This window comes from Lagenorhynchus albirostris, chromosome 4 (genome assembly GCF_949774975.1).
Source record: "Lagenorhynchus albirostris chromosome 4, mLagAlb1.1, whole genome shotgun sequence".
Lineage (NCBI taxonomy): Eukaryota > Metazoa > Chordata > Mammalia > Artiodactyla > Delphinidae > Lagenorhynchus > Lagenorhynchus albirostris.
The window spans coordinates 41,272,518-41,416,696 of NC_083098.1; the positions used below are offsets into that span (position 1 = coordinate 41,272,518).

The 144,179-nt window shown below is 40.6% G+C and overlaps 3 protein-coding genes and 1 non-coding gene across 13 annotated transcripts; 3 read left to right on the top strand and 1 right to left on the bottom strand.

The window, feature by feature from the left end:
• Window positions 1-1,050: 1,050 nt before the first annotated feature.
• TMEM150C (transmembrane protein 150C) lies at window positions 1,051-82,836 on the top strand. 6 transcript variants are annotated; one of them, XM_060147189.1, is made up of 10 exons: window positions 1,051-1,425; window positions 11,024-11,147; window positions 59,307-59,396; window positions 60,876-60,929; window positions 61,059-61,091; window positions 61,557-61,624; window positions 75,093-75,220; window positions 78,383-78,560; window positions 81,569-81,803; window positions 82,074-82,836. In XM_060147189.1, the coding sequence occupies exons 3-9, from the start codon at window positions 59,317-59,319 to the stop codon at window positions 81,775-81,777; spliced, it is 750 nt and encodes a 249-aa protein (XP_060003172.1). In that variant the 5' UTR covers window positions 1,051-1,425; window positions 11,024-11,147; window positions 59,307-59,316; the 3' UTR covers window positions 81,778-81,803; window positions 82,074-82,836. The 6 variants fall into 6 exon arrangements, with proteins under 6 accessions (XP_060003172.1, XP_060003169.1, XP_060003170.1 ...); XM_060147186.1 differs by having other exon boundaries at window positions 81,569-82,836; XM_060147191.1 differs by lacking the exon at window positions 1,051-1,425 and adding an exon at window positions 1,616-1,681 and having other exon boundaries at window positions 81,569-82,836.
• LOC132520132 (U4 spliceosomal RNA) lies at window positions 55,666-55,809 on the top strand. Its single transcript, XR_009540494.1, has one exon. It is a non-coding gene; the product is annotated as a U4 spliceosomal RNA (small nuclear RNA).
• Window positions 82,837-98,384: 15,548 nt separating the features above from the next.
• Window positions 98,385-134,148, bottom strand: ENOPH1 (enolase-phosphatase 1). Of its 3 annotated transcripts, none has more exons than XM_060147946.1 (6): window positions 133,631-134,148; window positions 110,722-110,823; window positions 109,075-109,277; window positions 106,920-107,052; window positions 104,853-104,976; window positions 98,385-99,488 (listed from the first exon to the last, which is right to left on the bottom strand). In XM_060147946.1, the coding sequence occupies exons 1-6, from the start codon at window positions 133,712-133,714 to the stop codon at window positions 99,349-99,351; spliced, it is 786 nt and encodes a 261-aa protein (XP_060003929.1). In that variant the 5' UTR covers window positions 133,715-134,148; the 3' UTR covers window positions 98,385-99,348. The 3 variants fall into 3 exon arrangements, with proteins under 3 accessions (XP_060003929.1, XP_060003931.1, XP_060003930.1); XM_060147948.1 differs by having other exon boundaries at window positions 133,660-133,966; XM_060147947.1 differs by lacking the exon at window positions 133,631-134,148 and adding an exon at window positions 133,186-133,282.
• HNRNPDL (heterogeneous nuclear ribonucleoprotein D like) lies at window positions 134,112-139,944 on the top strand. 3 transcript variants are annotated; one of them, XR_009540271.1, is made up of 9 exons: window positions 134,112-135,298; window positions 136,092-136,260; window positions 136,360-136,521; window positions 137,009-137,140; window positions 137,287-137,401; window positions 137,927-138,097; window positions 138,437-138,529; window positions 138,902-139,006; window positions 139,684-139,944. XR_009540271.1 is itself a non-coding variant. In XM_060147944.1 (8 exons), the coding sequence occupies exons 1-7, from the start codon at window positions 134,856-134,858 to the stop codon at window positions 138,505-138,507; spliced, it is 1,263 nt and encodes a 420-aa protein (XP_060003927.1). In that variant the 5' UTR covers window positions 134,112-134,855; the 3' UTR covers window positions 138,508-138,529; window positions 138,902-139,944. The 3 variants fall into 3 exon arrangements, 2 of the variants coding, with proteins under 2 accessions (XP_060003927.1, XP_060003928.1); XM_060147944.1 differs by having other exon boundaries at window positions 138,902-139,944; XM_060147945.1 differs by lacking the exon at window positions 138,902-139,006 and having other exon boundaries at window positions 134,114-135,298.
• Window positions 139,945-144,179: the final 4,235 nt, after the last annotated feature.

Below are 144,179 nucleotides of genomic sequence, written 5' to 3' on the forward strand. Positions count from 1 at the left end.
TGCAAGGGTTCTCAGTCCTTCCATAAATATAAGGAAAAGTAAGGACATTTTACAAATAGGGAACCCTTCTCCCAAGAAAGGCAGTGATTTAGTCATGGGCATGTCAGAATCATCTGTGACTCTTTGTAAAAATACCCTTGTTTGGATCGCTCCTCTCTGCTCAACACTCCCTGCTCTCGGGTTCTGACTTAGGGGGTCTGAGGTAGATCCAGGCATTTGTATTTTTTAAAGCTCCCACTGGTGATTCAGGTACGCAGACAGAGTTAAGTTCATAATAGTATGAATCCAGAAGTTTTTAAAGAATGGACTGGAAGCAGGTGTAGCTAGAGGGTGCTTTCAGTCATCACAGAGAGAAATGAATGGTAGAGAAGGGATGGAATTGGGGGGGGCGGTCCTCACCTCAGAGCTGAGGTTCATTCACCGACTGGCCTCAAGCAATTCTTAGCTCTGGGAAGTCACAGATCACTGAGGATCTGATGAAAGCAGTAGTCACTCTCCTCGGAAAGAATGGGCATAGGCTATCCTCCACAAAATTCAGCAGAGGATCTAGATTAAAGTTTTTGTTTTTGCTGTTTTAACCAGATGTTTTAACCTGAAGGGAAGGTATACAGAAGAGGCCAGGTCCCTGGCCTCAAGAAGCTCGCAGTCTAGTAGCCAGGAAAAAGCAGTAAAAACATATCAATACACACATAATAGTGTATCATGGGGGAATAGTACATCGTGGGGGAAGGAAGAGTTCTGGAATGTTGAATTGGAGAATTTGAACCGTGTGCTTTGAGAGGCAGCAGATGAGAAGAGGCAGGTGTGGTGGGGGGGGCCTAAAAGAATGGAGGTCAGCCTAAGGCAGGTGGATAAAGGAGGTCCTCCAGTGGGAGCCCCGGAAGGCTGCGTCTGGAAGAGAAGTTAACGGTGAGCGTGAGATAAAAATAGCCTTGATCCACGCTGCTGCCAGAGGTCACTGACATAGTGCCACTGATTGGCTGCGGTCTGCGGTGGGGAAAGCTATTCAGATGCCGATGAATACAGTTTTATAGCCGACTCAGACGAGACACTGGCAGGAAGAGAGCAACCTGGCGCTGGGAGGGCGGCCTTGGAGTCTCCGCTCATTGCCAGGGTCAGAAGTTGGCCCTGTGTTTGCTCTTCACGATGAAAGAAAACCGCGGGAGAGCGCTGAGCGGCGGAGAACTGCATTCAGCCAGTGGGCACGAAAATGAGTTTTAGCTGCTCTGTGCAAAAACCCTAGGTGTGGGGACAGATGGGAGCCGACCAGCAGGTTACAACAGGTCAGGAATAAATAACCACCAGGCGGAGGATCCCAGATTCAGTCCTTCCTTTTGTTGAGTGAGGAGCGAGCGCCAGGCAATCGCGTTCACAAAGGCTTTGGAAAGAAGCGGTTCCACCGTCCCCGCTCGGCTCCAGCCCCGGGTAACTATGCGGGGTCCCGAGGGGTGGTGGAAGCCGGAGGCCCCGCGGGGGTGTGGAGGGGGGTCACTCTCCCCGGGAGGCCTGGAAGCGGGACCCCAGAATAAGCCGGGGGCGGGCCGCGGCGCGGCGGGCGGGCAGATCCCACCCCTTCCTGAAGGAAGCGCCCTCCTCGCCGCGACTGCCGCCGACGCCGCCGCTGCCGCCGCCTCAGGTCACGGCCCCGCCAGGCGACCGCGGCCCCGCCGCACCGGAGCAGGTAGGCGCGGCGCCCCCTCTTCCGCGCGGGGCCGCCGGGCAGCTAGGGGGCATGGGGTTCGGCTCCGCGCCCAGCCCGGAGGCGGAGAACAGGGGACTGCGGGAGCCGCAGCGGGGCTCGGGCGGCGGGGTCTTCCCGGCGGCGGAGCCCTGCTCGGCGGCGGCCCCCGCCCCGGAGCGCCGCGGGCTCGGCGCCGCCTCCCGAGCCCCCGCAGGTGCACTCCCGGAGCGAGGCGCGGTGGCTGGCGGCGTTTCGGAGTCCCGGCCGGCGCGCCTACTCCCCGCCGCCGCCGCCGCAGTGCCGTCAGCCGAACCCCTGCGCCTCCCGCCCGCTACGGTTCGGATCCCGTCTTTGACAGGTGTGACCTCCGTCCCCCGCCGCCCCATCCGATACCCAGGCCTTTTGTTGTCGGGGGACTCGGAAAAGACCCCAAGTTTGGCCTCCCGGTCTCCCTGCCGTTCGCCGTTCACTTTCCCGTTAGCCAAGACAGGCTGGCGGGGGCAGCAGGGGAGCCGGGAGGGAGGCACTAACTTGCCTTGCCCTGTGCGCAGCTCTCCGCTCTAAATGAACAATCTCGCTTTCCTCTCCTGGGTGCACACTTGGGAAGAAATGGGATTTTCGGTTTCTCCGGCGAGATGCCGGTGAGTGGGCGACCGACCGAGGCTGTTTGACCATCCACTGCAATAAAAGCATGATTAGCTTTGGGTTATGGAGAGAGCCCTTGTCGAGTGATTTTCTCCTCCTTAAACGAATCAAATGAAGAACGAGAGGGTTTTTCCCATTCTAAATTCATATTCCTTTTTTCTCTACTCACGCCTCTCCTCCGTCCACCCCTACCTCCACGGCACTTTATTATATCCCAAACACTTCCCTGATTTTTTTGGTCAGGTTTATTCCGGTCAGACCGTCTTTCACGGCTGAGCCAAGGACTGTGACTACAAATGTGAGAACACAGCCCAGTTGGGATGGAAACCCCTCTCCTGGAGTGAACCCGGTCCCACTTCCTGTGGGAGACCAGGAGAGGTCCTGTTAGGCAACCACATATACTAATAACATGGGTTTTTAAAAAAAGTTCTTGGATCTGTTACAATAACACAGCCTAAACTGTAATATTAGTTTCTGCTTCTTCATTTCTCTGCTTGAATCAAAGGCAGATTTTTAATAATTCAGGGTTGTAACTCCATTCAGGGCTGCAGTTCATCAAAAAGATAGGCAAATGTGGATGTATAAACTCCATGGTAACAGTTAATAAGTTGACCTACTTAAAGTTTTCAAGGAAAAATTGTTAGGTTCATATGTATGGTATTTGCAGATCATAGAATTTTACATTCTCAGCTCTCGTGCATTAAATAATCCCAAACTTTTTCTTCTGTGCGTCCCAGACACACCATGTTTCTATGATTAACTATAGCTACCATCTTCTAATGAGCTAGAAATGTGAGTTTAATCTTCAAGGCATAAGCATAAGAATTTTAATGGTGTCTTTTATTTATACAGTATTTAATAAATATTTTGCAAGCTCTCCAAGTTGGAAGTTCAAAAACTGGACATGATAAATAAGTTTTGCTAACAATAATGACAGTTGGTAGATGTTATGACACTGAACAAACATATTAAAGTGTTTGGGAAACGCATGTTTATTATAATCTGCCATTAGCTGAAGGAAATTTGTTTGTATTATTTAAATTGACCTTAAAGTGTCCTTATAGCAATTACTTAACTCATGTATTTCTCATCAAATGCCTTTTACAGGTTGCTTGCTTTCGGGGAGATAGTTTACTCTGTGGAGTAATTCTTTCTTTTTTTTTTTTTTTTGCATGAATATAGTAATGCCTTACGTTTAGGCTTTGTTCTAGAAATACCACAGTCATGCTTACTATGACCTTGCAGGGTTTTCTTGTACTCACTTTATCTGCTTTGTGTTCATCAAGAGTGACGGCACTTGACTTTACACTCCTGTGTGTCCTCCTGCTTTGTTTCCCCTGTGACCTAGACACACCTCTGCAGTACAGTGGCCAGATTAGCAGGGCAGCCTAGAGTCATGAAGAATGAAAAGCTAGCTGGCCCCTGCAATCCTAGCCATTTGGTTTCAACAGTAATCCGGCCACTTGGGATCAGTTCAGTAAACAATTAAGCAAACAGATACTGATAAGATAATGTATTACCTCTCAATCTTCCCCTTCAGAAGAAGAATCTGCAGCATTCAGAATCCACACTATAACAGTGATTAGGTGCTGTGAGGCTCAAATGATATATATGCGAAATTTCTCAAAATGTGATACAAAGACCAAATGTTACAGAATCTAAGTTCATGAAAAAGCTAGGAAAAGACCCAGGTGTGTAATATATATTTTCTTAATCCTAAGGGCAACAACAGATGTGCATCCCTACTTATTTTAACTATAAACTTTAATTCCCGGAGCTGATGGTGCCATATATCTTTATGTTGTTTTTTTCATAATTTGATCTAAGCACTAGCTCATAAATTAGTGGAACTTGTTTAAGTTATTATTATCACCAAATATCATTTCCTAGCATGTTTGGATTTTGAAAGATAACTTGTGGCTATGGAAAGTCTTAATGCAAAGAGATTTTACACTGGCCAACTGCAATGATATTTTGAAATAATAATGAAATCTTTGGCAGTAGCCTTCAAATTCAACCCCATGGTATTCTAAGTCAAACCAGCTCTGCTAGGTAGCACTTGGAACTCTTAGATGAAGGGAGAAATGAACAATTTTCTTTTTAGCATCTGTGAATGGCCTTTCTCTAGATCAGCGCTGTCCAATGAAACTTCGCACAGTGATGGAAATGTTCTATAATATGCACAACATGGTAGCCATGAGCCACATGTGGCTCTTGAATCCTTGAAATATGTCTAGCGTAATTGAAGAACTGAATTTGAAATTTTATTTAATTTTAATTAATTTAAACAGCCACATGGGGCTAGTGGCTACCATACTGGACTGTGCAGCTTTAAATTCTCTCCACGCATTTCCTGCAGAGATAGCACTTAATGACAATTATCCTTAATCAGAAGAAAGTGGAGATTGGCATTGATAGAACTAGGAATTAAGATTTCACTTTGTAACCCTGTTATTATGAAAAAATAGTTGCAGTTACTCTGAAGAAGGTGTGTTATGCTGAAGTTCAACTCTATTCTAAAAATAGTTTCCCTTTTTAATTTCCTTATGTCTGCTAGCCACAAAAATAAGCATCACCCAGAGTTGTTTAGATGCTTGGCCCCATGTGTCTGTGTTCTTGAACTTGTTTTATTATTTGCTCTTTTGCACATTATAGAATCATTCATTCTTAGAGTCAGTTTCTGCACTTTTCAGTATTTCAAAGGGAGGGAGATTTAGAGGGGCAGGAAGTTGATGATGAGGTACAAGCAGCCCCCCTACCTCTCCTGCACTCACAGAGACCCTATGAAAAGTCTGACAAGTGAGTGCCCCTCAAGGAGTGGCTGAAGCCTCTGTCTTCCTTGGGCCCTTCTTGTCTGGTTTCTTTCCCTTAGGCTTCAACCCAGACCCTCCCACCTAGCCCAGCCCCTAGGGATGAACAAATCCACTTAAAAAATAACCTACCTTTATTTTAGTAAAACCATTAGAATGGGATTTTATTTAACATCTACTATGTTGTTTCAATTTTTTAATTAAGTTGGCTTTCATTAAAGCCATCATTTTCACCATTGAGAGGGACACTTTTTTTTAACATCTTTATTGGCGTATACTTGCTTTATAATGGTGTGTTAGTTTCTGCTTTATAACAAAGTGAATCAGCTATACATATACATATATCCCCATATCTCCTCCCTCTTGGGTCTATCTCCCACCCTCCCTGTCCCACCCCTCTAGGTGGTCAAAAAGCACTGAGCTGATCTCCCTGTGCTATGCGGCTGCTTCCCACTAGCTATCTATTTTACATCTGGTAGTATATATAAGTCCATGCCACGCTCTCACTTCGTCCCAGCTTACCCTTCCCCCCCCCATGTCCTCAAGTCCATTCTCTACGTCTGCGTCTTTATTCCTGTCCTGCCCCTAGGTTCTTCATAACCATTTTTTTTTTAGATTCCATATATGTGTGTTAGCATATGGTATTTGTTTTTCTCTTTCTGACTTACTTCACTCTGTATGACAGACTCTAGGTCCATTCACCTCACTACAAATAACTGAATTTCGTTTCTTTTTATGGCTGAGTAATATTCCATTGTATATATGTGCCACATCTTCTTTATGCATTCATCTGTCAGTGGACACTTAGGTTGCTTCCATGTCCTGGCTATTGTAAATAGAGCTGCAATGAACATTGTGGTATGTGACTCTTTTTGAATTATGGTTTTCTCAGGGTATATATGCCCAGTAGTGGGATTGCTGGGTCATATGGTAGCTCTATAGTTGCTTTTTTTTTAACACCTTTATTGGAATATAATTGCTTTACAATGGTGTGTTAGTTTCTGCTTTATAATAAAGTGAATCAGTTATACATATACATATGTTCCCATATCTCTTCCCTCTTGAGTCTCCCTGCCTCCCACCCTCCCTATCCCACCCCTCTAGGTGGTCACAAACCACCTAGCTGATCTCCCTGTGCTATGCAGCTGCTTCCCACTAGCTATCTATTTTACGTTTGGTAGTGTATATATGTCCATGCCACTCTCTCACTTTGTCACAGCTTACCCTTCCCCCTCCCCATATCCTCAAGTCCGTGCTCTAGTAGGTCTGTGTCTTTATTCCCATCTATAGTTTTTTAAGGAACCTCCATACTGTTCTCCGTAGTGGCTGTATCAATTTGCATTCCCACCAACAGTGCAAGAGGGTTCCCTTTTCTCCATACCCTCTCCAGCATTTATTGTTTGCAGATTTTTTGATGATGGCCATTCTGACTGGTGTGAGGTGATACCTCACTGTAGTTTTGATTTGCATTTCTCTAATGATTAGTGATGTTGAGCATTCTTTCATATGTTTGTTGGCTATCTGTATATCTTCTTTGGAGAAATGTCTATTTAGGTCTTCTGCCCATTTTTGGATTGGGTTGTTTGTTTTTTTGATATTGAGCTGCATGGGCTGCTTGTAAGAGGGACACATTTTTAATTAGACTTTTTCTCAAGACACTGTCTCTCATATTTCTTGGGTGAGTGACCCTCCTTCACCTACGTATCCCAGCCTAGGTACCTGGGATACCTCTCCCCAGGCCAGAGCTCGCGGTCCTGGGCGTTCACCTTCTCCGGGAAGGAGTCTCCCTAAATCAGTTATTTGGAAATTTGTCAAAGGTGTTTGTGCATACTAAAATATAAATTAAATTAACCCCCAAATTGTCTCTGCCCTTAAGGTGTTAACACTATCGGATAACATTTCCCAAATTAGTGTCCATTCCACGAGGGGATGGAGATGCTTGAGTAAATTTAGGAACTATTCCGTTTAACCACCCACCCCCCGCCCCGCCTTCTTTTTGAGATTTACGATGCACTATAGCATAGTAAAGTCTCTAAGATGAGATACGTATACTTATTTCGCTTTTTTATTGTTGTTTTTCAAAAAATTTTTCATACAACACTTATCATAATATTTTTCAAAGCATGTGTCCTGAGTTATGAAATCAATTTAACAGGTTAGCATCAGCATTTTTTTTAATGAGATGGGATATATAATAGAATAGGAGTTATCACTGTGAATCCCTCTTAGTGAGGGTTACTAGTGTTTGATGAAACGGTTTGGTTCCCCCATGCATGCAAGTGCAAGGCCACGAGGCAGTGGCGAGTGGTGGTCAAGAGCACGACAGAAACGGGACCCCTGGGTTCCAATTCTAACTCTCCATGTACAGTAAGCACTATATAAACTTGGTCATTATTCGTTTTTTTATTATATAAATGTGTGTGTATACTGGATCATGATGTAAAATACTACCTCTGCAACTAGGCTTGAGAATCACTTTGGGAAACACCGATCTAAGACAGGACTCCATGCTAAATGCTGAACCTGGGCAGTCTGCTGACCGAGCCCACAAGTTCAACAATTTCAGCTCCCATATTGCAATGCAACAGTGATACATAGATGGACATCGGCAGACCCGTGAGACTCAAACATTGTACAGCATTGCAGAAGTGTGGAAGTGAGCTGATGACAGTTGTTTTCTGTGTAAGATGAGGCCTGATGAGTGAGAGAGGAGTCATTGCACATTTAGGCTGGAAGAGACCTCACTGCTGCCAGCCTGTGGCCTCTGAAGGCTAATGCCCTTGGACAGGCAGCCTGGGGCCCAAAGAAACCCAAATGTCCCAGAGGCTAAGAGCTCAGTCTTCCTTCCCTCCTGACCAATTCCTAACTTTTGCATACTGGTTTGTAGCAAATAGTCACAAAAGTCTAAATAGATATGTTTGTCCCATAAATCCCCCACTTTTTACTTCATTCTAAATTATTTGTTTTTCAAAATCACTTTCTGCCTGTTAGTGCTTCATGATTTATTTTCAATATGATAAGTGGAAAACAATGTTGCTTCAAGAATTTCATATAAAAGGAGATGTCTTAAAATTGAGGCTGGGAGTCTCCCTGCCCCGACCCAGTGCAATCTGGAAAGTAAAACTAATTTCATTTTGGAAGTAGAGTTCAGTTCTTCTTAAAGGTCAAACTAAATGTGAGCAACCACTTGTCCATAGACTTTGTCAGTTAGAATAAAAAAGGCAACAGCTTGTCATCATGGTTACTTTCCTTCTTTAAAAAGTACAGAGGCTGTGTCTAACATACTAAAAATTCATAAGATATGCAGATTTTGCTCAAGGCTTCAGAACCATCCATATCCAAGGACCGTGATACAGACTCTATCTGTGGAATGCAAAGGAGCGAGATGAAGTGTCTTTGACAAAACATTGAAAGTCATGTAATACTTTTAGGCTAATGTAGACAAAGCTTAAGAAGTAAAAAAAAAGAGGAAGTAATTGTGATTAACTATGGCAGTAGTGGAAATTAGCCTGTAGTTTAAATGGTGTTATGTAACAATGAAGTAATTATAATGAATTATAATGGTTTTCAACTGAATGTAAACATAAATGTCTCCAAAAATAGCATAGCCTTATTATTCATCAAATATTTCATTTATTAACAAAGTAGATATCTTCCTGGGTTTTTTTACACTTATGATGACTTAGCTGCTAAAGAAATATTTTAAATGGCAATAATTGAAAGTTTTAAAGCATAAATTAAAACTGACTGTACATAGCTAAAATAGGTGGTGTATTTTTTTAACTGGGCTGGTTAATAAAATTGTCTTCAAATTACTTTTTATTCTATTTATTCATGAGTGAAAAGGTGTTAATTAAGAGATATTGATACCATTGTAAAGCAATCCAAATAGAAATATAATTTTTTACTTAACTTGGAGTGTTTGTGAATTAGAATTCTGTAATGTAATTGTCCTGGAGTTTCAATGGGAATATATCTCCTGGAATTTCTAAGTTCTACTTTTCACTAAAACTTAAAGTGTATTTACATAGAAACACTAGTAACTAAAATATATCTACATGCAGTAGCAGGAATATTAATTTACAGGTGACAGTTTTTCTTCCTTGTGGTATTATGTTCCCATGTAGCCTAGACTTCAAAAGTATGTCCTTTTGAAAAATTTGCCAGTCTTGTCAATGACAGCACAGTGTTTACAAGAACCATATTTATCTCCCTGTAATTTTAGCAGCTAATAGAATTGTTCTTGAGAAAGCTGTCTTTTCTATGACATTTTGATTGGTGTTTTTCCATTTTAATCTGAGCTTATATGTGACATAAAAATTGATTATATGAAAAAGAGTGGGTTGCCATTTGTATACCAAAATTTTGATTGTATAAATAAGAAAAATCTTAAGTAAACAGCCTAACGTACCACCTAAAGGAATTAGAAAAAGAAGAATAAACAAAATTTTGATTATATATGTATGCATGTAAAAATAAAGACAAAAGTTTTCCAGTAACTGATTTGGGGGACGGATACCATTGTGGTCAAATAGTGGCACATTGTGTTTTTTTTAAGATCAGGCCACTGACCCAAGTGAGTGTTCACTTGCAGAGCCATAAATTTGGCAATTCAGAAATGGTATTCTTTATTAGCTATTGGTCAATATTTGTGAAATCCCTAGAATGGTCCCTGGCCCAGAGTAACATTTTTTTCACTATTATTTCCCCCTTATTCATAACATAGGTTTTAACTCATGTCATCACACGGAAAATTAAAGAGGATTGTTTTGGATAACTGCTCCCCTACTGAGCATCTACGAGCTAGAAAAAGCCTTTGGAAGTCACATTGTTTCTTAGAGTCTTGGCATGACCACAGTCATCACAGAGAGATGATGTGTAGACTCCATTCTACTTTTAGTCCATGAATATTTTACATTAGTTCTTGACATACTGTTTATCCAGGCTGACTTAACAGGACTCTGACATAGAACCTAGGTTCGCTTCAGTTTCATATAGCTCCTGGTTTGCTTGCTTGTTGCCTGTTTACCTTGTTTTTCCAATTAAATCATTAGTGTTTTTGTGTGTAGAAATTACTGTGCCTTTTTTTGGGGGGGGGGTATCCCACTGGGCTATCTGAGAACAGGAGTTAGCAAACTATTTTGAAAATAAAGTTTTATTGGAACACAGCCATGCCCATTGGTTATGTATTACCTGTGACTATTTCTCCATTCCCACCACAGAGCTGAGTAGCAATTTTAGAATCCATGTGGCCCATAAAGCTGAAAATCTCTACTCTTTGGCCCTTTATAGAAAAAGCTTGTCAACCCCTGTTCATTTGATACTCTTCCTATGGAATTCTTGAAGAAAATGTGAAAAAAAAAGGTCTATTACAAATTATCTGTGGCTAATTGCTTTCTGTAGGGACAAATTTCATACCTGAATGACTAAATGAATGACAGCTCTCTTCCCTCTTCCTATTTCACTGTCCATTGGCTATGAAAGAAGGTGGTATCAGCCTAGGCTTAGGTGTCATGTAGACCTGGGTCACTAGCTGTGTAACCTTAAATAAGTTACTTAATCCTCTTTAAGTCATTGTTTCCTCGTGTACAAAATGGGGATAAGTAAGGCACCTACTGTTGGGAGACAGTTCTCCATGCGCCCCATGCATTTCAACAGGTTTTTCAAAGAGAGGCACTGACTGCCCTTTCAGTCTAAAGTGTCTTTTTAAGGGTGTTTGTGTAGTAAATGGTCTTGGATGATAGACATAGTGTTGCCCTCGGAAGCCGAGAGCAGGCATGCTTATATCCAATATAATAGATTTAAGTTCTTGCAGCTGAGTTCCTCTCCATTAATGCTACTCACTGCATGTGCAGGAGTTACATGGCCCTCTTTTGATGCCCTACAGGAACTGGAGTTGGGGAACTAGTGCAAGGAAATGCTGATACTCTGGCTACTGCTGTTGCTGTGATAAAGTCCTTTGTCTCTGACCCAGAAGTCTTGCGTCTTCTGCCAGCAGCCAGGAAACTGTGGTAGGCTAACTTGTGCAAATAAAATCTCAGCCCTTTCATAGTTCTTGGATAACTATTTTATGGAGTTACTGTGAGAATTGAATAAGGCAATGAATGTAAAACATTTAACACAATGCCTGGCATATAGTAAGTGCCCAATAAATGTTAGCTATTAATTATTATCTAGCTGGCTATTAACTCTACAGTGTGAAACTGAGTCTCAGTTTTGTGTGGGCAACTTCTACCTTAAGGTAGTGGTTTTTCAAGCTATAGGCCACCAGAGCTATGAGAACTGTTAAGTAGGTTTATTTTTCTTTAATGAAACAGAAAATAGAGTATAATAGAATTATAAAATATCCAAGTGCAAAACATGTAGTAAGGATAAATATTGATGTGTAAAAAAATTTCTGTTATATACATGTATATCTGTATACAAGGTTGTGATAGAAAATATATTTTTTACTGTCACACACAGGCAAAAAAGTCGGGAAGCCACTGCTGCCCTAATACATAGATGGGACTGTTCAGAAAAACTTTTGTTCGTGATAGCATAGAATTCCTTTCTTTGTTCTTTTTCCCGAAAAGGGGTGAAGAGTCACCATCAGTCATCTGAGAAAAAATGACCAGAGATGCAGTGTGTTCACCCTCTGCATACCATGTGGCTCATTTTGCCCATGATGAGAAGAAAATGAATATAAGCACCCAGATTATTTTCAGAAGAAAAGAATATTTTTGTATTAGCAGTGTCCAACAGAACTTGCTATGGTGATGGAAAGGTTCTATCTCTGAACTGTTCAGTACAGCAGCCACTAGCTACTGAGCACTTGAATGTGCAGCTGGGGAACTGGACTTTTAATTAAAACAATTTCAAATTTGGATTAGTTTAGGTTTAAATAGCCATGTGTGGTTGTTGGACAGCGTGGCTTTTGCTTGAACACCCAGCTATGGTTTTCTCACAGCTAACTGCATGATTTGGCTTTTATTAAGTCCTAAGGGATAGCACCCTCCCCTTGGATTGTTCAAACAACCACTGACCTTTGCCCATGGAGGGCTTGGGCAGACATTGGGGTGAAGAAGTGCTTAATGAGCTACTGACTTGGCCACAAGTCAGGGGAAAATGGCAAAGAGCCAGACGGCAGAGGTTCTCAACCCTAGGTGTGCAATAGAATCATCTGAAATCATCATAAAAATGAAATCATCAAAAAAAAATCATCATAAAAAATCATCATAAAAATCCAGGCTGCACCCCAGATCAGTTAAATCAGACATTTTCACAAAGCTTACCGGGTGTTCTATCATACTCTGTCAGCTGGGCAGCATCACAGGTGGGCAAGGCAACCCATGCACTTTGATGATGCACTACCAGAGTATCACAGGCATGCCCAGGATCAGATGGACAGGGGAATGGGCACATGAAAGACAGTGGACCCCTCTTATTTAAACAAAAAGACTCCAATTTACTCCAGTCGTCTAGGTGGCATCCTAGATGATCTGACCATGAATCTGGCCTCAAAATCATTAGATACCTTCTCAGTGAGTTCTCCGGCACTAAACCACAGCTACTCACTCTCAACCCTCCACCCAGATCCTCGTCCAGCTGGTACCTTTTCACCTCAGAAATTTTAACCTCAGTGTCTTATTCTCTGAACATAGCTATGTATCCTTCCAACTCTTTCATACCCTACTTCTCTACCACTTTATCTTCATTAAGATGTCATCTCTTGACTTCTTCAATTTCCCAAAGTCTTCTTTATACATGCAAATCTATTCATACCCATCTTCATTTCCTTTCCTCAGAGGATGTGGTATCCATTTTTCCCCGTGTTTAAGGTTAGCCCATTACTTGAGCCCCGAATGCCATCTCCTCACGCCTTCTTTGGAACCTTTGCTCTATTAATATTCCTCTCTCTTCTGTGGTCTTGAATCTCTCTCTGCTCTTTACTGGCTCCCTCCCATCAGCCAAGTGTCACTGGCTGCTTCCTATCAGCCAAGTGTTTGCAGGTTTCTTCCATCCTAAAAAGTAATTCTCCTGGGTTAAATAAATTAAGGTAGATCTCTGCAATAGACTATTATGCAGTTATCTGAAATATTGATGGCGGAGTATGTATCTTGCATGGAAAGGTGATCACAAAAATAAGTGGAAAAAGTATTAAAATAGCTTTATCAAGTGAATTTCTTTTTTATATTTTATTTTCTTTTTTATATTTTATTTACTTATATATTTTAAGTGTGGTAAAAAAAACATAACATAAAATTTACCATCTTAGCTATTTTTAACTATACAGTTCAGAGGTGTTAAGTATAGTTACATTGTTGTACAGCCAATCTCCAAAATCTTATCATCTTACAAAACGGAAACTCTGTACCCATTAAACAATAGCTCCCTGTTTCCCCCTTCTCCCCCAGCCCTTCGCCACTGCCACTGACTTATGTCTCTATGAATTTAGCTACTCTAGGTACGTCATATAAGTGGACTCATACAGTATTTGTCTTTTTATGATTGGCTTATTTCACTTAACACAATGTCCTGATGGTTTATCCATGTTGTAGCATGTCAGAATTTTCTCTTTAAGGCTAAATAATATTCCATTGTGGGTATATATCACATTTTAAATGATTTCATTTTTGAAGAAAAATATATTTGTTAGTATAGGTACGTATGTATAATATATAAACACACATACATATATATAAAAGATTGTACATGAGAATGTTAACAGTGGTTATCTCTAAGCTGTGGGATTTTGAACACTTTTCATCTTCTTTTTCCTGATGTGTACCTTCTACAGTATTTGCAATGAGCACACTTCCCTGGCGTAAATGCCAAACGAGGAACCAGACATTCAGCGGCGCTGCATCAGCTACAGTGTAGTCATCCCTGTGCCAGGCACCTGCCCTCCTCCTCAGCTCATCCTTCACCACTCACTGCCTTACCCATTGTGCTCTGAGCACCACAAAACTCTGGTTCCTGCACGCACAGGGCTTGGATGCCTTGGTTGCTTGCCCCGCACACGCCACCACAGCCGCGTGGGAAGACTCCACGCCCCTGAAGACTCAGCCCAGGGTCATTTCCTCCTTGCTTGCCCTCCCCCTGTCCTCCGTGCTGGGTTAGCTTCCTCCCTTCAAAGCTTCCTAATCCCTGTACCAATCTGGTGCTGCACTTGTTTCCTGATTGTCAGTGAGCGGCCTGGGGGCAGGGGACTGTGTAGTCATCCTTGTATTTGCAGCCCGTAGCGCTGGGCAGCTTGGGGAGCCACTGGTTGTTCAGAGGGGCTGGCTTACTGGTTGCTCAGAAATGAGGCTGGAAGGGGAAGTGGAAGACCTCCCCCAAGGCCCTTCATTCCACTACACCCTGCTGCCCCTTGCATGAGCAGTGTGAAGATGTGAAAATACTTTACATTTTACTAAAAATAAATTAGATATTAAAATTATCTAAAGCACTGCATTTCTATCTTAATGATACTGGGGAACTCTGGCCCCTGTCCTTGGTCACATGGGCCATGCCTGGTCTCCTGTTGTGTTGGGCTCATAACACACATTTGGTAAATACCTGTTAACCTCCTTAATGACCCTAGTAGCTCCCTGTAATCAAACCTCTCTTCCATAAATTTAGCTACTTTGGCAGGCTGGGATAGGGGTTATTTAGGGCCATGGGAGGCCTTTACTGTCACCCTCCAAGTCATGTGATAGTGACTAGCTACCTACACTACATGTATGGTTGATCCCAGTCAGGACCCTTTTGAGAAATAAAAAAGAAGCAAAAAGATCTACTGCTGGCATGGCTTGAGTGCTGTGTTTAAGCATCCTGTGGGTAAAAGCAACTAATGAATCCTTGCTGCACTTGATGTTGCCAGTTAAGCCTGGACCAAGAGGGGCTTAAAGGCGTATGGTGAGTAATAGTAGTCCACTCTGAAAGCTGTAATGCGCCAAGTGTGGTAAAACAAGTTTTGCAGGCCAGTACAGTTAGGTAGTTTGGGACAATTCTCTTACATATAGAAAAAGGATTCTAGGCCTCCTTTAGGGAGCATTAAAAAGAGCAGAAGGAAAAATGAAAAATAGTTTTAATGACTGTGGAACTGAATCATTTGGGGTCATCTTCAGCATCTCAGACCACAAGGAGGTATCTTGGTTTTCCTTGAGGACAGTGGCCCAATGTAAGTGATTTACCCAAAGTATCTGAAATATTTTTAGCAAAAATTATTGATGACAGGACATTTAATGTTTGAAATGATAGGTTTTTCAGCTGTTGAAATGATATGTAGTTTATTGGCATAGGTGGTCTGTGCTGTTTGCATCAGAATCACAATAGCTTAGTTTAATGTTTCCCTCTTACCGAGATCAGACTCTTTGTGTAGAAGTTTGGTTAGACTAGATAGTCCTTGTTATGATATTGTTGGGTTTTTTTCTTTCTTTTTTTTTAATATTCATTTATTTATTTGGTTGCCCTGGGTCTTAGTTGCAGCAGGCGGGCTCCTTAGTTGCAGCTTGCAGACTCCTTAGTTGTGGCATGCGAACTCTTAGTGGCAGCATGCAGGTCCCTGTTTTGTTTTCTTTTGTTTTTCCCAGTAGGCCAGAAAAGGAAGCAGCAACGTTACTCAGAATAAGAATTAGACTTGGAGATGTAAATGTCAGCATTTAAGCCCTGGCCTGACCACCCTCTAGCTGGCTGTGTGCTTGAATAAGTTATTTAATTTATGGAAGCCTAGAGTTTCTGTTGTTCATCAGTAAAATGTGGGTTTGTCTGTCTTGCTCACTAGACTGTAAGCTTCTTCAGAGTAGGGGTGGTGTGGCTCATCCATCATTGGAAACTCGATACATGGGATGAGGCCTGGCAGGTAAGAACTCTATAAATATTTGTCAGGTAAAGGAGATTCATCTTACTTACTTTATAGGTTGTTTGAAAGAGCAGGTAAGATGAGCAGCAGTAGAGTATAGTGCTCAGAGCTCAGCCCCTGGGTCCCAATCCTGGCTCCAGCAAGTGACGGTGGGTGAGTAACTATTCTCTGGGCATCTGTGAAAGTGGATGGTGGTACCTACCTCCTAGGGTTGTATTAGATGTGCCTGTGCACAGTAATTGCTATATACATACCAGCTATTGATGTAACATGTGAATGGGTTTTAAAAAGTGCTATTCACATAAAGGTAGTACTTTTCAATGATGTCTTACCAAGTGTTGGACACACTGAAATACTTCCAGTACTGGGTCTTTTCTTATCTTAACTAGAGGTAATTCAGTTCCGTTTCACATTTTCTAAAGCCCTCTTACAGTGTCTTTCACCTGGACCCTTTTAGTGACACCCATGATCACCTGAATGCAAAGTATAAGTTCAGAGAAGGCCTGACCTTGGCTGCCCTGGCCTGGCACTGCTGCCTGCTCTCTTTTTACACTGTTTGCTATGTAGAAATAACTCTGGTCAATTCCCAGGCAGTAAAGATTGTTAAGATTATGCTAAATAATTCTGATTTCATATGTGCAGACACTGTAGTAGTTTCCACTCTGGTTTCCCTGCCTCCTGCCTCCTGGCCACTAGAGCCTCATGTGCGCAGTGTGCTGTCTGCCTCATCTTGCCGTTATTTCACTCTCGTAAGGTCTCCCCAGCCCAGGAACCCTCTTGAGATAGTATCTTATTATAGGACCAAATCCAAGCTACCGGTGTTGCCTTTCAAGGCTATGCATAATCTGAGCCTTTTTTTAAAAAAAATTATTTATTTATTTATTTTTGGCTGTGTTGGGTCTTGGTTGCTGTGCACGGGCTTTCTCTAGTTGAGGCGAGCAGGGGCTATTCTTCGCTGTGGTATGCGGGCTTATTGCTGTGGCTTCTCTTGTTGCAGAGCATGGGCTCTAGGCACATGGGCTCAGTAGTTGTGGCTCGCGGGCTCTAGAGCGCAGGCTCAGTAGTTGTGGCGCACAGGCTTAGTTGCTCCGTGGCATGTGGGATCTTCCTGGCTCAGGGCTCAAACCCGTGTCCCCTGCATTGGCAGGCGGATTCTTAACCACTGCACCACCAGGGAGGTCCCCTCTGAGCCCATTTTATCTGTCCATGTTTTACTTCCAATTCCTCTCTAATGTAGACTTTTACTGCCCACTCACTGGGATGTAGTCTTGTCTTTCTTTCATTTTCATGATTCCCAACACTGAAATGACCTCCCTGCCCATTCTATTTATTTACATTTGCCCATGGATTTAAGACCCCCCTTTTTCATAAACCCTGTCTTTCCTGAATATCAATTGGCTTCTCCTGTATTTTTATATTTGGTTATATTTAATATAGAGCTTTCTTAGGTACCATTTTGAAAATTAGTATCTTCTCATTAATGACTCAGATGTTAACTTGATAATATTAAAATTATTATAAGCTTACCAGTTACACATTCAAGAAAATTGTACTAGTTTCTTACTGGTGTAAGTTTTAAAAAATTTAACTTTTTCCTCTTGGCAGCTGTAATTACACCACACTGCCTATAAATAAAGCCCTGGAGTCCAGACCATATGCAGTAAAACAAAATAATATAGTTGAGCAAGGAAGGGCTACTATTGCTAGTATGGGACTCATAAGTCTCTATTTCTTGACTTTTATAATACATGAGACTTCGGCTGTTGCGTATATCAACATTTCTTCACTATTAAACCATGGATAGACAATAGAATGAAGAGCCAGAACCCTGATATCATTTAAGGACATAGTAAGAATTCAGTAACTGTTGTGGACAGATTAGTTTGTGGTTTATTTTTGGCTCCTCAGCGATTTAGTCTGATTTGTACATGTCAATTCACTTTTCTGTACTAATTTAGTAGATCCTCTAAATATTAGAATTTATTAAACTTAAGATATAATGGACTTCCCTGGTGCCGCAGTGGTTAAGAATCCGCGTGCCAATGCAGGGGACACGGGTTCGAGCCCTGGTCCGGGATGATCCCACATGCCTCAGAGCAACTAAGCTCCTGAGCCACAACTACTGAGCCTGCACTCTAGAGCCCACGAGCCACAACTACTGAAGCCCGCACGCCTAGAGACTGTGCTCCGCAGCAAGAGAAGCAGCCACAATGAGAAGCCTGCACACTGCAACAAAGAGTAGCCCCCGCTCGCCACAACTAGAGAAAGCCTGCATGCAGCAACGAAGACCCAACACAGCCAAAAATAAATAAATAAAATAAAATAAATTAAAAAAAAAAAGGTGGTTAGAATTTGGGGCCTAATATGTTGTTGTATGTCAATTATACCTCAAATAATAAAAAGAATTTGGGATATATACATGACTTCCTAGGGGAAGGGGAGAAGGGGAACTTAGGGAAAAGCAAATTATTTTTCCTAAGGAAAAATCCTTAGGGAATGGGCCCTTCCTTGGGAGAACAGACGTGTGACAATATCTGACTTTTCTTCTGTGCAAAGAGATTAGAGTTGCTCCTGAAGGGATTTAGAACAACTGAGTTCCTTTGGGGAAGCTCTTCTTTTAGGCAGATGAGGGATTTCAGGAACTACAACACCTTTACTTCAAAATAGTTCCGTATCAAAGGGGCATGTTTTGGGGTAGCATATCCTGATCCCCTCAAATCTCACACAGTGCCTTTTCAGTGTCTAAGTGATAATTTTTTTCCTTCTTTTTTTTTAAATGTATGTTTATAAAATTCCCAACCCATCCTCACGCTTCTGAAATAATTCATATACCTAGTTGTAGCTTATTCTTTTCGTACACTCTGAATTTTATTCCTTACAAAAGCAATCTCTCCACCTGTGAGAATTTTAGTTCTAAAAAGTAGCTTGCCTGGCAAAACTACAGTTGTCAAAACCAAGGTTTTAAAGGAGACTGAGGTAAGGAACCAACTTCAGTTTTGAATATGGAACTGAATTCAGTAAAGGGAAAGTTCTACGTGGTAACCTCTTCCAACACAAACCAAATTTGTTGATACTAAAACCTGTGTTGATAGGTAACTTTTTTCCTGATTCACATTCTTTAGTTGATCAGAAAACATTTCTGTGGTTTTCTAATTCATTGAGAGACTGAATATGCTTTGGACTTGAAGTCTCCCTTTTTGTCTTTACAAATTTGGCTAAATTCTCCTTAAACTATGGTCATTTGAGGGGATTATTAGAGTACTTACTGGAATGTTCGGGGAGGTTCCCTAATGGTCAATCCATCAGGGAGTCAAAGAGATCTTTCTGATCCACTCAGGAGACTCACCCACAAGATCCAGGGACAGAAATGATTGCTGTCCTTTTTTTTTTTTTTTTTTTGTATAAGGGCATAAACTGTGGATATGTGAAAAAAATCAAGAATTTATATATATATATATATATATATATATATATATATATATATGGGGTTTTTTTGTTGTTTTTTTTTTTTTTTTTGCGATATGAGGGCCTCTCACTGTTGTGGCCTCTCCCGTTGCGGAGCACAGGCTCCGGACGCGCAGGCTCAGCGGCCATGGCTCACGGTCCCAGCCGCTCCGCGGCATGTGGGATCCTCCCGGACCGGGGCATGAACCCGTGTTCCCTGCATCGTAAGGCGGACTCTCAACCACCGCGCCACCAGGGAAACCCAAGAATTTATAATTTTTGATAAAGAATTATAAAATTTCACCAAATCAAAACTGAGAGTTGATGTCTTTTGTTTTTAATCACAAATGAAATTGGTCTATAGGGTTTTTTTTTGGAGATAATGCTTTTCAGTTTTTGGTATCAGAAATATCCTATTTTCAAAAAACTTTGGGTAGTTTCCCATCTATTTCATGTTCTAATATATTTAGCTTTAAAATTAGCTTTTCCTTAAAATTTTGAAACTGTTAAAAAAATAATATTCAGAAAAAGGAAAATTCATGACTCTCACACAGATATGAAAATGAACATGCATTACAGACTTTATTGTACTCAGTAGTCAGTGAGGGAACCAGGCACATGTTATAACTAGTTCAAAGAGAATTTTTTTAAATGGACACACTTACAGATCCACAATACTGAATTATAGATAAGCAATATTGAAATGAATTAATAAATGTGTAAATGAAAACAAAAGCTTTCACAGGGAAGAGGAGAATCAGTTGAACTTCTACCAGACAGAACAGAATTTGCATGTCAATTGATAAGAATTATTTTGCACTGCTCTCAGTTACCTATAATTTACAATTGTAAAATAGTTTTCATAGAATCAGATAACCTGGAAAGTTGTCCTCTAGATGATACGGTTTTCCACTACACACAACTTTTTTCCTACAAAAAATGACACATTAGTAAAGCTAAAGAAATAATACATTTATTCAACAAAAGTTTGAATTTCTATCCAGTGTCAATTTCTTTCTGAATTTGATCCGTTTGGATTGCCTACGTTTAGATTCAGTTTTGGAAATTCGAATATTTCCAGAATATAGTCTATTTCATTGCGATTTTCAAATGTATTAGCATTCAATTGCTTATAATATTCTCTTATGATTAAAAAAATCTGTATTTTCTAGAACTTTCTTTTAAATTATTTTTGAATTCCTATGATTCAAATATCAAAAATTATTGTTATATGGTGAAGTATATCTTTCCTATCTTTTCCCCTATCTGCCTAATTCCCACTCCTCCCAACAAGTAACTACTATTTGTTTTACAGGTGTGTGTGTATATAAACCCGTACACATATGTGCATATATATACATATATATGTATATATATATGTAGTAGACTGAAAAAAAAAACCCCACACAACATGAGAGCTGTGAGTTCAGTTTTACTGGGGGCTGGCTGAGGACTGTGCCTGGGAGACAGCCCCTTTGATAGCTCCAAGCCACTGCTCTGAAGAGGTGCAGGTGGGGGGAGATCAGTATGCACGCGATTTTGGTGAAGGGGGCACGTGCGTCAAGCACACGTTTTGGCAGAGGCTTGCTGCTGGTCACAAGGAGCAGATGTCTCCGTTAATGATTTTAGTGCTTTTCTACGTGTGAGAAGGTGAAAGAATTTGTGTTCATAAAATTTCCTCCTGAAAATATCTAACTATCAGAAGGCCCGTTCTGCCACTTTTTGCCAGAACAGAGTGCCTCATTCCTCATCTCCACCCTGAATTCCTTTCAGGGTGTGTTGGAGGTCAGAGCCTGCAGTGGTTAATGACCTAATCCTTGTAGAGCCAGATGGGAAGCATCGCTTTTTAGCTGGCAGCACCAATGAATGTAAATACACATTGTAGGGCTTCCCTGGTGGTGCAGTGGTTGAGAGTCCGCCTGCCAATGCAGGGGACATGGGTTCGTGCCCCGGTCCGGGAAGATCCCACATGCCGCGGAGCGGCTGGGCCCGTGAGCCATGGCCACTGAGCGTGTGCGTCCGGAGCCTGTGCTCCGCAATGGGAGAGGCCACAACAGTGAGAGGCCCGCGTACCGCAAAAAAAAACCCCAAAAAGCAAACAAATAAATACACGTTGTAGATATTTTCTGGAGCCTGTGCTCCGCAATGGGAGAGGCCACAACAGTGAGAGGCCCGCGTACTGCAAAAAAAAAACCCCAAAAAACAAACAAATAAATACACGTTGTAGATATTTTCTAACAGTATTTTTGTATATTTTTATTTTTAAGATATTTGATTTATGAAATTTTCTGTGGTGGAGGTAGCTGGTTTAAGAACCAGCTCTTGGATTTTTCTTTATGTTAATTTGCTCTTTTTTATAATTCATTGATTGTTGCTCTTAACTTTATTATATTCTCCCTCTTAGTTTCCTTACATTTGTCCTTTTTTCCCCTAAATTCATGAAGAGAATTCTTCTTTTATTCTTCCTTCCTTTTTTTATTATAATGAAAATATTTAAGGTCACCCATTTATTCCTGAGTATAACCTGGGCTGCATCTTCCTATGTACAATATTTGACAAATTCAGAAAGATTTTGCTGGTATGCATTATCACCAGCACTAATTCTTGTCATTTTTATTAAAATTTTGCTGACTTCATAAGCAAACATGTTATCTCATTGTCTTACTCATACTCTTTCATAGGTTCTCCACTGGCTTCTTATTCTCAGCCTATATAAACCATTGTGCTCAGTCTTGCCATAGTTCCCATCCCCAAAGATCTTTGATCCTGGCTCTTCTTTGAACTATTGCTCCATCTGTCTGTTTATAGCCAAAGCCCTTGAAAGAGTACCCACTGCCTCACCGCTTTCTCAACCCAGTTGTACTCTAGCTTCTGAGCCATACTTTATGAATACCATTCATGCCAGTGTCACCAATGGTTTCTGAGTTGTCAGATCCAATGATTCCATGTTGTTTCTGGTCTTTGCTGAGCTCTCAAAATATTTGGTGTTGTTGACCATCTCTTTTCTAACAATATATTCTCTCCTCCTTTTGCTCAACCTCCATGACCACTTTTTCAGCCTCCCTTCATTGCCCTCTAAACATGAGTGTTCTGCACCCTTTCTTCTGTAAAATAATTTCATATTTTATGGCAAGAGAAGAAAAATTTTTTTTTAATAAATTTATTTATTTATTTTTGGCTGCATTGGGTCTTTATTGCTGCACACGGGCTTTCTCTAGTTGCAGCCAGTGGGGGCTGCTCTTCATTGCGGTGCACAGGCTTCTCATTGGGTGGCTTCTCTTGTTGCAGAGCATGGGCTTTAGGTGCGTGGGCTTCAGTAGTTGTGGCTTGTGGGCTCTGGAACGCAGGCTCAGTAGTTGTTGCACATGGGCTTAGTTGCTCCGCAGCATGTGGGATCTTCCCGGACCAGGGCTCGAACCCGTGTCCCCTGCATTGGCAGGCGTATTCTTAACCACTGCACCTCCAGGGAAATCCCCCAAGACAAGAAAAATAAAAAATTTTCTCTGCCGTTTGGCCTCCTCTCTTCCCTCTACCATGCATTTTGTATCTGCATTATGCATGGACCAAACCTCCCACATCAGCAGAAATACCTGCTCAACCATAAGCAGCAACATTCTCCCAGCATCAACAAGACAATTCCTTAAAAGATAACATTCCTCCTTGATCTTGTAAGGGACCACAATGACGGTTAGGTCTGGATTGTGTAAAATGTCAATAATATGTCATTAATGTACAGCCCTTGGTCTCAGAAAACTTATATAACTGTTTTGACTTCCAAGGGACAGAGCAGTTCTTGGAGCTTTCTGGGATGCTGTCCCCAGGTTATAATCCTCAAATAAAAATTTTCATTTCTTTCTTAGATTTCTTTCTTAATTTTCCGTCAACTCTTCTCACCCTACACAGTGTGTCTGAGTTATTGCAATGGCTACCTTGGCTTGAATTTTGAATCTTGGCTTGAATCTCTATGCATCTGACTCCCAAACCTCTGTCTTTAACTTCACCCTCACTTCTGAGAGATGTACTTCTTTTCTGAATGTCCCAAAGGCATCTCAAATGCAGCTTGTCCAGACTATCAAATTTGTTTGCTTCCTTGGGCATCTTGATTCTCCTTTTGCTACTCCTATCTTAGTTAATAAAACCTTACTTGTCACTCAGTCTTTGCCTTTGCTCCCTTGGGTTCTGCTGCAGCTGCCCTGCCTTGGATCCATCAGCCATCCGGCTTTTATGCTTTTATATATTGGCTGTTGATCACTGGTGAAGAAAACTCTAGGCAGAGGTCTCCAACCTTTTTGGCACCAGGAACTGCTTTCATGGAAGACAGTTTTTTCATGTACAGGGGTGGAGGGTGGTTCAGGCAGTAATGTGAGCGATTGCGCAGGCAGAAATGCCCGCGAGCAACGGGGAGCAGCAGGTGAAGCTTCACTAGCTCACCCGCCGCTTACCTCCTGCTGTGCAGCAAGACAAATTCAGGATCTCCAGCCTAATTTAGGCCTTCAGGTGTGGAGCTGGATGGTTTTTATAAGTCTGCTCACTCTCCCAAAACCTCAAAGTGATTACCCTCTCCAGGCCCCTTATATCCCACTGCCTTTAATTTTTTTTAAGTCTTTATTGAATTTGTTACAGTATTGCTTCTGTTTTATGTGTTGGGTTTTTTTGTTTTTGTTTTTGGCCGCGAGGCCTGTGGGATCTTAGTTCCCCAACTAGGGATCGAACTGCACCCCCTGCACTGGAAGGCGAAGTCTTAACCACTGGACCACCAGGGAAGTCCTGCCCACTGCCTTCTCTTTCTGTCTCTCTCAACAGATGTACTTTGCTTTGGCTTTCTACTTTCACAGGAAAAATAGTGGAAATTATCAGGCATGAACTAACGGAGATTTTCACCCTCCTGTCTTTTACCGCCTCCCTCCTGTGGCGGATAATCCTCACCGCACTGTTGAGCCAGTCCCGCCCTGCAGGATCTGGAGCGACTATATACTGCGTCTCTACCTACTAACGTTTTCAGCCTTCTGCTTTTATTCCCCATTGGCCATAAAATATGCTTGAATCTCTGTTTTTTGAAAAACAAGCTTCTCTCTTGACCTTTATCTCAATCTCCTTTACTTATGGTCGCATACCTTTGCTTTCCTAGCCAAGCTTCTCTGGAAGGTAGTCCACATCACTTTATCTACTTCTTCACTTTCCTTTCATTCTACATTGTTGCAATGCGACTTCTCCCGCCACAATTCTGCTGAAACTGCTCAGATAAAGACCATCACTGATCTACTAATTGGCAAATCCCTTGGCCTTTCTTCATCCAGCGACTTGACCTCCTTGCCTTTGAGAGAGGTGACCATTCCCTTCTTCTCAAAACCTTTCCCTGGCTTCCATAACAAAACTCACTCTTGTTCTTCTGTCTGGCTGATTATTCCCACTCACTCTCCTTTGTCCTCCCACTCGTGGTGTGCCTGGGCCCTCTGTCCTTGGCCCTGCTGAGCTCTGCTCTGCTCTCTTCCCCTTCCCTCTCCACTCGCTCATCTCCTGCCCTTTGCGCACTCTGCTTAAGTGGTATCTCCCCTGCACTTCATGGCTCCCCCTATCACCAGGACGTTTAACTCCCAAATCAATATGTACACCCTGACTGCTTTCCTGAACTCCAGCCCTGGATCATCTCTTGCCGTCATGCCTCAAAGATGCCGTAAAACTTGACTCATCCAGAATAGTGGGCCAAGAGGGCAAAGAAAGTATTATAGAAATAGTAAGAGAGAAGGGAGAACAAGAGGGAGGGTCATGGGAAGGGGAAATAAATTGTCAGTGAATTTTTATGTTTCTCCCACTGTGCTTCTGCTGTGTCAAGGATGCTCGCCACCCTATCCCCACTTTTCCACACTAGAGCCGTAGTTTTCAGAGTGTGGTCCCCAGGCCAGTAGTGGCAGCATCACTTGGAAACTTGTTAGAAATACAGATTCTCAGGCCCCTCCCCAGGCCTACTGAATCAGACACTCAGAGGTGAGGCCCAGAAATCTGTGTTTTAATGAGCTCTCCAGGTGATTCTTATGCCTGCACTGGTGAACTCCCTATTCATTCTTCATGGCCCAGCGTCAGTGTTACCTCATGTGCAGAGCCCTCCCCAATCCTCTCATACAAAATTAATGACTTCCTCCTCTGTTTTCCATTGTACTTTATCCATGCCAACTATATAGCACTTATTCTATTGTGGTTAGCTCTTTAAGAATCCTTCCTCCCCCACAGATTATAAGGTCTGGGGTTATTATTGATCTTTATATTTCTAGCACCAGACATGGTGCCTGGTATGAAGTAGACATGTTACATTATCACAAATTACTTTTATTTTTTCTGCTCCCATGACCCCTTGTCACTCCCTTCTTACCTGTTCTTTTTCTTCCTTTCCTTGAACCTGGCTTTTGGGTATGAATAAATCATCACAGTGAGATCTTACCATTTAAAGGCAATGTTTTCATTGGGTTCAAGCACTCAACCCTTTCATATCTATCAATCAGGGTTCAAAGAGAGAAGCAGAACCACAAGTAGAGATGTTTAGGGGTGTGTGTGTGTGTGTATGTGATTGGATGATTGGTTACAGGGATTTGAACTTACACGATTATAAGCTAGTTAAAATGTCTGTGCTTCTAAGTTGGAGCTTGAGTCCACTTGGTCAGACATTTGGGAAGGGAAAGATAGATGAAAAAGGGGTGTGTGGGGAGAGCAAAGGAAAACTGGGTCCCACAGCACCTAGTGGAGTTCATGAGCATGAACTAGTACCCAAGGACAGACTGGAACCAGTCCTGTCTCCAATCTTGGTGACATGGATGTCCCATCAGTGTAGCGAGTGCCTGTGTCACAGAGCTAAACACACTCCCCACCCAGCAGTTGGAGGCGCTGACGGAGAATCCGGGAAAGGGGAGCAGCTTCAGGCCCAGCAGCTGCCCCTCACTGAAGAGGGAACCAGCAGATAAACAACTGCGTGTGGGAGCCACAAAAGCGCCTGCCCCAACCTTCTGAGTGTGAAAACAAATGCTTCTGTGCACCTAAAAGTACTCCAAAATAAACTTTTTTTAAAAAATGGCTGCTGCTTCACTTTTACCTCCAAATCTCATGTGAAAATATCCCTGTGTTGGGCTTCCCTGGTGGCGCAGTGGTTGAGAGTCCGCCTGCCGATGCAGGGGACGCGGGTTCGTACCCCAGTCCGGGGTACATGCTGCAGAGCGGCTGGGCCCGTGAGCCATGGCTGCTGAGCCTGCGCGTCCAGAGCCTGTGCTCCGCAACGGGAGAGGCCACAACAGTGAGAGGCCCACGTACCACCAAAAAAAAAAATTCCCTGTGCCCCATTCTCACCAGGAACATATTGGGAAGGAAATTCTGGAAAACTTAGTTCAGGCTAGCAAGTTGACACCTTACATAGCCACCACAATCTCCATGAGTCTGATTCTGAAATACCTGAGATTTACTCTCTGAACTGAAAAATCTGAGATACGGGCAATATTTTGCAAGAAAACCCCACTATGGGCTGGGTGGTGGAGGAAAACTCTTCTTAGATTGGCTGGCAGTGGAATTGGTTCCAGAAAGATAGATAAGAATTACATGGGGGAAGACTAGGACATCCCAGGGGAGACAAATCATGATTCTCAACAAAAGACCCTCAGTCACCAGTGAAAGGCATAATTATGCTGAGGACATTATCTTTACTGAGGTAAGATAGATTTTAGAAAGATTATCAGTAAGAATTAAAAGCAAAGCCCTCTAAATTTAATTAATTAGAATATCCTTCATGCATTATAGTTTATTGAGGTCTTTTGTATTAGTGAGTGTAATAAAGGATAATAGAGTTTAGTAGAATGTAGTGGGCGAGAGCCTGGACTCCCCACTTACTAGCTCTGTGACCCAGAGCAATATATTATACAATACTTCTGCAAGCCTTTGTATTCTTGTTTGTAAATGAGCACTAATAATAGTCTCTACCTCATAAGTTATTGTGAGGACTTAATGAGAGAATCCATGTAAAGTACTTGGCAGAATACTAGGGACATAGTATGTTAACTGCTGCCAATGTCTCATCATCGGTGCTGTTGATGTTGTTACTGATAATGCTATTATTTCTCTAGGAAATACTTCGCAGGCAGGTTGGTTCCAAAGGTTCAGTCATACCTTTACCACTCTAACTATGAAGCCCATTTAGCAGACAGGACCCAGCATTGTTATCAGAAGAAATTTGCTCTCCTTCTATTTAGCTTTTCTTTGGATTCAAATATAGTTGCCCTTATCTCCTCAGCCTCAACTCCAAAATGTATCCCTCCACTTTCCTGTAAAAGTTCTCTTTCCTTTGCCTAAGTAATGGGCTTTGCAGCTTTTCTCCACTACCTGTGCTACCAGGCCTTGGGCAAGGATGGTTTGAGAGCCCGGGGTACAATGGCTGGAGCCCCAGCCTGCCTGCCTGTTCACGAGGGGTGTGGCTGTGTGCACACCACCCATGGTTGGTCACCTGACCCACCCTCAGGTGCTAACAGGAAAGAATGGGATGTGGTTAAAGCAATTTTATGGTCTCCCTGTAGCAGAGTACAGAGACTTGTTTTGTAGGGACAGGGAGAAACAGACTGAGTCCACCCACAGCCATGGGTACCAATTTATAACCATAATCAGAAGCTGTTAAGCCTTTTTCTGCCTAAGGGAAAGTCCTGCATATCTCTTTATCTTTGTTAAACAATAAAAAACAATGAATGGAATGTTATCCTTTAATTAAAGAGCTATCCTAACCTCTTTTTTTAAATCTTGATCATTTTTGAGTTTTCATAAATCTCTATCTCTATCTGTAAATCTTCAGTCTCATCCTCTCCCCATCTTTAATTAGATTTTCTGGGTTTTGGCCACTTTAACTGGAGAACAATCACTGAAGTACAATTTGAAAATAATACAGTCCCTTCTGGTTTTATTACTCATTTTCAGTATTGGTTGGATCCCCAGAATGTACTTTCATTTACATACTTCTCTTTTAAAACAAAATCTATGGATCCTATCAAAGCAATACTTCTTTTCTTCTTTACTAAGCCCAAACTGACTTTACTCCAATTACAAAAATTCCTACAGCAGAATAAATTAAAGGGTTCCTAGTCATTGAGATGTGTATTTTGCAGGCCCTGTCTCAGCTATATTTCCAAGAATGAAATGCCTCAAGCATTCTTTCTGCTTTCACGTCCCACCTTCAAAGTATTTCTTGAATTCTTCTCTTTCATGAGGTCTCAACTGCTACTGCTTTGGTTCAGGATATCAGTTCTCTGCAGGACAGTGCAAGACTCCCCCAGTACCTCAGCCATACTGAAATCCTGTTCATTGGTAAAACAGGTTCATAATCGAATCGTGTTTCCATGGCTTTGTTCAAGCTGTCCCCCTGCCCAGGATGCCCTTTTAGCTTTGTCTGCCTGGTGAATTCCTTCAAGACCATCTGAAATGTCACCTCTCTATTCATCTCTCCCCAGCTTCCTCAGTGGGATCATGCATGCCTTACTTTGGGCTTGGTAGAGCTTCTTTGTATTATGAAAGTCATTACATTTGCGTTTGTAATTATTTGTTTCCATCTCCTCCTCTAGACACCTTGAGGGCAGAATCCTTGCCTTCTTCATAATTGTAACTTCCCCACTACCTAATACAATACCTGATCCAGGGAAGGCACTTGGTAAATACTTGTTGAGAGAATGAAAATGCAATCTCCTTTTTTAAGGTTGGTATATAAAGAAGAAGAAAAAACATAATAAAGAAGACAATTACTTAGATATTTTTCTGAAGAGACTAGAGAAAGCCACAAGTAATTTGTTTCTAGTTTAAAAGAAATGGGCTATTCCTTCACAGCCAGAGGATAAAAGGCAGGGTTCCCAAGATACTCTTCTCTCTTTTTAGAAATGTATAATATCTACCTAAATGTACGATGAATGTCTTTGTAGAAAGAAAAAAACAATTTTTTTTGTTTAAAAAACATCAAAGAATAAAATGGTACATCTGAGATTATCTTAGTCTCTGCAGCCCAATTTTGTTTTTGTTATTTTAATTAATTTATTTTTATTTTTGGCTGCGTTGGGTCTTCGCTGCTGCGTGCAAGCTTTCTCTAGTTGCAGTGAGTGGGGGCTGCTCTTCCTTGCGGTGCATGGGCTTCTCATTGCGGTAGCCTCTCTTGTTGCAGAGCAGGGGCTCTAGGCTCACAGGCTTCAGTAGTTGTGGCATGCGGGCTCAGTAGTTATGGCTCACGGACTTCAGTAGTTGTGGCTCACGGGCTCTAGAGCACAGGTTCAGTAGTTGTGGCGCACTGGCTTCGTTGCTCCGCGGCATGTGGGATATTCCAGGACCAGGGCTCAAACCCGTGTCCCCTACATTGGCTGGCGGATTCTTAACCACTGCGCCACCAGGGAAGTCCCCCAATTTTGAAGTATGGTAATGTTTTTAGTTGTGTTTTAATGAAGTAGATTATTTTGACCCTACCTCGTCTTTCTTCTCACTTTATTATCATATAGAGTGCTTCAGGACCCTACAGTTGGCTATCTGATGCCTCTCAGAGCAGTACACTTTTTGATTTCATGCATTAAGGTGCCAAATTTTCTTTGCACCCAAAATAAACCTAGAAGCATTTCTTTATCTTTGTAAATCCACCATTTAACTGAACTGGAAATAAAATTTTGCATGCTACTGACCCCTAACTGATTTTCAGATTATGTTCTGTGATGTTTTTTTAGAGCTTACTTCCATCATGTCAAAACCATTTCAAGAATAGTCAACGTTTTGGTTTCTCCACATTGTTTCATTTGGTCAGTTGTGGATTTTGGTAACAAGGACAGGGGATGCCCAGGCTAGCTCACCATTCTTAACCAGAGAACTCCCAAGGCAGAGACGTGTGATTAGAACATGGGAATGGCAGGCGAAAAAAAAAAAAATCCATACCCTCATGGAGCTTACATGTAGCCAAAGAAGAAAGACTGCTAATAAAATGGATAAAATATAGTGCTGGGTACTGTGGAGGAAAATAGAGCAAGGAGGTTCAGGGAATTCTGGAGGTGAGGAGTGAGGGTGATTTAAATTGGGTTTTCAGGGAGGGCCTCCTCAAGGAGGTCCCATTTGGGTGAAGATTTGCAGGGGTGAGGGGGCAGTCATGTGCATTTCTGGGGGGCAGCGCAGGGAGGTGCTGGGGGTATCCAAGGTCCGCCTGGAGGCCAGAGTGGCCGTAGCTAGGGGAAAGACATGGACAAAGTCAGAGAGGAGTCAGCCTTCGGAGGTAGGAGTTGGTGTTTACCCTTAGCAGGAGTTGGGCTAAAGAGTGGTCTGATCTGACCTGTGTTTTAAAATGATCAGACCACTGTGGTGAGAAGTGGCTAGGCTTAGGATCTCTTTTGGAACAGGATTTCCTGGCACACTGAAGGTAGGGTGTGTGAGAAATTGAGCCATTTAAGACGACCCTGAGGATTTCAGCTTGAGAAACAGGAAGGGTGGAGCCACCATTAATGAGGAGTGGAGACTCCAGGTTTGGGGCAACAAGGTCAAGAGGACATCTGTGTCTAGTGATGTATAAAGCTGCCCGTGGTGTGTTAAGTAAAAAATTTCAGGGCTTCCCTGGTGGCGCAGTGGTTGGGAGTCCGCCTGCCGATGCAGGGGACGCGGGTTCGTGCCCTGGTCCGGGAAGATCCCACGTGCCGTGGAGCGGCTGGGCCCGTGAGCCATGGCCGCTGAGCCTGCGCGTCCGGAGCCTGTGCTCCGCAACGGGAGAGGCCACAACAGTGAGAGGTCCGCGTACTGCAAAAAAAAAAAAAAAAATTTCACACTTATACATATGGTGGGGAAAGCCTGGGAAGAAGCATGTTTAAGTGCTAGCAGTTAACTGTTTAGGGTGTGGCATTACTGGAGACTTCACCTTCTATTTTTCATGTGTATACGATGCACAAGTCCAGGTGATATGAGGGGTACAAAAATGCATAAGACATGGCCCTAACTGCAGTGCATGTGAGAAGGCAAAGAGCAGAACTGGATAAGGTAGGGCGATCAGACCCGGTGAGTCTACCCAGGTCCAAGGTCTAAGCTCTCAGCTTTGCAGGTTTCCTTCATCATTCTCCAGAAGGCGCTCAAACTCTGAAGGCCAACTCACACCAACAAATTCATAAGACATTTCTAAACCAGAATAGAAATGTATTCACAATAGGTTTAAAGTAATATTAATTGTTTGCTTAGGAAAATCCTTTCTTGTGAGTAACTCCATTCAGAAAACCATATTATAAGCCAAAATGTGACTTGGTAAATATAGATTTAGAACAATAGAAGTGAGGATATTTCTACCAAGCAAGGCTACTTTGGCAAATTGCTATTCTTTTCTGTCGATTTGTTTCTTTCCAGAAAACTAATCATCCTCAGAATCAAAGAAACTTTTCCCCAATCCAACACTATTCAGACACACTAAAAATTCTAATGGATCAACTTGCTCAGTTCACGAATCTGCCCTTAATTCACACCAGGCAAGGTACAATTCAAGATATTAAGGGGAGTGTAACTAATTTGAGAATCTGAATAATATGCTAGAAATTAGTTATCTACAGAGAGAGAACAGGTTATCTATTTGCTGGTGAGCTATTTCTAAAAGAAAACTATTGTCTCAATCTGTTTTTTGTAAGGGGACCAATTACTGCAGAGCCATTAAAGGAGAATTTTGCAGGTACCATAGCTGGAAGGAAAAGTAACATGGGCGGTTGGCAAGTCTTGAAAAGTAGAACAGTACTAGTCCAGAAACTGGGCAGCCAAATCACAGTCAGAAAGAGATTTGGTCTAGGTATGGTAGAGGGAACTGTCAAAAGTTTAGGAAAAAAACAACAGAAGTAAAACCATTGAGTCACTGAAGTAATCATACTAGTTTATGTTTATTGTGAACACACGAAAAAGATAGTTTGCAAGACAGGAGCACTCAAACCAAAACATGGAATGAGGCTCAGAGGTGTATTGCTGTAAAGCAGCTGATATAGTACGGAGGCATTGGTTGTTTATTCTTCACAGTGATTGGTTACGATATTAGAATTTTCTTAAATGAAAGGAATTGGTTCGTGATGACCTCATATCAATTCAAGAGAACAATTTTAGTTTCGCTTATGATTTTCAGAGGCATAAGCAAGAAGTGACCCAGGTCACATTAGCATCGTTTGACTTGCAAAATAAGCTAAATTAAGCTTTGCTTTTATAACTAAACTGGTTTTGTCTGCTCAAGGAATTTTCAAGTCTAGTCTCCATTTGTGTTTGATTTTAGCAGTCCCCTGCTTTGGTCATTCTCTCAGCAAGCTCAGAGTGTGAACAACTTGTATAGCATTACTCTTGGTTACCGTTGTTGCTGTAGCCAGGCTGAAGAATCACATATTCGCTGTATCCAATATTTGTCAGGACAGAGGGTCATGCAATTGCTGTTACCAACAGCTGCATCGTCATCATAGACCTGGGAGGTCAGATCATTGAGTTCCTCAAGTTGTCTAATCCTGATGGTGTTATCACTGATGTGTGTGTGGCTGCCCAAAGGTATTTAAAACGCTTAAGAGGAAACAGCATGCTGAAAAAGTTAGTCAAGGACTGAAAAATTCCCCCAGCAGAGATTTCCAGAGGCCAAGATTTAACCAACCAAACAACTCAAATGGATTATAATCAGATTCAGACTTTACCTTTCTAAGTCAATCTACATTTCTATTTTGAGTGATTTATGTAGCACAACATGATGTATTGACAATCACATATTCTCATGATTACTTAGGACAGGATGAATGTGAGGATGTTTTATTTCAGGAGGTGGTGCTGCAGGTGAGTTTTCACCTGAGTTAGGCCTCTACATGCTGTGGGCAATCGGGTAATTTAATAAGAGACATTTCTATGGAAAGAAAAGGAAAACAAAGGGTAATAGTTTCAGCAGATTATACATTCAGTTTCTGAATTTGGAGAACAGCTAGTTGAGAAAATTTCTAGTTTTGAGTTCGGAGCATCTCTAGCAGATGGAATGAGGATGGCAGTCTCAGTCTGATGGATTTCCCTGGTTTGCAGTTTGACTGTCTTTGATGAAGTCATCAGGTATTCTATTGAACTTTCTTGAGTGGCCCATATAGCAACAGGCATGAAGGTTCCATATGTGATTTACTGTATGTATTTCTCTGAAGTTTAAAGTAGATAACAAAACCTCAAAGACAATGAACTGGACCAGAATCTGAGAATAGGTATGCTACAGTTTTCTATTGAGATACAATTTTTATAGTAACCCATTTTTATCAAAAATATTTACAGTGGGGCTTCCCTGGTGGCATAGTGGTTGGGAGTCCACCTGCCGATGCAGGGGACGTGGGTTCGTGCCCCGGCCCGGGAGGATCCCACATGCCGTGGAGCGGCTGGGCCCGTGAGCCATGGCCACTGAGCCTGCGCGTCCGGAGCCTGTGCTCTGCAACGGGAGAAGCCACAACAGTGAGAGGCCCACGTACCGCAAAAAAAAAAAAAAAAAATTTACAGTGAAACTAATTTGTTTGTAAAACAAAATAATAAGTCTAGTCTTATTATTTACATAAATGTAGTAACAATAATAATTCTATGCAATTCTCAAATATGACATTTCAGCCGAAGTTTTGGTAATATTCAAGGGGCTTTACTGATAAAGTCAACCTTAGGTCTTTAACGTTGTCTGGTAATAAGGAATCTCAGATTAGATCTTTAAAGTCTATTTAGGATAAGAAGCCAAGCTAAGGACTTGTCTAGTTGTGTCCTGTTACAAGGAGAACAGATTCTTATTGAGCTTATACAAATACATATATTGTCATGAAAAATAAAAATATTTAATAAGGGTTTCTGAATTCTGGGGGAATCGAATAGTGAGAAAAAGAGAAATGTTTCAACTTTTGTTTACAAAAGTATACTTTATCAAATTGCTGTAAGGTATAAATAGTTTTTTTAAAAGAGAGGAGGAAAGAGGCTCTTTAAATCTGTAAAACAAATCATTAAAGAAGCAGCAATGTTTTCAATGAAGTCATAAAAATTGTAGTCATCTTCATCAGTTCATTCAGTCTCCTGTAATTAATTTTTGTTTTGCTTCATCTTGGGTTTGAAGCTTTATGAATCTATCAGTTTTCCATTAGCATTTAGAAATTCTTACTCAGTTCAGTAGTATGATGTTAAAGTTGCCAGCGTCTTGGCCTTGAATCTCTTTGAAGATAAAGAGATTTTTGCCTGTAGTTGATTGTAAATGCTTTCAGAGAAGAATGAAGAGTAAAACAATAACTATCTGTGAGTGACAAAAGACTTAAATAGCCATCATTAAAGATCTGGTGAGGGAAAGTTCACCTAAAATGATGCAACTGAGAAGCAAATTGTTATTTTTGTGATACACAAGATTGTAAAATAATAACTGGAATTATGACTGATAGTATTATACCAGGACACATCAGATTTTTAGGAATTTTGTATAATTTCTGGAGCACTTATATAACCATGTAAATATAATCTAAAAAGGTTAAACATTACTTTTTATTTGACCTTGTTTCCCATGTAATTTAACATATCAAATAAGCCTAAATAAATTAACATTTTTCTTTTATAAGGAGAGAGAACAAATCTTTTGAGATCTTCCCTGGGCCCTCTGGAAAATCCCAAATTTAGTTTGAGGTCAAAAAGACCTCATTCAGAATTTGATTTGGGGAAGTTTGTCCAAAATGTCAAACAGTTTAAAACACTTGATCAAATAGGATCACAGGTCACTGTGAAACAATACCTAGTTATACATTCAACCAAAGTGACAATTAAAAGATTTCAAAGGCTAATAGAGAAAGTTATATAGTTGGAAAAAACCTTAGCTCTTTTAATATGGAAAACTCAGTTTTCTTAATCAAAGACATGATAAAGACAACGTGAAGCCCCAGAAATTATTTTGATAAAACACAGAGTCTTTGTTTTCTAGGCAGCTTACTTTAAGGGTAAAGAAAAAGCTTGGAGAAGCTTATCAAGAGCAGACCAATGGTCCAATAAGTTTTAGTTTTACATAAGGACACTACTTATTAAAGCTTATTTTTTAAAATCCTTATAACAAAACCATTCAATTTTAGCCAGCTTTGACTTCACAACATAAAATTTCTTTTCCACAAACGTGTAACTTTCTATATCCATTTAGGTTTTGTCTTATTCTTTTCCTTTCTTAATCTGGAACAACTAGTTATTTTATTTTAGACAGCATTACTCTCTTTTTCCCTGACAAACTCATTCTATATTCCTTGCATACTCTGCATATAAAATTACATCCCATTTTCTTCCCATATTTTGTATGCAAAGTTGTTTCCCTTCACTCTTATTGTTTCTTATAGTTTTGTTTTTATGTATTGATTATAAATTTTAACCGTTAGTAAATTTTACCTTCCAGTGAAAACTGGGAAGCAGGCAATTGTGAACTGTCACATATTAGCATCCAGTAGTAGATTAGCAAATTTATATAATTTAATAATATATATATTATTATATATAATATATATAATATAATATATAATAATATATAATTATGAAAACATTCTTTTTAGAGACATGTTTTTCATAGTATAATTTTTAATGTGGTAAAAGATATTTATTAATAAACCTAAACATATTTTGTCTCTCTGTAAAAATTAAAAAACCAAAAGTAGATAAACTTATGTTTAGCAATCAGTCTCAGTATATTATCTTATTTGGATATCTAAATATTTGAATATCTAGATATCAGTGAATATCCATTATTTAGTTTAACTTAGTATAAACTTTTATCTCATTTGTTTATTTAAATTACTTTTAAAATTTACTTTTAACAATCATGCTTAGATTATACATCAAATAGCTAAACATTATCTTAAGTTATTTTTCTTGTTGACAAATTTTGTAACATAGAGATAGCATAAGCTTATGTGACAAGCAAACCCAGGTAGGAAAAGTTGTATGTTTGTATTACATTTAATGTTGACAATCCTGAAGACATGTCTGTTTTTATTAAACCAACAAACTTAAAACTAGTTTTTTTTTCCAAATTAGTTGTTCTTTTATTTAAAAATTCTTTTAAGTTTTTATACAATTTTTCAAAGTTACTTTCCGTTTACAGTTATTACAAAATGTTGACTATAGTCCCCAAGTTGTACAATACATCCTTGAATCCATCTTACACCTAATAGTTTGTACCTCCCATTTCCCCACCCCTGTGTTGCCCCTCCCCTGCCCACTGGTAACCACTAGTTTGTTCTCTCTGACTGCGTCTCCTTTTTTTTTATTATATTCACTAATTTGTTGTGTTTTTTAGATTCCACATATAAGTGATATCATACAGCATTTGTCTTATTCTGTCTGACTTATTTCACTTAGCATAATGCCCTCCAAGTCCATCCATTGCTGCAGATGGTAATATTTCATTTTTTATAGGTGAGTAGTATTGCATTGTATATGTATACCACATCTTTTTTATCCATTCATCTGTTGACAGACACTTAGGTTGCTTCCATATCTTGGCAATTGTAAATCATGCTGCTATGAACATTGGGGTGCATGTATCTTTTCAAGTTAGTGTTTATGGATTTTATACCCAGGAGTGGAAATGCTGGGTCATATGGTAGTTCTATTTTTAGTGTTTTGAGAAACCTCCATACTGTTTTCCACAGTTGCTGCAATAATTTACATTCCCACCCACAAATGTATGAGAGTTCCCTTTTTTCCACATCCTTGCCAGCATTTGTTATTTGTGTTCTTTTTGATGATAGTCATTCTGACAGGTGTGAGGTGATATCTCATTGTGGTTTTGATTTGCATTTCCCTAATAATTAGTGATGTTGAGCATCTTTTCATGTGTCTGCATTTCCTCTTTGGAAAAATGTCTATTCAGTTCTTATGCCCATTTTTTAATCTGGTTGTTTCTTTTTTTGTTGTAGAGTTGTGTGAGCTGTTTATACATGTTGGATATTAATCCCTTATCAGTCGTATCATTTGCGAATATTTTTTCCCATTCAGTAGATTGTTTTTTTCGTTTCGTCAATGCTTCCTTTGCTATGCAAAAGCTTTTAAGTTTTATTAAGTCCCATTTATTTATTTTTTCTTTTATTTCCTTTAAGAGATAGATCCAAAAACATATTGCTGCGATTTATATCAAAGAGTCTTCTGCCAATGTTTACCTCTAGGAGTTAAATTAGTTTTTATTTATCAAAGATTATCCCAGATCATGTGAACTTGAAAAACATTTGGATTAGATTTTACATTTCTGAGAGTTTTAGGAATCAATTGATATGAGCATTTATTTTTCTTTAAGTCAATTAAATAGAACTCTTAAAAATATCACATGTACATAATATACATACATACATACACGTAAACATGTAGACAGACACGAAGAGAGATCTTGTGGCCTTCATTTAAAAATTTTAGCCATGTTGGGAATTCCCTGGCAGTCCGGTGTTTAGGACTCCAAGTTTTCACTGCTGAGGGCCCAGGTGCAATCCCTGGTTGGGGAACTAAGATTCCGCAAGCCACACGGCGCGGCCAAAAATAAATAAATAAAAATTTTAGCCATGTCTTAGGTACAAGACAAAAAAATAACTGGATCCAAATTGTGTTTTGGGCCGGTGGACTCAGTTAAGATAACCTGCTCAGTTAGACAAAGTTATTTACAAAAGATTTTTTTTTGCATTCTGTAAGGATTCTTTTAGAGAAAATATTTTTGGAGTCATTTTGTCTTTTAGAAGCTTCTGCATGCCAGTCAAAGAATGCATTCCATTATCTCTGAGAGGTTTGGGATCCTCTCTTTTCCAGGGTCTCCCTTTAGGTGGACTTACCTCAGTTAAAATTTCCCCAAAGTGGCCACTGCAATTACAAATTATTCAAAAGTTCACCCATTTTTCCAGAAAGGCACAAGATCCTGGTCCCTAGTGGGTATACATATAAGAAGCAGGAGTCTTTTAAGGGAGAAGGAGGAACTTTAGATCAGGTAGACCCCCTCTCTGCCTTTAGATTCCCCAAAACAATCTATGGGGAGCCCAGTAATCCAACGGCTGCCTAAACCCCAGGGAATCACGGGTTTCTCCCCTCACAGACAGAAGCGTGACTTAGCAAGAAGCTTCAGCAAACAGAAACAGAGAGCAAGTGTGCACAATAAGGTTGGAGAACTCAGAATGCAAAGAGAGGAAAGCTCAGACCCAAGAGAGACTTAACCCCCAAACTCCAGGGTCCGCGAGAAAGCAGTGAGCGCAGTGAGCTGTGGGTCCTGACTCCTGATTGCTCACCAGCCTTGGAGTCATTGGGGTAGTCTTCTTTGGATCCCACTTCTGATGCTAGGAACTGTCAAAAGTTCGGAAAAAAGCAAAAGTAAAACCAATGAATCACTGAAGTCATCATCTAGTTTAAGTTTATTGTGCACACACCAAAAAAGACAGTTTGCAAGACAGGAGCATTCAAACCAAAACATGGAATGAGGCTCAGAGGTGTATTGCTGTATTGCTCTAAAGCAGCTTATATAGTATGGAGGCATTGGTTGTTTATTCTTCACAGCGATTGGTTACAATATTAGAATTTTCTTAAATGAAAGGGAATTGGTTAGCGATGCCTCATTATCAGTTTGGGGGAACGATTAAGTTTCACTTTTGACTTTCCCAGAGGCAGAAGCAAGAAGTGACCCAGATTGGCCTTGCTTGTCTTGCAAAATAAGCCGAATTAAGTTTTGCTTGTATAACTAAACTGATTTTGCTCAGGGAGTTTTCAAGTCTGGTCTCCATTTGTGTTTGATTTTAATGAAACAAAAAAGAGACACTTGGGAGAGACGGCATGTGTGTCCTAGGGGATGATTCCTCTGCCTCCACCCTGCCCCTCCCTTCTACTGTCAGGAACTGGGCATCATGTATGATCACATATGATCCATCTTCACAGGGAAGCAGAGATGGGCCGCAGAAGGGAGCTGGCATCTGAGCTGTGAAAGGGGCAATTGGGAGAGCATTGATTGACCTAAAGAAGTAACCCAGGACCAAGGCCAAAGCATCCTGGGTCTGGTGAAGGACACTCGAGCCTTTGGAGAACCACCAAGGGGCACAACGGCTGGGCCCAGCACACTGAGTGGTTCAGAGTTCCAGTTTCACGCCAGTCACTACTTTCTGAGAGTTGCGAAGCATGCCAGTCTCTTAGCAGGATGCTTGTAAGTCGTTGTTCAGATGTGTTACTGCTCAAAGTGCTTAATTTCATTGGTTCACTATGGAGCCACTTTTGTTGGTGATTTTGCTAATTTTGCTCTTAATTCTGCAGGCACACCCTTATGTATACCCTGTAGCCTTCTAAGTGCTTAAAATTAACATGCAGTGACATCATCTGTGGGAATGAGGATTTGAGGAAGACAGAAGAGGTTGATGATTTATGAGGTCTATTCCAGGTTGTTTTTTGTGCAAGGGAACTGTATGAAATGAGAAACTGCATTAGGTCACCTTTCACAAGGTGTGTGGAATGCCAGCTGGGTGTGGAAGACTAGGCATCAGGCAGTAAACTACATTTTATAAATCCCTGGTTTCACTGATTTTTATTCTGGTGATGTAGTGGTTCTGAGTGTTCGGGGGAGTTCAGGTTCTGAGTTGCTGATTAGTTCCTCTGGCCTTGAGAAAGATGCAGGATGATGTACAACCTTCAGTGCACATCTGAACTCCACAAAGCAACCTCTGGTCTCATATATTTCATGTGGTTTTTTGGTCCTTCCAAAGACGTCATCAGCGTAATTTCTAGGAGACAGTTTGAAGGATTTTTGTACAAGGTCATACCCTGCTTCACCAAGAGAACATTAAAAGCTTACGTTACTTTCTCTTTCACGTTCCTCACTGAATTCCTGAGCAGTCACTGTTAAGCTAGAATAAATTTGCACATTTCTACTTTCTTTTTCTGGACCACAAATGGGTGGGCACTAGTGATATTAAGACAGCAATTTATAATAAAAGACTTCCAATTATTGAGCTCTTGCCATATACTTATCAAAGAGCCTTATGTGTTTTAACTTCCTTAATCCTCATGGCAGCCCTAGGAAGTAGGTATTATTATGATCCCATTCTATAGATGAGAAAATTGAGGCTTAGAGAGGTTAAGCGATTTGCACAGCATCACCCAGCAACTCTGTGGCAGACTCTGGATCCAGGACACATGCTTAGGGATCCAGCTCTATTCTGTGTTCCCACTGTAATGGAGAGTGGAAGAATTATCATTTTGACTCTCACTTTTGATCCACTTTTGATCCACATCCACTGAGCAGCTGCCAGTTTGTTGGATGAGGAGATACAAGTTCAGTGCTTGGGGCGTGATGGTCATGTGCAGTAGTAGCCTAGCATTTTTCAGCCACATAAGATTCTACCTGAATTTCCTTCTCAGATCCCCATGTCTTGAACTTACCGAACTTACCTATCCTTTGGGGATTTCTTTTTTGCTCTTGTTTGCTTCTTGTTTGTTTCAGGCCTGTGGAGTTGGTGTCAGAGCCCAGCAAGAGAGCGCCAGCATCACGAGGAGTCGTCGTTTGTTTTGGCACTTGGAGCTGTGACTGTGGGTCAGAAGGGGTTGTTGTGATGCTGTTTCAAAGCTCTGGATCAGGGACTCCCGGGCACAAGGATTTCATTTCCAGTTAGCCTGTGGTCAGATGGCTTTATAGTCTTTTTTGTGTTTGTTTTTTGCCTTAGGGATAGGAAGGCACATGAAATAATTGCATGTGGCAAAGAGTCTAGACAAGATTCTTTAGAACTGGTGAATCGAGAATGTTAAAAGCAATGACGTCATTGTCATCTATAAAATAAAATTAATAATATTACTCAACTTTTTTATACCTCCCAGGATGCCCTGAGGATTCATTTGATTCCAGATCTATAAAATACAGCTAGCTCTTTAGGAAAAACATATGTTTGTGTATTTGTAAAGGCTTTTTGAAAATTATGTGTAAAATATTGGTCACTGCTAAGTGAGGAAGATGTCCCCTGGCCTTAATTATTTCGTGTACTTAGAGAAAACACCTAGTCACTTGGAATGCTTGGGTATCATCTGATCATCAGGGCAGGATTCTCTTAAATTGTTGTCACCTAAGAATCCATGTACTTCTTCAATAGCTCGTGGACAGAGTGACTTCATCATTTTTATGGGAAATGATGGCAGGTATCAGATAAGATATTTGGGCTGCGGTGAACAGAGTATCTGAATGTATTCGCTGTGGTAAAAGGTTCAGCTGCTGTAAAAAGAAACCCAACAACAGTGTGGCTTAAAAATGAAGTTTGTTTTCTCAAGTATCAGTCCCGGGCGGGTGTCCCATGTCAGCGGGAGAGGAGAGATTCATGACAGGCCGTGCTCAATGTAACTTCTTTCTTCTGGTCACCACTGTCTCAGCCCGTAGGAAATGAGTGTTTGAGAGACGTATGTGCCGGGACAGGAAGTGGCACCCATCTCTTCTACTCACATTCCATTGGCAGGAATTCAGTCCCAGTGCTACTTCACATGCAGAGGAGGCTGGGCAGCCAAATGATGCCTAGCTATTCTTTTAACACAGGGGAAGAAGGGGAAAGTGGATTTTCATAGACAGCTAGCTAACAATCTTTTTAAATTTTTATTGAAATATAGTTGATTTATAATGTTGTGTTAGTTTCAGGTGTACAGCAAAGTGACTCAGATATATATATAGATTCTTTTCCACTATAGGTTATTATAAGATATTGAATATAGTTCCCTGAGCTATACAATAGGTTATTTATTTTATATACAGTAGTGTGTACATGTTAATCCCAAACTCCTAATTTTTGCCTCCCCCTCTTCCCCTTTGGTAACAATAAGTTTGTTTTCTATGTCTGTGAGTCTCTGTTTTGTAAATAAGTTCATTTGTATCATTTATTTAGATTCCACATATAAGTGATATCATATGGTATTTGTCTTTCTCTGTCTTATACTTCACTTAGTATAATAATCTCTAGGTTCATTCATGTTGCTGCAAATGGCACTGTTTCATTCTTTTTTATGGATGAATTAATTTTCCATTGTATATATATACCACATCTTCTTTATCCATTCATGTGTTGATGGACACTTAGGTTAACAGTCATATGATTTTGTCTCTGTCTGGCATACTTCACTTAGTATGATAATCTCTAGGTCCCTCCATGTTGCTGCAATGGCATTATTTCATTCTTTTTTATGGCTGAGTAATATTTCATTATATATATATACATACCACATCTTCTTTATCCATTCCTCTGTTGATGGACATTTAGGTTGCTTCATGTCTTGACTATTGTAAATATTACTGCAGTGAACATTGGGGTGCATGTATCTTTTTGAATTATGGTTTTCTCTGAATATATGCCCAGGAGTGGGATTGCAAGATCATGTGGTAACTCTATTTTTACTTTTTTAAGGAACCTCCATACTGTTTTCCATAGTGGCTGCACCAGTTTACACTCCCACCAACAGTGTAAGAGCGTTCACTTTTCTCCATACCCTCTCCAGCAGTTATTATTTGTAGACTTATTAATGATGGCCATTTTGACCAGAGTGAGGTGATACCTCACTGTAGTTTTGATTTCAATTTCTCTAATAATTAGCAATGTTAAGTATCTTTTTTGTGTGTGCTTTTTAAAAATTTATTTTATTTTTAATAGATCTTTATTAGAGTATATTTGCTTCACAATACTGTGTTAGTTTCTGTTGCACAACAAAGCGAATCAGCCATATGCACACGTGAGTCCCCATATCCTCTTCCTCTTGAGCCTCCGTCACATCCTTCCTACCCCACCCCTCTAGGGCACTGCAAAGCACTGAGCCGATCTCACTGTGCTATGCTGCTGCTTCCCACCAGCCAACTATTTTATATTCAGTAGTGTATACGTGTTGATGCTACTCTCACTTCGCCCCAGCTTCCCCCTCCCACCCCATGTCCTCAAGTCCATTCAGGGCAGAGTTATTCCTGCCCTGCAACTAGTTCATCAGTACCTTTTTTTTTTTAAGATTCCATATATATGCATTAGCATATGGTATTTGTTTTTATATTTTATAACAGCTTTATTGGAGTATAATTACTTTACAATGGTGTGTTTGTTTCTGCTTTATAACAAAGTGAGTCAGCTATATGTATACATATATCCCCATATCCCCTCCCTCTTGCGTCTCCCTCCCACCCTCCCTATCCTACCCCTCTAGATGGACACAAAGCACCGAGCTGATCTCCCTGTGCTATGCGGCTGCTTCCCACTAGCTATCTGTTTTACATTTGGTAGTGTATATATGTCCATGCCACTCTCTCACTTCGTCCCAGCTTACCCTTCCCCCTCCCCGTGTCCTCAAGTCCATTCTCTACGTCTGCGTCTTTATTCCTGTCCTGACCCTACGTTCTTCAGAACCGTTTTTTTTTTTTTAGGTTCCATATTTATGTATTAGCATACGGTATTTGTTTTTCTCTTTCTGACTTACTTCATTCTGTATCACAGTCTCTAGGTCGATCCACCTCACTACAAATAACTCAATTTCATTTCTTTTTATGGCTGAGTAATATTGCATTGTATATATGTGCCACATCTTTTTTATCCATTCATCTGTTGATGGACATTTAGGTTGCTTCTGTGTCCTGGCTATTGTAAATAGTGCTGCAATGAACATTGTGGTACATGTCTCTTTTTCAATTATGGTTTTCTCAGGGTATGTGCCCAGTAGTGGGATTGCTGGGTCATATGGTAGTTCTATTTTTAGTTTTTTAAGGAACCTCCATACTGTTTTCCATAGTGGTTGTATCAATTTACATTCCCACCAACAATGCAGGAGGGTTCCTTTTTCACCACACCCTTTCCAGCATTTATTGTTTCTAGACATTTTGATAATGGCCATTCTGACTGGCGTGAGGTGATACCTCATTGTAGTTTTGATTTGCATTTCTCTAATGATTAGTGATGTTGAGCATCTTTTCATGCGCCTCTTGGCCATCTGTATGTCTTCCTTGGAGAAATGTCTATTTAGGTCATCTGCCCATTTTTTAACTGGATTGTTTGTTTTTTTGATATTGAGCTCCATGAGCTGTTTGTATATTTTGGAGATTAATCCTTTGTCTGTTGTTTCATTTGCAAATATTTTCTCCTATTCTGAGGGTTGTCTTTTTGTCTTATTTATGGTTTCCTTTGCTGTGCAAAAGCTTTTAAGTTTAATTAAGTCCCATTTCTTTATTTTTGTTTTTATTTCCATCACTCTAGGAGGTGGGTCAAAAAAGATCTTGCTGTGGTTTATGTCAAAGAGTGGTTTTTCCTATGTTTTCCTCTAAGAGTTTTATAGTGTCTTGTCTTACATTTAAGTCTTTACTCCATTTGGAGTTTATTTTTGTGTATAGTGTTAGGTAGTGTTCTAATTTCATTCTTTTACATGTAGCTGTCCAGTTTTTCCAACACCACTTATTGAAGAGGCTGTCTTTTCTCCATTGTATGTTCTTGCCTCCTTTGTTATAAATTAGGTTCCCATATGTGTGTGGGTTTATCTCTGGGCATTCTATCTTATACCATTGACTATATTTCTGTTTTTGTGCCAGTACCATACTGTCTTGATTACTGTAGCTTTGTGGTATAGTTTGGAGTTGGGGAGCCTGATTTCTCCAACTCCATTTTTCTTTCTCAAGATTGCTTTTACTATTCGGGGTCTTTTGTGTTTCCATACGAATTGTAAAAATTTTTGTTCTAATTCTGTGAAGAATGCCATTGGTAGTTTGATAGGGATTGCACTGAATCTGTAGATTGCTTTGGGTAGTATAGTCATTTTCACAATATTGATTCTTCCAATCCAAGAACATGGTATATTTCTCCATCTGTATGTGTCATCTTTGATTTCTTTCATCAGTGTTTTATAGTTTTCTGAGTACAAGTCTTTTGCCTCCTTAAGCAGGTTTATTCCAAGGTATTTTATTCTTTTTGTTGCAGTGGTAAATGGGAGTGTTTCCTTAATTTCTCTTTCTGATTTTTTGTTGTTGGTGTATAGGAATGCCAGAGATTTCTGTGCATTAATTTTGTATCCTGAAACCTTACCAAATTCATTGATTAGTTCTAGTAGTTTTCTGGTGACATCTTTAGTATTTTCTATACTATGTATAGTATCATATCATCGGCAAACAGTGACAGTTTTACTTCTTTTCCAATTTGTATTCCTTTTATTTCTTTTTCTTCTCTGATTGCTGTGGCTAGGACTTCCAAAACTATGTTGAATAAGAGTGGTGAGGATGGACATCCTTGTCTTGTTCCTGATCTTAGTGGAAATGCTTTCAGTTTTTCACCATTGTGTATGATGCGTGCTGTGAGTTTGTCATATATGGCCTTTATTATGTTGACGTAGGTTCCCTCTATGCCCATTTTCTGGAGAGTTTTTATCATAAATGGGTGTTGCATTTTGTCAAAAGCTTTTTCTGCATCTGTTGAGATGATCATATGGTTTTTATTACTTAATTTGTTAATGTGGTGTATCACATTGGTTGATTTGCATATATTGAAGAATCCTTGCATCCCTAGGATAAATCCCACTTGATCATGGTGTACGATCCTTTTAATGTGCTGTTGGGTTCTGTTTGCTAGTATTTTGTTCAGGATTTTTGCATCTATGTTCATCAGTGATATTGGTCTATGATTTTCTATTTTGTGATATCTTTTTCTCGTTTTGGTATCAGGGTGATGGTGGCTTCACAGAATGAATTTGGGAGTGTTTCTCCCTCTGCAGTTTTTTACAAGAGTTTGAGAAGGATTGGTGTTAGCTCTTCTCTAAATGTTTGATAGAGTTTGCCTGTGAAGCCATCTTGTCCTGGGCTTTTCTTTGTTGGGAGCTTTTTAATCATGGCTTCAATTTCATTACTTGTGATAAGTCTGTTTATATTTTCTAATTCTTCCTGGTTCAGTCTTAGAAAATTGTACCTTTCCAAGAATTTATCCATTTCTTCATGGTTGCCCATTTTATTGGCGTATAGTTATTTGTAGTAGTCTCTTACAATCCTTTGTATTTCTGCTGTGTCAGTTGTTACTTCTCCTTTTTCATTTCTAGTTTTATTGCTTTGCGTCCTCTCCCTTTTTTTCTTGATGAGTCTGGCTAAAGGTTTATCAATTTTGTTTATCCTCTCAAAGAACCAGCTTTTAGTTTTATTGATCTTTGCTACTGTTTTCTTCATTTCTATTTCATTTACTTCTGCTCTGATCTTTATGATTTCTTTCCTTCTACTTTGGGTTTTCTTTGTTCTTCTTTCTCTAGTTGTTTTAAGTGTAGGGTTAGATTGTTTATTTGAGATTTTTCTTGTTTCTTGAGGTGAGATTGTATTGCTATATACTTCCCTCTTAGAACTGCTTTTGCTGCATCCCATAGGTTTTGGGTCGTCATGTTTTCATTGTCATTTGTTTCTATGTATTTTTTAATTCCTTCTTTGATTTCTTCAGTGATCTCTTGGTTATTTAGTAGCGCACTGTTTAGCCTCCATGTATTTGTGTTTTCTACAGTATTTTTTCCTGTAATTGATTTCTAGTCTCATAGCATTGTGGTCAGAAAAGATGCTTGATACAATTTCAATTTTCTTAATTTTTCTGAGGCTTGATTTGTGACCCAAGATGTGATCTATCCTGGAGAATGTTCCATGTGCACTTGAGAAGAAAGTGTATTCTGCCACTTTTGGGTGGAATGTTCTATAAATATCAATTAGATCTATCTGGTCTGTTGTGTCATTTAAAGCTTGTGTTTCCTTATTTATTTTCTGTTTGGATGATCTGTCCATTGGTGTAAGTGGGGTGTTAAAGTCCCCTACTATTATTGTGTTACTGTCGATTTCTCCTTTCATGGTTGTTAGCAGTTGCCTTATGTATTAAGGTGCTCCTATGTTGGATGCATAAACATTTATAATTGTTATATCTTCTTCTTGGATTGATCCTTTGATCATTACGTAGTGTCCTTCTTTGTCTCTTGTAACGGTCTTTATTTTAAAGTCTGTTTTATCTGATACAAGTCTTGCTACTCCAGCTTTCTTTTGATTTCCATTTGCATGGAATATCTTTTTCCATCCCTTCACTTTCAGTCTGTACGTGTCCCTAGGTCTGAAGTGGGTCTCTTGTAGGTAGCATATATATGGGTCTTGTTTTTGTATCCATTCAGCCAGTCTGTGTCTTTTGGTTGGGGCATTTAATCCATTTACATTCAAGGTTATTATCGTATATATGTTCCTATTACCATTTTCTTAATTATTTTGTGTTTGTTTTTGTGGGTCTTTTTCTTCTCTTTTGTTTCCCACCTAGAGAACTTCTTTAGCTTTCTTGTAAATCTGGTTTGGTTGTGATGAATTTCTCTTAGCTTTTGTTTGTCTGAAAAGCTTTTGACTTCTCCATCAGATCTGAATGAGATCCTTGCCGGGTAGAGTAAGCTTGGCTGTAGATTTTTCTCTTTCATCACTTTAAGTATATCCTGCCACTCCCTTCTGGCCTGCAGAGTTTCTGCTGAAAAATCAGCTGATAACCTTATGGGGATTCCTTTGTATGTTCTTTTTGGTTTTTCCCTTGCTGCTTTTAATATTTTTTCTTTGAATTTAATTTTTGTTAGTTTGATTAATATGTGTCTTGGTGTTTGTTTCCTAGGGTTTATCCTGTATGGGACTCTCTGTGCTTCCTGGACTTGGGTGACTATTTCCTTTCCCATGTTAGGAAAGTTTTCAACTGTAATCTCTTCAAATGTTTTCTCAGACCCTTTCTTTCTCTCTTCCTCTTCTGGGACACCTGTAGTTTGAATGTTGGTGTGTTTAGTGTTATCCAGAGGTCTCTGAGATTTTCTTCAATTCTTTTCATTCTTTTTTCTTTTTCCTGTTCCTTAGCAGTTATTTCCACCATTTTGTCTTTGAGCTCACTTATTCATTCTTCTGCTTCAGTTATTCTGTTATTGATCCCTTCTAGTGATTTTTCATTTCAGTTATTGTGTTGTTCATCTCTGTTTGTTCTTTAGTTCTTCTAGATTTTTAAGTATGTTTTCATGTGTCTTTTGGCCTGTATGTCTTCTTTGGAGAAATGTCTGTTTAGATCTTCTGTGACATTTTTCTTGTGTCCTTTTTTTTTAAATTGTGGTAAAATATCATATAAAAGTTACCATTTTAAGTGTATAATTTAGTGGCATTAAGTACCTTCACATTGTTTTGCAACCATCACCTTCATCCATCTCCAGAACTCTTCTCATCTTGCAAACTCTGTAGCCATTAAACACTAACTCCCTATCCCCTTTTCCCCCCAGCCCCTAACAACCACCATTCTACTTTCCAACTCAATAAAGTTGATTACTCTAGGTACCTCATATAAGTGGAATCACACAGTATTTGTCCTTCTGTGACTGGCTTATTTCACCTAGCATTATGTCCTCAAAATGTCCATGTTGTATAGTATGTCAGAATTTCCTTCCTCTTTAGGCTGAATAATACTCCATTGTATGTTTACACCACATTTTGTTTAGCCATCCATTGATGGACACTGATTGCTTCCACCTTTTAGCTACCTTGAAAAATGCTGCTGTGAACAGGGGTGTGCAAATATCTCTGAGTCTCTGCTTTCAGTCCTTATGGGTGTGTATCCAGAAATGTGTTACTGGCCCGTATGGTAATTCTATGTTTAATTTTTTGGGGAACTACCACACTGTTTTCCATAGCAGCTGCCCTATTTTACATTCCTGCCAATACTACACAAAGGTTCCAGTTTCTCTCCATCCTCACCAACATTTGTTATTTTCTGGGGTTTTTTTGGTTTTGGTTTTGATTTTGATAATAGACATCCTAATCAGTGTCATGTGGTACATCTTTTTTTGATGATGTAGGTTTCTAAAATTATTTTTCTATTATGGTAAAATATATATAAAATAAGATGTACCATTTTAACCATTTTTAAGTATATAATTCAGAGGCAGTGATTACATTGACAATGTTTTATAACCATCACCACTCTATTTCTAAAATTCTTTCATCGCCCCATGGATGAAGTTTTTAAAAGTGAATTTTAGACACTATGACAGTTAATCCCCAAATATCAGTGTGCATCTCTAGAAAATAGATACCTTTTCCTATATAATACAATATTTTTATTGTAAGAGCCTTCACTTACATTCCATTGGACAGAACTTACACACAGGGCCACACTCACTTGAAAGGGAGGCTGCTAATTATAGTGTAGTTGAGCAGCCACTTGCCCAGTTATAATGGAAGAAGGGAGAGCAGATTTTGATGCTATACCAACCTACAGTAATAAAGCAATGAAGACTTAATTGGTTCACATTACAAGAAGTTTGGGAGCTGGTGATATCGGGAATTTAGTACAGTGTCTAATGAATGATATTATCAAGGAGTCAGTTCTTTCCATCTGCTACTCTGCCATCCTTAGTATTTTGGCTTTGGGTCCTTGTGTTTGTTGTCTCATGGTTACATGATGGCTGCCATAGCACTAGGTATCATACTTTCACAACAGCATCCCAAGGGGGAAAGGAGAAGAGTGGGCAGAAAAGAGGCTTTCCGTTTCATCTCATTGGCCAGGTGCAAGGGAGTCTGGAAAGATATTTGTCTAAGGAAAATGAGATAGCTATAATTGACTTATACTGGCCATGACTTATACTCTTGGGCCGAACACATTGCTGTGCTGGGTAAAACTAGATTCTGTTAGCTAAGAAAAAGAGGAGAAATGATTTTTGAGTTGGCAATTATATTTGTCATATGTGGGAAATATTTTTATTATTGAAGGTATAAATGGACTCTGAGGAGGATCTTGGCATAGAAATTCTAAGAGGTTAATATTGAATTGAAATACTGGAAGAAGGGACTTCCTTCTGGGATTATTCCGTGAATGGTGTGAGGACAGTATGTTCCATCTATTTCTGAGAAAAAGAATCATTTGGGCCACTAGCGTGAATGGATCCCTATAAGTCATTTGTCGACTGAATGAAAGCGATTGATTTTAGAAATCAAGTGCCCATTGAAGAAAAACCAGTCACCATTCGTTCTACATAGAAACTATCATATTCCTTTGGAGATGGTAATATTTTAAAGAATTCCGTTATTAATTAGTATATTGTTTCTTTCCAGTGCTTGTGGAAATTATTTTGGCTCAAAATTGACCTCATAGCTTGAATAGTATTGTTTATATCTGTATGATTAAAGGAAGTCATATATTTTTATATGACACCAAGTCACTCAAGCTATCATGCTTTCCCAAACTTAGGATTTTGAAAGCAAAATTTTAACCATCAGCATATTGAGTTTGCTGTATTGAAGATCTCTATGCTGACTTACATCTGAGACCCTGTAAACATTTTAGGGCTGAAACAAAACAAAACAAATAGTCCTTGTCTTTACCATCTGTAATTGTAAATGAATTACAAAATAACTCACGCTCTCCACATTTGTCTATGATACACGTGGAAAATAACTCGAGATTCCCAGAAGGTTAAAAAAAAATCAAGGGTGCTCTTGGTCCATAGACACTGCAACAATCCTGGTCATTAGTGGGTGACTCGTTAATCTTTCCTGCTCCATGCCAGCTGGCCCTGGGAGCAGAATGAAAAATTGCTTTGGTAGAGAGCTTATTTCCTGATAAATTACAAAATTTTAAGAAAGATAACTGAAGACCCCGAAGATCACTTGCAGTGGCATATAGTTAAGACTTATTGAAAAGCCATCAAATGTTAGGCACTGTTATCAGAGCCTTAAATGTATTTTCAACCCTCATAAAAACCCGATGAGTAGGTACTATTATTGTTCCCACTTTACTGATGAAGAAACTGAGGCACAGAGAGGACTGAAAAACCGAGATCACACAACCACTATAATAAGTGGCAGAGCTGGGATTCCAAGCCCTGGTAAGCTGGCTTCTGAGTCCATGAACTCTAGCTGCCTCTCACCACTACCCTAGGTTATACAAAATCCTTCCAATTCATAACAAGCAAATCGTTTCCAGCCCCAAAAGATATTATCTTAACTTTTGAGACATTTCACTGTCATAAGTAGTTTCTTATTAATAAAGTTTTAAAATCTGTAAATCAAGATGATCCAATGGGCTTTCTTTTTCCATTTGTTGCTTGGAGGAGTTTTACCACCACCTGAAAGAACGGAAAGTTTGTCTTCAAGGATTATTATTGGTAACAGTATGCTATATTCTTTGACTTGAGTAGCTTCATTAGATTATACTATAAGAATCATCTGTTTGGAATTTGGTGATAAAATTATGAATATATGACCTCAATTTTATCAAGACCCGTTCATGTAGTTGGAGTCAAATCACGTTTTTCAAATCACGTTCATGTAGTTGGAGTCTTGGGTGCTGAGCAAATGTGGGCTTAAGTAACGCTTTGTTTCTTTCCATGAGATTGTAAATTTTCAAATGACCAAGTGTTTCTCTTGAGCATTAAAGCTAGAAGACTTACAGAGGAACAAAAGTGTCGACAGCAGAGCCACTGCAAACGTTTGACAGTTCATTTTTCTTTCTGAGGAAGAAGGAGCGCTCAGGGAAGCAGGGAGCAGATTGAGATTTTCAGCCTTTGACTCTGAGTGCTCAGCAGTCCCCACTGTGCAGTCCCACTCCTACCACAGATTCCATGAAAGAGACTGAAGATCGCTCAAACTTTGAGAATGCTATTTACTGGAAGAAAAGAACATGCAAGAGAAATGTACAGGGGATTAGCAGTACTGGCATTCGAGGAGGATTTGACCATCTGGATAACAGCTTTGCAAATCATTTGGGTAAATGACACCATTTGGAGGGGAGTCTTCCAAACTGAGTCTAAATGCCAGAACCCTTTCGAGAAGGTTTATGCAATTCTGGCTCTTTTCCTCCTTTTGTCAGAAACGCATTAGGTGACCTTGTTCCAGATATAGTTTACCATTTGGGACATGGAAGCAATTATCCTAAGTTTTTTCCTATGAGGTATTATTGGAAGATTAATATCAATGGAGTAAATATTACACAAAAATTTTAAAAAGTATAATTCAGAATGCACAGATAAAACTATCTTAAGAGTATGGAGTAGTCCTTCCTTCTTCCCCTCTTTCTTTAAAAAGGCAAGGAAAAATGTATCCTCATAGCTGGTAGGTACCATGTTGATGCAGCTCAGGGGAAGAGTGGAACTTGTCCTTGCTTGGAAATATAAGTAAAGTTTGTGTGACACTTTCTACTGTGATAGGAAGCATTGGGCCAGTTTATTTTAATGGTGTCTGGAAGGATGGGAGAAAGAGAACCACCTCTCAGTTTTAACTTTTAATTCTTAGATAACATTGAGGCAATGAAGAGAGTTGATTGAATAGATCTATTCATTTTTTTCTTTTAGAAGTACTTCCAGTTAAACATCTGAACTTGTCAAGCCAGAACACCTTATGAACCAAACCAAATCAAACATTCATCTCCTGGCATCTCCAGAAATCCTCCTCCAGCACAGAAAGTAGAGAGTATATCAGTGTTTTTTCTATTGCAGGTTCTTTGGTTACATTATCAGCTGGGTATGCGCTAAGGAAAGACAAATAGATTATTTTGGACAAGAAAAGTATATGTAACAGAGTCCCCTTCTTTGGTTAACACAGTCCCACCAGGGAGGGAGAAGGAAATAAAAGCATCAAGATATGTCAGATGGGGTATTGGTAGGTTAACAAAACCAGAAACTGGTCCTGAAAGAGCATTTTACTTTGATTATCTGGTCTCCATGATAACTCAAAGGTGGGTAAGGAGGTGAAGTAAGTAAGGGAACTTCCCCCATCTACACACATACACCTCACTGTTCTGTTCTTAACCTCATACTCATCAGTTGACAAAAGAACCTGGCATGGTAGGGTGTATTATGGCTTAAATATATGTTCTTCATTATAAGAATCTTCTTTACTACTTATTACTAAGTCAGAAGACTGACTTAGCTCATCACCTATTTCCTGATCCTTGTTAAAGTGATTTATAAATGGTCTAGGGTCTAATACAATTGAATAAGACAATAGAAATCTATTGTTTAAAAAGACATAACCAGATCACAGATTTAAATGTAAAATTATACATCTTTTAGGAAAAAAATACAGGAGGAAATCTTCGATATTAAGGGCTAGGCAAAGAGTTCTTAGGCTTGACATCAAAATCATGATCCACAAAAGGAAAACTTGGTAAGTTAGAACTCATCAAAATTTAAAAAGACAGTCTTTTAAATAAATAGTTCTGGATACTATCAAGAAACCAGAAAATAGGGAATTCCCTGGTGGTCCAGTGGTTAGGACCCCACGCTTTCACTGCCAAAGGCCCGGGTTCAATCCCTGGTTAGTTCCCTGGTCAGGGAATTAACATTCCACAAGCTGCACAGTGTGGCCAAATAAATAAATAAATAAAATCTGACACAATCCCTGTTTAAATAAAAAAGAAGAAAAAGAAACCTGAAAATAACAAGTGTTGGTGAGGATGTGGAGAAACTGGAACCCTTGTACATCACTGGTGGGAATGTAAAATGGCGCAGCTACCATGGGGGTTCCTCAAAAACTTAAACATAAAATTACCACATGACCACCAAGTACCAGCAATTTAATTCCTAGGTATATACTCAAAAGAACTGAAAGCAGGAACATGAATAGATATTTGTGTATGTCATACATATGTTTATAGCAGCATTATTCACAATAACCAAAAGGTGGAAACAAGCCAAGTGTCCATTTACAGATGAATGGGTAAACAAAATATGGCATATACATACAGTGGTATATTATTCAGCCTTAAAAAGAAATGAAGGGCTTCCCTGGTGGCGCAGTGGTTAAGAATCTGCCTGCCAATGCAGGGGACACAGGTTTGAGCCCTGGCCCGGGAAGATCCTACATGCCATGGAGCAACTAAGCCCATGCGTCACAATTACTGAGCCTGTGCTCTAGAGCCCACGAGCCACAACTACTGAGCCCGTGTGCCACAACTGCTGAAGCCCATGTGCCTAGAGCCCGGGCTCCGCAACAAGAGAAGCTACCGCAATGAGAAGCCCGCGCACCACAACGAAGAGTAGCCCACGCTCGCCGCAACTAGAGAAAGCCGTGCACAGCAACAAAGAACCAAAGCAGCCAAAAATAAATAAGTAAAATTAATTAATTTAAAAACAAAAAGAAATGAAGTTCTGGGACTTCCCTTGTGGTCCAGTGATAAAGAATCTGCCTTCCAATGCAGGGGACACGGGTTTGATCCCTGGTTAGGGAACTAAGATCCCACATGCTGCGGGGCAACTAAGCCTGCACACCACAACTACTGAGCTTGTGCACCTCAACTACAGAAGAGAAAACCTGCAGGCCACAACTAGAGAGAAGCCCACGCGCTGCAAAGAAAGATCCCGCATGCCTCAACAAATATCCCGCATGCCGCAGCTAAGACCCAACACAGCCAAAAATAAATTAAATAAATAAATAAAATTTTAAAAAAGGAAAAGAAATGAAGTTCTGATACATGCTACATCATGGTTGAACCTCAAGAACTTTATAATAAATGAAATAAGCCAGACACAGAAAGACAAATACTGTATGATTCCACTTACATGAGGTAGCTAGAGTAGTCAAAATCATAGAAATAGAGAGTAGAATGGTGGATACCAGGGGCTGGGGGAGGAGGGAATAGAGTTATTGTTTAACGGGTATAGAGTTTCAGTTTGAGAAGATGAAAAGGTTCTGGAGATGAATAGTGGTGATGGTTGCACAACAATATGAAGGTACTTAATGCCACTGAATTGTACACTTACGATGGTTAAAATGGTAAAATTTTTACATTATGTATATTTTATCACACATACACAAAAATAATTTTTAAAAAGACCCTGTATAAGAGGATAGAGATGCTACAGACTTGAAGAAAATAAATTGCAAACTACATGTCCAAAAACAGACTAGTATCTAGAATATATGAAGAAATCTCAAACTGTTTTTTTATTCTCAACTGTAAAAAAAAAAAAAAGAAAGAAATCCAAGTTGAAAATGGGTAAAAGACAAGAATAGACATTTCACTGAAGAGAGCATACAGATGGCAAATAAGCACAGGAAAAGATGTTTAATATCACTAGCCACCAGGGAAATGCAAATTAAAACCACAATGAGATATCACTATATGACTCTCAGAATGGCTAACATAAAAAATTGTGATAGCACCAATTAACACTGATTATTTAATGATAACACCAAATAGTGATATCATCGATAGTGATAATGATGTGAAGAAACCGCATCAATCATACATTGCTGGTAGGAAAATAAAATGGTACAGCTGCTCTGCAAACAGTTTGACCAAGTCTTTAAAAACTAAACATGTATTAGCTTTGCGCAGTGGCAGTATTGTAGCCAATGAGGTTTATCCAAGGCGTGATTATTGCTAACTGAAAACTTTTCCCAGTACCCCACCACCATAACGACTTGAAATATAGTCCGCAATGGCAATTTTTGACAGTCTCTATGGAGATTGAAAGAAAAAAACTAAACATGTATTAGCAAATGACCCAGCAATTGCAATCTTGGGTGTTTATTCCAGAGAAATAGAAACTTATGTTCCGAGACTTCCCTGGTGGCGCAGTGGTTAAGAATCTGCCTGCCAGTGCAGGGGACATGGGTTCGATCCCTGGTCCAGGAAGATCCCACATGCCATGGAGAAACGAGGCCCGTGCGCCACAACTACTGAGCCTGCGCTCTAGAGCCCGCAAGCCACAACTACTGAGCCCACGCGCAGCAACTATTAAAGCCCACGCGCCTAGAGCCTGTGCTCCACAACAAGAGAAGCCTCTGCTCGGCACAACTAGAGAAAGCCCACACACAGTAGCGGAGACCCAATGCAGCCTAAATAAATAAATAAATATTTTTAAAATAGTAATAATCAATTTAAAAAAACTTATGTTCCCACAAAAACCTGTACACTAATGTTCATAGCTTCTTGATTTGCAATGGCCAAAATCTTGAAACAAACCAGATACCTTGTAAGAGGTAAATCAACACACTTGGTCCATCCATACCACGGAATACTACACAAAAATGAAAGGTACCAAACTGTTGATCAACACAAACCTTAGATGGTCTCCAGGGAATTATGATGAGTGAAAAAAAGTCAATCCTAAAGGTTGCATACTATATGATTCCATTTGTATATCATTCTTGAAATAGTAAAATTATAGAAATGGAGAACAGATTAATGGGTGCTAGAGATCATTAAGGAGGGTGCAGGGGAGGGAAGTGGGTGTGGTTATAAAAGGGCAACATTAGGGATCTTGGAGGTGTTGGAACTGTCCTGTACCTTGACTGTAGTGGTGGCCACATGAATCTACAAATGTAGTAAAATTGCATAAACTAAATACACGTGCACACACACACACACACACACACACACACACAGAAAGGAGAGCATGTAAAGCTGGTGGAATCTGAATAAAGTGAAAGGATTATATCAATGTCAGTATCTTGGTGTTGATATTGTACTGTGGTTATACAAGATGGGAAGACAGAGTGAAGGATGTATAGGATCTCTCTGTTTTCTTTCTTACAACTGCCCATGAATTTGCAGTTTTCTCTAAGGGAAAAAAAAAAAAAGCATAACCAATGTAAACTTCCTGAGGAAGCACCAAAATAGTTCCATTAGAAGCTAAATAATACAATTATCCATAGACTTACTCTTATCACCTCCCAAGGCATAGGTTAAAAAAGGGAAATTTCATCTATCATTAGGCAAGGGATACAGTATGGTTTTCTCATAATTTGTATACAAGGTTTCCCTATGAGAATTAAACTAGTAAAAATAAAACAATTTAGGGCTTCCCTGGTGGCGCAGTGGTTGAGAGTCCGCCTGCCGATGCAGGGGACACGGGTTCGTGCCCCGGTCCGGGAAGATCCCACATGCCGCGGAGCGGCTGGGCCCGTGAGCCATGGCCGCTGAGCCTGCGTGTCCGGAGCCTGTGCTCCGCAACGGAAGAGGCCACAACAGTGAGAGGCCCGTGTACCACAAAAAAAATAAAAAATAAAAAATGAAATAAAATAAAACAATTTAGGAGAGTAGCCATTAGCCACCTTAGCTGCTTCCAAAACAAAGTAAGAAAAGCAATGCATACTTAATGATAACCAGAGGGTAGAAACTTAAGAAGGTGGGCCTTCAATATATGTGTAAGAAAAAGGTATTAATTAATTTTTTGGAGCATCATCTGAAGAAAGAAACTATTATTAATACTATCAGGAAGGGAGTCTGCCCTGTTCTAGAAAAGCGGGAGCCCAGAGAAGAAAGTGTTAAGCTGTCGTGAGGGCCTGCCCTTGTCCTAACAGGTGTATTGATCTGCTTGGCAGTTAAGAGTTGGCAGGGATGCCACTTACAGAACATGTATTTATGTGTGAGGTACTTTACCTGCCTTGTCATTAATCCTCAGCACAACTCTACAAAATAGAAGTTATCTCCATCATTAAACTAAGGCTTAAGAGATGAAATAACTTGCTAGTGAAATAACTTACTAGATCACACAGCTAGTGAGTGGCTATTGTGCTTGATGCCTTGGTCTTAGAATTATCTCATTAACTCTCTTCACTCTAACTTCCTGCTTCAAAATTTTGATTTTCCATATAGACATTCCTAAAAGGGAAGCCCATGTGAATATTTAACCTTTTGGCAGTTCTGTTTTCACTGTATGTCAGTTAAGTTGACACTGTGATTTACTCACCAGCCTAGTGTGAAAATGGTTGATAGGCATGAGTTCTTCTGCAGCTGATTATTCTGGGTATATGGGAGCATTCTGTTACTGTAAAAATATAAGATACTGAACTTGGGTTAATTTCCAAGGTACCACCACCTTGTGAGGCTTCAGTCTTTGATGCCCTTCTCCCTCTCTTAGAATTCAGTCTTCATGCGGCAAGATGGGGAAATGGTGTTGCTGATTTAAGTAAATGGCTCAGGCTTACGGAGTCAGTTACAGGCAAAGAAAAAGTTGAGAACTAGGTCCCCTAACTCTTACTCCAGTGTAACCCTTTTGGCTCTACTCATCTTTTCAGAGCGCCCTATTTCAAGGGGCAGATCCAGAAAAATTGGTTTACATGCTCAGTTTACATGCCCTATTTTCTGTACTCCCTCTGCATCTTGGCTATTGGTGGAATTATTTTTGTTAGCATTATTGATAGCTTTATTATGAGCTCAATTTTCTGGACATAAATAAATGAATAGACACTGAAAAGTCATATTGTATTTGTTTAAAATGTTCATCGTTTCGACATCGTATAAACTGGGCGGCCGTGCACCACTGGCTCAGATAATAGCTTTTATATATTGCATAGACTATTACATATGAGTTATACTCATTAGACCTCAGTATTTCCACTACCTGGTATAGTACCTGGCACAAGTAGGTTGTCAATACCTGTGAACTGGATCAGATTGGATTAGACTGAATTAAATTGATTGAAAGTGGCTCTAATGTGTTTCGACTCCTAGATTCTGTAATTTATTTAACACCCCTACCCAAGTAGGTGTTTACACTACAGCATGTCTGTTCAAAGACACATTATTAGGTCAAGTTGTCTGTCCCCTGATCTGAAAGATCTACCTAATCAGGTACGTCAGTTCTGGGAACTAAGACCTTCCTGAGACCTCGCAGATTACCAGCCTGGAAGGGAAGGCTGTGTTCTCTCTCTGTTCTCAGCACTGGGAAGGGCCAGGGAGTCTCAACACATGATAGCAGATATTGCAGAGGTGCTCAGAAATGTGGCAGCGCTGGTTCAAACCCAGTAAGTGACTTTTTGAAGTTAATTGTAAAACCCCAAATAATGAGCAGTGATATTTCCTTAGAGGTGCCACTTAATCACTTTACCCTTCTCTTTGTTAGGTCACCTGCGGAAGTCACTAGGGCACTTTATTTTCTTGAAACAGGTTTTTTTCCATCTTGAAAGAGTGAGATCAATTTTTGCCTTAGTTATTAATACCTGTTCATTTTATTTCAGGGGTACAGGCATGGATGGGAAGAAATGCAGCATATGGATGTTTTTACCCCTTGTATTTACCTTATTTACTTCAGCTGGATTGTGGATAGTGTGAGTATTCTCTTATTTAAGGACTCAGGTGCAATGTAGATAAAAATGTCAAGTGTTGATAGTATGGTTGCCCCTTTGTATCTGCAGACTGCACATCCTTGGAGTCAACCAACTGCAGATCAAAATTATTCAGGAAAAAAAATTCCAGAAAGTTCCAAAAGGCAAAACTTGAATTTGCTGCTCACTGGCAACTATTTACATAGCATTTACATTGTATTTACAACTATTTATATTTTATTAGGTATTATAAATAACTTAGAGATGAAAGTATACAGGAGGATGTGCGTAGGTTACAGTTGACCCTTGAACAACAGGAGTTTGAACTGCGAGGGCCCACTTATATGTGGATTTTTTTCAATAAATACTACAGTACTGTATGGTCCATGGTTGGTTGAGTTCGAGAATATGGACCCTTGGATGTGGAACTGACTATGGGACTTGATTATCCACAGCATCTGGTGTCCACTGCTGGTCCTGGGACCAATCCCCCACATATACCGAGGGACAACTGTTCATATTCATATGAATGTATTTGTAAATACTTTAAAATAATGTTTACTAATTCAATCATGCTAAATTCCCCATTTCTCTTCCCTTCTTGTTTCACCCAAAGTAGATAATAAGAGCAAGTAATAAATTATGCAAAGCAGATGGTGAAGAATACTGGTGATGTGGACTCATTATTTGCAAGATTTGCTAATTTGACATTAACATGCTATAAAGATTCCATTCACAGTCCCGTTCATAGTCCAGTTTTTTGGTGTGTGTGACTGGGTCTGGTATGTTTATAAAATGGGTATCATTACATTAGAAGTCTTGCTTATCACAAAACATTCCCACACTTGCTTATTTCAAGTACTGTTTACTTCTAGAAAATTATTTTAGTTCCTTGCAGTTCATTAAGAAAGGTGGACACGTATTCCTGAGAAATTAGAAACTTTGAATCCTAATTTTAGTTTGCCCAAAGTTGTATGGTCTTACTTCTTTGCTTCCCGGTTTCCAGATTATAATGATTGCCATTAATTAATTGCCATTAATTTTCTTTTGAAAATTACAGAAATACTATTAATGACATTTATGGTTCAGAGGGCTAGGTGAGCTATAGGTAAAGCATTGTAGTAAAACAACATTGTCCCAGTTAGAAAAAAATGAATATGATTTAATGTGGTTAGTCCAATAAAACTGGGAAACAAATGATTCTTGGGTTTTTTGTTTTGTTTTTTTTGTTGCAGTACGCAGGCCTCTCACTGCTGTGGCCTCTCCCGTTGCGGAGCACAGGCTCCGGACGCGCAGGCTCAGCGGCCATGGCTCATGGGCCCAGCCGCTCCGCGGCATGTGGGATCTTCCCGCACCGGGGCACAATCCTGCGTCCCCTGCATCGGCAGGCGGACTCTCAACCACTGCGCCACCAGGGAAGCCCGATTCTTGGGTTTTTTTACATTTCTTTGTTTTATAAATTTTTTTGTTTTTTCTTCATAGATACTTTATAGCTGTGGAGGATGACAAAATTTTCCCATTAAACTCAGCTGAAAGGTAAATTTATCTCTGGGTAATTCTTTGTTCATCAGTAGATTTAACAAAAACTTTGCCACTGATGAAGTTAAGCTATGCGCAAGTGACCATGCTTTAACCTGAGCTTCTGGGTTTTCTTTTGTTATCCAGGAAACCTGGTGTGAAGCATGCACCGTATATAAGGTAACTTGATAATTCTCTTCTGATCTGTTGGATCTTAGGAAAGTTTAGGGTGTATTAGTTCTGGCTACTAAGGCAAAGTAGCATAGACTGGATGGCTTATAAACATGAGAAACTTATTTCTCACATCTCTAGAGGCTGGAAGTCCAAGATCAGGGTGCTAGCATGGTCAGGTTCTGATGAGAGCCTTCTTCCAGGTTGCAGACTGCCATCCTCTCATTGTGTCCTCACATGGCAGAAAGAGGGCAAGAGAACTCTTTAGGGTCCCTTTTATAAGGGCACTAATCCCATTCACCAGGGCTCCACCCTCATGATCTAATCACCTCCCAAAGGCCCCACCTCCTAATGCCATCACATTGGGGGTTAGGATTTCAGCATATGAATTTTTAGGGGACACAGACATTCAGTCGATGGCAGAGAGTTATCAATTTTACTACAGTAATAATAAAACACTTCCTGTTTTTCAAGTATTGCAGGTGATGAACCTCCTGCAAGCTGTGTGTTTAGTCAAGTTATGAACATGGCAGCATTCCTAGGTAAGAAGAGCATAAAGAATGCTTTATGTGCTTTGGTATGTTTCTTTTTTATTTTAAATTCTCCCAAACCCATATCAAAATCATGGTGGACTTAGTTGATAATTCGGTATCATATCATGTCAATATGCTGAAGAGGGCTTTTTGTTTTGAGGGTCTTTTTTCTCATGAATCCTTTTACATTCACCTGCTTACCTTACGTTTTCTTTTCCCTTTACCATCTTTATAATCATTTCAGCCAATTCTTGACTTTATTTCTTTTGCTGCATGAGATAATATATTTCATGGGCCATAAAATCCTGCATGAGAATGTAATATTGTGCGATATGTTTGCTTTAAAAAGAATGCCTTATTTTTTCCTTCACTGGCAAGGATGAAAAAATGCTTAGACTCTGTGATAAATATTGATGTGTGTAGATATTGTCTTTAAATCTAAAGGTCAGCCTTAACATTAGGGTGATGCTGTCCCCTGTGCCTATACACATATCAAGCTGGCAAATGGAAATGTAGGTTAAAAAAAAAAAGAAAGAAACCTTTTGTACTCATGTCTGGCGCCAATTCCCCACTTTTCCTTTAGGGACCAAGGCCCTCATTTAATATCCTGTCCCCTTTGTACTGTTCCCTGGGGATCGTGGGAACCAGCCATGCTCTCTGTCTTCCTCCAAATTGACCTTATAGCCCATTTCCTCCAGGCCAGGACTCTCGGTGTCTTTCAAAGGGTCAACCAGCTACCACCACTGGCATATTGTTGGGTTGGCCAGTGACAGCTAAATTTTTCAACAGTGGTTTTCTGGAAGTGTTTATTTTGCATAGTAAGACTTTCACTCCAAGTAAGAGAAAATGATGATGTTATTACCAAGGGAGTATTGGCACCTGTTCCCCAGAGAGGTGCCCTGTTATTTCATCTATTTATAAACACCCCACAAAGAAATTTCTATTCACTCTTACATGTTCCTTTTTAATGTTTGCTGTAGGAAAAGGGAAGACCTGTAGAATTCCCTGGAAAATCAAGGGAGACTGTTGGTCCAACATGCAACACAGGCAGAATCTTAGTTGGTTCAGAAGGCTGATAATGTGAGAAACATGGAGAATGTTCCCTGTGAGGCACCAGGGGAAGTGCTAATGGGTCCGGTTTTGTGTCACTGCCTTTAGCCTCAAAGTTGCCAGGAGCTGTAGACTCACTCTTTTTTCCTAGACTTGACACTACTCTTCTGAAGAGCTCTAATAAACATATTCATGCTAAGGCATAAATGACCTCTAAGGAGATATTTGCATTTAATAGAACACAAAGTCCCAAGGGTGAATCTGGACTTGCAGGGTCAGGGACCCTTCCCAGCCCCTCTGCAATCACACCACATAGGCCTGCAGGTTGGTACAGACTCATATGATCATCCCCACGGAGCACAATAATAACAATAATTAATGGCAGTCACTTAATATTCCAGGCACAATGCTGAGTGCTTTGCAAATACTACCTCTTCTAATCATGATACACAGGAGACTGCCTTTATGAGGAAGCTATCACAGGCTCTCTGTCCTCCACTGGGCTTTAAAGAAACCAATGAACATGTTGGAAACAATATATTATCCTTTATATTCTTAAGACAAATTGATATGTCCCAATAGTCTTTAGTGTAAAATCTAAAATATGCCAGTTTGCACAGCTCACAAATTTATCCAGTTATAAAGCTGATGATTAACTCATTATAAAAGCATTTCCAAAAACACAGTCATGAAAACAAGTTCCCCTCTTGCAGATGACATTCGTCATCATCTGACTCTCCAGTCCTCCCCTGCTCCACCAAGAAGCAATTAAGTTTTTACTAGCTTTTGCTCTAAGGTATTACAGCATCTAATATTTATACTTTATTATCTTTCATCATTTTTAGTGCCATCTGGTAGACACAGAACTGATTAAGATTAGTGTTCAGTGGGAGTGAACCAACAATTATTTATCTGGGAATGAAAAAGAATCAGTTTACTAATGATTCTTGCTCTAAACTGTGGTTGCTTTTGTCTCCCCAGGCCTATCCCTCTTAGACCTCAGACTGTTACTTTAGACGACATCACTGACTATAAGAAACACCATAGACCACCTGTAAATCACTGCTTGTTGGCAGCTGTATAGATGATAATTTATAACCTACAAATGAGTTGGTGTAGCAAAGATCTTATATCTTTTTGATGGACTAATCAAAGATCAAATGCTCAGTGATTTCCTTATAGAATTAGTTATGCTTTTTGTCCTGAATCCACACTTCCATTTCTCCTGGGGGGTGGGGTGTAAAGACCTAAGACAAATTTCTTTTTTTTTTTTAGGTAAGAAGTGGATTTATTTAGAGAGAAACATACTCCACAGACAGAGTGTGGGCCATCTCAGAAGTCAAAAGGCCCCAGGTTACAGGGTGGTTAGTTTTTATGGGCTGGGTAATTTCTTTTTTTTTTTTAACTTCCTAAATTTTATTTATTTGTTTGTTTATTTCTTTTTATACAGCAGGTTGTTATTAGCTATCCATTTGATACATATTAATGTATACATGTCAATCCCAATCTCCCAATTCATCCCACCACCACCACCACCCCACTTTCCCCCCTTGGTGTCCATACGTTTGTTCTCTACATCTGTGTCTCTATTTCTGCCTTGCAAACTGGTTCATCTGTACCATTTTTCCAGATTCCACATATATGCGTTAATATACAATATTTGTTTTTCCCTTTCTGACTTACTTCACTCTGTATGACAGTCTCCAGATCTATCCACGTCTCTACAAATGACCCAATTTTGTTGCTTTTTATGGTTGAGTACTATTCCATTGTATACATGTACCACATCTTCTTTATCCATTCATCTGTCGATGGGCATTTAGGTTGCTTCCATGACCTGGCCATTGTAAATAGTGCTGCAATGCACATTGGGGTGCATGTGTCTTTTTGAATTATGGTTTTCTCAGGGTATATGCCCAGTAGTGGAATTGCTGGGTCATATGGTAATTCTGTCTTTAGTTTTTTAAGGAACCTCCATACTGTTCTCCATAGAGGCTGTATCAATTTACATTCCCCCCAACAGTGCAAGAGGGTTCCCTTTTCGGCACACCCTCTCCAGCATTTATTGTTTGTAGATTTTCTGATGATGCCCATTCTAACTGGTGTGAGGTGATACCTCATTGTAGTTTTGATTTGCATTTCTCTAATAATTAATGATGTTGAGCAGCTTTTCACGTGCCACGGCCATCTGTATGTCTTCTTTGGAGACCAAGAAAAATTTCTTAAAAGGAATATTATTTTCTGCTCTGGAGAGGTTGTGAGGATAAACTAATAGCTGAATGATTTTGGTCACCTAATAGCGGCGTCTTTCCCTCCTTCAGCCAAAACATATTGATTGTCATGTTCTACTGCTGTCATAAATAAGAATTATTGATGCATAAACAGTAAAACTAAACAAAATGAAAAAGAATTTGGCCAGACACCAGTCTAGAACTGCAGTGAAGAGCTGCTGTTTTGAGTTTGAACTTTAAAAACCCGATCAGCTTCAAAATAAAAGAATTTAACAAAGAAAATAAGGAATTACTCTAATATTTATATTTTTTAACAGGCAGATAAATTAAATAAGGGACACTTTTATAGCAAAGGACTGTTGGGAATATCAAAAACAACAAAAGGGTGGGTTTTAAAAATCTTTTCTAAAACTGTAAGTAAAATTTAAAATTTTTAAATGAAACAAAAAATATATCTATTGAGCAGAATGTTAATGTGGTAAAAATTGGTTGACATATATAAAGATGGTTTTGAAATTGCCCTACTGCCCAAGAAAACTTTTTCAATAAGGTATAATTAAATCATTACTTGGTTGTAAATGGACTTCATAACAGATAGTCTGAATCTGTCTGCATTTAAACCTGTTAATAAAACTGTTAATGGATCAGAAGCTTTATTATTTCCACAACCATAAAATTTCAACTAGACCCTATTATGGAAAGAAATTAGGCCTAGCCTCAGCTGATTAATAATGGAGTTAATAGGTTAAAAGGGCCAAGTGTGGTGTTTGGAATGCTGTTCTGGAAGTTGGGAATGTTGGGTTGATTCCTGTCTTCAGGGAAGTTTCTGTTTCCTGGTTAATGTCATCATCTGTTCTTGATGAAATGACTTACCATCCATATTACAAATGAGAAGGCTAGCAATGCTGGAGCCAGGAGAATAGTACACATCCAGAGTTCACTGGAGAGAAATGAGTAACACAGACAGTGGCACTGACTGTGTCCCTTTGGGTAGAGTGGCACAAACTACCTGGATGGTCAACGTGAAGAGCCATTTCGGTGTCTGCTTTGGCAGTGGGTTAGGGCTTCGGCGAGAGTTCTGACACCATCCTAGCCCTCCAAACTAGATGAAAACCAGAAAGTTCCCAGAGTCATACTCTCCACTAGTCGTTTTTAAAAGAAATTAAATGTGCTGCCTCAATATTCTGTCATTATGTGCTGACTAATATCCACACACAATTAATTAGCAAATGTCTCCCCTGGTGCCTTGTGTGGAGATTTCTGGTCTAAATCTAATGACTTCTTTATCTGAAGATCACTTTGTGTCAGGGCGCTTATGTTGAATTTCTCGTCTCCCCACTTCTTCCTCCTATTCGTATCCCCTAAAGTATTAGAAATTGTGCTTATTTTTTCATCCTCTAGGATAGTTATTGTCAACATTAATAGACTTCTGATAATATGATAACTCCTAACTGGATCCCTCAAACCATTAGGTTGAAAAACTATCATCAAAAAAATGGTTCTGAAGAACCTAGGGGCAGGACAGGAATAAAGACACAGACGTAGAGAAGGGACTTGAGGATACGGGGAGGGGGAAGGGTAAGCTGGGTTGAAGTGAGACAGTGGCATGGACATATATACACTACCAAATGTAAGATAGATAGCTAGTGGGAAGCAGCCGCATAGCACAGGGAGATCAGCTCGGTGCTTTGTGACCGCCTGGAGGGGTGGGATAGGGAGGGTGGGAGGGAGGGAGACGCAAGAGGGAAGAGATATGGGAACATATGTATATGTATAACTGATTCACTTTGTTATAAAGCAGAAACTAACACACCACTGTAAAGCAATTATACTCCAATAAAGATGTTAAAAAGCTATTATCGGACTTCCGGGAAGATGGCGGAAGAGTAAGACGCGGAGATCACCTTCCTCTCCACAGATACACCAGAAGTACATCTACGCGTGGAACAACTCCTCCGGAGCACCTACTGAACGCTGGCAGAAGACCTCAGACCTCCCAAAAGGCAAGGAACCCCCCACGTACCTGGTTAGGGCAAAAGAAAAAACTAAACAGAGACAAAAGGATAGGGACGGGTCCTGCACCAGCGGGAGAGAGCTGTGAAGGAGGAAAAGTGTCCACACACTAGGAAGCCCCTTCGCGGTTGGAGACTTCGGGAGGCGGAGTGGGGGAGCTTGGGAGCCGCGGAGGAGAACACAGCAACAGGGGTGCGGAGGGCAAAGCGGGCAGATTCCAGCGCAGAGGATCGGGCCGACCGGCACTCACCAGCCGAGAGGCTTGTCTGCTCGCCCGCCGGGGCGGGCGGGACTGGGAGCTGAGGCTCCGGCTTTTGTCAGAGCGCCGGGAGAGGACTGAGGTTGGCGGCGTGAACACAGCCTGCAGGGCGTTGGTGCGCCGCGGCTGGCCGGGAGAGAGTCCGGGGAGGGGTCTGGACCTGCCGAAGAGGCAAGAGACTTTTACGTCCCTCTTTGTTTCCTGGTGCGCGAGGAGAGGGGATTGAGAGCGCTGCTTGAGAGGGCTCCAGGGACGGGCGCGAGCCGCGGCTGGGATTGCGGAGCCCAGAGACGGACATGGGACGCTGAGGCCGCTGCTGCTGCCGCCGGGAGGCCTGTGTGCGAGCGCAGGTCACTGGCCACACGCCCTTCCGGGGAGCCTGTGCAGCCTGCCACTGCCAGGGTCCCGGGATCCAGGGACGGCTCCCCCGGGAGAGCGCACGGCGCCCTCAGGCTGCAGCGTCACGCCGGCCTCTGCCGCTGCAGGCCCGGCCCCGCACTCCGTGACCCTCCCTACCCCCCGGCCTGGGTGAGCCAGAGCCTCCGAATCAGCGGCTCCTTTAACCCCGTCCTGTCTGAGCAAAGAACAGACGCCCTCCGGCGACCTACACGCACAGGCGGGGCCAAATCCAAAGCTGAACCCCTGGGAACTGTCAGAACAAAGAAGAGAAAGGGAAATCTCTCCCAGCAGCCTCAGAAGCAGCGGATTAAAGCTCCACAGTCAACTTGATATACCCTGCATCTGTGGAATACCTGAATAGACAACGAATCATCCCAAATTAAGGAGCCCTGTGGATGAAAGGCTCTTGGTGCTGCAGCCAGGAGTCAGTGCTGTGCCTCTGAGGTGGGAGAGCCAACTTCAGGACACTGGTCCACAAGAGGCCTCCCAGCTGCACATAATATCAAACAGCAAAAATCTCCGAGAGATCTCCATCTCAACGCCAGCATCCAGCTTCACTCAACGACCAGCAAGCTACAGTGCTGGACATCCTATGCCAAACAACTAGCAAGACAGGAACACAACCCCACCCATTAGCAGAGAGGCTGCCCAAAATCATAGTAAGTCTACAGACACCCCAAAACACACCACCAGACGTGGACCTGCCCACCAGAAAGACAAGATCCAGCCTCATCCACCAGAACACAGGCACTAGTACCCTCCACCAGGAAGCCTACACAACCCACTGAACCAACCTTAGCCACTGGGGACAGACACAAAAAACAACAGGAACTACGAACCTTCAGCCTGCAAAAAAGGAGACCCCAAACACAGTAAGATAAGCAAAATGAAAAGACAGAAAAACACACAGCAGATGAAGGAGCAAGATAAAAACCCACCAGACCTAACAAATGAAGAGGAAATAGGCAGTCTACCTGAAAAAGAATTCAGAATAATGATAGTAAGGTTGATCCGAAACCTTGGAGATAGAATGGACAATAGAATGGACAAATTACAAGAATCAGTTAACAAGGACCTAGAAGAACTAAAGATGAAACAAGCAACGATGAACAACACAATAAATGAAATTAAAAGTACTCTAGATGGGATCAATAGCAGAATAACTGAGGCAGAAGAACGGATAAGTGACCTGGAAGATAAAATAGTGGAAATAACTACTGCAGAGCAGAAAAAAGAAAAAAGAATGAAAAGAACTGAGGACAGTCTCAGAGACCTCTGGGACAACATTAAACGCACCAACATTCGAATTATAGGGGTTCCAGAAGAAGAAGAGAAAAAGAAAGGGACTGAGAAAATATTTGAAGAGATTATAGTTGAAAACTTCCCTAATATGGGAAAAGAAATAGTTAATCAAGTCCAGGAAGCACAGAGAGTCCCATACAGGAAAAATCCAAGGAGAAATACGCCAAGACACATATTAATCAAACTGTCAAAAATTAAATACAAAGAAAACATATTAAAAGCAGCAAGGGAAAAACAACAAATAACACACAAGGGAATCCCCATAAGGTTAACAGCTGATCTTTCAGCAGAAACTCTGCAAGCCAGAAGGGAGTGGCAGGACATATTGAAAGTGTTGAAGGAGAAAAACCTGCAACCAAGATTACTTTACCCAGTAAGGATCTCATTCAGATTTGATGGAGAAATTAAAACCTTTACAGACAAGCAAAAGCTGAGAGAGTTCAGCACCACCAAACCAGCTCTACAACAACTGCTAAAGGAACTTCTCTAGGCAAGAAACACAAAAGAAGGAAAGGACCTACAATAATGAACCCAAAACAATTAAGAAAATGGGAATAGGAACACACATATCGATAATTACCTTAAATGTAAATGGACTAAATGCTCCCACCAAAAGACACAGATTGGCTGAATGGATACAAAAACAAGACCCATATATTTGCTGTCTACAAGAGACCCACTTCAGACCTAGAGACACATACAGACTGAAAGTAAGGGGATGGAAAAAGGTATTTCATGCAAATGGAAACCAAAAGAAAGCTGGAGTAGCAATTCTCATATCAGACAAAATAGACTTTAAAACAAAGACTATTAGAAGAGACAAAGAAGGACACTACATAATGATCAAGGGATCGATCCAAGAGGAAGATATAACAATTGTAAATATTTATGCACCCAACTTAGGTGCACCTCAATACATAAGGCAAATACTGACAACCATAAAAGGGGAAATCAACAGTAACACATTCATAGTAGGGGACTTTAACACCCCACTTTCACCAATGGACAGATCATCCAAAATGAAAATAAATAAGGAAACACAAGCTTTAAATGATACATTAAACGAGATGGAGTTAATTGATATTTATAGGACATTCCATCCAAAAACAACAGAATACACATTTTTCTCAAGTGCTCATGGAACATTCTCCAGGATAGATCATATCTTGGGTCACAAATCAAGCCTTGGTAAATTTAAGAAAATTGAAATTGTATCAAGTATCTTTTCTGACCACAACGCCATGAGACTAGATATCAATTACAGGAAAAGATCTGTAAAAAATACAAACACATGGAGGCTAAACAATACACTACTTAATAATGAAGTGACCACTGAAGAAATCAAAGAGGAAATCAAAAAATACCTAGAAACAAACGACAATGGAGACACAATGACCCAAAACCTGTGGGATGCAGCAAAAGCAGTTCTAAGGGGGAAGTTGATAGCAATACAAGCCCACCTTAAGAAGCAGGAAACATCTCGAATAAACAACCTAACCTTGCACCTCAAGCAATTAGAGAAAGAAGAACAAAAAAACCCCAAAGCTAGCAGAAGGAAAGAAATCATAAAAATCAGATCAGAAATAAATGAAAAAGAAATGAAGGAAACAATAGCAAAGATCAATAAAACTAAAAGCTGGTTCTTTGAGAAGATAAACAAAATAGATAAACCACTAGCCAGACTCATCAAGAAAAAAAGGGAGAAGACTCAAATCAATAGAATTAGAAATGAAAAAGGAGAGGTAACAACTGACACTGCAGAAATAAAAGAGATCATGAGAGATTACTACAAGCAACTCTATGCCAATAAAATGGACAATCTGGAAGAAATGGACAAATTCTTGGAAATGCACAACCTGCCAAGACTGAATCAGGAAGAAATAGAAAATATGAACAGACCAATCACAAGCACTGAAATTGAAACTGTGATTAAAAATGTTCCAACAAAGAAAAGCCCAGGACCAGATGGCTTCACAGGCGAATTCTATCAAACATTTAGAGAAGAGCTAACACCTATCCTTCTCAAACTCTTCCAAAATATAGCAGAGGGAGGAACACTCCCAAACTCCTTCTACGAGGCCACCATCACCTTGATACCAAAACCAGACAAGGATGTCACAAAGAAAGAAAACTACAGGCCAATATCACTGATGAACATAGATGCAAAAATCCTCAACAAAATACTAGCAAACAGAATCCAACAGCACATTAAAAGGATCATACACCATGATCAAGTGGGGTTTATCCCAGGAATGCAAGGATTCTTCAATATACGCAAATCTATCAATGTGATAAACCATATTAACAAACTGAAGGAGAAAAACCATATGATCATCTCAATAGATGCAGAGAAAGCTTTTGACAAAATTCAACACCCATTTATGATAAAAACCCTCCAGAAAGTAGGCATAGAGGGAACTTTCCTCAACATAATAAAGGCCATATATGACAAGCCCACAGCAAACATCATCCTCAATGGTGAAAAACTGAAAGCATTTCCACTAAGATCAGGAACAAGACAAGGTTGCCCACTCTCACCACTCTTATTCAACATAGTTTTGGAAGTTTTAGCCACAGCAATCAGAGAAGAAAAGGAAATAAAAGGAATCCAAATCGGAAAAGAAGAAGTAAAGCTGTCACTGTTTGCAGATGACATGATCCTATACATAGAGAACCCTAAAGATGCCACCAGAAAACTACTAGAGCTAATCAATGAATTTGGTAAAGTTGCAGGATAGAAAATTAATGCACAGAAATCTCTGGCATTCCTATATACTAATGATGAAAAATCTGAAAGTGAAATCAAGAAAACACTCCCATTTACCATTGCAACAAAAAGAATAAAATATCTAGGAATAAACCTACCTAAGGAGACAAAAGATCTGTATGCAGAAAATTATAAGACACTGATGAAAGAAATTAAAGACGATACAAATAGATGGAGAGATATACCATGTTCTTGGATTGGAAGAATCAACATTGTGAAAATGACTCTACTACCCAAAGCAATCTATAGATTCAATGCAATCCCTATCAAACTACCACTGGCATTTTTCACAGAACTAGAACAAAAAATTTTGCAATTTGTATGGAAACACAAAAGACCCCGAATAGCTAAAGCAATTTTGAGAACGAAAGAAGGAACTGGAGGAATCAGGCTCCCAGACTTCAGACTATACTACAAAGCTACAGTTATCAAGACGGTATGGTACTGGCACAAAAACAGAAAGATAGATCAATGGAACAGGATAGAAAGCCCAGAGATAAACCCACGCACATATGGTCACCTTATCTTTGACAAAGGAGGCAGAAATGTACAGTGGAGAAAGGACAGCCTATTCAATAAGTGGTGCTGGGAAAACTGGACAGCTACATGTAAAGGTATGAAATTAGATCACTCCCTAACACCATACACAAAAATAAGCTCAAAATGGATTAAAGACCTAAATGTAAGGCCAGAAACTATCAAACTCTTAGAGGAAAACATAGGCAGAACACTCTATGACATAAATCACAGCAAGGTCCTTTTTGACCCACCTCCTAGAGAAATGGAAATAAAAACAAGAGTAAACAAATGGGACCTAATGAAACTTAAAAGCTTTTGCGCAGCAAAGGAAAGCATAAAGAAGACCAAAAGACAACCCTCAGAATGGGAAAAAATATTTGCAAATGAAGCAACTGACAAAGGATTGATCTCCAAAATTTATAAACAGCTCATGCAGCTTAATAACAAAAAAACAAACAACCCAATCCAAAAATGGGCAGAAGACCTAAATAGACATTTCTCCAAAGAAGATATACAGAGTGCCAACAAACACATGAAAGAATGCTCAACATCACTAATCATGAGAGAAATGCAAATCAAAACTACAATGAGATATCATCTCACACCAGTCAGAATGGCCATCATCAAAAAATCTAGAAACAATAAATGCTGGAGAGGGTGTGGAGAAAAGGGAACCCTCTTACACTGTTGGTGGGAATGTAAATTGATACAGCCACTGTGGAGAACAGTATGGAGGTTCCTTAAAAAGCTACAAATAGAACTACCATATGACCCAGCAATCCCACTACTGGGCATATACCCTGAGAAAACCATAATTCAAAAAGAGTCATGTACCAAAATGTTCATTGCAGCTCTATTTACAATAGCCCAGAGATGGAAACAACCTAAGTGTCCATCATCGGATGAATGGATAAAGAAGATGTGGCACATATATACAATGGAATATTACTCAGCCATAAAAAGAGACGAAATTGAGCTATTTGCAATGAGGTGGATAGACCTAGAGTCTGTCATACAGAGTGAAGTAAGTCAGAAAGAGAGAGACAAATACCGTATGCTAACACATATATATGGAATTTAAAAAAAAATGTCATGAAAAACCTAGGGGTGAAACAGGAATAAAGACACAGACTTACTAGAGAATGGACTTGAGGCTATGGGGAGGGGGAAGGGTAAACGGTGACAAAGCAATAAAGAGGCATGGACATATATACACTACCAAAAGTAAGGTAGTTAGCTAGTGGGAAGCAGCTCGGTGCTTTGTGACCGCCTGGAGGGGTGGGATAGGGAGGGTGGGAGGGAGGGAGACGCAAGCGGGAAGAGATATGGGAATATATGTATATATATAACTGATTCATTTTGTTGTGAAGCTGAAACTAACATACCATTGTAAAGCAATTATACTCCAATAAAGATGTTAAAAAAAAAAAAGCTATTATCAGCTCAAGTATAATCTATTAATTTGATGATGAATCATGGGCATTAACTTTAACATAAATATACTAAAAGCTAAATCAGATCCAAACAATTTAAGATTTCATAGATTGCAGTTTATTTCTATTTTGTTTCCAGAATCCAACTATTAACCAAGTTGTATACCACTCTTTGACCAGAGGTACTTGGAACTGAAGTACCTCTGTTACTGAACTACCTCTGTTAGTTCAACTCACTGAACTAACTTTGTAGCTTGAAACTATGAAATTCGTCATACTTGGGAAATGCAAACTTGTGAATGGGTTTCTTTGTTAACGGCTACTAATAATGGCCTGAAATCAAGGCAGACTTACAGCAAATAATTACCTACTAATTGTTGTATAAATAGGATGATTCTTGAATTCCTAATTGTCTTCCCTGCTAAACCTTAATGTCAAAATAAATTGCCTTAGGAAGTAGTAAGTGCATTTCTTCATATTAGATATAACATATTAATTGCAAGTGCTTTTTAAAAATCATTTGTAGACTGACCTCTCCCAGCTTTTTGTATAAATATGAAAATATCCCTGCACCAAGCAATTAATAAAAGGAGATTCTTAGATTAGTGACTTGAGTATGGACTGGCCTCAAGGTTACTATTAGAAGTCAGATTTGAAATCTAAGTAACTTCCTTTTTCTCTCTGCAGATTCTCCAATGACAATTTGATTCAAAAGAGTGGGATTTTAAAATAAGTAATTAGCATCATGTGAAGAATTGAGCTTTCTTAATATAATCAATATGATTTTCAGTACATACCAAGCCCCCAAATCTGCTATGTTAAAATACAGATTCCATGATTTTATTGCTGTAACTGCTCTAATTTGGGTGAGCTGTCTTTGTCCTTTGACAGTGAACACCTGCAGGTAGAATCAGAAGGGAGAGGGAATAAACCAGTAATAAAGGGATTTGTACATGTGCCTTTATCTTCCTTCCTATCCCCGGGAATGATTTCTGGCACAGGGACCAGCAGGTTTGTCTAGATTGGTAACCTTGTCTTCTTCCCCATGTTTTCTTGCCCTATCTGTTCTAACACGGTTCTAAACTAAAGGCTGATTGAATCAGTGAATTCCCGTGCCATGGGCTGTCTCTCTGTGTCTGATCTGTTGTGTGCCAAGCCTCTGTGATGTTCTCCTAAGCCAGTCTGTCTTGTGCTGACCTTGTTTTTGAAAACTCTGAGAACAACACTAGTTGTTACCAGTCTATCATCTTGCGTCACCCAAATAACATATAGCACGCTGCTTCAGTTCCTCTCTGCTTTCCCCAGGTTAGCTAGAGTAAAACATCTCAGTAATCAGAAACATCACATGGAAAATTTCTTTTAAAAATGCATCTGTCATTTTAGAGATTTAAAGGTGTACTGTGGCAAAAAGTTTACTTCTGCACATTGTGGCTTTAGAACACTGCTTCCTAGTCTGACTGTGTGATTTAACTTTTTCAATTATAACATTTTGTTTTATTCCCAGCTCTGGTGGTAGCTGTTCTGCGCTTCATACAACTGAAACCAAAGGTTTTAAATCCATGGCTGAATATTAGTGGATTGGTGGCGCTCTGTCTGGCTTCCTTTGGAATGACCTTACTTGGTAATTTTCAGGTACTTCATTTGGCCTTTTTCACCTCCATCTCACACTTCACCTATATGATGATCACAGCCACTGAGTTATAGTCACTACGTGGCCCATAGAATTCTCCATGAATCTTTAAAAAAATGCTAACAGTGGTTCCTGATATGCACAGTTTCTCCAGCAGTCAGCCCATCTGTTCTTTGAGCCTCCCCTACGTAAGTCTGAATTAAACATGAGAAATTCCTCCCTATGCATTGGAAATACAGCACAGCTATTGGGAAACGTATCTACTAAAATAGGGCTTTCAAACCGCTATATACTTTTTTTCATAACAAATTGTATTCTAATGTACCTTTCTAGAAAATTAATAGGATCATTGCCTTTCTGTAATTAAACATTGAACATTCTTATTGGATGAAACCTTGCATTTTAGATAAGCAAGCTCACATGGGAGTCAGTTTGAAAACCCAGAATTTCTCTAGAACGCCTGTGACTTGAATAAGGAGGTACTAACCCTCACTCTTCTTCCCAGAGATGTAGAAACCCAAGGTCACTTAAGCATAACTTCCCTTGCCAATACCCTCACACAACTCTTGACCTAAATGACTTCATTTGTAAAATAGACATGGAGACCCTGCCCAGTTACAGTAGTTTTCTGTTTTCCCTGCCTCCATTCCCTCCCCAGCATCCTCTGGCCTCTGTGATATACTACTGCTAGAAACTTCCTCCTTGCAGTCAAACACCAATCCTGACACTTCTCCGCCATCTGTTGAGTGAAATCCAAATGGTGCAGGCATTCCAGACACTCAGCATTCTAGTGAGTGTTTAGGAATGTTCTTACTGAAAATATGGTAGTGGATTTTCTAAGACTGTCTCTCGTCCTTGACCCTCAGTGCTGATAATTCATTAAATTAGGATAACTCATTCCCCAAGATGTCCCCTGGCACACAGTAGCAACTCAATAAGTATTCTTTCTAATAAATAAATTTATTTATTTATTTTTATTTTTGTGGCTGCACTGGGTCTTCGTTGCTGCGCGCGGGCTTTCTCTAGTTGCGGCGAGTAGGGGCTGTTCTTTGTTGCAGTGCGCGGACTTCTCATTGCGGTGTCGTCTCTTGTTGCGGAGCATGGGCTCTAGGTGCACGGGCTTCAGTAGTTGTGGCACGTGGGCTTAGTTGCCCCACAGCATGTGGGATCTTCCCAGACCAGGGCTTGAACCTGTGACCCCTGCATTGGCAGATGGATTCTTAACCACTGTGCCACCAGGGAAGCCCTTAATAAGTATTTTTTACTTAATGGGCTGTCTGACAGATAGGCAGGCAATCCCACCCATTCTTCTAACTATTCTAGATCTCATTCCGTATCAACCTAGATAATGAGAAAGCTGCATTCTTAGAACATATTGGCTAGGAGGATGAATTATCAGGAGAATATTTGAGAGTTTATCTGTTAAGCTCCAAAATGTTAGGGCACAGAGCATTTTTTATTGAGATTTTGGTGGTAGTCTTTCCTCCACTTATCCATCTGTGCTACAGGGACTGGCATGTTGTAAAATGCTCAGGAACTATCATTTCTCTCAACCAGGTCTTAGATGGAAGTTACTGAATAGACATTTTGTTTTTCACTAAAGTTCCCCGAAGAATCCCAGTGATTGGGTTGTTTGGGTGAACCACAGATATTCAAAACTGTAAATGATGACGCTATATATGAAGAACATTTTCTGGAATATCTACAGAGATTACACAGGAAACAAATAACACATTAGTTGCCTGTGGAGAAACCAGGTGGCTAGTATATGAGATAAGAGACAGACTTTTCAATCTATACTCTTTTTACAATTTTTTAAAGTTTGGCCCATGTAACTGTATCATCTATTTTTAAAATTAGAATTAAAAAATAAATGAACAGACTATGTAGACCATGGAAAACCAATTTCCTAGTAGTAAAATTTGACTTGGGGAATCATTACTTAAAGTGTTTCAGGACTTTCCTGGCGGTCCAGTTGTTTGGACTCCACGCTTCCAATGCAGGGGGTGTGGGTTCGATCCCTGGTCAGGGAACTAAGATCCCACATGCTGCGCAGCCAAAAAATAAATAAATAACAATAAAATAAAATAAAATGTTTCAAAAATATGTGTTTTGAACTGTGGTGGGGGGGAAATGGCTTCTTCAAAGAAGAAAAAATCCTACAGCCAAAACAATAGAAAAAAATTGTAAAGGGAAAGTAATATTGATTTGATACAACCATTATTCATAGCAACGCTACACAATAAAACACCTGAAGGCAATGGCGATTCAAAAAGATATTTTCACCATGTTTTTAAAGCCATCTTTCAACAGTAGATTTTATTACCTGTGTTTCCTATATATGTGGGGTACATGTGTAGTTAAAAATATATGCAATTAATAAAGGTGTTTTAAGTGACAGATATATTTTTTAAATCAGTGGGTAATGATTTGGGCAGTTTACATCTCTAACCCCCAATTGAAATAACCCAGATGGGTCTCCTTTAACCTATTAACTGTATAAAAGCCTTGACCAGGAATCTTCGAACACTGTTGCCCTAATGGGTCTCCAGATATGGCAAAAGCTCATAAGTGCAGTTTTCTTATTATAATAGGAAACAAAACAAAAGCCCATTAACAATGAATTGGCCACATTACATAGACTGGCCAGTTTTGTAAGAGTAAAGAACAGCTCAAGTGTTATTAGTTGTCCCAGCCAGTGAAATCTTGACCTGCTTAGAATTGGCCATCCTCAATCAGTAAATACACAGCCGGATTCTGGTCTCATTTCTTAGTGTAGAAAACAGAGTTTGGGGTTTATGTCTGTAGAAACTTTGACATTTCTCTTTTTTTGTGTAACTCTCCTGCTTTTTTCTTTTACTTTTCTACAAAGCTTTTCTGGAAAATAAATTCAAAGAATAAATTACCACTGCCTGTATGATTCTTCCAAACAAACGTTTTGAGGTGTGGGCATACTATTCATTTCTCTTCTTCCCCTCAGAGTTGGAACCAATGGAGAATAGACACAAAGAGCCAGTGGAGATGAAGGGTTCTACTCTTTCTACAACCTATCATCCCATTATTGGGACATCTCTTTACCTATTTTTTTCTCCTTCACGTATTCCATTGGCTTGTATGTATTTTCTAAATGGGCCTCCACAGGTCATTATCTGTTCATCCCTTAGCTCACAAATGATGAAGAAATCCATAATGTCGGAACTTCCTTGACTTTTGGATTTGGCACACTGACCTGCTGGATCCAGGCTGCATTGACACTCAAAGTAAACATCAAGAATGAAGGACGGAAAGTTGGAATTCCACGAGTTATTCTCTCAGCATCTGTCACTCTCTGCGTGGTCCTCTGTATCCTTTGAATGTGAAAACGTTCTTTGCCAGTGAGATTAAAACACAGATAAGTTGTCCATGTAGAAGATGAGAAGAGTGCCATTCTCAGTTGGTAAGGATATACTGTCGTATCAACTCAGAATATTAGACAAAAAAGAAAAATAAATAGGTATAAAAACGAAAACTTTCAGACCTATTTTTCATGCCAAAGAGGAGATGGAGAACCAAGCTCTGCCTTCTCAAAACGGTTTCAATCTGTAGGAATGGTGCCATGCATTCTCCTTTTGATGTAAAGTTTCCTTTTGTGAAAAACATAGAATGCATAACCAAAAGAGAATTGTAGGGTTTTTTTCCTTCCATCTTGAAAAATTCTTTTCATTTTCGACTTTATTAGTGGCTCTGTTATTTCATTTAATCTATTAACTCTAAAGTGAATTTCTAGGGACAAAAATACATTTATACCTTTCCGGAAAACAAGTAAGCTTTTCTGGAAAAATTCAAGAACTAGATTACCACTGCATGTACTGTTGTCCTAAACAAATAATTTTGAGGTGCTATTTATTTCCCTTCATCCCTCGGAGTTTGAACCAATGGAGAACAGTCACACGGAGCCAGATGGGGATGAAGAAATCAGCCTTTATTCCTAGTAAACTTGGAAAGGAAAATCGTGCAGGCCTCTTATCTTACACCCTGGAATTCAATCTATCCACCCAGTAAGAAGCAGAGAAATCAGGGAAAGGCAGAGGAGAGCACTACACTCAGCTGAAGCCCAAACAGATCGCAGAGGGACTGGTCTAGGGTGGAGCACAGTGACCCCACCTACTATAGCAGGGCCCAGTGGAAGTCGGCCAGTAACCACCCCACCAATCAGATCAGTCACTCAATCCTAAGTGTTTACTCCATTAGGTCCTCTGGAAACTGGAGAAGAAGGGAGTTCCTAGATGGCAAACTGTATAGCTAACACAGTTACAATCCTCAATATAATAGCCAATATTTATTGGGTACTTATAATGTGCTAGGCAGTATTCTAAGCACTTTAAATGTGTCAACCCTTTTAATCCTCACTTAACAAGTAGGAATAGTGAAAAATGAAGGTTAATTACCCAAGATCACACATGGTATGTGTCGATTTGTTCTAAACTCAGGCTCAGTTCTTATACTCTTAACCACTATGCCATCCCTCCTTAGAGTGGCTTTAAAATACGAAAATGTTGGGCTTCCCTGGTGGCGCAGTGGTTGAGAGTCCGCCTGCCGATACAGGGGATGCGGGTTCGTGCCCCGGTCCTGGAAGATCCCACATGCCGCAGAGCGGCTGGGCCCGTGAGCCATGGCCGCTAAGCCTGCGCGTCCGGAGCCTGTGCTCCGCAACGGGAGAGGCCACAACAGTGAGAGGCCCGCGTACCGCAAAAAAAAAAAAAAAAAAAAAGGAAAAAACCGAAAATGTTTAGCTTTTGGAGATGTTCGTTAGTGGAGTATTTGGAGCCATTTCTTTATTCTTCCCTCACAAACTGCCATTCAGTCATTTTAGCGGTTTTCTTAAGTCTCATTAGATTCAGAACATTTAAGGACTTGAAATTCAAGCCAAAAAACTTGCTTATTACTAGCAACCTGATAAAATATTTTATGAGTAAACGGGTCAGAATTCTGCCAGTGTGAGATTTGAAGATATATTCCTCCCCTGTAAGTTAATATTGCTTTGGCAACATTTTGAACCCTCAGTCAGAAGAGTATGTACAGATTTTAAATCATTCTGAGTTTTGAGCTTATACCAAACAATTCTGATCCATGATATTTCCAAAGACTTGGAACCATTTCGTGGTTCCCAGGTGAATGAATCCAGGCCTAGTCAGGAGAGCAAAGTTTGGCTGAAGTAGTTGTCACAGAATTTTTCACTCTCTGAAAATTTCCCAAGATTTTAAGGCTAAGTTCTGAAGGTAGAACTAATTCTAAGGGAACATTTCTGATTTTTCTAAATAACTTTATTTAGTCCTTGGCCTCTTAGCTTTTCACTATAGAACGTTATGAACCTTTCTTCTCCCCAGCTCCTACCTTCATATATACTGATGTGTGTGTGTGTGTACATATACATACACTCTGTGTATAGTCAGGCATAGATGAATCATCTGTTCTTTGGTTTTTTAATTGCCTGCTTTCATTTAAGTTTAAATGCAACACCAGGAATGAAACCAGCCTATAGAATATTGTCTGAAAGGCAATAGTGAAAACTAGAGAGAAGAAGAGGGGCCACTTAGACCTTATTAGTATCACTGCAGAGACAAACACAGCCTATATGGAGGTAGTTAGCTGTTTGATACGTTCACATTGTTTGATCGTCATTTGCAGTGTCTTTTTTTTTTTTTTTTTTTGCGGTACGCGGGCCTCTCACTGTTGTGGCTTCTCCCGTTGTGGAGCACAGGCTCCGGACGCGCAGGCTCAGCGGCCATGGCTCACGGGCCCAGCCACTCCGCGGCATGTGGGATCCTCCCGGACCGAGGCACGAACCCGTGTCCCCTCCATCGGCAGGTGGACTCTCAACCACTGCGCCACCAGGGAAGCCCTGCCAGTGTCTTTTAAAAATACAGCGTTATTTTTCTGGCCAACTAGTTACTTTGGAATTGTAATTCTTTAGCTAGTCTCACAGTTTATTAGGCAGCCGTAGAGTATAGCGGTCGAATGCATGGCCAGGGAGTCAGAGTGCTTGTGTTTGAATCCCAGTTCCACCAGTTAATACCTGTGTTACCCATTTGGCCTCCGTTTCCCTATTTTAAGCGAACTGCTGATAACAGGATGTTGTGATGAATAAGTTAGGTTTTCCATGAAAGCACCTAGAAGCATGTCTGGCACAAAGTAAGGGCTCAATAATGTTACCTTGTATTATTTATGTAGATGGTGTTCAGCTGGCTCTGTGAAGCTCTTCTGCTAGTCAGGGGGAGAGCCAGGCTTTTCCCGTAACCTGTCTCTGCCCAGAAAAGAGCCCCATCTTAATGTGGCCGATGGAGGAACTTGCCTTGACTACTTCTCCCCAGACTTCATCCTCATGGCCCAAGGCATCCACCTGTACGCAGCCAGGGTCCAGTGGGGCCTGGTCATGTGCTTCCTGTCTTACTTTGGCACCTTTGCTGTGGAGTTCCGGCATTATCGTTATGAGATTGTATGTTCCGAATACCAGGAGACTTTCCTAAGCTTCTCAGAAAGCCTGTCTGAAGCTTCTGAATATCAAACCGACCAGGTGTAACCCATCAGTTTTTCCTTGCTGGTGAGGTGGGTGTAGCATCAGGGGAGGGGCCAAGGCACACCCACAGGACTTGACACACAACCTCATGACACATCGTAAACACAGGCACGTGCACACGCACACACCCACACACACATTCATGGCCACGTTTGCCAAACGAGCGTTTCGGGGCGAGTTATTTAACAAAAAAGCACAAGCCCTATGTGTCGAAATACACGCTGTTAGCACTGAAAATATAATGCACGGCAGAGCAAGAAGCTTGTGCATGATCACCTCTCTTTTCCCCTCTCTCCCAGCACCCCCTGCTCTTCTTGTCCTCTTCACGTATTCCAGACATCCTGATCACCCTACCTTGGGCAGGCCAAATGTAACATGGGAATAATGCCAACTCCCAACTGCCTTCAGATCCAGAGGGCTTGGAACCAGCTCACGAGGACATTCTGAATCTGGCACTAGGGCTCTTGAATGGACAGAGTATCATTTGGTTGGATGGAAACTGTACAGAGATGTGACCCCGTGTAACCTGTGGATGATGTTGGATCAAGGATAGAACTTTCCCACAAAAACTCCCTTCATCATCGTTCAGTGGTTGGCTGAGCAGATTCGACAAAAGGAATACGCTACGAGCTGTGAGGGGGAAGCCCACCACCATGATTTGGACTTTACTGTGACTGAGAAAATATTTCCAAATGTGAATATTTGTAGGCCATGGTCTGCCATGGAGAGATGGGGGTAGCGAGGGTGTGGTTTCAGTTTTGCTTCCATAGTATGCTATGTTCAGTTTTTATTTTCTATTTCATAGTTTGCTTTGTTTTCTTTTTTTTTTTTTTAAGTAACTACCATGGTTCTCTTGGGGCCTCACGGACAGAGAAGATGTAGGCCAAACGCAAGAACTGAGCTTGTTTGGGGTTCAACATGATAAAAGAAAAAAAAAAGAAAGGTCACCTGCAGGCTTAATTTGCTGCTTTTATGTTTGAAGCTAAGAAAATGTTCACAGAAAAGCACAAAGAAATACGTGTGGAGGTAATAAAAAGAGCTCCTGCTGGACATTTGTAAAAGGGAGGAGTTTCAGAGGATCGTGTTGTAAATCCAAATCAAGGAGGAGTTTCTTAATATGTATCTGTTGCTCAAATTTAGTATTTTGGGGGGCGGGGGGTTAAGGGCTTTTCATACTCAGAATTTGTAGAAGCCAATTAAAAGGTTACCCTCCCCGAAAAACAAATTGGTTCAGTTCGTCCCCTACAACACATCATGTAGTTCCCACCTGCGAAGAGTTTAGAACTCAAACTCTGTTCCTGGGCTTTAGAGGATGTGCTTCATAAAAAAGGGCAGAATTCTAAATCAAAATGCGGTGGAGTGGGCCAAGCTGATGGACCCTCCGTGAGTGCACTTTGTTTCAAGAAATCCCCAAACTTACTCCATAGGGGCTTGGGATTTCATGGAATATAATGTGAAAAAATGTCTTTTTAATCCAACCCAAACTCTGAGCTTCTTGAGGAGGGGGTTCAATGACTTTTCATCTCTGTATTTATCCCCACCTCTTAGCACAGTGCCTGGCACATATGAGGTGCTCAACAAACATCTGTTGAATAGAATTACTGGTAATTTACAGCACGAAAAAGGAGTATCAGAGAAAGACTCAAAGATGTGTGAGAGAATGGAAGATGACTGTTTCATGCAAGACAGGAATGGAAGAAATCACGAGGGTTAGATGGAGGAGGCATCTCTAAGGCATACCTCTAAGGGACAAGTAAAATGTGAGAAAAAGAGACAAGCAGAGAGTGTTCTCCTATTAGAAAGTCATCTTATTGTAAATAGTCCAAGGTGACATTTATTATTTTTGAATACTGCTTTTGGGGTTTTTTTTCATTTTTATATTTTCAAAATTTTATCAGAGAACAAAGATTTATGAAGTTTTCTTTTACTCTACACAATCCAAATTAAATAGCTTTTGGTGATGCACCGTACACTTTCTTAAGAGTAGATCTAATAGCGCATTTTAACAGAATCAAGCAATGACTGGCATTATTCATCGGGATCTGACCACTAAATAAAATCCTTTTGTGCAGAATTGTGATTTTTCTTTTGTCTCTTACAAGAACATTTCTTCTCTAATATTAAAGCATGTGTAAACTGACTCAGACATTATGTTGAAAACTTCAGTGTGACATTGGCAGCATATTTCTAGGGTGTTTTCCAACACTAACAACCAATTCTCTGATTCTCTGGACACCAACTGGGTGTCCTACAATTCAGTTCAATTCTGACACTACCCAAAGTTATCCTCAGACCCCACGGGTTTAAAGGCTTGGTTCCGCAAGACCTCCCTCGCTTCAAATGCCGGTTGCAAGTATCATGTCCCCAGATAACCCACACTTCGGTCCAACCTGGTCATAAAATTGGAGGGTTCCCACAATTCCCTTCCCTTCTGGATTCAATAATTTCCTGGAACAGCTCGCAGAACTTGGGAAAACACTTTACTTCCATTTTCTGGTTTATTATAAAAGATATAACTTGAGAGCAGCCAAATGGAAGAGATGCATGGGGCAAGGAAGGGGAGGGATGCAGGGGCACAGCATCCTCCCAGGGTTCAATGTGCTCACCAACCCAGAAGCTCTCTGAATCTCACTATTGCTGAGTTTATAGAGCTTCCTCTCCAGCCCCCTCTGCCACCCCTGCCTGGAGGTCAGTCAGTAGGTCTAGCCACTTGGTCTTTCTGGTGACCAGCTCCAACCTGAGGCCATCTAGTGGCCTCACCCTTAGTGATCTCATTAGCATAAACTCAAGTGTGATCAAAGGGGCTCATTACAAAAAACAAAAGCCATTCCTATCACTCAGAAAATGCCAAGAGCTTTAGCAGCTCTTGGCAGGAACCGGAAGACAAAGACCAAATAAATTTTTGTATTAGACCACACAGACACATAAAGATCAAATTTACAGAACCTCCTAGGAGTTAAGGACCACAGCATTCATCCAGAAGGACAAGGCCAGGGAATCTGCATTTGGAGTGAGCATTCCTGGAGGAGCTAACGCAGATGACCCAGAGAACAAAATAGTAAATATACTACACTATGTTTCTGGTAGTCCAGCTAAGTCTCTTGAAGAAAAGTTGCCTTCCTGGTTAGGAGAGAAATATTTTACGAACAATGTTAACATTTTCAAGGTTCAATAGTTTTTGATTTAATGGAGAACTGACAGTGAGGTCAAGTTTTATTACCTGTGTTATTTATTGGGTTTTCTTTGCCCCTGGTATGGGAAAGTAAAACTTGCGTACCCTGAAATTTGCATTCTGCTGGTTATTGTGGAGACTAGTACATCACTGTTTATTTTGGTCCTTAGGCATTGTGTCAGGATGGATCGGGTTTTGCTAGCCCAAAATAAAACTAACGAAACTAAAGTTTATTACTCATGCTAGGTGTCTAACCCGGGTTATCAAAGGGGCTCTGCTCATCACTATGACTCAGACCCTGGCTGGTAGATGCTTCGTCTTAACACTGCTTCCACAGTGGCTGTCAGCCAAGGCAATGTGGGAGACTGCTCACTGGTCTTAAAGCTGCTATGAAGTGACAAACAAAACCACATGGCCATACCCTAGAGTGGCTGTCCTGCCATGGGCTCAGAATGGGAGAAACATTTATGAACAGCCTAGTAGCTTACTGGCCACAGTAAGTGGACTCCTGGCCACATGTGTTTTGTCCCTCAAAGTAGTGGGAAGTTGGGGAAAGAGAATTCCACATATGAAATTAGTTGATTTTCACAATCCTCAGTTCCATATCAGCTCAGATTCCCTATTAACATTCCTCAAAGTGAGGGTTCCAAGAAACAGCAAATATCCAAATCTGAAGTCCAAGGAAGGGAGGGTGGGTGAGAAAGCTAGGTGCCTCACTGGAAAAGCAAAGATCTTTCCATTAGCATAACTATTGTTTTATTTCTCCTATCTTAAAAAAAAAAAAAAAGTCCATATTTGCTCTCTCCAGCCCCTCTCTCCCAATTCTTTCTTCTTCTTTTTTAAAATATATTTATTTATTTATTATTTATTTTTTTGGTTGCATTGGGTCTTTGTTGCTGCGCACAGACTTTCTCTAGTTGCGGCGAGCGGGGGGCTACTCTTCGTTGTGGTGCGCGGGCTTCTCATTGCAGTGGCTTCTCTTGTTGTGGAGCATGGGCTCTAGGCGCGCGGGCTCAGTAGTTGTGGCTCGCAGGCTCCAGAGAGCAGGCTCAGCAGTCATGGTGCACGGGCTTAATTGGTCCGCGGCATGTGGGATCTTCCCAGACCAGGGCTCAAACCTGTATCCCCTGCATTGGCAGGTGGATTCTCAACCACTGCGTCATCAGGGAAGCCCCCAATTCTTTCAAAAAATTTTTTAAAATTTTGTTGAAGTATAGTTGATTTACAATGTTGTGTTAATTTCTGCTGTACAGCAAAGTGACTCAGTTATACATATATATATTTTTCATATTCTTTTCCATTATGGTTTATCACAGGATATTGAATATGTTCCTTGTGCTATACAGTAGGACCAATTCTTTCCTGAACACACTCCAGTCTTGCTTGTTACCACTTCACTGGACCTGCTCTGCTCAAGTTCTCCAAAGACCTTGTCATGTTATATACACAGTTCATTCTTTTCATACCTTACCTAGCAACACTTCACAACTGGATCACCTACCTGCATAAACATTTTCTTCACGTGGCTTCCAGAACACCATGCTCTTTTAGTTTTCCTCCTGCTTCTGTCCCCTCCTCAGTCTCCTTTGCTGGGCCTTCTCCTCCCTGACATCTTTGAATGTTGAAGTCCCCCATGGCTCAGGCCTTGGAACTCTTCCTTCCCATCTACACTCACTCTCTTGGTGACCTCATACAGTCTTCTAGTTTGAACAATTGCCATATGCTGACCTCTCCCAACTTCTCCAGCCCAGACCTCTATCCTAAATGCCAGACGTGTATATACAACTACCATTGTGACATCTCCCCTTGAAGGGCACCTAAAGTTTAACAGTCCTGATCTGATCTCTTTAAACTCACTCCTCCAGGAGTCTTCCCATCTAAGTTAAGGACAACTCATCTTTCAGTTACCAGACAGAAACCTTGAAGTAATCCTTATCTCTTCTTTCTCTCACACCCCACCCACATCTGTCAGCAAATTTGGTTTGCTCTATCTTCAAATTATAATAGAATTCGTCCACTGCTACCATCTAATCCAAGCCACTGCCATCTCTCCTGGACTTTTAGAATAGCCTACAAAAACTACTTTCTCTGCTTTTTCATTTGCTCCCTTCAGACTGTCCTCAACACAGCAGTCACAATGATCTCAGATCATCACTCCTCTGCTTAAAATCCTCCAGTGGCTTCTCTTGTATTCCTACTAAAAAACCCCGTTCACTAAAATGCCCTACAAGCCCCAACAGGACCTGCCTCTCCATCTTTCATTTCGCCTGGTCCACTCCCTCTGCCTCCTTGTGTTCCTCCAACAGCCAGCCATGCTCTGACCTCAGGACTTTTGCACTTGCTAAAACCTCTGGCTTGGACAATCTTCCCCCGTCTCTCACCTTCTTCACCTACTTAAGTGTTACCTTCTCACTAAGGCCTCCTTGGCCTCTAAAATTCACCCCCCTCAAGCCCATCCCAACACTGTCACTCTTTCCAGCTTTATTTTGCCCCATAGCATTTTTAAAAACATGGTCCTGGGCTTCCCTGGTGGCGCAATGGTTAAGAATCCACCTGCCAATGCAGGGGACACGGGTTCGAGCCCTGGTCTGGGAAGATCCCACGCAGAGCAACTAAGCCCATGCGCCACAACTACTGAGCCTGCGCTGTAGAGCCCACGAGCCACAACTACTGAGCCCTCCTGCCACAACTACTGAAGCCCGTGCGCCTAGAGCCCGTGCTCCACAACAAGAGAAACCACTGCAGTGAGAAGCCCGAGCACCGCAACAAAGAGTAGCCCCCACTCGCCACAACTAGAGAGTCTGCGCACAGCAACAAAGACCCAACGCAGCCAAAAATAAATTAATTAAAAAAAAAAAAACATGGTCCTGTGATTACTTAAAAGTCTGACATACGTAACACTCTCTAATACCTTTTACTTATTTTATTATCTCATCTTCTCTACCCCTAAAGTGCAAGCTCCACGAGGGCGGGGATTTTTGTCTGCCATATATCTGGCACCTAGAACAGTGCCCAGCACATAGTTAAGTGCTTAGTAAATTTTTTTTAACACCTTTATTGGAATATAATTGCTTTACAATGGTGTGTTAGTTTCTGCTTTATAACAAATTGAATCAGCTATACATATACATATATCCCCATATCTCCTCCCTCTTGCGTCTCCCTCCCACTCTCCCTATCCCACCCCTCTAGGTGGTCACAAAGCACCGAGCTGATCTCCCTGTGCTATGTGGCTGCTTCCCACTAGCTATCTACCTTACATTTGGTAGTGTATATATGTCCATGCCACTCTCTCACTTTGTCACAGCTTACCCTCCCCCCTCCCCGTGTCCTCAAGTCCATTCTCTACATCTGCGTCTTTATTCCTGTCCTGCCCCTGCCCCTGGGTTCTTCAGAACCTTTTTGTTTTTTTTTTTTAGATTCCATATATATGTGTTAGCATACGGTATTTGTTTTTCTCTTTCTGACTTTGGTAAATATTTTTTAAAATAAATGAATGACTGGTAGCTACTATCCCCTTCTTTTTCTTTTCTTTTTTTTTTTTTTTTTAATTTAGTCTCTTAAGTATGAGCTGCTCAGTGTTCAAGGCACTTAGGAAACAATAGTAACAGGGTCAGATTTCAGAGGATGCAACTGTCCTCATGCTTCTCATAGCAAACAGCTTTATGGGTCTTAAGGAGGAAATTCTAGATTAAAAAAAGGGTTTTTCTTATGATGTCTGCAGTAACTAGTACACGTTAAATACCCAAGTTCTAAATAGGACCTAAAATAATCCTTATGCAAACTCTGTGTCAGTACCTGATTTTCTCTCATGGAGCTTCAAAAATAAAATAGTTATTTTTGGATAACTGGGTCCTTACCTGAGGAAAATTGCATCTATTTCATGGTTTTAAGACAGGAAGCTGAGATGACTCTGCAGGTCATACTCAGATTTTTTAAATTTAAATCGTCAAAAACTCTCCTTACAAATACTGTTTGGATTAGGGTAAAGAAAATGGTGTAAGTTATTGAATGAATATTTTTGTAGAAAGTAGAACTAAGGGATTTAACAGTCAATATTGGAATAATATCTAACACCTCTAGATTTTTGTTAAACCAAGTTTAGATTTGTAGCCCGGGATCGTTCAGAGGGGCTGGAGCAAAAGAGCTTTGACTAAACACAGGAACAAAGTGGATCCAGGGACTAGAAGTACTCCAGGGACTTCCCTGGCGGTCCAGTGGTTAGGACACCGCACTTCCACTGCCGGGGGTCTGGGTTTGATCCCTGGTCGGGAAGCTAAAATCCCACAAGCTGTGCAGTGCGGCCAAAAAAATAATAATAAAATTTTTAAAAAACAACAAAAAAATAAAGAAGTACTCCAGAGACTACCCAGTGATTTGCTTCTTGAATGGCCCTGGAGGCACCTTCTCAAAATACAGCCGACTTCCATGTCATATATCTATAAGCATTATCATTTCTTGCCCTTGGAAAGCTTTAAATGCTACCTTTCGCTAGTATGAAACCTGAGAGCATGATGCCTATTATTACTGGCAGTCTTTTTCTACCCCATTGCTCTGTATTCTGTAAGTAATAATGAACTCCTGGAATTTCAAGCACAGGCTGTTAGGAATGGGAAGTAAAGAACAAATTTGTGAGGCTGTGAAAAAGACAGTGGGTGTCACTTGCTACCCACGTGAGGAGGGTGAAGGGGAAGGAAAAATCAGAGACATTCTGAGGTTTCAAGCCTGGATGATTGGGAAAGTGGGACACTCACAAAATCTAGGAAGATAAGAGATGCCACTGTTTGGAGGGAGGAAAAGGGAGCACATGAGGCAATCTTGATGCTCCTCACTTGCACTTTGCAGCACAGGCCCTTTAAATCCATCTGTGCTGAAAGGGATGAGAAGTCTGTCCACTGCTTGGTACCATATGACACACTTGGTGACTTTCCAGTTACTGTGGCTGCCTAGCAAATTACCACAAAATATAGCGGCATAAAAATAACTATGCATTATGCTCACAGATTCTGTGAGTCAGGAATTCAGACAGGGCACAGCAGGGACAACTTATTCCTGCTCTACGATGTCTGAGGTCTCAGCTGGAAGACTTGAGGGCTGGAGGCTGGAAGCATCTGAAGGCTAGTTTATTCCTATGTCTGTAGATGGAGGCCAGCGTCAGCTTGGGGCCTCCTTTCCTCTCCCCAGGGGCCTCTCCACCTGGTCTCTCCCTATGGGCTAATTTAGGCCCTCACAGCATGGTAGCTGGCTTCCTCAGGGCAAGTGTCCGAGGCCTAGCTCCTGAAAAAAAGGATATAGAAGCTGTATCCTTTTCATAACCTACCCTGGAAAGTCACAGAGCATCACTTCCGTGGGCCTCTTTTGGTTGGAGCAGTCATAAGCTCCCACCTAGATTCAAGGGAGGGGAACAAAGGCCCCCACCTCCTAGTGGGAGGAGTGTCAGTGTCACACTGTTAAAAGAGCACGTCGGGTGACATCAGTGAAAATGGAGGAATAAGGAACATCAAAAGTGCTTCCCTCCAAAAAAGCAACAAATAGACTGGCAAAAACTGTCACAATCAACTTTTTCAAAATTCTGGAAAGTAAGTAAAAGCTTACAGCAGCCCGGGGGAATGCTTAATCAAGGCAAAAACAGCTGAATCTCAGTAAAGACAGAGAGCTTGGTGGTGTTTTAACTCACCTTGGTCCCATCCCTGCTCCCCAGCTCAGGGGTAGCCTAGACAATAACAGCCTGTATTTCTGGAACGGGTAAGAGAACCAAAGGGAGCAGAAAAATGGACCTCATTTGCCAAGAACTGTGGTTGTTTGTTTTGAGCTGTGTATTAGCTCAAGCTGCAGTCACAAAATACCACAGGCTGGTTGTTTGAAACAGCAGAAGTTTACTTTCTCACAGTTCTGGAGGCTGGCAAGTCCAAGATCAAGGCTCTGGCCGATTCAGTTTTTGGTGAGGGCTGTCTGGTGTCTCTTCCTCCTGCTGTGAGGACATCAATCCCATCAGACTAGGGCCCCACCCTGATGACTTGCTTTAACCCTAACTATCTCCTGAAGGTCCTATCTCCAAGTAGAGTCACACTGGAGGTCAGGACTTCAACATATGAATCTGAGAGGGGCCGGTGGGGGGAGGGGGCGAGCCCTAGAATCACAATTCAGTGCATAACCATCTGCCTGGCGGCTCCTTGGAGGACTGGCTCAAAGTGTTTACCTTTATCTTGCCGAGCTAAGAATTCTGCCAGTGTTGAGGCAGCTGCCCAGGGGCATTTGTCAAAAAACGTTTAAAGGCAATGTATTAGTCACAGCTACCGGGAGCACTGGATAACAAATGGGACAAAAGACAGACTAACCAAAAAGCTTGAGAGGAAAGAGTGGAGAATGAGGTGCTTCGGCAAATAAGGGCTTTGAAAAGCTCTGACATATTCCTGGTGTTATGGGTTGAATTGTGTCTCCCCAAAAAGATTTGTTGAAGTCCTAATCCCCAATAGCTCAGAATGTGACCTTATCTGGAAATAGAATTGTTGTAGATGCAGTTGGTTAAGATGAGGTCATGCTGGAGTAGGGTAGGCCCCTAATCCAATACTACTTGTAAGACAAGTGAAGACACATGTGAAGACACAGACACACAGGGAGAATGCCATGTGAGATGGAGATGGAGATTAGAGTAATACATCTGCAGGCCAAGCACTGCTAAGGGTTGTCAGCTGTCATGAGAAGCTAGGAGGCAAGGGACAGATTCTCCTCAGTGCTTCGGTGCTTCTAGAAGGAACCAACTCTGCTGACACCTTCACTTCAGATTTTTGGCATCCAGAACTGTGAGAGAATAAATTTCTATTGCTTTAAGCCACCCAACTTGTGGTATTTTGCAGCCCTAGAAAACTAATACAACAGGTAAATATTAAAAGAAAATATAAATATGTTTGTTGTTTGTAACTCCTTTTTTTTCTCCTATCTGGTTTAGAAGACAACTGCATAAAGAAATAATTATAAATCTATGTTGATAGGCACACAATAAAGATGTAATTTGTGACAACAACATAAGTGTGGGGGGGATGGAGTTACATATGAGCCAAGTTTTATATCCTATTAAAATTAAGGTAGTAGTAATTAGAACTGGATTGGTATAAACTAAGATGTTAATTATAACCCCCAGAGAAACCACTAGGAAAATAACTCAAGAATATAGTGTAAAGGAAACAACAAGCAAACTAAAATGGCGTACTAAAAAATACCTCTTTAACACAAAAGAAGTCAGTAATGGAAGACTGTGGAACAAAAAAGATATAAGAAATATAGAAATCAATTTCGAAGTATATAATGCAGTATTGTTGACTATCATCACAATGTTGTGCGTTAGATCTCCAGAACTTATTCATCTTCTAGTTACAAGTTTGTACCCAATAGCAAAATGACAGAAGTAGGTCCTTATCAGTAATTACATGAAATGTGGTGGATTAATCTTCAATTAAAAGGCAGAGACCAACAGAATGGATTTTTAAAACATAATCCGCTATACTCTGTCTCCATGAAACACATTTTCAATTTAAAGGTAAAAATAGGGCTTCCCTGGTGGCGCAGTGGTTGAGAGTCCGCCTGCCGATTCAGGGGACGTGGGTTCGTGCCCCGGTCCGGGAAGATCCCACATGCCGCGGAGTGGCTGGACCCGTGAGCCATGGCCGCTGAGCCTGTGCTCCGCAACGGGAGAGGCCACAACAGTGAGAGGCCCGCGTACCGCAAAAAAAAATAAAATAAAAATAAAGGTAAAAATAGGTTGAGAATTAAAAAATGAAAAAAGATATGCCATGTAAACAGTAACCAAAACAGGGCTGGAGTGGTCAGAGTAACATTAGGCAAAATAGGCTTTTAAGACAGAAACTGTTACAAGACACAAAAAAGTTTATTCATGATAATGTTAAAGGGCCAATCCATCAAGAAGATATGACAATTATAGACATATATACACCTAAAACAAAGCACCAAAGTAAATGAAGCAAAAACAGACAAGAATTAAAGGGAGAAATAGTCCAACAATAATAGATTGAGAATTCAATACTCCACATTTACATTTAACAATGCAAAAAACAACTAGACAGAAGACTCAATACTATAAACCAACTACACCTAGTGAACATCTACAGAGCACTCCACCTAACAACAGAATACAATGCTCTTCTCCATGGCATAGAGGACATTCTCCAGGACAGACCATATGTTAGGCCACAAAACAGGTCTCAAAAAATTTTAAAAGATCAAAATCATACAAAGTGTGTTCTCCAAGTACAATGGAATGAAATTAGAAACCAATAACAGAAGGAAATTTAGAAAATTCAAAAATATGTGGAAACTCAACAACACACTCTTAAACAACCAATTGTTCAAAGAAGAAATCACAAAGAAACTAGAAAATACGTCAAGATGAACAAAAATGAAAACACAAGATACCAAAATCTACAGGATGCAGTGAAAGCAGTACTCAGAGGGAAATTCACAGCTATAAATGACCATATTTTAAAAAAATAAGAAAGATCTCAAAGCAATAACCTAACCACCCAACTTAAGGAACTGGAAAAAGAAGAGCAAACTAAACCCAACACAAGCAGAAGGAAGGAAATAATGAAGATTAGAGACAAATAAAATAGAGAAACTTAAGGAACTAGAAAAAGAAGAGCAAACTAAACCCAACACAAGCTGAAGGAAGGAAATAATGAAGATTAGAGTAAAATAGAGAAGCAAAAAACCCAAATGTTGCTTCTTTGAAAAGATCCACAAAATTGATAAATCTTTAGTTAGACCTCATATTATCTCAACTTAAACTAATCATACTTTTGTTCCCACCACTCCACTGAGACTGCATTTGTCCAATCCAAGGGCCACTGCTATTCTCAAATGACTTGAATTCTTACCAGCACTGACGCATTTGAGCACCCCCTTCTTCATTTGGCCCTCATGCTTCTCTCCTGATTTTCCTTCCTCCAGGCCCAATCCTTTTCCATCTCCTTTGCTGGTTTCTCTCCTTAGCTTGATCTCTAACGTTGGAGACTAAGGGCTCTGTCTAGGCCTTCTATCAACAGTCTCTTCTTATGTGCCCACATCCCATAGCTTCTAATAGCATCTCCAGGCCAATGAGCTCACAAATCTGATCTCCAGCCAGGGCAAGACCCTCAGCTCTAGACTTAAATTCAACTACTTGTTGGTCACGTTTACCCTGGCATTTCACACTTTACGTGCTATGTCAGTGGCACCACCTATCCAACTGCTCAAGCTAAAAGTCTAGAAGTTATCCTACCAAATCCAATCAATAAACAAGTGCTATCACTGTCACCTCTAAAACATACTCTGAATGTGTCCACTTCCATATATTTCCACTTCTGCGACCCTAAGCCAAGCCACCACCATCCTTTACCTTTATTACTGCGATAACCTTCTATCTTAGATGTAGCAAACTGTCTCTCTGAAGCACCATTTTATTCATGAACTGGAGGTTATAAACCTAAAAACATGTCCCAGACACCCTAACATGTAGAGTTCTGGGTTAGAATCAGCTACTGCCAGTTAAAAGCACTAGCACAATATTTGTAAAGAGAAGGAAGACAGAGGCAATCTTCCTATTGGTATTGCTGTTGGTAAGCGAGGTCACAGAGTACCAGTGCTTGGAGGAAGTTGTAAGGGTTAATTTGGTATTCCAGTATCTGGCCAGCTTTGTGGATATGAGGCACAGTGTCAGTGATGGCAGGATTCCTGAGCTCTGGATTCAACTACTGTGGGAGTCCTTTAGCTCCGTAGCCCAGCAGTAGCCCCCCACTACTACTACTCTAGTCCTTCCCATCAATTTTGTAAATGTCTCGCTCTTTCTTTAAAACCCCTCTCTGAGTAAAATACCTAAAGCAGTTTCTGCCTTGGCATTCAACTCTGATATATCTAAATGGTTTTCCTGCATCCACTCTTGCCCACCTATAATCCATTCTCCATCCAACAGAGAATTCCCTGAAAAATGTAAATCACATCACACCATCTTCCATTTAAAATTCTCCAGTGGCTTCCCACCACACCTAGAAAACAACCCAAACTCCTTACCGTGGTGCCAAGCCCTAACGATCTGGCTCTGCCCACTTCTCTGATGGCATCCAGCCACTGGCCTTCTCTCAATTCCTGGAATAGGCCAAGCTTTGCCCTAGATCTTTACTACATGCTGTTCCATCTTCATGGAATGCTCTTCCTTCTAGTTTCTCAAATATCTATTCTTTTATGTTTAGATTAGATGTCACCTTCTTTAGCATCCCCTTTGTAAAAAGCCACTCTACCCTAGTTTCTCTGCAGAGCACTTACTGGTGTCTAATTTTCTGTTGCTGTTTATTATTGACTGCTCCCTCCAAAAATGGATGTACCATGAGAGTAGGGAGGGACTTTGTCCCCTTATAGCATACTGTAGATGCTCAATAAATATTTGCATGAATAACTTAAGTAAAATCTGCAAGCAGAGTGAATTTTACTTCTGTTAGAGTTACTCCAATGTTTCAACAAAAACTACAAATTATTCTTAAATATTAAGTTGAGGATAACAGCAGTTTACCATCTAGGCTTGGGTGCTGGGAATTACAAATTCTTTTGGCATACATTACATTCAACTTTGTACTCCAATGGGTTTTTTTTTAAACCCCAAAACAAGTCCATTTTAACACTGCAGCTGGAAAAACCAGCTATCCAAAAATCACTGATTTTTTTTAAATGTGACTTAGGGAACAAGGGGGGAAGAGAAATATTAGTGGGTAGATTTCATTCAGGATTACTGCCATTTTTTTAAAACTACTCTGACTTTTGCAATATCATGTTATGATTTTTTGGTTTTTTTTTTTGGCTGCATTGGGTCTTTGTTGCTGCGTGTGGGCTTTCTCTAGTTGCAGCGAGTGGAGCTACTCTTCGTTGCAGTGCGTGGGCTTCTCATTGCGGTGGCTTCTCTTGTTGTGGAGCACGGGCTCTAGGCATGCAGGCTTCGGTAGTTGTGGCATGGGGGCTCAGTAGTTGTGGCGCACGGGCTTAGTTGCTCCGCAGCATGTGTGATCTTCCTGGACCAGGGCTCGAACCCGTGTCCCCTGCATTGGCAGGAAGATTCTTAACCATCATGCCACCAGGGAAGCCCCATGTTACGGTTTTTAAGAATAAATATACTCATTTTCCTCTCTTAATGCTACCTCCTAACTCCCATCTGCTGTCTGGGGAGGCCTCACACTTGCTAGTCTCTAGAGAAACAGCACCATCTGCTGGGCAAAGCCTGCTGTGCACCTGTCTTGGTGAAAAACGCTGGGCTCTCAACTTCTTGTGCCACCATGAACTGGACACCAGTTGGGCTTAGCAACTAAAGCCTGCCTTGCAGAAGGCCAAACAGAAAGCCCTGCTACCACAGAAGTGCTGATAAGATTAGAGACGCCTGAGGCTTCTCTTCTAAGAAACCAACTTGGGTTTTGACCCAAGATTGGAAATCAGTGCCCCCGAGGGAAAGAGCACAACTAAGGCAGATCTGGATTAACAAATAGAAATAACAAGAGCCACAACTTTGAGACCTTTGTCCCCTGCATTCTCTGCAGACAAGATGCTGAGAAAATTTAGTAACTTTGTCTGTTTCCGGAAATTGCAGAGGTGAGAATTTTTTCCCCTTTCCCTTACTAAGGATCATGATTTGAACTGGACTCACCTCCTAGCTCACTACCCACTCTCTAGGCATTTTTCCCTTCCTCATGACCAGCCTACTTTATGACTCAAGTTCTTCCTAAGATCCTTTTCCATCACGTTAATTATGAATGCGTTTCCTAAGACCTCAGAAATATTCCACTCACCTTCTTTTGCCCTTCCTTCACAGCCCACTCTGAGAAACTGAATCTGATATTGCAACTTTCTCTTAATTTTTTAATCTATTTCCATCTTCAGCTACTCAGTATAAACTACAGTTTTTCTGGTACCTTTTTTATCATGGATAGTAAATGTCTCTTGCTGTAGACAATGTTAGTGTCCCCCCAAGGTGATGTATTGATGGTGGGGCCTTTGGGAGGCCTTTGGGGCCATGAATGGGATTAGTGTCCATATAAAAGAGGCCCAAGAAAGCTGCTTTACCCCTTCTGCCATGTGAGCTTACTGTGAAAAAGACAGCCACGTGTGAGGAGACAGGCTCTCACCAGACACTGAATTTGCCAGCACCTTGATCTTGGACTTCCCAGCCTCCAGAGCTGTGAAAAATAAAGTTTTGTTGTTTATAAGCCACCCAGTGTCTGGAATCCTGTTACAGCAACCTAGATGGACTAAGATACTTCTCCAGCTCAATTCTCTGCTGGCTAGATACTGAGCATCCTCCTTTTCCTTTAATTCCTTTCTAATCTAGTCCCTGATGCATAATTTTCTTTCTTACCTTCCTTAATTTTCCAAATGTTCATTTACTATCATTAAGAGACCCCTTTTCTTTCGCCTTCTCATAAACTTTTTCAGAAACTATATGAAGTTCATCCTTTAATTACCATTTGTGGCTTTACCATCACTTACAAATTACTCCCATTTCTAAGATTTACGTAAATTCATTCCCCTTTCACTACTCTTCTGTATCTTCATAGTCCTTAGATTTCTTCATTAGCTACTAGAAGATAATAACTGTCAACACAAAATCTTTTACATTCCCTGTCCTCTCATATTTGCAAGACTACTTCCTTTTCCTTATTCAAAGCATCCCCAAAATTATTCCTCCAGGATTCATTAGTTTTTCTTGATTAATTAGGAGAATAATTGCCTCCTTCAAGCATTATCTTATATACCTCAAATATAAGATTCTCAAAAATCTAAGAAATCTACTCATATCTTGAATGTTTACTATCCAAATGAAATAATAACCACTAAGGTTAGCCATATATATATATATATATAACTCAAATGATAGTCAGTGATTTTCTACTGGCATTCCATTAAAACACACACATGCATATTCACACATATCACAAACACACACAAGATTAAGGCAAAAAACTAAACTAAAATTCTTATTTGTCCAATCTCTCTTCAGTTTCTCTTCTGCTTATGGCAGTAAGCAAACCTACATAAAACTGAGTGAAGGAACTTCCCTGGTGGCGCAGTGGTTAAGAATCCACCTGCCAACACAGGGGACATGGGTTCAATCCCTGGCCCGGGAAGATCCCACATGCCGCAGAGCAACTAAGCCCATGAGCCACAACTACTGAGCCTGCGCTCTAGAGCCCTCGAGCCACAACTACTAAGCCCGCAAGCCACAACTACTGAAGCCCACGTGCTGCAACAAGAGAGGCCACAGCAATGTGAAGCCTGCACACCGCAACAAAGAGTAGACCCCACTCACCACAACTAGAGAAAGCCCGCGCGCAGCAACGAAGACCCAACACAGCCAAAAATAAATAAATACAATAAATAAATTTATTTAAAAAAAACAACAACTGAGCAAAGAAGAAAATGTTTTTATTAATTACCACATGAAATTGACACGACATCCTATTAGGCTGAACTAGGATAAATAATGCTGTTATAAAATTTACATTTATCTATTTCAGAGAAAACATTAGATATTAGGGCTCTTCTAGGTCTTATGGACAAATTTCAGCAAACCTTTTTTTTTTTAATAGTAAACAGCAGTTAACATATGTTCTCAAACTGTGCTAAGAAGTAGTTAGCAAGGTTAACTCTGAAATCTGTGATAAGTGGCAGGGTTAGGACTGTTTTGTTAAACATTAGGAAGCACATTTCTATTTTAGCTGTTACGTTAGTGCATCTTTTTCACTGGTAAGGCAACTGCTTGCTGTAGGTACCACAACGATTAGCAAGTTTCTTAAGTAACAGATATATGATTAATCAAGACTCAAATGAGTTTCCTTTCCCAACTTTGCTCTCTTTTGGAGCAGAAACAAATAGCTTTGTCATTTGTAAATAGGGAAGGTTAATAGCTTGAAATTCAGTTGCTGTAATCTTCTAACTCACAATTTAAAAGAGGAGTAGATTATTACTAGGAATGTCTTCGAAATACTTCTAGTTTTTAAAATAACCAGGCTCCTGAGTAACTTCTCAAACCTACCTTTCTATTTTGGTACATGACTTGATAAACATAACACATTTGACCTGTATAGTAGTAATTTCTTCTATCAACTATATTTCGCCCTCAATAATGGTTAGAGCTGTGGTTTCAAACAATTTCTACATATAAAGCATCATCTTTAAATAAGTTTCCTTTTCACTGAACTGAGATTCTTTTTCCCACTTACGTGCTTGTGAAAGGTAATTTGAACATACACACACTTACATACCTTATGTATGTGTATGTATGTATTTTTTAAGTAAGTTACTTTTACCATTAGAATAAAACTAGACTACAGGGACAACTCTGTGAAGACAGTTTGGTCTTCCTTAGAACTCCTCTAGGTTGAGGAAGGCAGGTACAGTTCACTGAAGGACGTGATGAGGCTGAAGTAAGTCTTCTCATCATCTGTTAACCCCGCATTGCCAGGTCTCACCACCACAGCTACGTGCACGTCAGCTTCCTCAGCAGCGCTGGCCTCTGCGAAAATCCAAATATGTGTCAGAAATGGCAGAATATGATGTTTGGGATTTGCTTCAAAATAATCAGAGGGATGTGGGAATGTAACAAATAAGTCTGGTCCAGATTTGGTAACTGTTGAAGCTAAAAGACAAGCACAGGGGGTGGACTTATTATTCTTTTATATAATTTTTAATTTTTCCATAAAAATTTTTTTCAAATGCATAACTAACTGTACTGACAGACAAGGAGGGCAGTGTGTCCTAGACTTCTAAGCTTTATTAAGTACTTATGAATGCACAAAGACAGAGCCATGTCCACAGCTTTCTTCCATTCCCTCCCATCAGTCCTACAGAGAACTGAGCTGTTTCCCAAAGGACGGGCTGTCAGGAATAATACCAATTAAATAGATATGGGGCAAATGGAATCCCAGGATCTAATCAGGCTGAAATACCTACTCTCACACCTGGAGCCCAAACATGTCACAACCCTTGGCTAGACTGCCCATCTTTTTTGTCTGGCAAATTCCTACTCTTCAAAATTCAGCTCAAATATTCTATCTTCTAGAGCTACTACCATCTGTATTAGAACATCCTATGTGCTCCATTAACACCCTGTATTTAGTCCTATCAAGACAATATGATTTGACATGTTATTACCTGTTGTCTCTCTCCTCATTGGACTAAGAGTGTTTTAAGATCAGTGACTGCGTGGAAGTAAAAACAGGACTAGTCAAATGAAACTAAGTAAGCTATGTATTTGAGGGGATATCTCTAATATGTCTTGGGTTATGTACCCCTCCTCATTTTGTGTCCATCTGAAAGATAATAGCTAATACCTTGTATTAATTTAGCACCTACTATGTGCCAGGTACTATGCTAGGACCAGAGATATGTGAACAAAACAAAGTTCCTGCTTTCCTGGAACTTCCATTCCCATCTACATCTTCACAACAACCCTGAGGTTGTTAGTATTACTATCTCCATTCTACAGATGCAGAAACTGAGAGCTAGCAAGTGGTAGAGGTGAAATTTGAAATCGTGTGTCAGACTCTGTGGTCTGTGCTCTAGAACAAGGGTCAGCAAATTATGGCCCACCGCCTGTTTTTGTAAACATGGTCTTATTGGAACACAGTCACACCCACTCACTTATGTACTATCTGTGGCTTCTTTTGCATTATAAGGACCAGAGTTGAACAGCTACTACCCGGCCCTTTACAGCAGTGGTCCCCAACCTTTTTGGCACCAGGGACTGATTTCATGGACGACAATTTTTCCACGGACCGGGGTAGTGGTGGGGGACGGTTCAGGCGGTAATGCGAGCGACAGGGAGCGGCAGATGTAGCTTTCCTCGCTTGCCCGCCACTCACCTCCTGCTGTGCGGCCCGCATCCTAACAGGGGACTGGGGATCCCCTGCTTTACCGAACAATTTTGCCAACTCCTGCTCTAGAGCATTGCTGCTCTGAGTGTAGTCCCTGGACCAGCAGTGTGGAAATCACGTGGAAGCTTGTTACAAATACAGAATATCAGGTTCCCCAATGTGCAACTACTGAATTAGGACCTGCAATTTAACAAATGACTCCTCTGCACAGATAGTAAGTTTTGATCAGAAATTTCAAGGAAGGAAAACTGGCAAGAGAGGAGGAATTGTAGGCAGACATAAAGTACATGTGCAAACAGTAGGAGAATGGACACAGGACACAGGTCTGTGGTCACAGAGATGGGGCATACTCGGGCAGATAGAGCAAAACTGGGGAAGAATCTGAAACACATTCTTTGCAATTCAGATCTGGTGTAATAAGAAACCCCAGCAGTTTCTCAATCTGTGGAAAACAGCCAGAGCAACGGAATGCATTAATTAAAGGGCAGCAGTACTAAGAAAGAGTAAATGGGGCAGAGCTGTCTCTTCCACCTACCCACCTCCTATGAAAGGACTGTCACCTCCCAGAGCAAAAATAGTGCTCCAAAATCCCCACCTCTGGCAAATTCTGCAGATGCCATTCACTCCAGCAGCAAAGGCATTGCCTTCCACGCACCCCAAGTTCCCAGCCTGGCTGCCTCAAGCACAGTCCTCTGGACCAGCAACCCAGGATCTCAACCACGTTGAGTCATCACGATCCATGTGGGACTTACTAGTGGCCGTTCCACATTCAGCCTCTTACCAAGATCACCGTGGGGCAAGTTTTTGTCCTTAAGCATCTATTTGCTCTTTTCAAATATTATTGAGACACTTATCTAATAATACTTGTTGACTTCAAACCCTGGACCTCTTTTTTCTTTCCCTCCAAAGGGAAAAGTCTTTCAGTTCTCTCTTTTATATTTGAGTATTATTTGGGATATCAACTTAGTCTTCCACTCTGCCTTGGCAGTGGAAGTCTGGACACGTGCTACTAAAACACAGGATCAGAGACAATAGAAAAGAGCAAGGCAGGTAGCCAGGTGCCTGGCCCTGTCCCAGCTACAGGTGAGCCCAAATCTGGCCCTACTGCCTAAGCAGGAGTGGGGCTGGCAGAAGATGAACGGCAGGAATAAAACCTCCTTGCAGAGGACTCAAGGGAGAGACAACTTGGAGATTATCTCTAGTCTCTAAAGAGAATAGGAATAATTTCTGGGACTGCAACCTAAGGATATGGCTTAAGTGAAAAGAGAAAGACCTAAAATTATGATGTACTTTGATGGCAACTAGAAAAAAAATGTGGCGAAAGACAAGAATATGAAGAAACTATAAGTGGTCTTAGGGCAGGGGTTACAATTATTAGCGGTAACCAAAAAGCAGGGAATAAGGCGAGAGTCTGGGGATCACAGGTTGAATCATGCATTCAATCCCAGAATGCTTGGGACAGGCTAACTTTGTGGGGAGCTCCAGCCACAAAGCAGATCTCTAATTCTAAGCCTGCAGACACTCACCAATCAAAATCCTAGCGGAAATATAGGGCAAACCATGGATTTTCATCTCCAACAGCCCTGTTTACGTGAATGATTAAAGAAAAGCAATTCACAGGTTAAACCAGCTAAACTCACCAGAAAGAGACCTATTTCCTTTGCTAAGGAGCAAAACAAAGCAAAAGGTCTTCAAATTATCATTCCTCACACCTTTATCTACACAGATAGTAAAGTGACCTCCCCAGCCCACCACTCAAAGCCCCAAAAAGCCATTCAAGGAAGAGGGTAAAATGTAGCTTTGAATCAGTAAATGGTTTATACACAGAAATATGACAGGCAAACATTTACAGTACGCTGACAGTTCAAAGCAAAGGCCAGGTGAAATGGCTATTGGTACACAGGTGTAGCCTGGCCAGCTGGTTACACAGTGAACCTTGAAGCTGTGTGTCCACGCGTCTGTCTCTCACCTTCAGTGCAGTTAAGACACACAAATGCAAGGCTCTCCAGGATGCAGAAAAATAAGATGACAGTTTGTAGAACCTTGCACTTTGAGGCTGACCCAAACCAGGACGTGTAGCAGGGGCAGGTCTCCGCTAAATCTACTGAGCTTTCAAAATTCCAAACAACAAATGGCTGTGATTTGCTACCATCTCCCTAGATCAAAAATTCCAGTCTAGATTCACCGAGGATTGAAATTTAACAAAGATATTAGCGGTTACTGAATGTCAACTGTACGTCAGGTAAAATTAAGCCTGTCTACCACTCTTTCTCTGGAACACACATTATGACTTCTTGAAGGCATTAGATGACCTATGCTGGTTAAGATATTTTTTTTAAACTGCTTCACAAATTAGTATATATTTGTTTATATGCCTACAGATCATACCTAACATGATAAACCAAAGAAGCAGACGAAGAATATACTCACACACGCTAGCACAGATAAGATGCCTTTGCCAGCAGCCTGGGTTTGCCTTTGGGCGATATCTCTGAAAAGTCCCAGTGAGTTGGGAGTGACTCTAGCTCTGCAACGACGAACAGAAGGGCTGGAGGGAGGAATGTCAACTACAGACTGCCGAAGCTGCTTCCACGGGGCCCAGGAGTCCCTCGGAGCCACCAGATAGGAGAGCGCCCCTGCCCTCTGCCCCTTTTCCCTACTTCCCTTCTTGAGCCTGGTGAAATAGATGTAGTGTATCAGAGCAGCTGCACTGTACACAAAGCCCTGTACTATGGGTAAACGAAGGGTGAAACTTATGATCCAAGATGAATGGAAGAAACACAAAAAAGTAAAACTATCCTCCAACACAAGTGCAATTACAAATACACCAAAGTAGGACCCCGAGAGATGCACAGACTCTAAGGAAAATGACCACAAGATCAAAGGCTGCAGCCAGCTGGGGGAGTCTGGGAAAGCCTCGCCAGCCAGGGGCAGAGACCCCCCACCTCCCCCAGCACCCCCCAACCTCTTCGCCTGCTGCTGCTTGCTTCCTTCTTCACTACCGGTTCCTTCTGTAATTCTCTGGAGGACTCATATTCTCACACAGATAGATGCTTGAGCGTATGCTTTAGGTTTGGTCAAAACTGCTCTTGAGGGCTTCCCTGGTGGCGCAGTGGTTGAGAGCCTGCCTGCCGATGCAGGGGACACGGGTTCGTGCCCCGGTCCGGGAAGATCCCACATGCCACGGAGCGGCTGGGCCCGTGAGCCATGGCCGCTGAGCCTGCGCGTCCGGAGCCTCTGCACCACAACGGGAGAGGCCACAACAGTGAGAGGCCCGCGTACCGCAAAAAAACCTGCTCTTGAAATCACTTAAATTGCCGATACTGTACAGTATGTGCTGTTTCATACATTCACTCCTTACACTGATAATGCATGTGCTAATGCACTGTATATCATATAAAGAGGGCCATGCTGGGTAAAAAAGATGCCAATTTTTAAACATGAGATCCGTGTGCAGTGAGGCTGAGGTTTACAACATGAGGGGCGCCCAGGGCCTGAGCCCATCTGAGGGAAGGGAGAAATGAGGTTCCTCCTCGCTGAGGGGCAGTGCTCATCAGCCAGCAGGAAAATGAGGCAAAATTGCTCCAACTACAGACTTCTCTCTCTCTCTCTCTGTCACTTTTTTTTGCTGAGGGTGTATAGCTGATCTCACTGCTGTTAAGTACATTTGATGCAGGTCCCCTGTGACTTGACTGTGCTGGACTGGCCACACACCCACCCTCATACTCCTGGCTGCATGCTCCTTCCCACCCTTACCGCTGGGTGCCTCTGTTATCTCCCCATTTCATGTTAAAAGGAGAAAAATTCATCTTTCCAATGCCACTTCCCCCAAGGATGGGTAGATGGAGAGGGAGGTGGGCTGGCTGTTTCACTGTTTCCTTTTATAAACCTGCTTCATTTTCCAGGGCTACCCACATAAACTTTCTTTACGAAGGCAAAGCATGTGCAGTGCCAGGCTCGGCTCCCACCCTGGAGTGTGCAGTGCAAGAAGTCAGATTACTCACCTCGGGTAACGTCCGTCAGAAACAAGATGTTGTTGGTTGAGCACCCAATGCTGCTGGCAATCTTTCGATAACTCTCACTCTCCACTTTGTGTCCAATCTTGGTATCAAAGTGACCGTCCACAAGCTGGACACAGAGAAGGGGAAAGAACGATGCTACTAACACACATGCAACCCAGCCCCTCTGTCTCTCATCCCTTTTCTCTGAACTACTCGACAATCATAGTGACTTCATCCACTCAATAAATATTCCCTGTAAGTCTAGTTCATAGAGAATTTTATGGAAGCTACAAAAAGTAAATATAAACTAAGGTTTTATAGAAATAAACATTTGGAAAAAGAAAACTACCAATTCAATGTATATAAGATCATTTTATAATCTTGGCCTTCTTCCATTAGCATTAATTTTGTATCCAAAATCTTTTAAAATATATATGCCCTACTTCCTATCCTTAAAACACTATATTCACTCAAACTACTTGTTAGACTGGGTTTCACCCGATGAAAGGTTCTCAACATTGTCCTTTTGATCCCAGAATGACCAGATTTCTCTAACCTGCCTAATTAGTAAGCTATTACTTTACTTTCAAGAAACCTTCATTTTCTAATTAAAACATTTTTAAATTCTACCCAAGAGCTCATATATACCCTTGACATCTTAGAAATAATTGGGGTCAAATATATAACTTACTAATTTAACCAACAGTCATTAAAATAAGTTCACATTTAGGATCAGTTATTACGATGTGATCTTTCGAATATTTTCAGAACTTTTCACAAACTAAAAATAAGCCTAACAAAGATAAATTAAGGTAATATTAATATTGTGATTTTTAAAGTTAATAATTGTTTTGCATATTTTCTTTCTCTCTGAAGTCTGCCTCACACTAAGCAAGTGTAGAATAAAGTTTTATTACTGAACTCGGAGGGTAATTACTGTGTCCTGTCTACTATCACCTTATTGTCTATTTCATCAGAGAGAGCAGAAAAGAAGCTTATATCTGTATTCAGAGGAGAATAGTTAACAAGCAATTAAAGGGTTTTACTACTGATTTAATATTTGACTTAGAACTAAGATGAAAAGCAGGAAAGTAAGATGAGACTATGACAATCTCCAAAGTCAAAGTGTTCTCTGCACATGGTAGAGGGTCAATAAATATTTATTTAAAAAAAATAGTTGGCTGAGTAAACTACTGTGAATCACTAATTTCAGCCTGTATTCAGTTAGTCAGCATTTCTTTTTAAAGTCCTAAAGGTAGTCCCTTTTTCCAATGACTTCCCTGTCTTCCAGGGGACATAGGGACTGTGGGACAGAAAAGCTAGCAAGACTTTTCTCAGGTACAAGGAATGTTAATAGGAGGCCTTAAGTAATCACTGTGTAATAACATGCCCAGTTCTCTTACAGAAGAATGCTGAATCTGCTAAAATAAAATCTGTCTCTCTCCAAAGTACCAGAAACAAATGAATCCACCATGTAGTCTCCTGCATTCAAGAAGTCTGTGTGCCCTTTTGTGAGGGATAGTGGCATGTGCCACTCTTTTACATCTTACCTAATACTTTAAACAACCAAAAGAAGCCATTAGTTTCCTTTGCTTTGGGTTGATGATTTTCTAATACTGACAAGATAGCTGATTTACAAGCTAGCTTAGGTCTTATTTATCTGTGAGATATATATATATATATATATATATATATGTATATGGTTCTAATACTACTGTCATCAGAATCACTTAGGGTAGATATTTGAAAATGCAGATTCCCAACCGTAGCCCAGACCTTCTGATATAGATTTGCCAGGAAACAGGGCCCAGGGATCTACATTTTTAACAAACTCCCCAGGTGATCCTTATGCACAGCAAAGTTTAAGAACCCCTGATGCAAAGATTGGTACCACAGCTACACTTCACCCTTCCACAATGTATTCCCCAGTTTTTCCACTTCTTTTTTACAACCTGCATAGCATATGTAAATGCAATTATCTGAATGCTGCTTAGCTTATAACTTTAGCACTCACATTCACTGTTTTATGCTTTGATGGTGTCAAAAAAACAAAGTAATCGGGTAACCTACCTCAAGAATATCTCCCTCCGTAGAATGCCCAAATAACAGTTTCTGTGCCTCTACACTCCCTGAAGAATAGATATACACCTTCATTCCAGCCTCTCTCCATTTCCTGACTGCTGGAACCACATCTTCAAAGAACCTAAAGGGAAGACCACCAAGTTGAAATGAAGGAACATGTTATCCAGCCAAATGAAAACCAGTCAAATAGCTGCCACAAGTCTCTCTATTTGTGTCCAAATGGTGGCCAGGAAAAGCACCTCCATGAGACTGTGAACTCCTGCAGATCTAATAAGCGTTTCCCCAGAGTTCCAGGGTCACAGTAGATTAGAAGCAGTAATTTAGGTCGAGGGGAGAAGAGTTTTTGACAGACAGCCACACTAAGGACAGTAAAAAGTGATTACAGAAAAAGAGATAAAATAAGAAAGGAATTTTTTTTAATTGAAGTATAGTTAATTTACAATGTTGTGTTAGTTTCTGGTATACAGGAAAGTGATTCAGTCATATATATATATATACTTTTTCAGATTCTTTTCCATTATAGTTTATCACAAGATACTGAATACAGTTCCCTGAGAAAGGGATTTTTTGAATTGCCAAGAAATTCAAAAAAGCAAACAACAATAGTAGTGTACTATTGTGTGCCTTTGATATAATTCATGACGAGAAAAGGTTCAATTATGTCCAGCGTGCCTTAAGAGAGCATGGAAATGCTTTTAGAAAGATCTACACCCAAACAATTAAAAAAATGTTTGGAGGCTCAAAGCTATTAATCTTTGATTAGCTAGAAAACAGAACTACGTTTCTTGAGAACTAAGAAAACCTTAGGTTTTACTATACAGGAAAAAAATTATGTAACAAAGCAGTTAACAGACATGTACCATTTCACATTAGCTAATCAGCAATGATTCCTGACAGTCTTGTTCACCAACTCTACAGTGGACAACATCACAGGAGATGGGTGAAAAGAGAAGTACAAGCAACTTGGGATGTGGAACCAGTCATCTATAAAAGATTAACTGGAAAATGTCAGAGAAGTCTTCTACTGGATGAAACAACATTGAACAAAATGAAGAAAAGGGATTAGCTACTAGTTCAAAACAAGCAGTAACTGTTACTTTGTATGTTACTTTGCACTCAGAGACAGGATTAGTCCATGTTGAATTTGCAGATTGTTATTGCTCCAAAGCAGGGCTTAGAAGTCAAAGATGATTCATTTCAAGTCCTTGGTTTTATAATTAAGGAACTAAAACCAGGAGAAGGACGGGCTAACTCCTGTGAGCATCATCTCCTGACTCCAATACTTGGAGTGTTTTACCAAGTGAACTAACTGATATTTATTTCCACATCACTGGCTTATCCTGAAATTCTAAAGCATCCTTAAAAGGTGGAAGCCCCTTGTAAAGTACGTAAGGAATGGCATCTCAGTTGACAGAAAAACAAAAGAAATATAGGCAGCTAGTAACAGTCTTGGATCTTAGGGTTTACATCAGGCAATGCCCTGAAATCCTTAGTGGCAGCAACTTATTAAGATTTCTTAATATAGCAACATAGGACTCACGGGTCTCCTTCGGCAGGAGTGCTCTTAGGAACCCCACAATCAAGACTCCGAGGTCTGGAAGTTGCTGTAAGAGCACAGAACAGAGTGGCACTGCTGACACTGAGTAACCCCACAGTGACGGGGTGCATAATTTTATAGCATTCTTACTTCTCTAACAGAGCAGAAAGCAGGTAATCTAACTTTCAATCCTGGGAAGCAGCCCAACAGTGCTGTCACTCATACACTAAGGATCAGATATGACTTAGTTCAAGGAAGTTGCCATTTTCTAAGAAGCTGTTTTTTTTGTGTGTGGGTTTTTTTTTTCCTTTTTTAATTGGAGTATAGTTGATTTACATCTAGGAAGCTGTTTTAGACTTGAGTTAAAAGTCTCCAACCATCACACAAAGCCAGACATGGGCCTGGGGGATTTATCTGGGTGAAATGCTTTATCCCAGCTTTGAAAAAACAAAACAAAATAACTCACTCACTTGTTGGAATAAAAAGAATGTTGATTTTATCTACTTGGCAAATCATGCAACTTACACTGGAGAAAGAGGACTAGTGGAAAATGTATTTGCTTTGGTGGCTAGTGAAGTGTTTAGAGTCACTTGAGGAGTTACATACTCTGCTTTCATGCTCCCAGCTTTGAATGCCGCCCTCCACATGTGGCCCTGCAGCTGTTTCAGCGCCGTGGTCTTCCGGTCCAGAGACATCTGCCAGCACACGTTATCTACCACGGCCTGGATCATCCGCTGCAGGTCATCCGCCCCATTCCCGGATGCTGCTGGGATCGGAACAGCCCCATCCAGGTGGGAGTCCTCTTCAGCCTTTAAATCATAAACAACACAAAATTTGTTTCTTACTCATTTTTAAAAAGATGCCTTAAATGATACCTGAAAACTAGCAGACCAACTTTCTCCAACCACCATTAGCACCGAGCCGTGTTAAAATTAAAGTATCCTACGCTTTGGGACTGATATGAATGACTCCTAAAAAAAACTGGAATATAATTAATAAATTTACCTTTCCTGTATCACTAAAGCTGAAACTTAAACCAAGAGGTATGTTGTGTGTGAGAAAAGAGATAGCACAAAATGATAAAATGTTATAATAAGACCTGGTTTGTTGATTCACTTACTAGGATCAACAAACCAGAACTTCAATTAAATCAGATCATTTTCTCTGCACTATAACTAACTGAGGAAGAAATAAAGAAAATCTCAGTGAAATTAGTTTATGCCTGGAATTCAATGAAAAGAAACTAGTGAAACAATGTCTGGGGTTGGTTTACATTCAGTCTCCTGCCATCTCCCACATCTTGCAAAACCTTAATAGCTATTTAGAAGCTGTTTAGCCTATGACAATGCATATGTACAATCCCTAAAGACTCAATGATTTATTTATATGCTACAATGAGGGATTATGTATGTATGTTTCAACAACAAGAGTTGAGACAACAAAAAAAGGTAAAGAAGGGAGTGTTTCAGACTAACCCTGAGTTATCTAGAAAATTCAACAAACCCAAATGCCCCATGCCTCAAAGGATGTGACTCTCTTTCCAATCCTAACTTCTAACATTATAGAATTTATAGAAAGCCTTCCACATTGTCCAATGTAGAAAATTAACTCAGAAAAGCCAGAGAGTTAGCTCTGCATAGCATGTAAGACCTTTGCCAATGAAGCAATTTTAATAAGAAAAACAACAGATCGGGAGTTCCACAGCACACGATGTGGAAGGAGAAAGACTGAAAACTGGGGAGGGATCAAAGTAGAACAAAGTACATGTAACGAAGGCGAAGGCAGGTATGAAGGCTGGGCTGAATGTGAGCTGGGGAGAGAGGTATGTGAGGGCCCAGGAACTCTGTGGAGGGGCAGCAGGGGCTCATGCCATGAGGAGAAAAGAGTGGAGAATGAGGTGATGAGGTGTTATCACTTGGAGACATTAATGAAAAATGTGATCAGATGGCACAAGACCCTTTTGCATTCCACCCAGAAATGACTTAGTTTTATAAATACATGATATTTTATGCAACTGAAATAGCTCCAGAAAGAGGCAATTGTAGAGACAACAAACTGCCACTGATGTCATTATATCTGGCGTTTTAATTAGGTACTGTGAATTCCTAAGCAGGCAAGTCACTACAACGTCCGTGCCCTGTGAATCCAGAGCACTTATTTTAAAATATGCTCAGAGAATATTCTAAGTCTTTAGGCATCCTCAGTTCTAACACCCTTGGGAATGTAGAAGCAATGGAATAGAAATATCCCAACCTGTTTCCTCAAAAGATTGATATCCTGCTGGCACTCCTCTTCTTCCCAATGTGTCTGCAGATACTCTTTAACATTTTCTTTGATGTAAGGAAATAAAATGTCCTGGATAAAAGTGCAAAAGAAAAAAACAAGAATTAGCTTTAGTGGTTTGCATGAGATCAAGTTCTTCAACAATCTCACCTTAGCTAATTCTAGCAAATAAGACAATGAAAATTTCATTGAAAATATGAAAATTGGTGCTCCGGATATAGGAGTCAGACGGAGACTGAGAAACAAACGAACTAGATCGAGAGTCAGCACCTACAGCCTGTGGGCTAAATCCAATCTTCTCCCATTTTTGTAAATGAAGTTTTATTGTAATGTGTCCACACTCATTTGTTTACAGGGTGTCTATGGCCACTTTGGGGCCACAATGCAGAGCTGAGTACTTGTAACCAAGACCATATATAGCCCTCAAAGTCTCAACATTTCGTATTCAGTCTTTTACAGAAAAAGTTGGCTGACTCAAACCAGATGGCTAGACTATACATCCTTGAGGGTAGGGATCAAGTATACCCTGCTCACAGCTACATCCCCATTGCACACCACAGTACTTGGGACATGCACATAACTCAAATATCTTGTGACAGAATGATGTCCACGTATGACAAATGTTTTTGTTGTTGTTGTTGTTTTAATTAACTAATTTATTTCTTTATTTTTGGCTGTGTTGGGTCTTCGCTGCTGCGTGTGGGCTTTCTCTAGTTGAGGTGACCGGGGGCTACTCTTCGTTGCAGTGTGCAGGCTTCTCATTCTGGTGGTTTCTCTTGCTGCGGAGCACAGGCTCTAGGTGCACAGGCTTCAGTAGTTGTGGCATGCGGGCTCAGTAGTTGTGGCTCACAGGATCTAGAGCACAGGCTCAGTAGTTGTAGCACATGGGCTTCGTTGCTTAGCGGCATGTGGGATCTTCCTGGACCAGGGCTCAAACCCATGTCCCCTGCATTGGCAGGTGGATTCTTAACCACTGAGCCACCAGGGAAGTCCACAAATCTTTTAAAAAAACACCTGATCATGATGATTCTTTCTTGGAAATCAGAATACCTACAGAATTACCCTATGTATTCTGATGTGCAAAACAATTCAGAAATAAATAACCTGTCAGTAATCCATGCATTGGGAACATGATTTTTCTTAGGTCAAAATTTTTACATCTACTTGCAATTGTAGAGTATGTATCTTTTCAAATCCAATTTGACACATTCAGGAAAATATTAGTGTCTGCTATATACTAAGATATGCTACTGCGGCATGGAGAAGGGGATTGAAAAGATAAACAATCCCTTTTCTCAATAAGCTTCTGAAGAATCTAGTGGGGGGGGGATGGAAGGTAAACAGAGAATTGTAACATGGTGCAATGGGTGAGACAGAGTATGAGCAGAATGCTGCACAGATCCGGGGTGTAATGGCCCTGCAACAGTCTTAGCAATAATCAGTCTGAAAAAACAGAAAATAAATATATGCTCTGAATAGAGACAACAGGTATACAATTCAGAGAAGGACTTACATTTTAAGGGAAAGTCTATAATCAAGTGGAATCCAAGAAGTCTGTTTATTTAAATTGATTCACTCATTTATTTATTTAAATATGCACCAAATGCCCAGTACGGGGCAGGCCTTTGTGGCAAGGGCTGAGGATATAATTGTGCGCAAAACCCATACGTGATCCCTAATCTCAAGGAGCCAAGTAGCAGAAACAGACATTAAAGTTAAGGTGGTACTTCAATAAATGGTACAGACGAGAGGTACACAGTACTACTAGGGCATAATAGGAAAGTTTGACCTAGTGAGGGAGGTCAGGGAAGCCTTCGCTGGAGAAGTGACAACAGAACTGAGATCTAAAGCAATGATTCTGAAAGTGAGATTCAGGACCCCTGAGGTCCTGAGACCCTTTTAGAAGGCTCCACGAGGTCAAACTATTTTCAAAAAAATACTAAGATGTTATTTGCCTTTTTCACTTTCATTATTTCAGGAGTGTACAATAGTTTTCCAGAGGCTACACAGGTGTGATATCACAACAGACCCAATGCAGATATGAGAATCCAGCCATCTTCCTAGCCCGTTTATAAAATGTAAAACAATGTCTAAAACAGTCTTCTAACCATGTTTTCCAAAACAAACAAAATATTCTTCATAAAAATATATTATTTATTAAAGTTAACAAATTAATAGGGTTAATTGTTTAAAATGAATAAATATTTTTAAATTTCTCAGTTTTAATGGCTAATATGGTAAATGTTGATCAATATAACCCACATAGGGCTTTCCTGGTGGCACAGTGGTTAACAACCTGCCTGCCAATGCAGGGGACATGGGTTCAAGCCCTGGTCCAGGAAGATACCACATGCGGTGGAGCAACTAAGCCTGCGCGCCATGACTACTGAGCCTGCACTCTAGGGCCCGCGAGCCACAACTACTGAGCTCGCGTGCCACAATTACTGAAGCCCTCATGCCTAGAGCCTGAGCTCCGCAACAAGAGAAGCCACTGAAATGAGAAGCCTGCACACTGCAACGAAGAGTAGCCCCCACTCGCCGCAATTAGAGAAAGCCTGTGTGCAGCGACGAAGACCCAACACAGCCATAAATAAATAAATAAATTTATTTTAAAATATATATATACATACATATATGTATATGTATGTATATATATATATGTGTGTGTGTGTGTGTATATATATATATATATAAATAAAACCCACATAAACAAAAGTTTTTTGGGTCCTCAGAAATTTTTAAGCGTGTAAAGGAATCCTGAGAATAAGAAGTCTGAGAACCGCCAAAGGTGGATAGGACTAACCTGGAGAAGACTAGAGGAGAGAATGTTACACACAGAGAGAACAGTGTGGGTAGGGAAAGACTCCCGTAGTGTGCAAAAGGCCCTGGAGACAAGCAATCCGCTTCCCTGCAGAGAGGGCTCACTAAATGTAAAAATAAGAATGGGCTCCAATTCACTAAGCACCAGCATGTGCTACTGCAGGGTCATTTGTGCCAAACGGCACACCTGGTTTCTTCTGATTAGTACTAACCAGTAGCAGCCCACCACCCAGCTTTGTGCTGAAAACCACTGATCTGTGTCTTCTCCCTCTCTTCCCTTTCCGCTTCCTCCTTATTACAAGCTTCTGCACCATGAGATTTTCTTAACTACTGCTACAATAGAGTGAACAAGGGCAAAAAAAGAAAGAAGCTGGCAGAGGAGAGGGGGTGGGGGGAAGGGCAAAGTAGGTGAAGAGGTACAAACTTCCAGTTATAAAATAAATAAGGCATAGGGATGCAATGTACAGCATAGGGAATATAGGCAATAATACTGTAATAACTTTGTATGGTGACAGATGGAAACTAGACTTATCCTTATTTTGTAGTGTATAAAAATATCAAATCACTATGTTGTATACCTGAAACTAATTTAATATTGTAAGTCAGCGATTCTTCAATAAAAAAAAAAAAGAGGAAGCTGACAGAAAACTTTTTATTTTATTTCCTGCTAACAGGCCTGGGGTATGACATGGTTAGGACATAGTTAATAGATCATTATGAATATAACCATGTTTTTTAGTGTGCATAGAATTTCCCTGACTGGAACAAAGGCTTGGCTCCATAATTAGAATTTTTTTAACACTTCAGAAGACCCAATTCTAAGTTCAACTTAAATTGCACTCCCAAATGCAAATATACAACACAAGAAAGCTACTTTGGATTTTTTTTAAATGGTAGGACTGAAGTGTTTACCTCTCTTCACAATACGTTTTTCAAATTTCACCTGCCCCAGTAAAAATAAAGAAGCCATTTGGGTTTCCCTGGTGGCGCAGTGGTTGAGAGCCCGCCTGCTAATACAGGGGACACCGGTTCGTGCCCCGGTCTGGGAAGATCCCACATGCCGCGGGGAGGCTGGGCCCGAGGGCCATGGCCGCTGAGCCTGCGTGTCCGGAGCCTGTGCTCCGCAACGGGAGAGGCCACAACAGTGAGAGGCCCACGTACCGCAAAAAAAAAAAAAAGAAAAAAAAAAAGAAGCCATTCAATTTTGCTTGTTCTCATGGTGCATTCCAGTAAGTAATGGATCACTCAGCAGATTCAGAACAGTGTGATCAGACAAAATTTTCAGCATACTTGACACAAAAACTTTGTTTAAGCTCCATAAAATCTCATTTTTGATCTTAAAGAAGGAAAATGAAGAGCCAAGATTGACAGCTTTCCTTTTCTGCAAGAGATTCCTTTTACTGGGCTGATATACTTCTGATTTTCTTGAAATACTCGGTTTTCTCAGCATGCCCCTCCTCATTCCTTGCTTTCTCCCACTTAGCATCTCTCCTGCACTCATGCACTGTGGCAGGACTGCAAACCCGCCCCCACTTGAGAGTGCTATCTGAGAAGATGCAGCAGAACCGAAGGCGCACATACACAGCACTTCTTCTCCTAGGCAGACACACATGTGCAGAGAAGAAAGTAAAAAAAAAAGTTTACTGTCCCACTGGGTATGCTGCAAAATAATTGGAAACAACCTAAATCGTCATCAGCTAGAGAATAAACGGGTATATTCATACTCTAAAACATTACATAGCAGTTAAAAATGAATGTACTAAAATTGTATTTAACAACATGAATATAAACTCTAACATATGAATAAAAGTCTAATACAAAATGGGATGTGCTAAGGGACTCGGTTATAGCTGTAATGTTCTATTTCTTTAAGATCTGAAACAAACATAATATGAAGGTTTAATTAGCTTTGTGGTCGGTGCATAGTCATTACATTAATCTTTATCCTTGCTTGTTTTAAATGGGTTACAATTAAAAAACAAACAAGCCACCTTTGATCCCTCGTCCTACACCTTTCTCATTTGGTCCTTCTCCTCCAGCGGCCAGCCTCCATTACTCCCCAACTCCTAAGCAACTGGAATATTCCCCAGGGAAAACTTTTGGTCAGATTCAGGGCCACCCAGTAACTGAAGAGCTGAAGTACTCAAAAAATTTCTAAACGCATGCAGTGCTGTATTATTTACTTTGTGCTTCACAAAGTTGAATTTCCTATATCCAGCTTTACTGGTACCAAGAACAATTCATGAAGAGCCTGTTAATCCTGAGAGCCCAGGTCCTTAATCTCTGTGGGAGAGCAGATAAAGAGTACAGACTACAGGCAGCATGCCAGGCTGGGGTCCTACCTCTGTCTTTTACTAGCTGTGTTCAAGTAACTTATCCTCTTTGAGCCTGTTTTCTCATCTGCTAAACGGCAATGACAATATCAAGCAGTCACTGCAGTCATTAGAGATAATCAGATGAAAGCACCCAGTACCTTACCACTAATTATATACTCCAGCACAAACATTTAAACTGGGCAAGCATCACCTTTACCCCAATTTAGTGATAAATAATTGCAGAGAAGTCCCCAGAGATAAATCACAAAGACAACCAACTCATTCATTCAACATTTACTGAGGACCTATTGAGTGCCAGACATTTCTGATAACAGAGTTATAAACCAGAGACCCTCTCCTCAGAGAACTCACAGAAATAAAAGGTTAAGATTTCAAACAATTCTAAACTTTTAGGAAAAGCTTTAGAAATTAGAAATTACTTTAGAACTCCTGGTCATCCAATTTGCCTCTTTCCTCTATCCATAAAACTCCCCTCTGCACTAATACACAAAGGCAGGCAATGAAGCTTGAACTTAGTATAACTGGAATTGGCATGCTAGCAGATCGAACAGTCTATTTTAGTGCAAAAGTGTTACTGCATAACATAAAAGTACATGGGGCAAATAACTAAATTGTGAAGATTTTATCCATTCTTTAAACATACTTATTGAGCATCTATCATGCAAAAAAAATGCCTTCAAGTTGCTTATTTTTAAAAGCCAATAATTATATCATAGCCTGATATGTACTACGATACCAGGTAAGAATGCTCTAAAAATAGACTTTTTAAAGTTAGTACTTATTGCCCAAACCTGCCCATTGAAAATTTTCAGGCTTTAAAATTAATTCCAGAAATAACTGTGATGATAAATACTTTAACTTCAGTTATAGTTATAATCCATTTATAGATAATTTCAGAATTCTATAGTATGTAAAAATGCTACAATAAACCCAGGATTCTATAAGCATGTAAATATTTTTAGTTCACCAGTCACCTATGGGGTTGTTACAGTAGTACATATAACAAAAGGCTACAGAACTAAATGAGAGTACTTGTCTTTCAGGGGACTACGATTAAATTCCACTAAATGTTAGATGGGATACTCTGCAAGCAGAAATTTATTATTCTACACAGCTCAACGACAGCATTCTGAAAAAGCTCCATTAGGGCTACAATATTTCTGACGACCTAATTAAAGAAGTTGCCTCATAAATGTTCAGAAGTCCAAATATGGATTTGCTTTATGGTCAAGTGGCTGTTTTAATGAAAATGTCATAGAATCAATAAAAATAAAATTGTTGCTATAATATTTACTCAAGTCTCCTTTGAAGAAAATGGGTAATAAAAAAGTAATGGGTAATACTACTGCTATTTAAAGAAACTATTTTAAAAGGCTTCCAAAGGAACCACACAGTGCAAATGATTTATAGTATTTGAGAACTTAATATTTTTCCAGCCAGAAAATTGAACAACACAAAGGCAATATTGGTGGGCTATTATTTCTGTATTAATCTCAGAGGATAAAAAGCAAAGGAACAGACTTCCCTGGTGGCACAGTGGTTAAGAATCCGCCTGCCAATGCAGGGGACATGGGTTCGATCCCTGGTCCGGAAAGATCCCACATGCCACGGAGCAACAAAGCCAGTGAGCCACAACTACTGAGCCCACGCACCACAACTACTGAAGCCCGTGTGCCTAGAGCCTGTGCTCCACAACAAGAGAAGCCACCGCAATGGCCCGTGCTCGCCGCAACTAGAGAAAGCCCGCACGCAGGAGCGAAGACCCAACACAGCCAAAAATTAATTTTTTTTTTTAAAAAGCAAAGGAAAATCAAGTAGCTTGATGGATCTTAAGAACAAATCACAATTCTTGGGACTTCCCTGGTGGTGCAGTGGTTAAGACTCCATGCTCCTGATTCAAGGCATCCAGGTTCGATCCCAGGTTGGGGAACTAAGATCCCACGTACCGCAACTAAGCCCGCACGCCGCAACGAAGATCCAGCGCAGCCAAAATTAATTAATTAATTAATTAAAAAAAAATCACATTCTCTAAATAAAAAATAGAACATAATCGTATTTTCGGAAATGTCTAACAGATAAAATCTAAGAGAATATGGACATAAAGGTTTACAAAGGTTTTCTCTGGGTCATGAGATACCGAGGGGAAACCCCCCCCCTTTTTTTTGACATATTTATTTCTACAATGGAAGTGTATAGTCTTTTTTTTTAAAAGATTTTTAAAAAATTTTTATTGGAGTATAGTTGATTTACAGTGTTGTGTTAGTTTCTCCTGTACAGCAAAGTGAATCAGTTATACATATACATATAACCACTTTTTTTTAGATTCTTTTCCCATATAGGTCATTACAGAGTATTGAGTAGAGTCCCCTGTGTTATACAATAGGTCCTTATTAGTTATCTACTTTATGTATAGTAGTGTGTATATGTCAATCTCAATCTCGCAATTTATCCCTTCCCCACCTTCCCCCGCTGGTAACCATAAGTTTGTTTTCTACATCTGTAACTCTATTTCTGTTTTGTAAATAAGTTCATTTGTATCATTTTTTAGATTCCACATATAAGTGATAATTATATGATGTCTTTCTCTTTCTGACTTACTTCACTTAGTATAATCATCTCCAGGTCCATCCATGTTGCTGCAAATGGCATTATTTCATTCTTTTTTATGGCTGGGTAATATTCTATTGCATATATATACCACATCTTCTTTATCCATTCACCTGTTGCTGGACATTTAGGTTGCTTCCATGTCTTGGCTATTGTAAACAGTGCTGCTATGAACACTGGGGTGCATGTATCTTTTCGAAATAGAGTTTCCTCCAGATATATGCCCAGGAGTGGGATTACTGGATCATATGGTAGTTCTATTTTTAGTTTTTTAAGGAACTTCCATATTGTTCTCTATAATGGTTGTACCAATTTACATTCCCACCATCAGTGTAGGAGGGTTCCCTTTTCTCCACACCCTCTCTAACATTTATTGTTTGTAGACTTTTTTTTCTTTTTCTTGGCTGTGCCATACAGCACGTGGGATCTTAGTTCCCCGACCAGGGATCGAACCCATCCCCCCTGCAGTGGAAGTGCAGGGTCCTAACCACTGGACTGCCAGGGAATGCCCTGTAGACTTTTTGATGATGGCCATTCTGACTGGTGTGAGGTGATAGCTCATTGTAGCTCTGATTTGCATTTCTCTGATAATTAGTGATGCTGAGCATCTTTTCATGTGCTTTTTTTGGCCATCTATATGTCTTCTTTGGAGAAATGTCTATTTAGATCTTCTGCCCATTTTTTGATTGGGTTGTTTTTTGTTCCTTCTTTTTTTGACATAGAGCTGCATGAGCTGTTTGTATATTTTGGAGATTAATCCCCTGTTGGTAGCTTCATTTGCAAATATTTTCTCCCATTCTGTGGGTTGTTTTTTCATTTTGTTTATGGTTTCCTTTGCTGTGCAGAAGCTTTTACGTTTAATCAGTATAGTCTTTTCTTAAATTGAGATATAACTGACATATAACACTATATTAGTCTCAGGTGTACAACATATTGGTTCAATATTTGTATGTATTGTGAAATGATCACAATAAGTCTAGTTGACATCAATCACGACACAGTTAAAACAAAGTTTTTCTCTTGTGATGAGAACTTTTAAGATTAACTCTCTTCGCAACCTTCAGATATACAATACAGTATCATTAACTCTAGTCACCGCGTCATATATTACATCTCCGTGACTTATTTGTTTCATAACCGGAAATCTGTACCTGCTTGAACACTTCTAACAATGGAAAATTTACTACTTCTTGGAGTGGCTCATGCCATCCATCAGAGTGCTTCAGCAGTTGTGGTATTAGAATTACTCCTTAAATATCCTTCCTGAAGACCATACTAGGAGCTACCAAAAAGAAGTTTCGGTGCTCTGGCTGCTACAAAGGGCCACAGGGGCTCAGAAATTATAACTTTGCTGTCCCTATTTTCAAGGGGTAAGCAGAGACATAACCGTTCCCCTTTGAAAGCTGAAGCGTTTAAGGAATGAACATTAGATTTCATCATCTGCATTCAAACAGAATTAATAAAATGTGTTGCTCATAAGACAAGTGTCTTCTAAATCACATTAAGAAGATTAAACTGTAATTCAGGCTTCCCTGGTGGCGCAGTGGTTGAGAGTACGCCTGCTGATGCAGGGGACACGGGTTCGTGCCCCGGTCTGGGAAGATCCCACATGCCGCGGAGAGGCTGGGACCGTGAGCCATGGCCGCTGAGCCTGCGCGTCCGGAGCCTGTGCTCCGCAACGGGAGAGGCCACAACAGTGAGAGGCCCGCGTATCACAATAAAAAAAAAAAAAGATTAAACTGTAATTCAAGAAAGATAAACTATAATCTAATTAATTGCAATGACTCACATCTCACAAAGGAAGGTTATCATTACAAGGGGCTAGTAGTTGGCATAAGGTTTTAAAAAGAAGCACAGAGACAGAAAGAATACCAGTATCTCATGAGCTGCAGAGAGGGAACCCTGACTGGCTCTAGGATGGAGTCCAAGTCCCTATGAGCAGAGAAGACAGGGAAGAAACTGACATTTACTTCCTTGAATCCACCTGTCATCTCTGCAAGGTGACCCCTTTGAATAGATGAAGAAGTTGAGGCTCAAAAAGGTTTCACTCTATACTGAATAGGGTCAACTTCAGAAAATATATATGTAGAACACATATACTAGGACAAAATACACTAAACTGTTGAGCAATTACCGAATGGTTAAGATATGGTGATCTCTATTTTCCTTTTTATATGTTCGTCTTCCAGACTGCATCTTAGTCTATTGTACATTTTTAATCATGATGCTATTTAATAGAAGAGGCTGATCTGAAAAATCAAAAATCTAAAATCCAATCAAATAAATGTATGTGGTTTGCCCATGGAAAAAAAAAAGGAGAGCTCTTTAAAGTTCTTATTTATCATTCATATTGTTTAAAAATAATTAAACTTGAAAAAAGCACCTCTTTTTTGCCACGCGGGCCTCTCACTGTTGTGGCCTCTCCCGTTGCGGAGCACAGGCTCCAGACGCGCAGGCTCAGCGGCCATGGCTCACGGGCCCAGCCGCTCCGCGGCATGTGGGATCTTCCCGGACCGGGGCACGAACCCATGTCCTCTACATCGGCAGGCGGACTCTCAACCACTGCGCCACCAGGGAAGCCCAAAAGCACCTCTTAAATAGTGTTGTATTAGTTTCTTATGGCTGCTGTAACAAATGACTTCAAACTGTGAGGCTGAAAACAACAGATAAACATCACATAAACATCACAGATAAACATAAACAGATAAACATTCTCTTGCAGTTCTGGGGGCCAAAAACCTGAAATCATAATGTTGACAGGGCCTGATTCCCTTCAAAGACTCCAGGAGAGGTTCCATTCCTCGCCGCTTCCGTTTTCTGGTCTTGTAGCTGCATCGCTCCAATCTCTGACTTTGTGCTCACACTGCCTCCTCCTTCTCTGTGCATCTATCTTCCCTGTGTCTCTTATAGGACGCTTGGCATTGAACTTAGGGCTCACCAGATAATCAAGGGTGATTTCTCCATCTCTGTCAATACTCCTTTTTTCCAGTAAGTTAACATTCATAGGTTCCAGGGATTAGGAAATGGATATCTTTTGGGGGGCTATCATTCAGCCCACTACAGCTGGCTTATTCATCGTATAATCAATATTGTATTTCCAATTAGGAACATCACCGTTTTTGAAAGCAGATTCTAATAAGACATGACAGATTAAATGACTATGATGTACATTTGAAGACTGTATAATAATGCCACATGTTTTAAGGGTGAATGCTAATATGAAGTATGTTACTGGGTTACATTAAATTCCTTGAATGCTGTTTTATTTTAACAGAATATTGCTTGATAAAAGAAAATCATTTTATTGTCCAAAAAAAAAAAAAAAAGGTTTCACTGCTGGTACAAAGTAAAGCCTAGACTCAACCCCAGGTCTACTGAATTCTAATGCCTGAGCCTATCCAGCTCTGGGGGTGAATGACTTCGGGGAGCACAACTCATTAGGATCATCCAAATCCCTGGATACTGATAATATATTCTCTACAGAAACTTCTAATACCATTTTTCTCAAAGAGATTTGTACTAAAAAGAATGAGAGATTTTGGTTCACCTGGCAGTTCTGTAACAGTTCTAATAAGTAGGAATAATATGAGTAATCGTAGTAATAGTGGGAATAACTGCCAACACTGACTAAGCCCTCACTATTCCAGGCACTCATTCTACAGTCAATCCTTAGTGATCTCATCTAATCCATGATTTTAAATACCATCTGTTGCTGATGACCCTCAAATCCATAGCTTTAGCCTGGACCTCTTCCCTGAACTCCAGACTGCTTTTTTCCAGCTGCCTACCCCAGATCTCCACTTGGATGTCTGAAACTCAACTCTTGCTTCTAGCCCTTAACCCTACTCCTCCCACATCTCCCCCAGCTCAGTAAGTGGCAGCTCCATCCTGCCAAGATGCTCAGGCCAAAAGCCTTAGAGTCGTGCTTGACTCCTTTTTCTCTCACATGCCACATCCAACCAATTCATCAGCAAATGAGTTAGCCCTACCTACAAAATACATCCAGAATCTTATCACTTCTCACATCTGCCACTGTTCCCAAGGCACTCCAAATTTACTCAATGAATTGATTAATGAATGGCCTGAATTATGTCATTTCAATCCTCATAACAGCTCTATGAAACAAGTGCCCATATTTCCTCCATTTCACAAAGGCACATAAAAGTTAAGCATAAATTAAGAAACTATGGTTATAGTTTATCAAACAGGTCTTTTTTTTTAGTTTGAAGAGTCAGATCCCCAGAACCCGATCATCCCAGGAAAAGGGATCTAATTAGCTTACTGGACCCACACAAGGTCTGGGGCAGGAGTCAGCCAGCCTCTCGGAGCACACCACGTTAGCTGCCAAGCGCCGATCTAACCATGAGCTCCTCTCTCAAGTCCCACCCAGGCCCCACTGCCAGGATTACCACTAGTTTCCAAACCACATGTGCTAGTCTCTCTCTACTCAGTAAAGGGTATCAGCTCCACACTTTTTAGACTTAAGAAAAGGAACTTGTTAGAATGTCACATAATGAATCATTGAAAAGAAAATCAAGTTAAGAAATGAACCGCTCACGTACATACCCAGAAGACAAAGAACCCTTTTTGTATTAAAGAATTCTGTGTTTGAAAAGAAATCCATGCTTCTGAAATGGAGTCCCCTGGGAAGGGTCCAATGAGTTTCCAGTAGGGCCTCTGAGGACAGAGCTACCAACTTTCCACACAATGCAGAAAGGTGATGGAGAACCAGGTGCAAGAGGGTCAGGGTGGCTTGGCTTCCACCCCTCTTATGACGCCTACCTGAACCAAAACCAATTTTGAAAATTAAGTGAGTTAATAAATGTGAAAATCTAAAGTTTTATACAAAAATAAGCTTTTACTGTAAAAAGAATACTTTTTTTTTTTTTTTAGTGAAGGGGTGACATGGGGTGAGCTGTAAGGATGGAAAATTTTAAGAACCATCAGACAAGGTAGGACTTTTCAGAGCTAAACACAGGATATCCTTTAAAAGTTTATCTGAGCAAGATAAAGGCTTATCTATGTATTTTCAAAACAGGGGTTATTTATTAGAATTGGTACCTTTTTGGGGGTCAATGTGACTACATTTCTTTCAAGGATCTAAGTGACTTTACTGTATGCATAGGGAAAAAAATCAGGAGGAATGTTCACCAAACTCTTAATGACTATTGCTGGGTGGTAGGAGCAGAAAGGGCATTCATTCTTTACACTAAAATCTTCTGTAATGTTTGCAATTCATAACAAGTGTGAATTAATTTTTGAGGAAAAATTTTGGGGAAAAAACACTTCCCTCTATGCTCACATTAACAGATACAAGTTTCCACAGAATAACATATTTAGCTCTTTAAATACTTAAATTTAATTGTTAATCAAATTTTTTTTATGGTTTTTAATTTCCATTGTTAACTGACTTCTTTCTCTAAAACTAAGAGGTTTTAGAAATCTTGGGTCAATGAATATTCTAATGAGACTCTAGAAATACATCAGTTAAATTGCATACTGTGCAAATAAGATAAAAGTATCACCTTGAGGAAATCTGAAATAGCAGGGATAGCAGAAGTGGGAGAAGCAATACCAGCCATTCCCAGGCCCATTCTGGAATGCATCATATCACCATCAACAAGCATTTGCTGAATGCCTTATGTGCAAGTACTATGCCAGGCTCTGCTTTCTGCCCTTAAGGAGCTCTCTCAGCATCACTGGAAGACAGCACACACAGACACCACCACAAGGCAGCATCTGCTACAGTGGCAAATACATGGCCCTGCAAAGGAGGGAGAGAGAGGATTTTGAAATTCCTGCTTAAACAGAAGTCCTGTGAAAGCAGAAGCAGGTCTTGCCTGTGTATTCCCATAACCTAACACAATAAATATGTTTTAAATTAATAAGTACATGGAACCAACTTGCACTTGGAGAGGAAAAAGTATGACATCCCAAGCTGGAGGAATGGTGGTGGCACGAAAGTGTGGCATGACCCAAATGGGCATGTTCAGCTATTAAAAAAAAAGTGTAAAGAAATAGAGGAATAGAAAGTTGGAAAACCCAATTCACTGAAGTTGAGGAGTTGAAACTATCTTTGAGCCAACAGGAAACCACAAAGGATTCTGATGGTGCAAAGACAACCTGTTAACGTTCCTGTCTTCCTTACTAGGTTCCTTAAGGATGGCAGCAGCATCTTTAAGGATTTTGGTTGCCTAGCAGAGCCTGGCACATGATAGGTATTCAAATAAATGTGAGGGAAAAGAAGGGAAGATTGATTAGGCTGGAAAGATTATGCAAGTGCCATGATACGGAAGGCGGTAGACGAATAAGAGACCAGAAATTAAGGCCGGAGGTGTTTTCTAATCTACCTCATGATATACTCAGACCCAATACAGTGATTCTCCAAAGGCTCCTCCCCTTGTCTCAAGTTGAATCAACAAAATTCCTCTCACATACCACCATGGGTATATCTCCCTTTAGGAATCCTGAGCAACTGGGAAGGTTTGGGGAATGTTGATCAACCCATCAACAGCTACTTATCAAGGCAGTCCTGCCATTCCAGTGCCTCCTCAAGTTCTCTGAGGTTAGCCAAGTTCTGCATCTCGTTCTTAACTTATATCTGGCCAGGGCCATAAGGAACAGAGGCGGAGGTAATCACAGCGGGTTTCAGTAAATGTTAGTTCCCCCTTTTCCACAATGACCCTTCACAAGCACTTTCTGTCTCCACCAAACAGTCTGATATTTCCTGCATTATAATCAGTGTTTCTACAGGGCTTTATATTTTTCAAAGGTTTTTGCACTCTATCTCAATCTTCATCACTACCTTATAAGCATGACAGATCCTACTACCCCATTCTTGAAGATGAAAAAGCCTAAATCCCTAGACTGAATGAAGCCAGGGAAGATGACACAATTACAGTTACTAGCATCAATAATAAACAGCACAAGTGGAAGCAAGCTTGTGGTTGCTGTCCCTTGTGGGTAGTCTTCTAGCAGTTTCATATTGAAAGCAGAATGATAAAACTTACCAAATGGATATTTAACTAAAGTTGGGAGATACTATCAGACAACACAAGCTCTCTTCTTAGAAAGACCATAAAATTAACATAACCGTTTTCATGAGAAAAAAAATGTTAATTTCAACATTTCTTGATTATTATTTTCCAAAATATATCGTTAGAATATAAGAGAACATAAAAGAGTAAATTACAAGTATTGTTAAACAATCAAGAATGTATTAGCTATTTCTAAAAGTGCTTTAACATAAAATATCAAGATATTCCAAAGAAATTCATTAAACAAATGTCAGAAAAGCATACAAACATGATTCTGCTGTTAATTGAATCAATATCTTTATCATTTTGATTTTCAATTACTTCAAATAAATATTATTTGTAGGATCAAGGATTTGTCTGCTTAATTCATATTTTCTAACACAGAACATTCAGTTTGTGATCTCTTCTTTTCCCTTAGTCTTGTTCGAACCTTGCCAAATATCTTTTTCTTTAAGGTAAAACTCCAGTCCCTTAAACACTGTCTTTACCAACCTCCACACCACCACAATCCTTAAGAGAAACACAATCTTTAAAAAAAAAAAAAAACTGTCAATTTTTAAAAAAATTTATAGATCCTATCCAGTACCATAAATAATAAATTTCAAGACAAAACTGGAGCTACTATAAAGCCGAACTCTGATGTAGCCAAAAACCTGTAAAGGGATCTATTAGTCAGAAATGTTGGTGCTAGCCAAGTGTGGCAGAGAGGAAACTGCCCCCTACCCTCAAATGTACATGTTCCTAATCCCCAAAACCTATAACTATGTTACTTTACTCAGCAAAAGGGGCTGTTTTTAAAGACATGATTTAAATTAAGGATCTCAGGATGGGGAGATTACCCTGGATTATCTGGTTGGGCCTGATATAATCAAAGTCCTTGCAAGTGAAAGAGGGAAGTAGGAGTGTCAAAGTCAGAGAGTGAAGGACCAATCTGAAGATACTACTCTGCTGGCTTTAAAGACAGAGGAAGGGCCCAAGAACCAGGGAATGTGGGTAGCCTCTAGAAGCTGGAAAAGCAAGGAAGAGTTTTCCCCTAGTCTCCAGAAGGGACACACCACGCCAACACCTTCCTTTTAGCTCACTGAGACCTATTTCAGAGTTGTGACCCTCCAGAACTGTAAGATGATAAATCTGTACTGTTTTAAACCACTAAACTTATGGCAATTAGTTACAGCAGCCACAGGAACTAATACAGCAGGTTAAAGCAAGGCACTACTCACCTGCCCATCTGCCAGGACACTTAGAGCCTTATTCTTCAGGTCCCTGTTGTACAGACATTCAGTGAAATGTTTCTACTAACAAATTATCTATAAAATGACATAAGATGGTGAGGGAGAAGAGGGAGCCGCAGAGGAATTTTGGAGATCTGTCAGGAATTTTCAGGCCTATTATCTTGCTTCCCTATAAGTACACATAACTCCTTTCTATTTCTATTATTAAGAAAGTTGTTTTTACAGTTCAATTTCTGGAAGACAACTTGCAAAAACTGGGGAAGTGGCCACTTGCTTAATGGTTTGTTGTCTACCAGTTTATTTCATCATCTTGCTCTCCTTTATCAATTTACTTGACTTTTGAGAGGTTTTGGTTCTGTTAATGATAGACCTCCCCTAATTCACCTACACCCTTGGGCTGCTCTATCACCTCCTCTGAGCCACTGGAAAAGAGGAGTGCTAACAGACCTCGGCACAGGTAGAACTTACGAATTTGTATAAAGCCTAACTACAGGGACTTCCCTGGTGGCACAGTGGTTAAGAATCCGCCTGCCAATGCAGTGGACACAGGCTCGATCCCTCGTCTGGGAAGATCCCACATGCCGCGGAGCAACTAAGCCCGTGTGCCACAACTACTGAGCCTGCACTCCAGAGCCCGAGAGCCACAACTACTGAGCCCATGTGCCACAACTACTGAAGACCATGTGCCTAGAGCCCATGTTCTGCCACGAAAAGCCACCACAATGTGCACTGCACTGCCTGTGCACTGCAACAAAGAGTAGCCCCCGCTCGCCACAACTAGAGAAAGTCCATGTGCAGCAACGAAGACCCAACACAGCCAATACATAAATAAATAAAATAGATTTATTAAGAGGAAAAAAAAAAGCCTAACTACAGAGTTCAGTCCATGGACCATAGTATCACCTGGGAACCTGTACGAAATTCAGCATCAAGTTCTGTTCCACATTATTCAGCAATAAAAAAGAATGAAATCTTGCCATTTGTGAAGTGGATGGACCTAGACGGTATTTTGCTAAATGAAGTAAGTCAGGCAGAGAAAGACAAATCCCATCTGATTTCACATATCTAAAAAACAAATGAACAAACATAACAAAACAACAGAGTCATAGATACAGAGAAGAAATAGGTGGTTGCCAGAGGGGAGGGGGTTGGGGGATTAGTGAAATAGGTGAGGGAGATTAAGAGGTACAAACTTCCAGTTACAAAATAAATGAGGATGAAATGTTTAGCATGAGGAATATAGTCAATTATATTGTAATATCTTTGTATGGTGACAGATGGTAACTAGACATATCACGGTGATCATTTTGTAATGTATAGAAATATCTAATCACTATGTTGTGCACCTGGAACATAATATTGTAGGTCAATTATACTTCCATTAAAAAAATATGTAGACACTGGGAGGAAATGCATCAAAATGCAAACAATGGTTATCTCTGGGGGGGTGGAGATTATGGGTGATTGTTAATTTTTACTTTATGCTTTTATGTATTTCTAATTGTCTGCAATGAACACATATTGCTTGTAAAATTAGAAAGAAAACAATAAATGTCATTAAAAATGAAAAAAAAGTTCCTTTCCAGATCTTCTGAATCAGAAATTACATTTTAGACAGATCTCTAGATGATTTGTAAACACATTCAAGTCTGAGAAGCACAAAGAGCCATTGGCAAGGGTACTCACCATGACCCACTTACTATATTTTAGGGACAAATATTCTAATCAGATTCATACTTTCAGTTAATGAGAGGTTCTTAATTATTACAAAGATTTTATTTCCAGGCACAAAAAGTTTTCCTAAGGCATAAGTGAAAAACATGCCCCCGCCCCTGCTAGTACCCCTGCCCACTACTCCTGACAAGATTTGTTGAGATGGTGGATGAAATAGTGATTGTAAGGCCAACTGGCCCGAGGCAGGGGAACACAATCAGATTCACAGGTTGCATCAGACCGAAATTCTCCGGACCACCCAGTTCCAGAAACTGCCCTGGAGACATTCCGGACCACCGAGTTCTGGGGACTTTGAAACCAGCCCAGCCTTCCCGCCTTTTGAGGGGCGGGACTAACGGTCCCCCAGGATACCCGAAAATACCACCAAATAAGGAATACCCTGCGCCCTCCCAGATTCACCACACCCCTTTCCCTTCTTCCCCTATAAAATCTTGCCCAACCCTCGCCCGGGTGCGACTTCTCTGGCCCCTTTCTCTCGGACCAGTGAACCTCGCCCGGGAGCGCTCCCTAATAAAGTTCACTTGAAGCTTTCCTCTGTTTCGCGGTGCCGTTTGTTAAGATCCGACCTTACAGTGATGGAAATATATTTATTTTTATAAAGTTTTTTCAAGGGCTAAACATTCATTAAATGTTCACAGTAGCCTTATGAGGTGGATATCCCCAAAGTACAGTTGAGGGAATATGTACCTAGACTCAGAGACATTAACTAACTTGCCATAGATCATTTAGGGAAGAGCCGGAATGCTAATCAAGACTTGCAGTCTCCAAGCCCATCCTTATAACTACTACTCTACGAAGCCAATCCTCATTATTTAAAGATTCTGTATTTGCAAATTCTCCTACTCACTAAAACTTATTTATAACCCCAAAATCATTACTCACTGCACTTTCCCAATTTTTTGAGGACAGGTACATACATGAGCAGAACAGCTAAAATTGTGAAAAACCAGATGCACATGTTCCCAGTATATGATGCTTTGCCTTATTTCACCTCTCATATTTTAAACAAGTACCCTTTTCAAGGTCTACTTAGCACCACATTTTTCGCATTTTGTGCTTTTTGTTGGTGAGTGTGCAGTTTAAAATGGTCCCCAAGCAAAGTGCTGTCTAGTGTTCCTAAAGGCAAGAAAGCTGCCTTACAGAGAAAACACATGTGTTACATAAGCTTCGCTAAAGCATAAGCTATAGCGCTACTGGCAGTGAGTTCAATGTTAATGGATCAACGATATATATTAGATAAGGCAAACAGAAACACACATAAAACAAGGTTATGTACTGATCAGCTGACAAATATGCTGTGACCAGAGGCTCACAGGAACCAAACCCTGCATTTTCTCTAGGGGCAATGATTCAGTGTTTGCTAAGATGGCGTTCACGGTAACTTCACAGAACATAACTGCCGCAACTGTTGTTACATGTACTAACTTGACATGTAATGGCAGGAAAGGCACCAAATTATAGAGCGTTTTCAGAAACAAGACACCATTTTCTCCAACTCAAAAACAATAGTTGAAGGTTCTTGACAGGATAACCCCAAGGACTGGTAATGGTGTTATTTCATAGCTTACAGACTAAAAACACTGGAATAATACAATGCACAAAGTCAGAAAATGAATATTACATCACACAGACAAAGATCAAGCAGTGGCTCTGTGAGGTGCATGCAAGATGATTCAAGGGGAGAAGGGAAGTGAATACAATAACATTCATTTACACTTATTTAAATCTCATCTTTAAATTCCAATTTACTTTACAACTTAATAGTACAGTAATATGTGTACACAATAAATTCTATTGGTAGTGCCTGCCTGCTCCAATTCTGCTGATGATGTACATGACCAAAAAATGTTGGGAGATCACCACTGTAGAGAATCAAAGTTAGCGCTTGAAAAGAAAAGAAAAACTCCAGAGGCACACGTCCTGCAGTGGGCTGGTGGCTTTGAGGACTCGCATGCACTGGGAACCATCTATTGCTGCTCTGTCCCCAACACATTGTGAGGATCCTCACAAAGATATCCCTCCAGGCATCAGTTGATTCATATGAGAAATTAATTAGCTGGTTGTGACACTGATTAGATGATCCAAGCTAGGAACCCTTCGCTTTCTAGAAATTTGACCAAAGAAAATAAGACATAATAGCAGGAAGTAAAAACATTGTTTATTGTTGCCCGGAGCCCAAAGGCTGAAGGCATGCCCTGATAGAGCAACAGCCTGTCCTCAGAGCACCCAAACTGGGAGGATTCTATGGTATCCCATAAGATATCCAGCACTGTTAGTGTCATCTTATATAGTTAAGTTGCATCATATACACATTCAACTCTAAGTGCTCAGCAAAGAGAGAGAGAGAGAGAGAGAGAGAGAGAGAGAGAGAGAGAGAGAGAGAGAGAGAGAAAGGGAAAAAAAACACATAACCAGAGCTGGCAATCTGTCTGCCATTCTACTCAATGAAGGTGTTCTGTTCCCTTGGACAGTTCCTCAGTGTCTCTTACAGCATGAATGGTTCATTGTGAGGCTAAAGTTTGACACAATATATTTTTCATCTACATCACCTAATCCCAAACCAACTTCCTCTGATACTCAAAGGAAGAAGCAGGGATACGTTTCAACCCTGAAGGAAAAATGGCTGCATATGACTTACTGAAAGACGGAATCAATCTCCAAAGAGAACTGGTTTCCTAAGGGTAGTTCAAGGGCAATTTTTGAAAATACTCAACTTTCACAGTGTACGCTGACTGTAGAAGCAACCCCCCAGATAAAGTGAGACTCAACTATAGTTATTCTGTTCCAAGGGCTCACTCTTATACCTACCACCTAGAGGTGGTGTATATTGAAATTTGCTGCCATATACTTTTATGGTACTTCTTACTGATTAAAGTGCTCTCATACCAGCTGTGTCATTTAACACCCACAAGGCCAGGCAAAGAAAATGGAACGAGCACTGTGGTTCCCATTTCAGAGATCGAGTGCAATAATGGAAAGAGTAAGAGTTGAGTCAGACAATTTGGTTTCAAATCCCAGGCATACTGTTCAATTTTTCAGAGCCTTAGTTTCCTATCAGTAAAATGCAAAGAGTACACACACCTCACCAAGTTTTTGAGGATGAGTCAAGTATACAAGCTGCAGGTATACATTACTCAATGTTTCCTTACACCATTCCACAGGAAGGAGGGCTACAAGTTCACACACCTAATGTGACTAATAAAGCCCAAGTAGAACAAACATCGCCCAATTCCCAGCTCCATGCTCAGAGGTCCAAGAAGCATATAACTTAGCATCTCTTTAAAAAGTGTTCAAAAAGATAGAGATACTCTGGTAAAAGTTTTTCTGGTTCAAGTAAATTTGTGACATGCTAGTCTCTTTAAGGCTCACAGTGTGTGTGTGTGCGTGTGTGTGTGTGTGCAAGTGTGTACATGATATAAAGGCTCTGAGAAGGCGTGCAATAAAGAAACCTGGTTGAATACATATAGAACATTCCCCCAAAGTGGATTTAATAATGGAAACCTTTTCTGCATAATTACTAAAAACAGCCACACAAACATAATGTTCTTCTGAACATACTTTTAGAAACACTGGTTTTGGTAAATTAATGTATAACAAACTAACAGACGATTATATTGTAACAGATTAATATTAATAAAAATAATAACAGATTATAGGACAAGGCACAAGAAACTACCCTTTAAACAAGACCCCGAATCATTTTTTGGCAGTCTGGTGTCAAATCCAAAAAAAAAAAATCTATTTGGAAATTCCCTGGCGGTCCAGTGGTTAGGGCTCCACACTTCCACTGCAGGGGCCTGGGTTTGATCCCTGGTCGGGGAACTAAGATTCCGCAAGCCAAACAAAACCAAAGAAACAAATCAAAAACAAAAAAAATCTATTTAGATCATCAAGGCATTTTTATTCTCAGAAAAATCTCAGGATAAGTCTTTCATAAACAAAGATTCCAAGAAGTGGCTCGTGTCATCTTACAGAAGACATAGTGGGTAAAAAAGGTGAAAGAGACCCATAATGTTTTGCTACAAAATTGATTTGCATGAGGTATCTTACTCCCTAAATCAACTTTCCAAGAACGCTACGTATGCCATATAACAACTACCTGTCCTGTCATTATCCCTGGTCTCCTGATAACAGTGGCAAGCAAGAGAAAGCCAGAATGGAGATAGTGACTTGTAGACTATAAACCACAAAGATGAGGAATCCTTTTTATCTTTGAAAACTACAAGAAAGCAGTTATTATTTTTCCTACTTTGTACTTTCCCTCCTTTCTCGGTTATTACTGCACGCAAGCACTTCTAGTGAATACTTTTATCTTAAACCTCTAGAAGTCAAATAAGAGAAGACCAGGCCCGAGGAATTCTTTAAAAAATTATATTAATATTTGATATTTACTTATCCTGGCAAATACAATATATATATAAAAGGAACCCGCTCTAATGCAAAGTTGTAAGTTTGTGAACTAGGTATAGACAAGTGTTGGTTAGCACTGACATCCTAGGAGGAAGGCTTTTGGTAAGAACTTTAAGCTTCCATGGTTTTTCGAAGAAAATGAACGGAATCTAGACGTTTGCTAGCCTAGTCCAGTAACATACAGTGTGCATTTCGGCCACTAAGAGCAGGAGTGGGAAAGGGCCAAGAGCAACCATTACCGCCTATCACCAGGGATACCTGAAAAGTCATCTTCATCCTTCAGCCTTCCCATTTTACTAGACTAGAAGCCTCAAGGACCACTAGATCGCGGCCGCCGCCACGCCAGGTCCAACCCGCCACAAGGCGGAAGCTCACCAGCGAGTCGACGCGGCGCACACCTGCCCGGCGGGCGGCGCCCACAACGCTTCACCTTGCTGCGGCGTACCTGCCCTCCTCGGCCCTTCTTCACCACCACCTCCATCCCTTCCCACCTGCAAATAACCGAGGGCAGGGACGCGGGAAGGTGAAGACGGTGAGGAAAAGCATCCCCGCAATCCGCCGCAGACTACCTCCTCCCATCCCAGAGCCGCTGCAAAGCCACATCGTTTCTCCCACGCCTCGTGTCTCTAGTGCAAGGTCTGCAATAGTTAAAAATTTTTGTTTTAAAGCACAATTAACTTCCCCGCTCCCTTCCGCCCCTCACCTTCACGAAAGCAATCGGGGTTGTGGTACCTTCGATATCTAACAGGATCACAGTGACTTCGGCAGGCACCGAAAGCACAACCATTTCCCCACCGGCTGCTACTACGAGAATCGGCCTACTGGTAGGGAGGGCGGAGGGCCGTGCCGGCTGCGCCCAGCAAAGTGCTGGGCTTCCGACAGCCCCGAAAAGAGTCCCGGAGCGCACAACCGCGCGCGGCCTGACGCACGAGGCGGAGAGGACACGTCGGCGCCCCTGAAAATAGAGAAACCCGCAGCACAGGGACCTTGAACTCGCAAGCTGCCCGGGCCTGGAGGCCTAGACCACGTGGGCAGGGAAATGGGGCGGTCCTCGCGAGGTTCCGATGGGGCGGGGAGAGGTAATGGCACCGACGTCGATTGGCCGCTAGAGGGCCTCTAACCCGATCAGTCAAAATGGGCCTCGCGTGGGCGGGAACAAAGAAGCGAACGCGGGAGCCCGGTGCGCGGGCGCGCGCTCTCCGCAGACTGGTTGAGCGAGCGGGAGAGGCCCGGGGCACGTGCAGACGGGAGCCCCGCGAGTGGCGCGCCGGGGATGTGAGTGCCCCTTGCCCTCTACGGCACCTAGCCCCCTCCCTGCCCACGGCCTCCGCTTTTGCATTTTTACAGTAATCCGACTGGGCCCGCGCCCCTCCTCCCGTCAGCCAGCGAAAGAGGCCGTTTGCATCCCGGTCAGCCTAACTGCGTTGGCCCCGGTTCCGGCCGAGCGGCTAGGGAGGCCCGCCGCGCCCCCTCGGCCCGCGCGCCTGTAGCGGCAGCGGAAAAGGCCCCCGCGCCGCGCCGCTGTCCGGAGGGGCCAACGCGCGCCCGCTTCCTGTTCGGCTGCTTCCAGCCAGCTCGAGGACAAAACACGCGTGCGCGCGGCGGACGGCAGGGCGCGCTCGCCGCCTCAGCCACCGGCGCTGGGCGCAGTCCGCCTTTTTCCGGAGCAGCGCGGCCCCGGTGCCAATCGATAGCAGCAGCTCCGCACTGGGGGACCGAGGGCGGAAAAAGGCGGGGTTGACGGCTCTTTGCTGGGAGTGGGCTGGACCGGACGCCAGAGACAAAGGCTCTCAAGGCAAGAGGGGCTGTGACGCTGCTCGGGATTTTTGACCCAGGACTTTTCGCCCCTTCGTTTTTCTCTTCTGACGCTCTTTTCCCAAGCCCGCGTCCCTTCACCTGCGACCTCGTTCCTCAGCGGAAGGGCCGCGATGGAGGTCCCGCCCCGGCTTTCCCATGTGCCGCCGCCATTGTTCCCCTCCGCTCCCGCTACTTTAGCCTCCCGCAGCCTCTCCCATTGGCGGCCGAGGGCGCCGCGGCAGCTCGCCCCACTCCTCCCTTCGCTCGCTCCCAGCTCCGCCCGGCAGGGGGCGCGCCGGGCCCAGCGCCACGTCACCGCCCAGCAGCCCTCCCGATTGGCGGGTGGGGCGGCTATAAAGGGAGGGCGCAGGCGGCGCCCGGATCTCTTCCGCCGCCATTTTAAATCCAGCTCCATACAACGTTCTGCCGCCGCTGCTGCCGCGACACGGATTGCACGCCAGCGCCTCCCGGCCGATAACTCAGCCGCTATGGAAGACATGAACGAGTACAGCAACATAGAGGAATTTGCAGAGGGATCTAAGATCAACGCGAGCAAGAATCAGCAGGATGACGGGTACCGCACGCTTCTCCTCTTTCCCCCCCTCCCCCAGCGCTCCGCATGCACCCCTTCGTCCCTCGGGGGCCGCGTGCTGCCCCTGTTCTTTCCCCAAGTCGATTCCCCGCGTGCCCGTTGGGCCTCACTAGGTTGGAGGGAACAGGAAAGTAGGAAACGGAGGTGGGGCGGTGACTCGAGAGGCCCGCGGGAGGTGGGGGAAGGGCAGAGGGGTTGGAGGCGGAGGGCGGCGGCGTTTGTGTCCCGACTGCGCAGGCGCGCGTGGGTCCCGAGGGGGAGGGGCCGGCCGCGCTGTGCCCCATGCTGCAGCTGCAGCCGCCTCTTCATTGTGTCTGTGTTACGGTTCCGCGCAGTTTTCAGGGGGAGGATTTAGGGAACTTCTGGTTTGGGAACCTGTAGGCGACTGGTACCCAGATTCCCAGTACGTCTGATGATGAGTTCTTTTAGGTGGAACGTTGGCTTGATAGTTGAGGAAGACGGTGAGCCTAAGTTGTGTGGGATCAGTATAGAAAGTTGGATTTTCTAGTCGGGAACAATCTTTACCATGTGTTGTTGGCCTCGTTTAAACTTGGCATTGTGCAGTGAGGAGAGCAAGGTGTCCACCGTTTTGAATAAGTGAGGAACTTGGGGATCTTTGTGGTCTTCGTGTGTGTCTGTAAACGGGTTAAATTATTTGTACATCAGGATGTATTTCCCCATGCTTATTTTATACTTTTATTTCGTAAACGTAATTTCAGAATTTAAGTAATCGTTGTAGTTGCTGCTAACCTTAAAAAACAACTTTTATTTCTAGTAAAATGTTTATTGGAGGCTTGAGCTGGGATACAAGCAAGAAAGATCTGACTGAATATTTGTCTCGATTTGGGGAAGTTGTAGACTGCACAATTAAAACAGATCCAGTCACTGGAAGATCAAGAGGATTTGGATTTGTGCTTTTCAAAGATGCTGCTAGTGTTGATAAGGTAGGAACATGTTTCGCATTGTGGTGCTTTTGTGTGTTTCTTGCAAATTGTTCAGAGGGTTGCTTGTATGTTGTCAGATTAAATAAATCTGTCTTTTAGGTTTTGGAAATGAAAGAACACAAGCTGGATGGCAAATTGATAGACCCTAAAAGAGCCAAAGCTTTAAAAGGGAAGGAACCCCCTAAAAAGGTTTTTGTGGGTGGATTGAGCCCAGATACTTCAGAAGAACAAATTAAAGAATATTTTGGAGCCTTTGGAGAGGTGCGCTCTGCTTTTACGTTTACGTGTATTTTCATGATATGTTTATATAATGTTTATCCCTGATCCAGTTCTTACAGAGCAAACTCAATGTTGGATGAGGGTGGGATTAAATTATTGCTCAAGTCCCTTCCAGTCACCGTACCTTAATCGGTGCTTTCTGTGTTATAATGGAAACTAGTGTCTAATGGAAACTAATTCAGCAAAAAGAAGGATGCTTTGGTGTGGTTAGGGTTTGGATTTATTAACTAGTGGCATCTGTGGAGTAAGAAATGGTATTAAATAAGGTTTTACTCTCCGTTTTCAGTGCTCCATAGATGAAACACATCACTCTAGTTTCATGTGGATAATAAAGCGGTGGTTTATACAGAAGTTATTTCGTTAGAATGACATGTTATGTTGAAGCTTGAAAAGGACTTGTGGCATTCTAAAACATCTTGGTAGCTTTTTACCATTAGTGGGTGACCTTGAGTGTGTATCTTGATTTCAGATTGAAAATATTGAACTTCCCATGGATACAAAAACAAATGAAAGAAGAGGATTTTGTTTTATTACATATACAGACGAAGAGCCAGTAAAGAAATTGTTAGAAAGCAGATATCATCAAATTGGTTCTGGGAAGGTAAAGCCATTTTGATTATAGTAAATGAACAATATCCTTTTCTTTTCTTAAAGTGAAATTTCTCAACCTGTTTTGAGAAGAAAAACAATGGCTTGACATTAGAATATTGGTAATAATTCTGTTTGCTTTTTAAATTTTGTTTTTAGTGTGAAATCAAAGTTGCACAACCCAAAGAGGTATATAGGCAGCAACAGCAACAACAAAAAGGAGGAAGAGGTGCTGCAGCTGGTGGACGAGGTGGTACTAGGGGTCGTGGCCGAGGTGAGACTTAATTCCTGGGCAATGACTCAATGCTGTAAGCTATAAACTGCGGAATATGAATAAGCCCATAGGAAAGTGAAGCCAAATTTAAATTGTTACAACATGGAAACTGCTCAGCTTAGTGGGTGGGCTTTTGTATTTACTGGTTTCACCTCTTCAAACAATGGCCACTCTGACAGTGTCATTACTGATGGGAAAATAACACCATTAAACGTAATTAAGATTACATGGAACACTTTGGCCTGATAGGTTTTCTAGGGCAGGAGTCCTTGTTTTAAAGATAAACACTCTGTCTTCTCCTTTGTCCTGATTTTTCGTTGAATTTCGGAAGCCTGATACTGGCACAACTGGACTTTCTGCCCCCTTTTTTATGCCAACTGTAATAATACTTTCTTGGTCAGTTAGCAATATCGGTATCCATTCTGCCTTTTTAAGATTTGCAGAGTGAGGGACAGGAACGCATCATTTTATGTTAGGATTGGGGGTCAGAAGTTGTTTCCTAACAATCATTGTGCATTGTTTCAGGTCAGGGCCAAAACTGGAACCAAGGATTTAATAACTATTATGATCAAGGATATGGAAATTACAATAGTGCCTATGGTGGTGATCAAAACTATAGTGGCTATGGCGGCTATGATTATACTGGGTATAACTATGGGAACTATGGATATGGACAGGGATATACAGACTACAGTGGTAAGAATATTTAACTTAATTTCATAAACCAATGGTACTAAAATTCAGTGTTTAAAGTACAATCCCATTCTGAGACTCTGTGTGTGTGGGTGTTTTCTATTTCTTGAAGTGTTTGGAGTTAAATTTTTGAGACATTTAATAGTCATGGGAGCTTATACTGATAGACTTCAGTCATTACAAACATTCTAGAATGTGATATGTGACTAGTTTATAATGACTTTTAAAATATCTGGTTATTTTAATTGCCATGGAGGATTTTGCATATTTAATAGTTTTTTAAATATACAGTGAAACCATTTCATTAAAAGCTAAGCATAATCTTTTGTTTTTTCAAAATAGGCCAACAGAGCACTTATGGCAAGGCATCTCGAGGGGGTGGCAACCACCAAAATAATTACCAGCCATACTAAAAGGGGACGTTGGAGAAAACAGGTGTGTATAAGAGTTCAAGACACCAGTGGAAATTCTAATTTAATTTAAAGATCAATAGACAAATGAAAAATAAGTGAAAACAAAATATCATGTAGCCTGTTTTTACTAAATTGTTAATTTTTTACTTGCTTTATGAACCTGTTTTGCCTAAAGTGTCTATAGATCTTTAACTTTAAAGTTTTATCTCACTTTCTTTAGTATTACAGAAAAACTTAAGAGTTTTTCTGTTTGCTTTGTGTACCAGGTGGTCTAGAGGAATAATTAAACTTTTTTAGAACTATTAACAGGTAAAGTACTGAAATGGGTACAACTTAAGGAAAACAGGAATGTTGTCTTCTAACTCTGACATTATACCTTGTTTGTACCCGCCAGCGGGAACTTCATTGCAGGCCGTGTGTCACCCTGACCACGTCTATCTCTGGGGGTCGCACGTTGCGGGCAGAGCGCAAGGCATACACCAGAAAACGCTGTCCTGTGGTATGGTCTCTTCCAACTTCATGTACCAGCGTAAAGATTAAAGTGGAAAACTTCAGACTTTGGCTTCTTTTTTAATCTTTTTGAAGATTAAGTGTCTAAACTTAACTTAAATGGTTTTTTACAGGAGTTAAAGTACATAAATGCCTTTTTACAGCTTAATCATTTTGGTCTTCTGTTTAGTGTTGTATTTCAATTGTGGAGCCTCATTTTAAGTGTTCATTTAAGATTTAATGCTTGCTTTTTCTTTTTATAGCTAATAGTGAAATCTACAAACCAAAACAAGAACTTTAAAATCTGGGATATAAATTAAAGATCATATGCACACCGAAATTTGTTTTCTTGTAATACAAGCCTATTAGAAATTCATGTTTGTAATAGCATTGTACGTGGCTTACTAGAGATGTTTCTAGTAGACCTTGAACCTAGCACAGTTGAACCTGTGAATATGGGAAGACTGCATTCCCAGATTTTCTAAGTAAATTTATTTTAATATCATTTGGGAACTTCAGGGTGAATTTATTAATTACCCGAACTGCGTTTTGCCAATGAATTTGCATGTGATCTTTAATTATTGAAGAAAAGAATAAAGTGAGAACTTAAAACAATTCATGAAAGTGGACCTTTGAAAGCTTGTCAGAGTTGCACAAATCTAATTGCCATTTTGTTTTTGTTTTTAGGAAGAGATTGCTAAAGTAACCCATCTTGCAGGACGACATTGAAGATTGGTCTTCTGTTGATCTAAGATGATTATTTTGTAAAAGACTTTCTAGTGTACAAGACACAACTGTGTCCAACTGTATATAGCCGCCAATTAGTTTTTGTTTTTACTTTGTCTTTTGCTATCTGTGTTATGACTCGACGTGGATTTGTGTTTATACAAATTTTATTTGTATGATTTCATGTTAAACCTCAAATAAATGCTTCCTTATGTGATTGTTTTTCTGCGTCAGGTACTAAATAGCCCTGTAAAAGTGTAATTTTAAATAAGCAATAATTAAGGCACAGTTTATTTTGTAGGGAGTGTTGATCCATAGGGAGAAACTGTGGTCCTTTACAAATAGCCAGCTACAGTGTCTACTCTGTTCTCTTTTTGTTAGATGTATTCTGTGTTCTAAGGCTTCATTCATTTCCCTGTTAACTGAGGCTTCCACATACCTTTAAGTAATGTTGTTTTCTCTTTGTGTATCTGGAGACTTTGTCATGAAAGTTTCTGTGGCGTAGTTATAGTGTTGTGATGAGTGGAAGCTTTCTAGTAGACCATAAATCTTCTGGTTATATTTTGAAAAGTAACTTTTTAATGGCACAAAGCATGCTGGTAGTTCCTTTTATGAATAGAAAATATTTTGCTTTGCTCTTGTCTCTGGAAAGGCATTTGTTACGACTTGCTGTATTCAGTGGTCTGCTAGAAAGAGCTTTGGCTAATCATAATACCATAACTTTGTTTTCTTGATTAAACTGTCTAAATATACCCAGGGGAAAAAAACACTTGAACTGTGTTATAGGAGCCACAGTTTAAGAATATCAGATGTAGTTACATTTAACACAAGGATTTTGGCAAATAGGTATGAAGTTACTAAAATTTGAACAAAAGTCAGATTAAAATATATGACGTAGTGGATGAGTAACTAAATTAATTGTATACTATTCTGTTGGTATTATGTCACAGCAAGCACCAAACTGAACAAAATGTTTTCTGTTGGGGCATTTTTAGGAAGCTGTATTGGGTGTTAACTGTTACGTGGTGTGAGTTCTTAGAAAAAATCATGGTAGTAAGTTTCATCATTTTTAGCGCAGTTAGTGCATGAGCTGAATAGTTAAGCATATCCATATTCAAACGTAAAAGGAATAGTGGGGAAAGGTATCCCTTAAATCTTATGTAAATGCAAATCTAAGTGTGACCAAGTCATGTCATTACAACAGATCTTCTGGTGCATTAAAAGTTTTAGCTGTAGATTTTGGAGGATGTCCTGGGTAAACTCAAGTTTTGAATTTTACATTCAGTGTAGTTATTGAATTTAAGGTTTTTGTTTTTGTTTCTGTGGTTCTATGTTAGCCATTAGGATTGGCATACAAGTTCATATGTGGAATAGTTGACCTCACCTTCAACCAAGTGTAAATTTTTTTATGCTAATGAACCTGCCTTGTTTTATTTGGTGCCTGCAACTTTCTTTGTTCTGATGATGTTTGTACTTGCTGGGCTATCAAGTTACAATGCTTTTGGCCTTTTGCTCCTGTTTCGCTATTTGACCGTACACCTAGGCCAAGTACCAATGTTGGCTGTTGCAAGGGATTGTTTGATTTGTTCAACATGAAACCTTAGGGAACAGAAAGGAGATTTTCATTTTAAGTTATCTTGTCAAAGTCAGTAGGTGCAGTGTCTTTAGGGCAGTGAATCCTGTAAGTTCAAATTTATGATTAGGTGACAAGTTGACATTGAGATTGTCCTTTCCCTGATCAAAAATGAATAAAGGCTTTTTAAACAAAATCCAAACTCTTCAGTCAAGTCTTGATATATATGACTTTGAAGAAATACATCTAGAGATTATTGAGGTCTTTTAGAAAAACTGAAGTACCTATGACAAACATAATTAACCTGTATATTCTTAAATATGCTTCCTGAGTTGTTTTGAGCAAGTTCTATGTGTTGCTACTTACCCTGAAAGAAACCTAATTAGCAGTTTTGTTGATTAACACGTTAGTATTCTGTAGTCTGATGGCTACATTTACAAGATTAGGGATTTAAGAGTTAAACTGTCATTGGGATACTAACATGGATGAGCAGAGCATTTATTTCATTCTCTTCCATGCATCTTTTTCATAATGGTGACAGTAACTGGACCCTTTGCTAATCTTACAAATTTCAATACAAAAAAACCTGAGAAATTAATTGCTATAGGTTGCAAGTATTTGATAGGATATCCACCACAGGATACTATGTTTCACTGATGAAAAAGGTGATTCAAGGACACTGCAATTATAATTGCACTTTTAAATGTAATTTTATATAAACTGCAATTTTTAGTTACAGGTGTGTGTGTGTGTGTGCGCGCGCGTTTCTGCCATTTGAATTGCTCCTAGTGTTAAGCGAAGTCAGAAAATGTCATTCTGTAAAAATCTCTCTCAAACTTTCCAGCTTAATAGAATTGCCATCTACTGTGGTCTCAACTTTCTGAGCAAAAGCAATACAACTTTGTTTTCATGTAAAGTCATTCAAAAGTGTATTGCCATAAAAATGTAGGCTGTTCCTTTAGGATTGGTTGAGGTTTTATATTTGTCTTGAAATAGTCAGATGTGGGATTTCAGTGAGTTTGGGTTGAATAGAAAAAAGTGGAAACTTTGACTTAACCGCTGTGTTTTATAAACTGTAAGAAAGAATACAGTGGTATTCTATGGATTAGAGGGTAATGCTGAACATCCTAAAGATTGTTGCTTTAAGTGGCAGTTTAATTCCTGACCTTATTCTTTGGTCTACTCATTCAAGAGGAGTACCCCCATTTGAGGAGGTATATCATGATCTCAGTGTGATTGGGGAAGGGATATTCAACAGTCTCTGATTTGTTACTTAAAATCTAAAAATTTCAAGTAACAATGCTTAAGAGTTTGCTTTATCAAAGACTAGCATGTGTTATAAATATGTGAGAAGCACTGTACTGCAGACAGGTTTTCTCATACTGTTCCAATGCTTATCTCCTTTTGAGAATCTGACTAAAATGAGTTTTCTTAAGACAAAAAAAATCATGGCTATATATAAATGTCTCAAGGAAATGATAAACTACTTTGAAAGCTATCTAGTTTTAAAAGACTCGAAGTTGGCTCTTACGGTGACAGATTGACTAGAATTCATTCATTTAGGTCACACCATGCAGTTTGTAGGATCTTAGTTCCCCCACCAAGAATCAAACCGGGCCCCACAGCAGTAAGAAGCACCAAGTCTTAACCACTGGACTGTCAGGGAATTTCCAAAATTTATTGAATTTGCTATCATTGATGTGGTTACCCAAAGGAAGTTTCTTCAAATGTTCTCAGAAGTTTGTGTGCTGGCTGGTGAACAAATACAGGGTGATTGTTTTATTGATGAGACAGGAAGGGCCAACCCCATAAAAGGACTTATGGAAAACCATAATTAATCCCCTGATTTTTCAAATTGAGGAAGTTGGCTAATTGAAAGTAACTCATTACATTTTGGAGTCTATCAAGCATCTCTGAGGACTAGATTCAGTGTTTGCCACTTCTGGGAGGGATCTCTAAGCATTAAGATTGGTCAGCAGTCTCATTTGTGAGTGCTGAAGTCTTTTGTAGGAAAGTAGCATTTGATTATAATTCATTCATTCTTGGGACTTCCCTGGTGGTGCAGTGGTTAAGACCGAGTTCCCAATGCAGGGGGCCCGGGTTCAGTCCCTGAACTGGATCCCACATGCCTGCCACAACTGAGGAGTCTGCCTGCCACAGCTAAGACCCAGTGCAACCAAATAAGTATTTTTTAAAACAATTGATTCATTCTTGTTCCTCTGATGAAACTGGAGCCTAGATAATCTGAAGCAACTATTCATTCTCATGAGAACTTTTCTATGGTATTTATTTTATTTATTTGGCTGTGCCGGGTCTTAGTTGCAGCATGCGGGTTTCTTTGTTTTAGTTGCAGCTTGCAGGATGTTTTAGTTGCGGCATGTGAGATCTAGTTCCCTGACCAGGGATGGAACCCGGGCCACCTGCATTGGGAGCGTGGAGTCTCCGCCACTGGACCACCAGGGAAGTCCCTGTCCTATGGAATTGAGTGATTACTTTGGTTACCCTTGAACCATGAGACGTATGGGACATAAAAGTTCTTTAGACCACCATACAGGCAGAAGGGTGAAGGGAGGGTGTGACAGTGAGGACTAAAATATTTTAGGGTACTTCCAATATTTTTCACTACCAAGAAACACTAGGTATTTTCTCCCCATAAACTGTATGTTTTGAATGGCTGTACATGTCACATATATTGCTCTCATTATGTAGTGACATTTCTATTAATCAAAGGCATATAGCTGTCAATCAGAACGTCTACAGTGATAATCAGCGTTGTACCATCAACTTAATAATGCCAGTTAAAATCTAAGAAACAATATTTTCATTAGCTTGTACAGATTTTTTTTTAATGTGTGATTTCTATCAGACAAAATACAGAAAAAAA

What these genes read in the sequence shown, in the direction of transcription:
- TMEM150C (XM_060147186.1), top strand. Translation starts at nt 59,317, where the DNA reads ATGGATGGGAAGAAATGCAGCATATGGATGTTTTTACCCCTTGTATTT. An exon ending in TCAGCTGGATTGTGGATAGT is followed by an intron (nt 59,397 to 60,875) that starts GTGAGTATTCTC and finishes TTTTCTTCATAG; the next exon opens with ATACTTTATAGCTGTGGAGG. An exon ending in CCTTACTTGGTAATTTTCAG is followed by an intron (nt 75,221 to 78,382) that starts GTACTTCATTTG and finishes TTCATCCCTTAG; the next exon opens with CTCACAAATGATGAAGAAAT.
- ENOPH1 (XM_060147946.1), bottom strand. Translation starts at nt 133,714, where the DNA reads ATGGTTGTGCTTTCGGTGCCTGCCGAAGTCACTGTGATCCTGTTAGAT. An exon ending in CCCCGATTGCTTTCGTGAAG is followed by an intron (nt 110,824 to 133,630) that starts GTGAGGGGCGGA and finishes ACTTTTATCCAG; the next exon opens with GACATTTTATTTCCTTACAT. An exon ending in TCAATCTTTTGAGGAAACAG is followed by an intron (nt 109,278 to 110,721) that starts GTTGGGATATTT and finishes TATGATTTAAAG; the next exon opens with GCTGAAGAGGACTCCCACCT.
- HNRNPDL (XM_060147944.1), top strand. Translation starts at nt 134,856, where the DNA reads ATGGAGGTCCCGCCCCGGCTTTCCCATGTGCCGCCGCCATTGTTCCCC. An exon ending in AAGAATCAGCAGGATGACGG is followed by an intron (nt 135,299 to 136,091) that starts GTACCGCACGCT and finishes TTTTATTTCTAG; the next exon opens with TAAAATGTTTATTGGAGGCT. An exon ending in GGGATATACAGACTACAGTG is followed by an intron (nt 138,098 to 138,436) that starts GTAAGAATATTT and finishes TTTTCAAAATAG; the next exon opens with GCCAACAGAGCACTTATGGC.